Source organism: Biomphalaria glabrata, chromosome 3 (genome assembly GCF_947242115.1).
Source record: "Biomphalaria glabrata chromosome 3, xgBioGlab47.1, whole genome shotgun sequence".
Lineage (NCBI taxonomy): Eukaryota > Metazoa > Mollusca > Gastropoda > Planorbidae > Biomphalaria > Biomphalaria glabrata.
In genome coordinates, this window is record NC_074713.1 from 8994833 (window position 1) to 9139011 (window position 144179).

Consider the following 144179-nt stretch of genomic DNA (forward strand, 5'->3'; position numbering starts at 1 on the left):
TTCATAGAAGTTGTGGAACAAGGGAATTATAATGAGCAGGGGTCTGTCCAACAGAAGATTCTGTTTCTTTCTCCTCTAATGGAGAAGCAAATTTTAGAGAGCATATTATTACAACAGTTCATATTTGACTAAGTAACATCCAACCATCCCAGTGACGCCCATGGAGGGTTCTGGCCTACCTCAATATATCCCTCCATTCAAATCTCTCCTAGGCCTTTCGTCTCCATGCCCGAATCCCAAGCTGTTGTAGATTTGCCTCCACATCATCAATCCATCGCATTCGGGGTCTGCCTGGTGGGTCACTTGTCTTTTGTTTTTTGCCTGTATACAAGTTTCGCTCTTCTGTTCTCTGACATTCTTTCTAGGTGACCTGCCCAACGTGGTCTGTTCTTGTTATTTCTGTCACTATCGGTGGGTCTTCATGCTATTGATATATCTCATGGTTAGCCCATGTCCTACACTTTGTTTCCTCCTCTATAGCACCATAGATTTTGCCTAAGAAATTTTCGTTCCAAAGTATTTATTAATTAATAGCAATAGTAAAATCACTAAATTTAGAGACACTTCAGGGCTAACATGTTTAGCAGCAATAATACATAACCAGAGAACTACAACTTACACGTACACAAAATAATGAATAATAAGACCTCATAAAATAGTCAGAAAGACACAAATTTTGGCCACATTTCTTATTCCATATGCCAGGAATATTCCATATAAGTGCCCCTTCTTCCCTAGCGCCATTACAGCGGGAAAAAAAACAATGACTATGCAAAGTATACTTCTAATTAACATGCATAACTAGATGAACACGAAGGGACGCGTATGATGTCATTATCTTCTGCTTCGAAGGCGCGCCTGTAATTTATAAGAGAAAAGAATTCCAAGTAGAAATTTGTAGACACCTCACAGAATACAAAGAACACAATACAGAACCGACAAAGAACACAATACAGAACCGACAAAGAACAAACAGAAAGAAAAAAAAACTATTAAAAATAAAAAGCGAACAGACAACTGATTGAAAACAATGAAGTGATTTACAATCGGTCTCTCGTCTGCAGTCTACTAACAGCATGGAGTCTGAAATGAATGAGAAGCGACACCTAATCTCATAAATCTATTGGTTGTTGGTGTCCCGCTGCGAGAAATACTCTGATTTGATTGGTCAGTTCTGCCACCATGTTTAGCTGGTACAATAATTTCATTAGCGCGGCCATATCCTCCGTTCGCGTCAGTGCTGGTGCCAGCAGTAAAGGTCTCCACAAGGTCAGAACACTCGGAACCTGGAGAACTGCTGAGAGAGAGAGAGAGCCCAGTACCTGTGAGCGTCTATCGGTTCAATTAGAGAAGTGGACAGTATCACAGGTAACTGGTCATTCACACCTATATGCCCCACAGGTAAGCAAAAAAACAAAAACAAAGTAGTCTCTAGAGGAAGACGTCAACTGCTCACCCTCCACCTCAGGGCGCCACGCCACCCTGTTGACTGGAATCATTTGTATGGACGCTGCCTTTATACAAAACATTTTGAATCATCTACAACTCTAGCTCAGATTTATCCAGCATTCTCCCTCTTTCTTTATCTCTCTCTCTCTCTCTCTCTCTCTCTCACGTACTTTCTCTCTCTGTACCTCTCTCTCTCTCCCTCTTATCTCACTCTATCCACTCTTTCTCTCCCTCTGACTCCTCTCTCACTCTCCTTTCTCTCTCCCCCCTTTTCTCTCTCTCTCTCTCTCTCTCGTTTCTTTAATGCCATTACCACTCTCTTCTTTTGATGTCCTGATTAAACGAGACTTTGATTGGTTGTCGTGACTTCTCTTCCATTGAGTTCCACTGCCCAGCAATAGGATCTAAGGTAGCTGGGAAGGGAGAGGACATCAACAAAACAGGCGGGGGGGGGGGGGAGCGAGAGAACTTAATTGATGGATCTCTCTTTTTATTGGAATCCAACAGAACAAGGTTCGAGACGCCCTACGTGGTACGGGATGGTCCCGATGAAGGGAAGGGAGCGCCCCAAGGGAACAACTTCTTTTTATTTTCTCTGTTCCCTGGTTGGATCAGTTCTTGTCTCATTATTCATTAGTCCCATGACCAAAATAAACAACAACTTTTTTATATACTTATTGTCTTTGTTTTTTTTGCCCCATCGTAAAGGAATATATGGTAAAATATCAACGATATCTTATCAGTTAGTGTTAGATTTGCGCAAACGTGTAATTTAAAGTCAAAGTTCTTAACGTGATTGCGATCTTACTTTTCGCGGTTCTAGCTTATATTCCAAGGGACAGCACTCTAACTAAGTTTATGTCTGCATTATTGATGAGAGTCTACATCACCAGGTGTCTCTAGGGGTTGCCAAGGGCGCGCCATCAAAGACACGAGGAGGGCATGAGAGATACATATCCATCAACACTCTCAGGTTGTTGAAGACCATGCAAGCCCTTTGAAAAAAAAATATTGCACAAGAATGAGAGACAGACTTTCCAGTAGATTAAATAAGGTCTAGCAGGAGCAATGAAGCGGAACCTTGATGTTCTACATTGTTGCTAAGGACAGGCGAGTAGGATGGGGTGGGGTGGGGGGAGGGACACCATGAACTAATTTGATTGCAGCTTGTTAAACACTTTTAATTAATGAACTCGCCACGACCATTTCTAATTAATAACAGCATTAGGCAAATAGGTTGGCAACAGTGACAGAGTGCTCGTTCTTAGTCACCAGTGAGTTACAAGAGAGTGATTCGAACGAATCGCGATAACGCTTTGTGATAAAAGATTCTCGTTTCAAGAAAATTATTCCCCGGCATCAGGGTGTTGCGAAAGTATCAAAGAGATGTTAGTACTTCCGTTGAGGAAGCACTTAGTCTTGGCGCATTAATTTGCATCACTTAGCCAATGAGACTTTTAACTAACGAGTTATAATATCTGATGCAAGATCACAGTGACAATAGCATGTACAAATAATAGCCACAATGTGTTTGAGAATTAGTAGTCTGCATGGTAATATAAGGTATTCAGAAACGACCATATGATCCTATGAAAAGTTAAGTAAGACAAATATCGAAGACAAAGAAGACTTTACGACATACTATTACTGATTGTTGATTGTGTGGAATGTCGTCCTGACCTCAGTTCTCTTGCTAGCAAAAATTTTAAAAAATCTAAAAAGACATTTACATGTTGGTAATTATTATTCGAAATTACCGGGACATTGTCAAAAGTTTGTTATTTTAATATCTGTAATTAGATGAGCTACGGTCTGTCTGATTGCCTAAAGTTCGTTAATTTTACACCTACAATTAGTTGAGTTGCTGCACTTGATTGAGAAAATTCATTGCGATAAATTATTGGCTTCTCTTTTCAATATGACGCTGTACATTAACAACAATAAAAACAGACAACAATTACGCAGTATGGAGAGTATGTCGTTCTGTAGAGTTCTCATGCCCCTAGAGACACCCAAGTCTCACATTCGCGAGCCAAATAGCTCACAATTTGACCCAACCATTTCGTCTGCGCCCCGAACAGATCCAGAAGTCCGACCAGAAAAGCTGCAATTAACACTTGACAACTGGGAGACCAACGCTATCTCGGAACGACTCTGGTCCGGGAAGAATTGCTGTGCTAATGACGGGGGTCCTTCAGTGTTACATCGGCCACGCCCCTGTTACATAGAATAGCCTGGAATCAGCCGTCTGCTTGAGCTAGCAGACGGTCAGTCTGATTTTGTAACATCAACAGGTCACCTGTAGTGGCCAAGGTTAAAATGACCGCCGTGGTGCATGTTGGACAAAGCTGAGAGACCATAAAGGACGCTTGGTGCGAGCGATACACATTAAATGATTAAGAGGGATTTGTTTTGAAGAGAGGCCCTACCCAGGGTTGATCTATTGTCTCACATCCCATTCTCTGCGGTATTTGTAAGAAAGTCCATTTTTAATGTCGGTCAGATTGTGTGGGGCGTTGATCTATGTTGACTTAGGTCTTTAACATGGTCACTATCATGTACAATGCCTACTATTTTAACTTAAATCACTTAAATATAGCCTAAGCATGTCTACGACAGTTAACATATTCAAAGAGAGAGTTCAACTTTCATTTTTTTGTTCACGAATTCTTTCTGCTCGCGTGTCTGTTTGTTTTTAATTCCCTAACTATTGTAGAGGTGTCTTATCTGGGTCTGTAGATTTGTACTGATCAGAAGATAGGTTGCGTGTTTCTGTACGCATTGTATTACTAGTGAGCTCGTAACAGTAAACGTCCAGATCAATACACAATAAAGTAAATCAACGAGTGCATATAGAATATAAACGTTTAATCCAGACCGGGAACAGTCTAGTCTCAGTCACTATAATAAACGATGTTAGTTCTTTAAAAGCCAAGACTTAAAGCCTCAACTGTCCGTTTATCTATAATCTATATCTACCCAATAGCCTCGTTTTGAAGTTATGGCGTTATATATGTGCGTTCACTAACAGCCAGCTAAATTGCGTCTCTACACTATATCCGTTTCTTTTTTTATAGCTCCTCTTATCAGCTTGCTAATTTTTCATCGATTCATAAAACAAAAACCTGGTTGGGTGGATTTTGAAAACGGCTCTAACGGTATCCCAAGATATACTAGCAAAGGGAAAACTCTGGTTTGACAGTTATAATAAAATAATCTAATAATAATTAAATTTGGCCTGGAGATGCAGACAATCTCAATCTTAAAAACACATACGTCAGCGGGTATTCCCGCATGTACTCATTAAAAAGTAAAATGGATAAATCAGGAGCATTTTGCGCACTGTCTTGTAAGACTGGATCTAGAGAGCTATCACCAAAATAGAATCTTCTATACCATATATCTATATCCAGTATTCTAGTCTAGACTGCTGGCTTTTAATGTTGCCTTATTATCTTACAAAAAGTTGAAAAAGTCATCAGATTCGCAAAGAAGGGATGTGTTATCATGACATGTTACTTTAACGGTCAGAGTGCACTGCGGTGCGAATGAAGGACAGTTCGAACGGAAATGACGTCAGAACGCGAGGAGTCGGATGAGAGTGTTGACATATAAATGTAATTAGTAACATTCATGCCATATTATGGTGCAATGAAAGAAATGAATTCGTTTGAGTCAGATGTTGTTTGTTCAAAGTATCCTTTTGGATAACTGGAAGTCTCGTGCCTTTTGACCAGTATTGATATTGGTCATTTTCGTTTCACTTTTATATTTATGAGGACTTTTTAATAACTTAAATACGTTTCATAGATCCTATAAGTTTCTGACATAACTATGTGTCAACTAAAGTGACATCAAAACACTATTTAGAAGCTGGTTAGCTTCAGAACTACCTGTCTCCGAATGCAATGTGTGGAGTATATATATATATATACAGTGCTTTTTTGTAAAAAAAAAAAAAATAGGTACCGGTACTCAGTGATTAGGCGCCAGTACTCAGTAGCTGATTGCCTAACTTTTAACTACTAAAAATTAAAAATATACGTTAAAATACAAGAAAAGTAATAATTTTTTCAAAATGGTGCCGTCACAAAAAGCCCTGTACATATATATATTATAGCCATTCTAAGGCATTTACTCAACGAAAGGAGGTAATAATAGACGATATACTTATTTACATTTCTAAAATATATAGTGAGACATCGTCTTCAGATATCAAGTCACAGTCCTACTTAAACATTAGAACAGACCACCGACACACTTCCCAGTGTCGCTACAGGTCCTCAATACAGTTCACTGGTATCTCACAGGAGGTCACTTAGTCTCAGACACCTCAGACTCCCATAACCTGCAGATCACTTCAGCCGGATCTAAAACAGACCTTCCTCTAGAATCAACTTGTCTTCTACTACTTGTGTTGAACGGTGCTTTGATGCGCACCATCAGTGTCGGCGCAGGAGCGGACTTACAACATGTTCGCCGTATGGAGGACAATCGCATCCCGAAAATCATTCTTTACGGGCAGCTCCAGAAAAACTGGTCTTGGATGTAATTAAAATGGGACCTAAAAACAGTGAACATTGATACTGACCATTGAGAAAGCAGCCCTAGACCGTACTAGATGGAGAGAAAAGGCGACCAAGAAAGCTATGTATGGACAGTGAAAAAACATGGGGCTTCAGCTCTGGAAGAAAAGCGTGCCATACGGAAAATGGCCGGCTCCTCTACCACCAAAGCAAAAGCCACCTCTACCTCCGATATATGTGTACGGGAGAGTCTCTCCAAAATAAGGCTCCACAGTGACATTATATATATTTGTAATATCGTCTTCGCATATTTCTAGAAAATAAAAGTTACATTTCTTTAATCTACATATTATCATTGTCCAATGTTTTTCAAGGACAAGTTACCTTTTTGTTTAATTGCATCACCAAACTCTGAAACCTTACCTAAATTCCGATCTATGGTACTTTTCCGAAATTCCGATCCCTGACACCTTTCCGAAATTCCGATCCCTGACACTTTTCCAAAATTTTGTCACTGACACTTTTCCAAATTTTTTATCCCTGACACTTTTCCGAATTTCTGATTTCTGACACTTTTCCAAATGTCTGATCCCTGATACTTTTCCAAATTTCTGATGCCTGACACTTTTCCAAATTTCTGATCTCTGACACTTTTTCCAATTTTCTGATTCCTGACACTTTTCCAAATTTCTGATTCCTGACACTTTTTCAAATCTCTGATCTCTGACACTTCTCCAAATTTCTGATCCTTGACACTTACCAAATTCTGATCCCTGACACTTTTTCAAATCTCTGATCTCTGACACTTTTCCAAATTTCTGATTCCTGACACTTTTCCAAATTTCTGATTCCTGACACTTTTCCAAATTTCTGATTCCTGACACTTTTTCAAATTTCTGATTCCTGACACTTTTCCAAATTTCTGATCTCTGACACTTTTCCAAATTTCTGATCCCTGACACTTTTTCACAGCTTTTATCCCAGACACTTTTCCTAAGCTTCGATCCCTGACACTATTTCTAAACCTTTCCAAAGCTTCGATCCCTGACACTATTTCTAAACCTTTCCAAAGCTTCGATCCCTGACACTATTTCTAAACCTTTCCAAAGCTTCGATCCCTGACACTATTTCTAAACCTTTCCAAAGCTTCGATCCCTGACACTATTTCTAAACCTTTCCAAAGCTTCGATCCCTGACACTATTTCTAAACCTTTCCAAAGCTTCGATCCCTGACACTATTTCTAAACCTTTCCAAAGCTTCGATCCCTTGCTCTTTTCTGGTCCTCTCGACTTAGACAATAAGACATCATCCCCAAGTGTCAATGAATGATTCAAAAGTCACGCTTTTCCATTTGTTAATTAAATTTTTTTTTCAAGTTCTTTTAAATAATTTTTTTTTATTGTTTTAATAAAATTATCCAACGCACCATTTTTTTTTTCGGTTAACTTATTATTATTTTTTTTTTTACATTTCGAAACCACGACAAGTGTCCCATGAGAGCTGGTTATTGTTTGTCCCCGTTACATCCGGGCAAGTAACTCTCTAGCAAAGTGGTAACAACCAGAGTCAGGCGACATCTTGAGCTCCAGACATTTCACGTCAAAAAATCGTAAGCGTGAAGCAACGCACGATGAATTCATCGCAAGTCATTTGCTTACACTATTCCCCCGTGGGGGACCCGGGGGAGGGGAGTTGGAGCCATCTGTCGTGTGGGGAGATATTCTCAAAAGTCCATGGCTACTGCGTCCCTTGTACCTCATTTTTTTTTTCGCTGTTGTTGTTCCGTCGTCTACGACAATAAGTTTTGTAGCCGCAGCTATGTTTTGACTCCCCCCCCCTCCCCCTCTCAGCCAGATTGCTCCTGTTCACTCCCTGTAAGCGCCCCTGATGGACGTAACATCAACACGGTCCTTAGCGCACGCCTGCCACCTTTGGAGGTGATCAAATAATGAATTATCTTCATTCCATCTAGAATGGGAGGATGGAGGAGATACGCAAGAAAGAGGTGTATGTGTGTTTGGGTGCAAGTGTGTTTGTTGAGGATGGCTGGAGGAAAAAAAAAGGGGGAGGGGGGAGGAAGCGGGCGCTATTAATCAAGAGCTACCTCTGTGTGAGTATTAACAATGAGGCTCACAAAGAGGACACGTGGCTGCAATCAAGGTGAGCTGCGACCATGGCGCCCCTCATTTCCACACCCCGACCCCCCTTACCCACCCACCCAGGTGAAAATACGAGTCTAGTGAAAGCAGACCGGACGAAAGCACGCACACACGCACCAACACGTTCAGGAGCAGACACCAATATGTAATCATAATTATCAAGTGAACAATCTGTAAGATAATTACATGTATTATAATTACATGCGTCAAAGTCACTCTATGATTCATTATTTTACTGAAGCGTTTGCTGTGTACGATTGCGAATAATAAATAAACTTACACTGGAAAACGCGATAGCTGTATCGGGCGCTATCATACATTTACATGTTAAGGCCGCAAGATAAACGTATTTTCGGTGACATTTTATTAAGTTCTTTTCAAAGAATACATTCGAGGATGAAAAAATAGAATCAAAAACCAAAAATCGATTCATAGGCCAAAACTAGGTTTTTAATTTTAAAAAATTGATTCAAAGGTTAAAAAAAATAGTTTCAAAGACCAAAGACACAACAACTAGAATTTAACTATAAAAATATACACACACATATATATATATATATATATTTAAATTCAAAACTACAGAAATAAAAATACGCATATAGAAAAATTGATGCAGTCCTTAACTTTTAATGCGTCGAAAATTTAATGCATTAAAAAAAAAAAACGCTAATATTATATTGGCCAATAAGGTTGAAGAGGAATAACTCCGATGTAGATATGATAGCACTTTAAGAAAATTAATTACCACTATTTAATTGACAAATAAGTTAATTTTTTGATAGTCTCATAATTCGTTAGGAACGATGAATAATTGTGCAAAGTTTCAACTTGATCCGAGAATGGAAAGTGGTGAAAATAGCGTGTTCCAAAATGTGTACCAGACAGACAGAGTGAGTTGATAGAAGCTTGGTAAAAAGGATTGTATTTCTGGATTTATCCTTTTAAGTGTGAGACATAGTTGAACATTAAATTTGATTAGAATCAGATTGTTCTGTAAGTTGGTCTCTTCTTGTATCGGCCTGAGCTAATCAGACCGCTCGATGGGATTAGTGTTAAGAGTCCTTAATATAACAATAGTTTAGAATCTTCAAACCTCAAGTTGAAATCAATAACCATCCGACCCCTGGACAATACACAATCGACACAATAACCATTCGGCCGGGTCCTTTTTTTTTTTTTCTTTTTCTTAATCCCACCACGGCGGTCACCACCGGGTCACGTGGGTATTGACCAAAGCGTGGTAGATGACCACTCATTTGTTGACGTAATGAAGCTCGCGGGCCAGGGGGATTCTCTGGGTGACACGAGAAACTATTAGTTAGCCAGCGGTTTTCACGTCCAGGCGCTCGACCGCGCCCCCACCTCAAGCCGCCCCATTTACCTAAGCTATCTGCCAACATCCTGTCCGCCCAGACAACAATGTAATATTAGATAGTCTCTCCCGAGTTGCGTTGGCGTATGCTTGCGGGGCGCCTTCTTCTCCTCCACATTCCTTCTTCAAAGGGGGGACAGTCTTAATGAGAGAGAAGAGGGCGTTCCCTGGTCATTGTCGACTTGTCATCGAAGCATCTGTTGGAAGCCAAATGTTGTCTTAAGATGGCCGCTCACACGCCAGTGTCTGTTATTAATGTTCATTACTTCCGGTTCCTTGAATTTTTTTCCCTTGCCTTACCACCTAAGCCAGAGGTTCTCAATCTTCTAGATCTTAAGCAACCCTGGGAGTACAATAGAAATCCTCACGACTCCTCTATTACCTTTCTGTTTGGCTAAAGACACGTTAAGGTTTTTTTTTTCCTTTTAGTACACATTTCTATCTGTGTAAATATGTCATGAGTATCTCCCCCCCCCCTTCCCCAACCACAATTGTTTGTCAAGATCCCCGATCTAAAGTGTTTTTTTTTTATGGCAATTTATTAAAACAAAACTACATACAAAAATACATTGTAAATAATAATAATAATGATTATTATTATAGTAATAGTAATAATTCTGATACCAATCTGCTTGCACTGTCATAATGCCACATGCTGTTATAGTGCATTGTATTTGATTGCTTAAATAACTTTTAAACAAGTTTTTATCTGACTTTCAATTGTGTGAATATTTCAAGCTGTAACCTTTATACGTTCGATACATCACCACTATATTTAATTGTGTATGATACATTAATTAGATTAAATTAATACACTTTGTGTTATGTCTGATCCAGAAGTTCTGTTACAAAGTGTCGCTCCATCTCTTACTATCAAACTTTGAGAAGTTGCAAAATTTAGAACTATTTGGATCAGTTTACGACTTCTAATGTTCCAAGTTAATCACATTTTGAAAATGATTTACTGAAACCATTATTGAATTTTTGTTTAAATCTGTTCACTTTGCTAGTCCAGTTTCAATATTTGCTATCAAAACAAAATAGCAAGAAAGGTCGAGATTTTGCCATCTATTAGGGGCAGATGATGTAAAATGTATATGTGTTTATCAAACCGGCGGGTGGCCTGCACATCGACCAACCAACTTTATTTCGCAAACGTATAAGGCTAACATTTAGAGTTGGGTTTGACTCGGAGGTGTCCTTAAAAATCCAGAAATTCAGAATCCTCTTGGTTTTACCACAAGAATTACATTTTTACAAACCTTAACATCAACATCAAGGAAACTGTTCTTCAATGGATACCAGCACACATTGAATTAGAAGGCAGTGAAAGGGCAGACATACTGGCCAAAGTGGGAAGAATGAACAAACAAATGAAAAATCTCGCTACCCAGAAGAAATGATGAAAATAATAGAGTGTAGAATAAATAAGAATTGGACCAGCTCACATCCCATCTCCCAACGCTTTATTTTTGGACCCAAAACCGGACACAACAGAATGAGACAACATATGTTCCGGAAGCTTAAAGTCAGGGCTAGCGAAACCTGTCCTCGAGGAGCATCACCAGAGAATGCTGACCATGCCATTCAAAGCTGCACACTTTATCAAGAGGCCCGAACAAAACTCTGGCCCCGAAACTTTCCTGATCTGGAAACCACTTCGCAGTTCATCTCAGATAAAGGATTACTGATTTGAAACCCCCGACATGTAAAATGAGAACCAAGAAGAATCACAAGAATACGTATTAGAGCTGGTTTGAAGACAATGTAATGGTCTTTACACATTTGAGAAAGCTCAAGTGCTTTGTTCTTTTTTTACCCCGAGGCCGAGAATAATCTTGGAACTGAATGCTACATCAATGCTATCTCTCACAATCTTCCGTTTGCCTACTTGCAACAAAGTGACGGCGTCCATGTGTAGTCTAAACATTAAAGTCAACTGACCGACCGTAAACTTAAATTACATCGGTTTGGGTTTAGTCCCTTTTCAACATAATCCAGTTCCTTAACAGTACCACTGGTTCCCTCCCCACCCCCCAAGGACTACGTAAATCTCGCTATCTGATGACCCCACCCACGCCATCTGCGGTATTGTGATATAAGCGTAAATGACCAATGTCCAGCCAGCCCTGAGAGCAGGTGCATGTCGAGAAAGGTAACTCTACGTCAAGTTAGGCTTAGTACTATGCGCGTGTGTTTGGATGGGTGGGTGGCGGCGGAAAAAGAAAAAAAAAAGGGCGGGGGGGGGGTATTAAGTGGAAGATAAACTGAAAGAGCGCGTGTCCAGTCTATTCAGCTTACACACACACATACGCTTCGGCAGGTGTAGAGGGTGGTGGTCAGTTAAAAGCACCCCGCGGTCTTGACATTCAAACCCAGGTCACTAACAGACCTAGTTGTTATAAAATGACTAACATTGAAATGAATAGAAAAACACCACAGCTTGAGTTTTAAGATACTAGCGACGGACAGCCTGCTTGGTTACAATGTGTGAAAAAAAAATCCCTTAACTCTATATCAGGGACGGCACGGCGGTACACAACCCTAACCCTCTTCCTATGACTCCGCCATTGCATGTATGCTTAATTTATTAATGATTTGTCCATACTACAGACGTGAAAAGTGTCTATTGTTTTTTTTTACAAAGCTTATATCAACTTACTCTATATGTATGTATGGTAAGAAATGTGTACACGTTATTTCTCCCACACCCAATCTCGGATTATGCTGAAACTTCGCACAATTATTTATTTTACCTGACAACACAAGAATCAATATAAAAAAATTATCAATTAGTTAATTAACTATTATTTTGGAATTATTTGGTTTGGCATCTTGAACAAGGAAAAGAAATCGTACTTGATAGATGTGGTGATACAAGTTGGATAAGTCCCCTTGAGGAATCTTGAACCCTGAGTGAACATTTTGTATGTATTTAAAAAACGATCATGTAAACATTCACCAAAATACCCCCTTCATCCCTCCCCCATTCCCAACTGGTCCAGACAAGTGATAGGATCATAGCGTATTGAGAAAGCTAAAAGCTTAACAAAAACAACTGGTAAATATTATTTCCAATCGCACAGATTTATTGTATATAGGTCAATCTTGCATATGATTGATCGAAACTAATCGATACAACTACATATAATAACTTTTTTTTAAGTACCGGTATTTAAAAAAAAAAAGTTTTTCTTGTTATTTATTGATATATCTGCTGTACCGTACTGAATCCAACAGGACGCCCAATGTCCATAAGTACCCATTCGAAGACATGGCCAGGAAGATGAATTTCTGAAGATCAGGAAGTAAGAAAATGCACGGCTCCGTCCCAAACCCCGCTGGGCAGGGAAGCTTACAGCGTTTCCCCAGACTCCCTTGCTATCTGCAGAATTTTTTTTTTTAGAAGGGTATAAAAAAGAAGTCTTAAATTATCTACGAAACAATTTTTTTCTCCGAGCATTGAATGTTTTTTAAGCACTCAGTTACTGCTCATCTTTGTTGAGCTTCTTTGAGGGTTCCAATGATTCTTTTCCCTTTTAATCTCTTGTGTCCATCAAGTCATTGGCGTTTTTCTCATTCAGATTCACAAAATGGTTCATTACTAGGTCACTGGCCAGATTTCTACATTTTCATTTTTTATAGCCACTTTTTTTTTTCGTCACACTCCACAAGTTACCCTCACCCCCCCCCCTGCCCACGCCCCCCACCCAAAAAAATAATTCTTTCTATCCTAATAAATAACAAGTCAGTGAAGTCCTAAATGTTAAATGTTACTCTGTATTTTCTGCATAGTTTTTTTTTTCTTAAAAGAGATGAACCAAAAGTTTCAATGAAATGGCTGGAACCAGGACTTTCACATTACAAAATTAATTTAAAAATATATTTAAAAAAAAGACAATACCTCTATCATTTAACTTCATACAAAATAAAATGTTTTATTCAATTATTGTCTGCATTTTCTGAATCGTCCAGCGGGAAAGACATACCTATGTGATTATTTATTGATATGTTTATTATATGGACATCTAGGTCTAACACTAGACATAAAGTTCTGATTTATAATTCGTTAACATCTAGTCTAGATCTACTTCTAGATGTAGAATGTAGATATAATCTACATTAGATTAATGTATAAATGACAACGCCATGTTGGCTCTAAATCGATTTGTAAGTCTCTAGCCAAATTTAAATTTATTTATTTTTTACTCTGAAAAATTATAAAGGTCAAAACTTGAGTTTTCCCCATGTGGCCAACGAGCTAGTAATTAATTTCTCAGCGATATACATAAACTGTTTAATGTCTGAGAAAATTGTTGAAGCTGTATTCAAGATCAGAGTCCACCCTTCAAGTGATTTGAATAGAGGTATTGTAATAAAACTGTTCACACACAAAATTTTGTGTTATAATAACTTTATTCTCATTCTTTCCATCTATGAAAACATCAAAAGTAAGTTCACATACAAATATGACATGACACTGACATTGGCAGCTACTCACTAAACAAAAGAAACAGAGAAATGTAACACACACACAAACTGAAATTGGCATTTGAATGACATACATACAGAGCTATGAAGCTAGACAAACTGCTGTTGTACCAAAGGGTGACAGGACAGGTACAAACACTTGCTTGGTCTAACATTTTAAATATGGTCATTTGACCTAATCTACAGAATTAAGGTGACATTGACCCCTACCTATTTAATAAGCACAAAATACCACAAGCACAACATATCATATATCTCAGTTCAGAGCCAATAAACCATCAATCATTAAAGAGCAGATCTATTTATTCAATACAATTCAACATTATTCTCTGTTTATATCACAATTTTAACTTGAATCTCCAAGTACATCTCTAGTTAAAGAGACCAAAAAAAAAAAACAAAATGAATTAGATATCTTGTCAATCAGTCTTAGGATACATACAAATATTTTGGATTAAAATAAGTACAAACTTCAAGAGTGTAATAACTAGAATTTCAAGCATGGAACATCAAAAGTATTCCAAACTGTAAGCCATAGATTGGACTGTAGTGTATAAATATTATCAGTGAGTGAGTGTCTTTTAAGGTTAACACTATACATAAGAACAAACATACTTTAACACAATGAGAGGGCTAAGTCACATGACTGCTAATGTGAATGACACCTAACATTCTTATTTAACATAATAAGAGGGCTAAGCCACATGACTGCTAATGTGGATAACCCCTGACATTAAACTGATGACAAAAAAATTGAATATCAAGTCGACATCCTCATGAGGAGCGAGTCATTGTCACTAATGTTTAACTGAATACACAGCACTTTGGCTTTTGTTAACATTTGTCACTATGTAGAGTTGATACCAGAGCCATGGAGCCATTCAAAACACATATAAATATAGAATTGTTCAATAAGGTCACTAATCTTGAGTAAAAAAAAAAATCACACCTAGAAAGCCCTACAAGTCTTATAAGTCAAGTAATATTGTTCTGGGGTCTTCCACAGCAGACTTGATCTTCTTTAGGAACGTGACAGCTTCCCTTCCGTCAATCAGCTTATGATCATAGGTCAAGGCCACATACATCATAGGTCGAACCTCCACCTGCCAACGAGGCAACAAAATATTCGATCAAGAAAAACAACTGGAATATGTCCTAGTGAAATCAATCACGGTCTACTATAGATTTCTGAGACAAACCATGATCAATCATGTTTAGGAAATAAACAATATCAGAGTTTAATCAAAATGATTATCTTTTCAGAGTAGGCTAACTAACTTACAAGGGATGAAGTAACCTTAGTGCTACAGTTAACATAGCAATAGGCACAAGCTACTTATGCTTTGGATGGAATACATTTCTCAACATGATAAGACCCAACATTTATCTTCGTGTCAAGAGGAAATGAGATTTTGCTCTTCTCTGAGTTTGAAGGAAATGAGATATTCCCATAAAAAGTAAAAAAAAAAAAAAAGTAAAAAAAAAAAAAAAGTAAATTACAAAACAATAAACAAATTTTCAGCTAAAAACAAACCAAATACCTTTCCATTGATGGCAACAGGTCTGTCAAAGATTCCATGCATGCCCAGTATAGCAGACTGTGGAGGGTTGATGATTGGAGTGCCAAACATTGAGCCAAAGACTCCACCATTGCTGATGGTGAAAGTGCCACCATCCATGTCTTCTATGGCGAGGGTACCAGCACGAGCCTGTCAAGTACAATAACACCCTACAGCACTGAAGAGTGGACATTATATTTATGATGGTCTACTAAGACTGATGGTTGAAGTGGCCAGTTCCTATAACCATCAATAAAAAACCTTTTGGCCACAGAAACCTATAAACTTTACTTCTTCTGATTCTTGGGTCACTAGGTGGGAAACTTCATTCGCCCCATTAGATACATGATGAATGAAAACAATAAATCAATGATATATCCAGTAGTGAATTTATGCAATGACAACATCTCACACAAAGTCCAAGAATCTGACTGACAAACAAAAATAAAAAAAAAATATAAAAAAAACCCAGCTCAAATCCAAGCAGAGGAAAGAAATTCACCAGAAAAAACAAATAAAAAAAAAAAGTTTCTGCCTTGTAGTTATAATCTTGGATGAGCCAAATCTTCAAATAGAAACATTTACATGAAGACTTCATTGACACGGGAATAGGTACAAAAGAAGCTAAAACACAATTAGCATGGAGGCACTGTGGATAACTGGTTAAGCCGGGGGTCCTGGGTTGGAGTCATTGTGAAGACTGAAATTTTTAATTTTGGGATCTTTAGGGCGCCACCCAGCTGTAATAGGTACCTGACATTAGTTGGGGAAAGGCGGTTGTCATTGAAACAGATGACCTTAACATCATCTGCCCAAATGACAGCATGGTCTGAAAAGGAAATTTTACTTTTTATTTTACTTACAAATAGCCAACAGAAATCAACAGATACAGAGCACTATTTGTGTACAGTTCTCTACAATGTTGTCAATAAATGTCACATTCCACAACCACTAGCTACATGGACAACTCACTTTCTCAACTAGCTTCTAATATAATAAGTACTCACCCTCTCTCCTAGATCAGCGATGACCTTCTCAATATCTGCATAGTTCATCTGTTCTACATTCCTGATCACAGGCACCACAAGCCCCTGTAACACACAGAGTTCAAGCTATCAGTGTGTTCACTTAGCCCCCCCCCCTCCCTTTACACCTACAACTAGAAACAAGTAACAATGGCGGTCCTCAACTTCCTGAGTGTGGCTACCATGCTGAGCTACCTCTAACCCCACCCCCATCACTCCCAACAATATCAACAAGTTTTAATGAGGACAGAGACTGTCACTTACCTTGGGTGTGGCTACAGCTACACTGATGTCAATGTAGTCTCTGTAGACAATGTCCATGTCATCTATCACAGCATTGACCACTGGCTGGTCAGCCAAAGCGAAAGCAGAAGCCTTGACAAAAGCTGACATGAAGCCTAGTTTCAGGTTGTACTTCTTCTGGAAAACATCTTTGTATTTGTTCCTCATCTCCATCACATTGCTGCAAGTAAAGTCTGGGACTTACACTGGCATCTCATACCAACACATGCATCTTTCACTGAATAATCTTTCCCTAAACACTTTTATCTTTCACTGAACATGTTTATCTTTCACTAAACACTTTTATCTTTTACTAAACACTTTTATCTTTTACTAAACACTTTTATCTTTCACTAAACACTTTTATCTTTTACTAAACACTTTTATCTTTCACTAAACACTTTTATCTTTTACCAAACACTTTTATCTTTCACTAAACACTTTTATCTTTTACCAAACACTTTTATCTTTCACTAAACACTTTTATCTTTTACTAAACACTTTTATCTTTTACTAAACACTTGTATCTTTCACTAAACACTTGTATCTTTTACTATACATTTTTATCTTTCACTAAACACTTATCTTCGATTAACATGTTTCAGGTGTTCCTTAAGACTTGAAGATCGTTACATCTAGCTTAAACCTCCTGCAGGATGCAGGGGAATGGCAGCAGACAAGAATCGAACCTGCAACCATTGATATAACAGTCCAGATTGCATACCCCACAACCAGGTAGCCACCCATTTCCCATTTCACAATGACCAACTGAATTTAAATACTAGAGCTAGCTGAACTCAGGGGCGTCTTAAAAATCATGAAGCTTAAAGACCAACTTGTTCTGAAACCAAGTACTTCACCATGCCCCACTAGCAATAACTTCAAATATTTGCCTGAGTTTTAAAGAAAAATTCCCCCCCCCCCCCCCCCCAAGAAGTATGCAAATCAGAGCCTCCACACATCCTTCACTCATGCTACACATCCACTGCTCACACCATTGGTCACTGCTCATGAACATGTAGGTATGGAAATAACAAGTTTATTGTAGGGTCAAAGTTCAAAGTGTAGTTACCTCATGTCAATCTCATTGAATGTTGTCAACATGGCGCATGTGTTCTGAGCCTCTTTCAAGCGTTGAGCTATCCTCTGTCTCATTCTGTTCATCTTCACCTGAAACATAAGCCACACACACACACACACTGTTATCAGTTTAGAAGTGAACATTTAGATACTGGCTCAGGCAATTCATGCAGTCAGAGTTTAAATTAAAAACAACAACAGCACAACAGAGACACTTGATCTTGTATGGGATTAAAAAAAAAAAGTAATATCAAGTTTGTACTTTGTACCAGCTGGAGTCGTCTAGACACTGACACTCATTCCCCTAACCTTTCACACAGTTTTACAAGTAACAAGATGCAGACCACTTCCACTTATCACTGAGACTGAGAAGACATTTCTGAAAGCTGTAAAACTTACCCTCTGTTCTGAGCGACTGCCCCCAATGGCTGCTGGTGCTGCAGATGCTCCTGCAGACGGTGCAGGTTTGGGTTTGACAGCTGACACTGGAACTGAGGACAGGGGCTGGGCAGGCTTGGCCGGAGGTGGGGGGGCTTTGTCAGGTATGGGTCCAGAAGAAGATGGGGCTGCTGACTGTGGTTTTGGTGCCTCTACGACTGGTGAAGGGGCTGCAGCCTCCTTCTTTGGGGCAGCTCCTCCTCCAGCTATAAAGGAAAAAAAGAAAAGGATTAAACAGATCAATCTTCCTCCAACAAACAGAGAGAGAGAGAGACTAGTTTAAAAAAAAATAAAAAAAAGGTTGAGATGAAGTTGGTCTCACCTCCAACTCGAAGTTTAAACAGCTGTTTCCCTGGGTTGACTGTCTCACCATCTTTAACCAGCAACTCCTCAATGACACCAGCTGCTGGAGCATGGACTGGCATGTTGGTCTGCGATGGAAGCAACGAATAGACACAAAATGAAGGAAATACAAGCAAAACCATTCAGACAATCAAGCTCCCATAAACTATGTTAACAAATAAAAGCTTCAAATAGTAGTTCTTTAAACAATTAGGACAGAGAACCATTTATACATATTTGTTCATGTTAAGCATTGTGTGTGTTTGTATTGATTGAATAGATTCCAAAGTACCAGTAGTAAGACCATTGGGTTAAACAGTTGATGAAAGGGAGTCAGTGTTGAAGGCAGATACTGAGAGACAGAAGAACATTTTGAAGTGAGTAGTAATTCTATTTCAATTGTTCCACATTTTGTAACAATACAAATTAATGTTTTATTTTTCTTCAAAAGAAGTTTCAAGCTCTGCATTAAGAATATTATCACCTATAACAGACTGGAGCTACAACCTAACCAGGGGATGAGGTGGCTGAGTGGTTAAGTGCTTGGCTTTCAAACTTGGGGTCCTGAGTTTGAATCTCCATAAAGACTGGGATTTTGAATTTCAGGCTTTTTAGGGTGCCCTTGAGTCCACCCAACTCTAATTGGTACCTGATTTTAGCTGGGGAAAGTAAAGGCAGTTGGTCGTTGTGCTGGCCACATGACACCCTGCTTGTTAACCATTGGCCATAGAAACATAGATGACCTTAACATCATCTGCCCCATAGATCGCAGGGTCTGAAAGGGAAACATTCTTATTTTCAATTTACAACCTGTGTAACCAGACACAAAGTAAAGGAGTACTTGAACTTTAGCCCCTGACCTTCTATAAAGTAACAATATGACTTTCATATGAGAGATTCAAAAGGTGTGACAACTGTCACCAGCCCCCCAATCCTCCACCCAGAAGGAAATGTCTCTCTACTTCTGTGATACCCAAATGGATTTCCTTCATGTTGCATGTCATTCTTTCATGCTGTACTGTTTGCCTGGAAGTAGTGGGAACTATTCACTTTGTAGTTTTGTCTTTCCCATGTTACTACTTCCATCATTGAGTGCATGTACCAGGTGTACCAAAGCACTACATTTACACACACGCCTCACCTTGTCTGTTTCTATCTCGCCCACGACCTCATCAGCCTCCACACTGTCACCAATAGCTGAGAGGAAAACAGAAGAGAAAACATTCAGTACAGACACACACAACAACATGAAAGAGGAACACAGTACACAAATAGTTAGAACAAATAGAGGCACTATAAAAAAAAATGCATCAATTACAGCATAAAAAAAAAAATAAAAAGCAACAACAATTTATAATGTTATTATAAACAAACAAAAAACACAGCCACTTACAGTATCTAGTTAAGAAGGCCTATCTACAACTTCTCACCTTTTCCCCATTTGATGTCTCCCTCTGTGACTGACTCAGCAAAAGGAGGAGCCACTATGACACGAATCTCATCTGTATCTGAAATAGACGTTTTGTACAGCTACGTATAAGACACAACTATCTGGATAGAATGATCAGCTCTATTCGGATGTAAAGATTGTATACAAATGTATACAAGAAATAGAGATGATCTAACTATGGAATAGAGCCATTGTAAAATGTGTTCTGCATTCTAGTCTTATTGTCACCACTGCCACATTTGTTCCTGCTCTCTAGCAGGTTTTGACAAAGAAAGGGGGGGGGGGGGGGAACAGTCCATATGTAAAAGTAAGAACTTCAGATGTAAACAAGTGCAACTGAACAACACGAAAGAATATTTGAAGAAATGGTTAGTTGTACATTCTGGATGTCTTTTTAAAATACAATAAAGATCATTTCAAATCAGACTACTGTACTAAAATGTATTCAATTTATACTGCATTTTTGACTGCGATTTCATTTTAACATTTGGATTTTAATTTTGTTATTCCGTGACTTCAGTTTATAGGATGAAAGTACAATGTAATCAATGCTGTGTCACTTTGAGTGTGCACATAGAAGCACACCACCTTGAGATTATAGTTTGGAAACAAACAAAAAGACAGCAAATCAATGTTTTAAAAACAAGAGAATTGCTAAAAGGAGGGGGGGGGGTTAGACTAAACTATAGGACCTTAAAAATGAATGGAAGGGATTATAAAGACCTAAAAAGGGTTTTAGGACTGGATAAGTTGGAGAGGAGTGGTCAGCTTTCCAGTCGGTGTCACCTGGTTGACGTGACCTAAACGATCATCTTAATGTTTCTTTTAAAGTGCTCACACTACCATAAGAACGGTCCAACACACAGCCTCTTCCTAATAATCAAACATGGAACTCTAACCTATACAATGTGTTTGTCTATATAAAGTAAGCCTATATTACAGCTCAGTGTCAATGTCAAGCTGTATGTGCATCACTTTTAGATGTCAACGTGCCCTGAGCCCTAAACTAAGTCAAGTGTTAAACAAGAGATTGGGGTCTGAATCCTGGAGTTTAGAGATTATTAAGATGGTGCAGCAGACAGGGTTTCACTCCATTCCACCCCCGCACTTGCACAATATCAGAGGAGAGTTTGTAATGAGGGGAAGATTGGATTCTCGCACCTCCGTACCTCGTGTCGCAAGGACACGGCTGTATTTTGTGGCGGACGTGAAAGAGGTTGTCACCAGTCAACGAGGAAGATATACAAGGTGGCTCTGGGACGTGGGTGAGTAAACTTTGGTGTTCACATCCTGCTACTGGAGATGCGCGCCACCTGTGACTTGGGAGGAAGACAGTGTGAACTGAGACAGATGGACCGCATCTCCAGCGAACAACAAAGCCACAACTTGACCGAGACAACTCGAAATCCCTGGTGGTAATGGCTTCAGCCACTGTCTGGTGTCAAGTTCACACTAGCAGAACCCTATCTTGCAACCCATCGACTACACTCTACAACAAAAGTAATGAACTAACCAAATGATACGCAAGCTATCTACCAGGGGCTGGATTTCTGTACAATTTAATACTCTAGTTTAATAAAGAAAAAGAAAAAAACAAGTATACATTTACATCCATTGGTAAATATATATATATATATATATATATTTTGGGGGGGGGGTGTTGGAAGGCATTTTACCACTTCAAAAACTAGTCTACTAAGGTCTTCACATAAAGGTATTGACTAAAGTCTTCATTTGAAAGTATTGACTTTTTTTCTCTACAGTCCATTTAGACGTAACACTTGTAAATAGAATAATGCCCAAGAATTGTTTGCTGTATCTAAAGATGTTTTGAGAAAAAACAAAAGGGTTAGAAAAAAGCTTATCTGAAGAATTGGAATAAATGTGACATTTCTCAGACATCTCCTCCGCTCAATAGTAACAAGTGAAGAAGCCTTCATTTCCAGGATAGTTCTCTCTTGGCTTTAGTAAGGTGTAACCAATCTTAGTAGTTACTGTCATATAAGCGGTTTTTGTTCTTCTTGGTTGTTTTGTTGAATTTTTGCAAGTGCAAAACGAAAGTTACAGATCTTTGTATTTGGTAATAGGTGGGGGGGGGGGCACATTTCTGGGTTGTTAAGTTTTCTATTTCGTGAAATATTACGTTTACTAATTTGTCTTTAAAATGAATTTGTTGAGACTAAAAGATATGCCGAAGCCCAGTTTCTTGCCCAGTGAGAAACGTATCAGTTGATTCTGGTGACTTGGATCTCATGGGGACCAATGAATGAAGTGCATGCACATTGTGACTGAATCCTTTGCTACGTGTTATAAGTGATGTTAGAGAGGGATCATATCCATCCCACTATAGCCCATGGAGGGCCCTGACCTGCTTTAGCACACCTCTCCATTCTGATCTATCCTGGGCTTTAGGTCTCCATGCCCTGACCTGCTTTAGCATATCTCTCCATTCTGATCTATCCTGGGCTTTAAGTCTCCAAGCACTGACCTGCTTTAGCACATCTCTCCATTCTGATCTATCCTGGGCCTTAAGTCTCCATGCCCTGACCTGCTTTAGCATATCTCTCCATTCTGATCTATCCTGGGCTTTATGTCTCCAAGCACTGACCTGCTTTAGCACATCTCTCCATTCTGATCTATCCTGGGCTTTAAGTCTCCAAGCACTGACCTGCTTTAGCACATCTCTCCATTCTGATCTATCCTGGGCCTTAAGTCTCCATGCCCAGATCTGCATTAGCACATCTCTCCATTCTGATCTATCCTGGGCTTTATGTCTCCATGCCCTGACCTGCTTTAGCACATCTCTCCATTCTGATCTATCCTGGGCTTTAAGTCTCCAAGCACTGACCTGCTTTAGCACATCTCTCCATTCTGATCTATCCTGGGCCTTAAGTCTCCATGCCCTGACCTGCATTAGCATATCTCTACATTCTGATCTATCCTGGGCTTTAGGTTTCCATGCCCTGACTTTTAGCTGCGGCAGATCTACGTCATCAAGCCACCGTCATCAAGCCACCGTACTCGTTGCTGTTGTTTGCTTCTGAGTCGCCTGCCTTTTGTTGTTTTTCCCCGTGAACAATCTTAGCTCCTCTGTTCTGTCGCATAATTACAAGGCTGAGATTGTCCCCACGCGTTTTAAACTCAAATTTATTTGGACGTTCTTGATTCAAAGCATTGAGAATCATACTTAGAGAAACCGCACTCTTTAACTCCATCTTTACGCAATGAAGCCAATACATTTTAATCCAATGACAAAAAGATATGAAGCTGACAATTAGCTACTACTAAATTCAAAGTCAAGTACTCACATAAAATGTTGCTTCCATGGAGATAGCGAATGTTTACTGGACTGTGACAAGTCTGAGTACAACTAAACACAAAAAGAAACGAAAAAAATATATTTAAATACAGAGCAAAAATGTTCTCTAGGAAACTAACAGAAAACTAGAGCTAGCAGAAGACTAGATTTAGTGGGGCACTGAAAGAATGATGCCAAGAACATGGAGGGACTGTAAACATAGTGACGTAGTGGAGAGACAAAGAAAAACTGAACTGCGACTGTCTGCCCTACTCTGGTTTCCCACTGACAGAGGAGTGTGTGACATGTAATGATGAGAACATGAACACTCTAGGACCTTAAAGTACAATCAAATGAACTTACCCAGACAATAAGGAGGATGTGTGTTTCAAAGGACTTGTAAGGTTTGTACCTGACAGAGAATAAAACAAAAATGTTGATTTTAGGATTGGACTAAACAAGTAAACAAACAGTCATCCCAAATGAACACAACAAAAGTGGATGGTAAACAAATCAATGCAGTCTGGACAGGGTAAAACAAAAAAGCTTATCATAAAGGGGAAGAACCCTGCCCTTAAAACTATATCTACCAATAATGTAAAAATCATTTCCCTCATTCGATATCAAACAAAATAATTAATTAACTAATTGAGTATTTTTGTTTACGAATTCAAGTTTTGTTAGGTACAATAAATAATTGGTTAAAGTATTAACTTGATAGGAGAATGCGTTAGGAAGAAATAGTATAAACAATTATTTAAGGGGACTAAACCCAACAAATTTAGCCATATCTGTGAATACTGAATTATTAGTTTCCCTTGTTGCTATTAAACAAAATAATGAATTACCAGTAATTAATTGTCTAATAAGCTACTTTTAAAAAATTGATTTATGTCTTGTCTACGTCAATGAATAATTGTGCGAAGTTTCAGCTTGATCCGAGAATGGGTGTGGGAGAAATATTACACGCTTGTTACCAGGCAGACAGACAGAGTTGATAAAAGCTTTGTAAAATATACAATAAATAATCATGAAACATAATTTTAATATAAATAATTAACTGCCCAGTGGTCTCTTGATTAGCCAAAAAAAAAAAAAAAAAAACAACAACAACAGTAGTCTCTAGTTCAACAACCTCAAAGGTCTCTAGCTAATGAATCGCAAAGGTTTATAAGTCTCTAAGGTCCCAAAGGTTTTTAGCTCAGTCAATTCTACAAAGACTTTCAACAGATGAGTTTGCAGAGAGTAGAATAGAAAAACAGCCGTTTCATTCTGACTGATCTAACAATCTCAGTTCAGTTCTGTTTTCCAACCATTCCATTGTTTCTTGATTTCCCCCCAAAGTCAGTCCGAGTAGATTTAAAAGCTGGCTGACCGTGACAAGGCACACAAAAGACAAAAAAAACTATTTGATCGGCTAAATTGCCGCCTAGACCCCGTTATGTTTCCAAGGCTTGTATGTACCGAACGTGGTGACAAAGTGTTCCACTCCGATGACACGAACCCATACCGTCAGTTCAAAACAAAAACCAAACATAATTATGTCCCTGGCAATCCCAAGTGTCAAAAAGCATGCGACAAAGTTCAGCCATTAGCAACCATACATACATTAGGACAAAAGAAGAATTTAACAGAGAAGACAACAGAAGACGAAAAAACAAGTACAATTAGAAGAGTTTTTTTTTTTTTTCAAAGTATGGAATTTAATTTGAGCGTAAAGTTAGACTGGAGGTCAGAGTAAGGAATCGGATTGTGGCTGAGAGCTGAGACAACAGAGCATTGGCATTCAGCCTGACAGCGGGGATGGTGCTTTCAAGTGGAACTTAAACACTTTGTCTATTAGTGGACAACAGAGGCAAGGAGATGGCCGCTCTGTAATTTGTTTCATCAGAAGCTCGACGGCAAAATAAAGATCATTACTAGAATGTCAGCCACCCCGCGAACGCACGCACACACAAGAGAGAGAGAACTAAAACGTTTTGAGATGCTGTTATTTGGCGAATCTATTTCCATGCAATCTGTTCGTTTAAAGCGGTTTCAATTTGTTGCTAAAACAAAACAGTTCTGAGATTTCAAAGCTACGTGTGACGGGAGGGGGGGTGTGTTGTAAATCAGATAATTGCTTCTTGCGTCAGGCCGATAAAGCTAAGAGTTGTCAAAGTTTTAATCTGTCATTCTGTAGGATGTAAATAATGCAAGTCCCTAGCGCGGGGGGGGGGGGGGGTGATGGTGGGAGGAGAAAAAGGGTACGGGGTGGTGGCCAGAGGAAAGAAAACAACAATTAAAGAACAAAGACCAAACGTGGGCATTATTCGTGACGCGCGGAGCAGCAGGTAAATATATTTCTTCATTAGTGTAATGGCGCCCCAAACAGCCGCAAACCATTTGCTTGATTACTCCGCGTCGCGTAGCCCACTGTTACCTATCAGATGTGGCCTCCCCCCAAGAAACTAAGGCACCCCCCACAGAAACAAGATGCCCATCAAAGAACATTGAATGGGATCATTGTAGTCCAAGAGCTTAAAGTCTACATACACACACACACACTGAGTGTGTACATTCCAGACCAGACCATCGGAAATATCAACAAAACGTTGCCAAGTACTGAACCGCACCTAAGAGTGTTTCCCTGTCCCAGATTCGCGCCAGAGATTCCATTAAGCCATTGTCTTCATGTCGTCTGTTGGGCCCCTCCCGTGGGACTCATTTATTAGACAGTAAGCAAAAACCCAACTGCAAATTGCCACAAAAGCACATTTATGAATACGAAAAAAAAAAGGGGGAGGGGAGGGAATTAACCGATTCAGATTTCCCCCACCGATCCTCCCCTAATCGATACTCTATTAGTATTGAATCTTAATATTTCCTTAAGTCTATAAAAGTAATCAAAAATATTTTCCTCTGACATTTAAGCTTCACTGAGACGACAAACTAACAGACTCACTCCGCAATCCAATAGTTTACAACGCTAGCTAGATGTGCGATTGAGTAAGGGAGAAAACAAACGTGGGAGAGGGGTGGGTCAGTTCGACACTAACATCAACCGCTTTCGTCCCTTTAACCCAGAGTTTCCCACCTACCCAGACTGGACCCAGACTTAATAGTGTCTTTAGCTCTGGTTACTTTAACGCTCACAGACTTTCATTGGACTCAAGTTTTAGATCCCACTTTCAGATAGGGGCGTTCAAAAGTACGATCGGATAACGAGCTCGGGTGATAAAGAACAGCTGGACGTAACGCACGATGGACAACGCTCTCTCTCTCTCTCTTCCACACACACACACTAGTGAGGAGCTCTCGAATCAGTGAGAGGTTTATGTATCGCAGAAGCAAATGTACAGAATGCATCGACTGCTGCAGCACCCGAGCCACGTCACAGTGCAGCCACGCGAACTCATCATCAGGAGAATTATCTCTTGAAATCAGAAATAAATCAAAAGAAACATAATCCATGGCACCAAAGAAGCTATGAAATGGACTGGAAGAGTTATTTTATCTTGGCCACTTGTAAGACAGCTTGCAATGGCTGCGTCCATCATTCATTCCCCTCCAATAAGATACAATGATTTTGATTTTGTACCCACTTCTTGAGTCACACTACTCACTGGCATACATGGAGTCAATTAATTAATATTTTTTTTTGGGGGGGGGGGGGGGGACTAATTAAATGTCAAAAGGATGGTTGCTTGGTCGTGCGGTATGCGCGCTGGACTGCTGTAGGTCGTCTCCATGGTGTCGGGCTCATAACCTGCCCGCTGCCATCCCTAGTCTTCCCGCTGGACGTTTGGGCTGGGAAGTAGATAAGCATCCGAAAATATGTCAAACTAACATTTGAAACTTCCTTTAAAACATAAGTGGACGAAAATGAAAATACCGAGGGCGAAGCGGCAAAAATAAAAAAAAAAAGGGGGGGGGGGGTGCTGGCTAGTAAAAAGAGAGAGAAAGAGTGAGAGAAAGAGAGATAATTCACTTAATTCCACTTCACTACTTACTAGATCCGAACTGTATCTGTTATTAGAATGTGAATGTTGCTCCTTTGAACTTGAGAATTCTTATGGATGTGACTAATACGTATGTGTTTCATATTCTACAAAAAATCTCTTTTAAACCTTGTTTTAAAATAGCTTCTAAGCTTGTGTATACATAATTTACAAAAAGGTAAAATGACATACTTGTGGAAACCTTGAGAGCCAAGAGATTGGCGACTACTTTGGACACATCCCACGACATACGATCAGGAGTAACAAACACTTCCTGTTTCATATTTACACACACAATTGCTGACTTTGTTTTTTAAAAGACAACACATTTTTGGAGCACCAAAACAAAAGGTGGATTCCAGCAGCGCTACTCACTACGAGATCCGACTCTGACAGACGATCAGACTACACCAAAAACAACACAACAGTTGAACAAGTTTTAAGAAGAAAAAAAAAAGTTAAACGGAACAGAGAATGGATGAAACTGTTAAAAAAAAACAACAACTATCTGATTGGATGAAATCTTACCTTGGGTTGTGCATGGTGGAAAACTAGCGACAACCTGGAAATTAAAAAAAAATACAATGTTAATCTCACCAGATTGATTACAAGTTTAAAATAAATATTGCTTAATTCCGCCCCTCCTAAAAAAAAAAAATCCCTTTGCCCATATGATCTGAGACATTCGACAAAATCAGTGACATACCCCACCTTCTTAGTTCAAATGCAGTGTTGTGATTGGCTTCCTTTTAGTGACCCAATCCAGTACAGGCCATATAAACACATAACAAATGTACAGCTATAAGCGTCTACGTCATCTGGTGACATTCAAACAAAGAGACCAAGACACCCAACTGCACACGCAGACACACACACACACACGTGTAAAGAGCAGACACACACACACGTGTAAAGAGCAGACACACACACACGTGTAAAGAGCAGACACACACACACGAAGTCCAGCTATGATTTAATTTGGGAAGATGAGAGTACAGAGGCAAGGACAAAACATCCATCTCAGTCCGGACTTGGCCACAGGCAAGGCGTGACAGGTAAGCCTCATCAATAAGATCGACTCCTTCTTGTTTAATTTGCCCGTAATGGAAAGCCAGGCATATCTATTTGTGTCTGCAAGTGTCTGCCATTGATCGTTTCTTCTGGTCGTCTCTGCAGCTCCACTGATACATCTTTCCGCCCCCCCCCCCCCCCAGCCACACCGACAAACTCACACCGAACCTTTTCCGCCGCCGCCTTTCTTTTTTTTCCCTCTCTCTCTTTAGTTTCTTTTTTTTTTTTCTTTCTTTTCTGGACTGCTTCTCTTTCAATCAACTCTCTGGGCAACAAAGCGGAGTAACTCCGTGGGGGCCTGTAGCAACGAACAAGACACTTAGGTGATCCATCATAGGATTAGCCTCCCCCCCCCCACCGCCATCCCTGCAAGACACCTGCTTTAGTCTTATTGATCTAAAGCTTCATCGCAAGCCGCTGGCGCTTGGCCCTGGTAATTAAGCAAAGACAATGGGAGGTGACCTATCCGGCGATGAGACAGACTACTGCAAGCGATACCATCTTGCTCTGGCAAAGCAGCACTCAAAAAGCTGGGACTGGGACCGTTTATAGAAAAAGATGATTTTTTTTTGGGGGGGGGGGGGTAGTGAAATCCAGGTAAGATAAACAATTCATAACACATATAACCATAGGTAAAAGTCCACTATATACCTATACTAAAGATGTTAATTCGATATAGCTCAAACGTCTCCAGAATGAACTGATTCACAGGCCATTATTTGCCCCCCCCCCCCCACCTTGTCTTGGAAGAACGATAGCGTATGAATAAAAAGAAGAAGACAACCGTGCCCCATCAACTGAGTCCACATTTAAACCTATAACGATAAAAGGTGTAGGGGGAAATAACGGTAAGGGGGGGGGGAAGCGCTCGTGCGATACAATGCAACGTAAAAATCAATGCCACAGTGCGAGAAATTAATTGCCAAGACACCCGAGCATAAATAAATAATAATTAAAGACAACACACGCGCGCGCACACATTCAACTGTGACTTTTGTGTGCGCGCGCATGTTTGGGGACAGAGCATAAAGAGATCAATTGAGGTGAACATCCAGGCCTCGCACACACACACAGAGAGCCCCGAGGATTGTCCTTCCCCATACAAGTCCGGCACCAGTTGGCTAGCGGTACCGTCAGTCCCGGGGAACTCGCGTCTCACACCTCGGCTCGTTCTTTCATACAAACCAAATCCCTGGAGAGAAAGTCACTCTATAGAATGGCGGCTAAATCTATTGCCGGACTATTATATTATATGGGAGGTATGGAAAATGGAATTTGGGAATGGGGGGAGTAGAAATCTGAAACGGCTGAGAGATATGGAGAGAATAGACCGTCTTTGAGCGTATCAAATATTTAAAAGCAACCCGTAGAAGAAGAGGGAAAGCCAAGCAGCGTCTAATGCTTAGATTTTTATATCAGGGAAAGAGAAGAAAAAAAAGAAAAAGAGCCCAAAAAAAAAAAAAAAAAGTTCAAAAGTGGGAAGATTTTCTTGCCATGAATCTTTAATGCCGTCACCAAAACTCAACAACACTTGACGCGATCTTCCATTTCGGAGACGGGGCTGGAAGCCCAGGGCAACATTATTGGGAGAGAGAGAGAGAGAGAGAGAGAGTGAATAAAAAAAAAAAAAAGGTAAAACATTAACAGTGGCAAGGCAAGAACCTTCACTCTCGTGGAAAGCTTTTCATTAATAAATCACCACTCTTTGCTCCTCAACAAAATAATGCCAAACGCTAAAAGTGAAACATTTTTTCTTCTCTCAACCTGAGAAAGTGAGAGGCGGGAAATAAAAAAAAAAATCTGGGTCATAATTGAGTGATCGCTGGGCTAAATCTGAAGATATCACGGACACATTTACCCGCTTAGATTCTAGACACCTGTTGGTCAATCTTAGAGAGTGAATAGTTTTCACACAGCGATGACCAGTTTGAGGTAGATAATTCCAATGCTTCTAATTGTAAATGCGTTCCGTTGTGTATGTTGCCACTCAACAGATGAAACCTTTTTTTTTTCTTCCATTGTCAGTGACTTATAGTCTCGCTACGTATGCATCAAATTAAACAGTGCAGCCCAACCAAAGGCACCATTGTTCGGTGTACGCGTTCTTTCAGAATCGAAGATGATTATATCCTAACTCAAATCTCACGCAGGGTAGGGTTCGAACCAGGGACCATCGGGTCGACAGTCCAGAGCGCGTACCACACAACCAGGTAAGCCATCCATAGTATCAAAACAAAGTTTGCTTGAAAAAGAATTTCAATGGGACCTACATTTTGTTTTTCCTCCATCTGTCGGGTACAAATTGTGTGCACACATTGTTTCTCCCGTTTCTCGGGTCAAGTTCAAACTTTGCACGTCCATTATTTATTATTGTCCCTAACAAAATCAATTAACCATTTCATTCATTGTCATTAATTAATTATTTTATATACAAAGAAAGTCTTACAGTATTGAAATATATGTACGTTTTTGTGTGTTTTTGTTAAAGTATTGCTTACATTTTACTTGTTAAGCATATGAAAGTTCTCGAGTGTAACTGCCGACCCTCTTAAGTCGATGTATGCCTTCCAATGTCAATACACAAAATAGGTTTTCAATGACTTGCTGCTTACACGGAACACATTCACTGTCCTGTCGTTTGGGCCCTAAGTTAGCAACGACGCCACAATGGGCCCAATTCAAGACTGGTTTCGGCCATGCACTTTAAAACTCCCGACTAGTCCACTATTCACGACAGAACACTAGCTAGATCGATGAGATCCAGTAGAGTCCGACATAAGCTAACATTTGTTTGTCAAGACCTTTTTGACAGGTACAATTGAATTCGTCTTTTGCTTTTGGTCAACTGTTTTGGAAATGTCACTCGCCGAAGCGCTTTCAATAAATATAACCAGGACAGTGGAGCTGGATGGTTCAGATGTACATATCCCACAGAGTGGTCACGTGCACCACTCGTCAGATCCTCGAGACTGATTCACAAGCCTACTGTCTCATGTCTGTTTCAACAATACAAGAATGGAGGCTCTCCTTTTCTTCAAAATGAGAAGACAAAATATTCACAACACACGACTAAAGATTACCCAACAGATATGCAGTATGTTAATGTACAAAGTGAAAGGAGGGACAAGTGGGCGAAACAAAAAAACCTGCACGCACAGCTTCGCACAGATCAGGCGTGCGTAAAAGTGATTGTCACTTGAAAAGGGGGGGGGGGGCGTGCACATGTCACCAGAGTTTTACAATCCCCCTTTTTTCCCTCCCTATCTCTACCTGTTAGAAACAGTTGAACTCAGGCAAGAGATGCGTGGACTAGATCTATACACGTCACTTTGGTGAGTTCTTCATTAACTTGCACATGTTACACAGTCTGTCGCTTCAAACCCACACACAAGTAATACGTTAGTGTTGAACGTGCTCATTATTTGATTCACTGTGAAGTCACTAGCACATAGCACGATGTAACCAAGGATGTAGGCATTAATACTCTTATGCTTGGCCCTTGTTAGAAACATTCTAGCAGTGATGAGCATTCAAACCAGGATGCACACAGCCAGAAGCATTGTGGACCGGAATCAATCATCTGAATTTTTTTGTATACATATTTTCATAAATCATGTTATCAACTGTCACTTTGAAATTAGGTAGTATATACTTCCTAGTATTTTCAGAAGTTAAATCTGATGACCCGATATTGTATTCCGAAGACACTTGCTTAAGCAGAGTGAAGAAATAACACAATTCATTTTAACGAAATAAAATATTTCAATTCGATTATCTAGACCCTGAAACAAGCTAGACTCCTCTAGAGTTCAAATCAAAAGCTCTCTTATTTTCTGTAATAGGTCAACAAATTATCTCCCCTTAAAATTAATGTTTGTGTACTGTAGAAACTGGAATCTACTACAATGTAGGTAACTTCCTGTTTACACTTCTCTGGCAATCATAGGAGAAACAGAAATAAAATAAACCAAAACTTTTTTTTTTGATACTTAAATACTTAAATAAAAAAGATTTTTATATCAGTAGCTGTAGTCTTTATATCTTTAAAAAAAAAAAAAGCCCACTTTTCTGTTTGCTTGGTTACATTTGGTTTGGAAAAAAAAAGTGTTTAAATTCTTAAGTAGGATTTTGAACCCAAGCCAAGAAAACAGGCTGGTGCCTCAGTTGCATATAAACATGCATGTTAGGTTATATATTAGCAAGTTCAGTGAATTCTATTGATACATGTGTGATGCAGTCATACCTGAGTGCTCAACAATTGAATTTATACAATTTAAATGTAACTTTTTAGAGCTTTCAAAAACTGAGATTAAAAAAAAAATATTTGGTAATGTATTTTTTTTATAGCTTTATTTACTTGACATAGGTAGCCTTCACATATCTATTTTAAGTTAGTTGAAAACAGAAGTGACAGAGACATATACATTCTCATATTTATTGAAATTATTGTGTAATAAAAAAACACTATTTTCCTTGTTTTAAAACATATAAGTTATAAGTATGTACTAATAATGTGCATTATTTCAAAAGGGCATGCTTTCAGATACAAAATGTACTATAGCACCTATTATTGAGGATGATAAAGACAATGGTGAAAAAAGGATTTTTAATGGCACTTGTTATCTGCTGGATTAAATGTGAAAACAAAAGATACAAATCTTTCAGAACACTGATGTTGTTTCTTTTAAAAATCAGTTTCAAATAAAAAAAATGATTTTTTTTTCATCAATATTTTTTTTAATCTATTCTACTTATTTTCTTTCTAATTCATTTGTTGTTTTGTTAAATCTAATAAGTTAAATTATTTTATAAATTTAAAAAAATGTATTAGTTTAAGTAACTACACCCATTGCCTTCTAAATTGTAGTTTTTCCTAGAGTCCATGTTTTCTAAAATAAATAAATATGTACCGAAAGAGTTAACACTGTTAATATAATAATTAATTAACCCTGTGAGTATAGTCTAAAAAAATGAATATGAATTGAAGAGCTACTGTGTTCAAATGTGTTTTGAATAAAAAATTTCAAATAGAGACACTATTTCAAAAAAATGTTTTGGCAGCCATCCAGGATGCTTTACTCAACCAGTTTATTAAAACAACAATCTTGACTGGTAGACTGATAAAGATAATAGAATAAAATCAAATAATGAAGTGAGACTTTTTTTGGGTCAATTTTCATATGTAATTGTTCATTTGGAAAATCAACTCCAACTATTATATATGAATTTGAAAAGAAAAAAAAAAACAACAGTATTTGCAGAAAGGCTTTATAAATGGTAGAATAAACAATACATATGTTATGTATTACTTTGTAGTATAAGTTATATACCACTTAAATGATTTGATTTATTATTTAATTATAATGAGAACCTAGAATAGATCAATACATCTAATGAGAATGGACAGGGCTGTCATTGAAAGAGATTCTATACAAGGCAAAAGACAGATCATGTGTAATTCGACTGACTAATGCAGCGTTTTCCAGACTGCATTCTGCAAGGCCAGAATAGGTGTTCCTTAACGACTAGAATAATTAACTAGTAGTAGGCTACCACATGGGTTTACCTCTCTAAAAAATATGCAACGTATTCTGCAAACTACTCAGAATGAGCAAAGTGTTCCAGTAAGGACAAAGTTTGGGAAACACTGGACTAAAGGATAGGCGAATGCTAAAAAAAGTGTATTTTTGCTGATTTCTTAAATCTAGATTTTATAGGTCTGGATATTTTATTTCTGAAACAGGTCAAAGATTTATGCCAGCAAGGTTATCGTCTCTAAAATAGATTACAACAATTGATTTTAAAAAATGTGGTAATAATATAAACATCTAGCTTAATTGGAAAAATGTTCATAAATCCCCAAGTCCTGGAAGTAAAAGCCTACATTAAGACAGACAAAAAATAACTTTACTTAATGAACATATCTCTATGATTTTTTTTTATTCTGCCCACAACTTGATTGCACGTGATATGCATAAAACTGAATGTATGTATGCAAACGCATAACATGTATTGTATTTGAACATGTAAATAGACTAAATGCTATAGGAAATCTCAATTTGTAAAAAAAATCTATAGTAGTCACAACCTTAATTAATCTATTACATTATTTTGATTTAACTAAAAGAGTAGAACATAACACTTGATGGCTGCCTATTAGTGTGTTATGCGCTCTGGCGTATCATTTTGATGGTGCCAGATTCAAACTTCGTCAGCCACCCACTCCCTCCTAGCTGTCCTGTGGTGTTTGGGCTATTTTGAAGTAACAACCAAAACAAACCAAAAACTTTGACAAGGAAGTAACATGAAATGTTCAACAGATAAATGTCTCCACCTTCAAGGGATCATCAGCAAACTATTCGCTTACAGATCATTAATATGCTTGTGCCCATAACAATTTCTTGTGAACTTCTTTATCACCTGCCTTCAACATGAATCTCTGAAAATTTCTTGTGCCATGATGCTTTTCAGCGTATTCTTTATATGCAATAATTTATATACAATTTGGAATATATAGTTATATTATATAATGAATATTATAGGATTCGAACTAACTCAAAAGCCTAGCTGATGATTGCCAAATACTTTTAGCCTTAATAAATTGTACCCTCATTTTATTTACACCCATTGGAACAGTTATTACGAGACAGAACTCTTTGGTATCATTTCCATAAAACCATCTCCACAATAGAAATCGTCCTTAAATTCCAAGTGTGTCATATTTCTATCCATCAAATTGTTAAGTAAATTGGTAATGCCTACTCGGGTAAGTCAACATCAAATAACATTATTGTTTCAAGACACTACTCCACTGTTACGTGATCACATTTAGAGACACTATTAATTAGTAAAAGATAACAGGAGTTCAAAAAACGCAAATATATATCCAGGAATTAGAGCATTTACGTTTGCAGCTTTGTGGAAATATAGTTAGTGTTTCTAATTCATCATATAAGGCATGATCTCAAGGAGTGAAAGGAGTTGTGAATGTTCCTTCGCAAAAGTTATAGTGAGATTCAACAAGGTTCCTGAATTGTTTGTGCAAGCGGGCAAGGAAATGAGTAATTTTACTGCATTTCTTGGCAGAGTATTTTCAGCAATTTACCTTTAACTTTCAATTTACATATTTAACTGTTTAAATAATAATGGTGATTTGTCAATGACATCGTAGCTGAGAAATCCTGGGATATTGCGATGAACCGACAACCAAATTAATATATTGCATATTAGACAGTATAGATGAACAAGAGGATTTCAGACATCTTTGCAGCACAATAGAACAAATCGGAAACCTCAGAATACTCTATGAGAAACACCTTCAACACCAAGAGAATCTTTTTCATGCATTTATTGATTTCAAGAAAGCTTTCGACAGAGTATGGCATGGGGCACTCTGGGCGACAATGGAAAAGTACAATATAAATAAAAACATAATAAAAGTAATCCAGAATTTCTACAAGGAGGAAACTAGTGCAGTGTACTTCAACAATAACATTGGGGACTGGTTTAAAACCACAGTTGGAGTAAGACAAGGTGCTTACTCTTAGCAACTCATGAAAGAACCAAACCTGAACTACTGACCCAAATTGCACAGTCCACAGCAGCACTTGCAAAACTCAAAACAATATGGAAAGATAAAGGCATGGCCCTCAACACCAAAATCAAACTGATGCATTTCCTGGTCATGGCCACATCCTTATAAACTTGGACTGACTGCAGAGCTACAGAGGAGGATACTAGCAATGGAATTGAAATGCTGCAGAAATATTCCAGGTATTACATTCAAAGACTGCATCACAAACAAATAGATTAGAGACAGCATCATGACAGCCATTCAACTTCAAGATGACCTGATAACTACTGTCAAAAAATGATAACTAAAACTCTATGGCCATATTACAAGGTCTTCGGGGCTTGCAAGACCTTCTTTAGGAAACAGTACCAGGTAAAAAGAAGACAGGCAGACAGAGAAAGCGACGGGAAGACAACATAAAAGAATGATCAGGCCTGTCATTGAAAGAGGTTCTATCCACGCCAAAAGACAGTCAACAAATACTGTGTGGTGCCCCAATGGTCCAACAGACTAAGGGGAAGTTATATATATATAATATTGTTCTCAAAAAAAGTTATTTAAGTTATTTCAAGTTTTATAAGTTAAGATATAATAATAATATGTCTACACTCCTACAGCGGTTTAGTTGTCTATCAGCAGTTTGGTGCTATAAGTCAACAACCGTCCACAACAAGGGGTATAAGCGAATCCATTATTTTGAATATGTGGCTAGCATTACACAGTTAAGTATGTAAAATTTTCATACATGTTAAGATGAGGCCAATCACTTTCTGTAGGTACTTCGATAAACTGACCTAGATCCATTTTTTTTTCTCCCAAAAAATGGCTGAAAAGTGTGTCAGCACATTTTACCCTTTTTTTAGGGGTGTCATTTCCATCAAAGTTTTAGCATATTGTATTTGATTTGAGGACTAATTATGATTACTTTTTGTAAACATAAGATATCAGAGATAATTTTTATTTGCTTTTGAAGCCAATCTGTTAAATTTTTCTTAACAAAAGTTTATGTGAAAGTTGACATTTTTACAACTTTTTTCCTATAAAAGTTACAATAATGCTGTTTGCTACAATAATTTATCATATTATGAAATGTGTATATTTCAAATTTCATTAAATTCTCTTGGCGCACTTTAAAGATATTAAAGATATTAAAATAAAAGTGTTTATGGTTACAACAATCTCACTAATTCTATTGAATTTAGCATGTTAATATATATATATATGTGTGCTAAGTTTGAACTTTGTAGCTTGGCGCACTCTTTAGATATTAATTTTCAAAGTTGATGGTTAAAATCTATTTTTAGTAACAACCAACACTGTGATTTACTGGAAATGGTCAATATCTGTCTATCACGAGCTATTTTTAGAAGCACACATAGGAATTTTTCATTTAGATTAACTTTTATAGTGTTTGAATGCTAGATTATGGAGAGGGAATGTGTCTTTATTATAATGACTTTGTAATCTGCAAATTTTAAAGTAAAAGTTTAATTACTTTAAAAAATAATATTAAATGTTACAATTTGTTTTTCATATTTTTAGCTCAGCGAACTAATAATTAATTTTTTTTCTGTGTGTTGTTTTTTTCTATTAATATACATGTAAATTAATAGTTAATAAATGAGTACATTATATTTTTAAAATGATGAGCTATTATTGCACAAAAATTCAAGTAAAAAAATCTTTTAATAACTTCTAAAAAAATCGCAAGGTTTCTTTTTTATTTTATTGTCCGAAGCAAGAAATTTTTCATTTACAATCTAATTTTTAAAGCATTTAAATTAAGGCATTTTAAAATGATTAATTGCCAGTGCTCTACAAAAAGGTTAAACTGTTTTTTAAATGAAGTTTATGAAACTTATAGTCATTAAATTTTAGGATATATTTTTCTGCGCAGTGCTATTTTCATTTATAATTTATAAGAATTATCTATCTGATGCATATAAATAGCTATTTAAATACAGTAGAATTATAATTAAACAAAATAAAACACAATACAGATCTCTGATTTGTTTTATTTGTGATTTTTGGGCTCATATGATGACAAAATCACTTATACTTTTATTTTTTGTCAAAGGCTTTTTTATATATTAATTAACTTTTTTTCAAAGATTTTATTGCTTGGTCTTATTTTTTTAATTTATTTTAACAGAATACTGATTAATTTAAAAGAGTGTGAAGTTTCAACCCCATATCTTTAAGACTTTTTATAATACAGTTAATTTAAGTTCAACTGTCAGTTGTTTCGGTCACAGATTTTTTTTTTATTTACAAAGGCTAAAGAAGGCTCATTTTTGGCCACTAAAAATTTAATAACTTCCCTCACAATTAACTCAGCAATATAAAATTGGTATCATTGGAAAGCATTTCTCAAGCTCTATCTAACTAAATAGGTTCCATTGCATTGTGATCATTTTTAAAGTTTTATCGAAGTACCTACTTTCTGACATTTAATGTGGCTCATTTGGCAAACACACCTGGCATTTGCCTGGTCGCCTATATTCTGATAGATTATAGATCTAGCCAGTCCGCCCCTGAATAAAACCATATACATAGATAGTGTCACAGCATAGCTATTGCATCTAAAATCTAAAAGTAAGTAATATTGATATAGATTCTAGATCTTTATAGATGTCTAGATTCTAGATCTAATTTTAATGTAAAAATCTAGATCTAGATTGCTATAGATATAAATTATATAGTTAATATAGTCATTATAGATTATATCTAGTAGTTGACTATGATTAGTATGATCTAGATCTATATAGATCTAGATATCTAGATCTAGCAGTCATAAAGTAGAGTAGAGAAGAAGAGACCACCAGTGCCGGCAGTGGCAGTAGACGTGAGTAGAGAGAACTCAGAAGAGACTGTCTATAATCTAGAGACACTAGAGTAGACTGACTAGAGACAGGGTGTCACTAGACTTCACTAGTCACTAGAATAGAATCACTAGCCAGTTAGACTGTTATCTATAGTCTAAGCCTAAGCCTTTACTATCTATAGTATAGTAAATAGTAGTTACTCTGTAAATATAACTGTGAGACAAGAGTCTAGAGTAGTCTAGACAACTAGATCTAGAGAGTCACAGAGTCCAGAGTAGCTTCAGACAACTTCAATCAATGACTTCAGTTTCAGTGGAGTTTTATGTTTAAAAAGTCAGTTTAAAGTTTAAGTTTAAGTTTACTCATTTTTACTCACTGTTAGATCTATCATCTACAACTATCCTCTATCTAGTAGGAGGGCAACTCTTTAACTTCAATGAATATTTCGATTATTGTTACAATCTAGATCTAATATTATTGTATTGGCATGACAGGATTTATTTTGGTTTTCTATTTTCTTAAGTCTGAGTGACGTAACCCGTCGTAACCTAAAGTTAAAAGTATAAAAAGTTAAAAAAGGCAAAGCAAAACTCTTAACTGACTTAACTCCTCTGCTAGACTGTAGTACACTATGGGGGTGAAAACATAAAATAGATTATTGTTATGGTATTAGTTTTGCTAAGTCTGGACAGTCATACAGAGTACAGATCTGAAAATACTCACCCGTGACTTTTGAATGTGATGGTTGCAATTAGCTAGCCATCGAAAGTGGCGTAAACAACGTATATTCGAGGAAGCAAGCATGGCGGACTTCAATGAGAAAGGTCAATGGTTCACGCATGCGCAAACAATGTTTTGAAAATCAGTTCCTTAAAGGTTGGCTTTAAATATTATGGTCCATTTATGGTACAACGACCGAACCTCCGTTCTTATAACGTAAATTATTATCAAAGCTCCAAGCTAGTTCTAGACTCAGGGACGGATATAGAGGTGTTGAGGCCCCGGCGGATGCCCTAACTATTTTCCGAATAAAATAACATTTTTCCCGTCAATACTTTCAAATATTTATTGCAACCAAATACAATTTTACCAACAAAGAGTTTATAATAAGATGTTAAAATCGAAAAAAAAAAATAAAAACAAGAAAATATTTTTTAAATGCTTTTTTTAAAAAACTACAAAGCTTATATTAAGCGTATTTGTATCAATTAGTTTGGATCAGCCATGTAATTAAATTTGTAATAGATCTAGACTAAAATTTTTAATCTCTTTGGTTTTAAAAAAGCAGGGTGTCTTAGTCTTAGGAGTTGAGAACTCTGTCGCATAGTAGCCTATGTATCGATTATGTTAGCTTTAGTTTCATTATTATCGTGGCTATAGTTTATATTACCTTCTACTTTTGAAGGGGGTAAATACTGATATTTCCATTTTCTTTTATGTAAATCTTGAACGTGTGAAATGCAAATTGGATCAAGATCCATCTTTTGTGACGAAACAGAAAAAAAGCAAGAGATAACTTTGTCAATGAAGAAAGGGCGGGCAAATATAGTGTAACGGCTACAAACCAATAGAAGGCGATCCTAAAGGCAGACCACGGATACGATGGCTTGAAAAACTGAGGAGAGAACTGAATGGAAGGATGTGTTGATCAGGTCCCGCAATGACCTCTTACAGTGGCGTAGCATCCATGACGCGAAGGGGTTCAATGAACCCGTGCCCACGGGTACCTTGCTACGCCACTGACCTCTTAACAGGCTCGTAAGAGAAACAGGTTCATAACGATAGAGACACAGACTTGCTGCCATAGAAACATAGACTCATAACAAGAGAGACCCATTTTGAGACACAAAAATCACATCATTAACACATAGGAAGAAATCTATCGAGAGATTCAGAGCATGGGAAGATAGAAAATGGGATAGAGAGAAAGGCAGAAAAAGAAAGAGATATAAAACTGGAAGGAAAGATGGAAGAAAAATTAGAAATAATAATAAATGCAGAGAAAGAATGAAAGAGAAAAGGACATATATATGTAGATAGAGGGAGAGAGAGAGAGAGAGAGAGAGGAAGGGAGGGTGGAAGAGAGAGTGAGAGAGGAGGAGAGAGGCAGAAAGAGAGAGAGACAGACAGACAGAGAGAGAGAAATGCTACAGATTAGTAATATAAAGGGGAAAAAAATCAGAACTCCAAGTTAAAAAAAAAAAGAAAAAAAAACTAAAAAGATACACTCCCAAGAAGAAAATATTATTATCATTTTTTTTATTATTGTCCAATGTCTCCAGAGTGTTTCCATTCACCTCGCGCCATCTCCTGAAACCGAGAATTAAAGAAGCCGAAACACAAAAGTCGCTGTATGGCATCCGAATGAAATGAGACTCACCCCTTCATCTTCCGCCCCTGAATCCTATTACAGTTCTTCATCTTTTAATTGAACAAACAGAACAAGCTAAGACCAAAGTTATTTCGTCCTCTTTGTTTCCCGCGGACACAGAATCTTTAGACTCTGGCCCATTCAGAGCACGGAAACAAATTTTCAGCAAAGATCTTTAGACAGAAATACTGGCGTAAGGATACAAAAAGAACAAACACACGCTCGCGCTGACAAGTAATTTTCTAAAGATGCACAAATATTATCATTACAATTTTGTAATTATTATTTGTGTAGTAGTAATTTGTAGACATATATTTCAATGTTATACAAGAATATATAAAAATTCTTTGATTCGATCTAGTGTTGTTTTTTTCTTACAAAGCAAACTATTTCTTTAACAAACAAACAAAAGGACTTCTAGCATAATTACTAAGCTTGTAATTATTACCCAGACAATTATTAGAGATATTCATATATGTCGGAAAAACTATAAATAGCTAACTTATTGGTGTATCCGGTGATAAAAAAAAAAGGAAGTTAAGTATTTTTTGTATATTGGTTATGATAGTTTTTGTGCCTTAAGTTTTATAAAATGTTTTCCATGTTTCGGATGTTCCTTCAGAGTTGAAGATAATTTACTTTCTGGTCCAAACCTCCCGCAGGACGACGGGGGATTGTAGTGGGCAGGGTTTGAACCCAGGACCATTGATAAGTCCGAATGGCAACAGCAAAGTTCAATCTAGCGTCCGAGATATTTTTTTTTTGTGGAAAATCTCCTAGTAGATGTCCCCGATAAACTAAACAATATCAAGGACGCTAAATTGAACTTTAAAATTGCCAGCTAGATAAAAGTTACAAACAGCAGAGCTTTAAAAATGGATTCAGCGGCAGTGGGGTACTTACATAAATTAAAGGAGGGAGGGGGGAGAATTTAAAAATCCCCCCGGGCCCCCACTTGAGGCCAAGCCCCCATCCGGGTCTCCAAATGATGGCGAATTCCTAGCTATGCCTCTGTTCAGCAGTGCTAAAATGCATAAATCATCATGTAACTTATTAAAAACAAAGCTCATCAACATTTCCATAATTTCGGACACCAAAGAGATTATTATTTCAAGGCTTTCAGACATGTATGAAAATCTCCAATACCGGTACTAATTAACTATTGGAAATTCCCATACTGTTTAACCCCTAGGTGCATCCGGTGTGCCCAGTGTACAGAATATAGGAACTATTGATAGGCCTAAGCTTTATATTTAAAAAGGTAGGGGGATATGATAAATTGTGTGTACTTTTAAGCACTGAATAATCAAATTTCTAAGCTCTTATTTTTTTGTAGCACAAAATACTATCAATAAAACAGGAAAGATCAGCGGTCCTCAGAGTCCTCTCTATGAGATAGAGGAGTGGTGGCCGAGCGGTAAAGAGCTTGGCTTCGGAACCGGAGTTCCAGGTTTGAACCCTGGTGAAGACTGGCATTTTTAATAGCGGGATCCTTGGGCGCCTCTGAGTCCACCTAGCTCTAATGGGTACCCGACATTTTGTTTGAAAAAAGTAAAGGCGGTTGGTCGTTGTGCTGGCCACATGACATCCTCCATAGAAATAGATAACCTTTACATCATCTGTCCTATAAATCGCAAGGGGTGAAACGGTAATTTTTTTTTTACTCTATTAGTTATATAGTAACCTTTGTGGAGACAGGTTAAACGATATACGCTTCTTAGTTTTTAAGAGGAAGCATGAGCTTCTCGTATTCCGACACACACACACACACACACTCACACACGCGCGCATAGTGCACTTTCACACACACTTTCGTTCAATCATATTATTTTGTGTCTGTTAAATACAACAAAGTGTGTGTGTGTGTGTGTGTGTGTTTGTGTGTGCGTGTCCAATGACATTTCCTCCATCTGTTAGTTTAATTCCGTCAAGGTTTGTAGCTCCTGTAAATGTTAAACCCCTATTGCTAAGCCCCGCACCCCATCTCAATATCTCCAAAACCTATTAAAACAACTCTAAAATGTTTTAGCCTGCCCAAATGTCCCGGAAAGCGGAACCCCTGTGGTTTGAACGCGCAGCGAAATGTCTGTTGTCTCCAACGCCTTGCCCCGACATCAGAACGAGGCTGAATGTCTTCCTTTCCACCCCGCTGCATCGCCGGCGTCGTCTGCGACCCTCAGGGACACGACAGTGAGGCACGCTTTCGGAGGAAACGGTTGACTTATTAGCGGAAGGACATCGGTGGCGTTGCTCATTTCTGAGGGCACACTGTCGTATTGAGTACGTCAATAGAAACTACAGGGGCGTATCGCCAAGATTATGATCATAGAATTAGAATAAACACAGTTACCGAAGTGTAGTATATGCTACTGTCTTTTCAAGTTGACGAATTGTGGGCAGCATAAAAACTTATTAAAGAATTGTTAACGTTTTCGTTTTTCAAAGAATTAAAAAAAAGATGAAATTTCTTAAAACGGAGATTGAAATGCACAGCAAATAACTATAAATTGCTAATTAATATTCATTCATAGCAAATTACAATAAATTGCGGAAGTGATATGCTGTGTATTTAAAAAGTATTCGAAATTGGATTTTCAGTTCTGTAAAATGAGATTTCTACGCTCTTTCGCTCTTAAAACTTATCAATCTGTATTCTTTAATTGGCAACAGGGATCTTTCAATATGGCATTATTCAGTAGTTTGTCCGTCTATTTTTGTTTTTAAATCTCGTCCCACCAAGTCTATTTATTTCCATACCTTTTCTTTTCAACATTATTATATCAGCCCCCCTCCCCCCCCCAATTCTACAAATTGCTTTTACCTTCTGCAATGCTACTTTTGCTGCTAACAGAATTAAAGCCGTTTACATTGATCGTTCAAAAAATCACTGAAAAAAAAAAGGGGGGGGGGGGCAACTAGGAACTCGTAGAGCTATTCTACTAAGAAATTCTATCATTTCAAAGTCCAGAACTTTTCGTTGAAAAACAAAGATCCCTTTTTATATCTATAAAAAAAAATTCAGGACCCTATTATTTAGGCTGTTGGACCATTTGTCTATTTGTTTCTTCATCTCTACCAATCTTTCTCTTTTTTATTTTCTGACGTTTTCCTTGAGGTCCCCTTCTGTCGCCTCTACATTTCACCGCATCGGTTTCTTTAGAATTTATTAGTTAAAAATGTAGTAAGGATCCTGGAATAAGCAAAATATGTAAAAATAAAAAATAAAAAAATCCTTAAAAAAGACAATTAATTAAAGGGAAGAGCTCCCTACTTTCAACTAAATATTTCAATAAATTAGACGTTATTTTCCTTTTTCGTTATCAAACAAGATAATTAATTACCAATAATTAATTGACTGTTTTTTTTCATGTTTTGTAAATACAATCAATAATTTTAAAGTTTCACCTTAATCCAAGAATACGTGTGAGAGGAAGGACGTATACAATTCTCTGAGTGGACAAACCCTAAATATTTAGCCATGTTAGTGTAAACCGAAGGAATGATTTCCCTTTTTGATATTAAACACAATAATTAATAACCAGTAATTAATCGAATAGTTGGTTAAAGTTTTCATTGATTCGCGTATTGTCTTCGCCAATTAATAATTGTGCAAAAGTTTCAACTTGATCCGAGAATGGGTCTGGGAGAAATAACATTCAAAATTTTTACCAGAAAGACAGACAGCGAAAACTATACAAAGAGGAGAATATTGCTATTAAAATTTGTGGTGGAAATCTCACTTTTATGGACCAGTGTTGTGGAGGTTGGCGTGTTACCTGGGAGAAGATTTCCGTGCTGCCTTTACAAAAACATTTAAAATGGTTGCTCGAGTCTGAATTTGAACCCGAGCCTCCACGATGGAAGGTCGACATGTTAGCCACTGAGCTATCCAAGTGCTTATACAAGCAGAAGGTTTTATAGTCTATAGTTAGTTTTAAAATGTTTGCGAACGACCTAATCCTAAACGACATAAGGCCTAGCTCCGCTGAGCTTAGTAGCCCATACTGTCTCTATACAACATAATTAATTAATAACGATAATTTTTTTCATTGACTCATGTGTTGTCATGGATAATGAATCATTGTCAAAAGGTTCAACGTGATCGGAGATTGAGAACTGGGAGAAATAATGTGTACAAGATTCAACCCAGACAGACAGAATGAGTAAAAAGTAAAAAAAAACAAAACAAAAAACAAACAAAAATAATCTTTCGTCTGTCGCTATTGGTTGTCTACGCCGAATACTGAGACTTAGGTTGCCTGAGAACATATCGACTGTCAACTTGTGGAAGAGAACCAAAGAAAAAACCCACAGCCCTAGACATTAAAAATAGAAAAGGTGAAGTTGGATAGGGCACACTTTGTGAAAACCAACTACCAATGCTGCAAAGCAGGCACTTGATTGGAAAGTGGACAATGAGCAGGCCCAAACAAACCTGGAGAAGGTCAGTCATCGTCCAAGCTGAGAATATCGGAATGACATGGAAGAAAATGAAGAAAGGCAGCGCAGAAACGATTTCGGTGGGGACAGGGCCGGCTTTAGCCATAGGCAAACTAGGGCCTCCGATTGAGGGCCACGCACAGGACTCTTAGACATTTTTTTAGAGAAGAAATACTGATAATTTTAATGATAGATAGATAGATAGATAGATAGATAGATAGATAGATAGATAGATAGATAGATAGATAGATAGATAGATATAGGTAGGTAGGTAGGTAGGTAGGCAGGCAGGCAGGCAGGCAGGCAGGCAGGCAGACAGACAGACAGACAGACAGACAGACAGACAGACAGACAGACAGACAGACAGACAGACAGACAGACAGACAGACAGACAGACAGACAGACAGACAGACAGACAGACAGACAGACAGACAGACAGACAGACAGACAGACAGACAGACAGACAGACAGACAGACAGACAGACAGACAGACAGACAGACAGACAGACAGACAGACAGACAGACAGACAGACAGACAGACAGACAGACAGACAGACAGACAGACAGACAGACAGACAGACAGATAGATAGATAGATAGATAGATAGATAGATAGATAGATAGATAGATAGATAGATAGATAGATAGATAGATAGATAGATAGATAGATAGTGTAATGAAACAACAAATACTAGTATACCAATAACATGGCTTTATTCGACAAAATTAGACGACAGTAAACACTGAATGAAACCAGCACGTCTCGCATAACACTGATGCAGTACTATACACACACACACACACTGGACATGAAACACACACTGGACATGACCTTCTGCCACGCTGGACGCACGCAGAAAATCAACTCAGTTACACTACAATCACCCCGCCTTAAAGTTAAAGGAACACAATCATGTAAGTAATAGTGAAGGACAACGATATAGGAGGCCTAAGTATCCCTACAGAATACTATAAGAGTTACTCTATTGAAAAGCATTGTATAACTATAAACAAACACGTTATACACTATAAAATTATCAGTCCCTAAGTGTCATATTATGCATACAAATATTAGGTTAGACCAGTAGAGAAAGTAGTCTTGAATAATAATGTAATGAGTAATACAATACAAAAAGAAAAGCTATACACTATAAATGATCAGTTCTAAGTGTGTCATATTAAGCCTACAGATACTGACTCAGAACTTGTGATATGGAAAAATAATTAAATAAATGTTAGACCTTATAATTAGGTCTGCTTGTTCTTGGTCTTAGGTTATATCTACCAAGACCAATACTGCCGTCGCTTGGAGTTGGTGACGTCGGCGTCTCTCTAACTGGAGACTCAGCCCCTGTTTTTACTTCTTCTTGATTTGTCCATTTCCCCCCTGTTGTACATATGTGTTTAGGAGCACCTATTGGTTCCATAGTCACATGGTCAGTAGGCACCTGCATCTGTGTGATAGGGTTTGTCTCCGGCTCAAGGTCTTCATGTTCCATATGTTGATACACCTCTGATTCTCCCTCTCTTGGACCGGGGGCCAAATGTCGCAGTGACACTGTTTCTTCTCTTCCATCAGGAAGTCTTACAATGGCATTCTGTGGGTTGCATGTGATTAAGTCCACAGCTATTGTACCATCGGCATATTTTGATGTACGGTAAAATCATCCTCAAGCCGGCCCTGCAGCAAAGTAATGCTATACGTTTGCTTGTAATTAAGGATCACTAGAACTTGTCTTAAAGTCCACTGGGTCAGAGAGTATTTAGAACAACGAGCTCTACTATTACACCATGGACTGCTTTTATAATCATTTTTTTTTATAATAAATGTGACGGGCCGGACTGAGAGCCTATCATTGGGCCGGAGTTGGACCACGGGTCATAGTTTGCCCATCACTATCCTCGACGATATTGATCTAAAGAATGGGCTTTTAAATTGTTGCCTTTGAGTTATCTCCCTTAGCACTATCTTTGTCAAATCACCTTAGCTTTTTTGTTGTTGTTTCTCCAACAGTTTCGTCCAAGTTCCGGTTTGAATCACTGTACCATTAAAATTTGGATTAACCACACAATCACACAGTCATTTTCTTGGGCTGTCCCATACTGCCCCCATCCCTGCCCCGCTCTTTTACTTTGGTCCAAATTCGTTTCCTCTTCCCAATTTTAAACGTTAATTGTATTCCCCCCCCCCCAACCCATTCAGTCCCAAGTCTCTCTCTCTCTTCGCTTCCTCTCTCCGGTACACTTGTTCGTGAGTGCATCAAGTCTACGTACGCGATTGTCCCACAGCCTGTACAAGGATATACCCCCATCTCTCTCTTTCTGGTCCCTCTCTTTCTAACGTTTATACCAAGCTCTCCCCCCCCCCCCCCGTCCTCTCGCTCTCTTCCCGCACGTCTTGGATGATAGAGAGTGAAGGGGAGAGAGAGAGAGAGAGAGGGAAAAAAACCTTCTTTTCTCCGTGTCGCTTAGCAGACCAGTCTTCCAGCCAATGACGGCGACTTAGCGAGTGACTTTCTCCAGCCAATGGGGTAACGACATCTCCGAAACGCGAGTCCAAGTTCTGAGTTTGCTCTGTGTCTTGACAGATAGGCTCCGGCTTGGCCCCGCCCCCCCCCCCTTTTTCCAGAAGTCGCGCATCTCTAAAAAGCCTTTCCTCCACGTGCCTAACCCCCGTCTAGTCGCCAAGGATAGGTACGAGAGAGGACAGTCTTCAGACAATTTCTTCCGATTCAGTGTCTCTGTGCCGCTCGGTTGGGCTTAAGGCTTCTCTCCCCTACCCCACTCCAGTGCTTTTTTAAGGACCAGTGGATACGCTCAACAGAATCAAAGGAGTTCTTCGCCCGCTCGGAGACGGACGTCTTTCGCTAACAGTAACTGACTCCCGACAATACAGGTCCATCATAGATTACTGTGCCGTATCTACGGTTGCTCAGTGTGGTAGTAAAGATATCGGACTTATTAAATGATGACATAAGTGTGATAGCCAGGGTTCGAGAGTCTTTCTAGACTTGTGCATAAACAACAGATTCGATAGGATAGGCTAGTGATTATAAAGATCTAATAATCAAGAGCGTTGTGCCCACTTCTCGCCTCTGTTCAGCCCGAGACACCCATAAAAAAAAGGATATTTCAAGTCTAGTTCTAGACATTCTGTTGTTTAATGTTTTGGAAGGTCAATTGCATTGACACCACTACGGATAGACTTGTACTCTCTGGTAAGTTTACTATGTCTAGAAGTGCTTTAGGTAGATCTAGAATCTATATATAGACCCTAGTCCTAATCTATGTGTGATATGGGGCCCTTTAAAAGCCTTATATTTTATAGATTCTGAAAAGGAGGGGGGGGCTAAGCTATAACTTGTGTGGCCTATTGGTAAATTCGGCCCTGATGTATAGTCAACATTAGAGACTGTATCGGACGCCCGCTATTAAAGTGTAGTCTAGATCTACATATATAGATTCTTTATTTATACAGCGTCTTTTTCTTTTTAAATTAGATCTAGACTCTATAGGCCTACCTTGATTAAATAGAAGTCAAATTTAAATTTTCTGTATTATGAGAATGTAGATCTAGATTGTATTGTCGATCTAAAATAGTAAAAATTATCCGAGAGACCTGATAGAATCTAGATCGAAATATAGATTTAGATAAGAGTCTAGTTTTTTTTTAGTTGTAGACCAATAGGCCTACAGTTTATCTATGTTCACATTAAGCCTTGGTAGACACTAGGTCTATATACTCTAGGCTTACGTAGACCTACAGAGATCTAGATGTTATGACTTACTTCAGTGAGTTAGACATTCTAGATCTAGATCTAGAATCTAGCTATTATTAGAATCTAGATCTAAATAAATCTAGAGTAGGCTACATCTTTATCTAGGTCTACCGCGTGTAGACCAAGGGTCTTTGGTGATTCAATAGCTTGCTGATGATCTAGATCTAAATTTATTAGCTAGTAAGTAAGGGCAACATTAGAAAAGAGAAAACTAACTATCTTCTAGACTAGATTTAGATATACATTCTATTAGATCTAATCATGGAACACATTGGCATCTACGCTCACACCATTGCTAACCATTTAAACAAAACAGTACGAATTATTATGAGTACATTAGATCTAGCTTAAGATATTGACTAGGCTCACATACTACAATCAGATCAGTAATGGATGGGGCCATGGGGGTGGAGCAAGGTTAAACATGGTTGACGTCTTCTGGGTCTAGAGATTTACACCTTCTTGTACACTCTTGATCAATGAACACATTGTAAGGCATCAAATTGTTCAATAAACTAATCTATTTTATAAGTCTAATCCTATATCTAGATTATCTCGATTTGTGTTTCTAGTCCTGGAACAGTCCATGTCTTCATAATATGTTTAGATCTAGGGCTTTTATTATTTAATGTCTTACTACAGTACAGAGTAGGCGAGTGTGTCAACTTAGACTAGATCTAGATCTAAATAGATCTATAGAGTGTGTATCAAAGTAGGCCGAACACTGTCAGCAGTCCAATTAGTCTGATACACATCTTCAACAATCAATAACTGAACACAGGCATATCACACTACTGATCACAACATCCTAATCATACCTATCTAGATCTATCGATTTCTTTGAAAAGTGATTTAGGCTCTAATCGTCAAACATTTAATCTTCGATATATGCCCAAACCCATAGGATTCTAACAGATCTTCGTGTAGGCCTATATCTAGATTACGGGGTCTAGATCAACACAAAAGCTATAAGGCTAGAGTAGACCATGAACAAGTCTAGATCTAGGTTTCTATATCATAGAGTCTAGATCTAGTTGACAGAATACGTAATAAAGATTCTTTTGTGACATTATCTAGATCTAGAGGCTAGATCTAGATTGACATGTAGGCTACACTTTGCGTGTATCAGTGATTCAATTACCTATATTTCAAGGGGTCATTAGAGAGGGAAAAAAAAGCGCTTACTAGATTCTAAAATACAGTAGGCCTAATAGTGACCAATTATTGAATTAAATAATTAAAATCAGACATATAGATATATAGTTACAGTTTGAAATTAGTCGGGATGTCTTAAAATCCTTAATTAAAAGTCAACAGTTTTAATTAGGCTTCAAACTCAAGACTTTCTGTTTGACAGGTAAGCGCTAGATCTAGATTATGGTCTACAGCCTATCCACTTCGCACACCAAAATGTGATATAACCAATTTAGTGATATTAAACGTCAATGTCTCTAGTGCAGAGTTCTCCAACGCGAGAAAACTTAGTGACAAATCTTATTGTAAAGAAATAAAAACAAAAGCCGCTAGATCTTTTATCTTAAATAGCAATTACAATATAGAAGTCTCTATTAAATAGCCGTTACAATAAAGAGGTCTCTATTAAACATTAAACTAATCGGATTGAACTAGATTAAGATGTGGACTTGTAAAGAAGTTGTTTTTTTTTAACTCCGATAAATGGACTGTGAGTTGAGATAAGCTCTAATGCGGTTAGTAATGGCTTCAAGTGACATGATTGTTCATTGTATTTACTATTTAGATTAGTTTCTTATTGTGACTCTAATCTACAGATCGTTAAAGTATCTAGATAGACATATCAAAGTCAATAAAAAAAAAGCCACCCAGTTTCTATACTACATCTTTATTAATCTACTAACGCCGGCTATATCGCCTTATTTTAACATGATAATTTCGTATAATTTAATTATGTTTCCAGAGGTTTCTTTTGCATTTGGAACCAAAATCAAGATCCAAAATCAATTTTTTTTTCAAAATAATAAACAAAATAATAAAGAACTATAATAAAAGACAGAGCTAAAAGATATTTATTCAATCCATTCGCTAAGACATAGACACACACACATACCTTTTTTTTTTGTGGCATAATGGATGCATGTCCCCAGTATGAAATGGGTTAAACTAACTAGCTTGGGAACTCAATGAATCAACACGATTCGAATCTCTGATCCAAAAGATCCACCAGATGATCATATACACCTAGACTTAGATGAAATGTAATCTGAAACAACACAGAACTATAATATAAGATGTTAGTACAAAGATAAGATGTTAGTCGGATAAGAAGTTACGGTTGGATACTTTGAACTATTAAAGAGTTAAATGGAAAGGGAAAGAAACACAATTGTGCTGATTTTATGTTTCAGGCATCTCTTTTGTCTCCCAACAGATGGCCTCTAGTTCGAATCCAACAACCGTAGTCCTTGATCATATCACTGGTCATGAACCAGATAACCGTAGGCCTAGATCACTGGCCCATATGGGCCCAAATAACTAAAAAACTGTAGGCCAAGATCATATCACTGGTCCATGGACCTGATAACTAAAGCAACAACCGTAGTCCAAGATCATATTACAGGCCCATAACGCTGATAACTAAACAACCGTAGGCTGAGTTGAAATTTCTAGCCAATGGCTTACTGAACTTCAAAACATGCGCACAAGAATACCCTATTTTAAAGTGGTCTATTGATTATGTGTTCTTTATTATTACTTTATAAGGTTGCCATTCAAAAGTCCTTGAGACAAATAAACTATTAAACATTTGAATGAGCAATTTTATGCTCAAAGGAATTTTTTTTTTTTTTGCTTTATTTTTTGTGCTCTTCTTTTTTTTTTAATCACTTCAATTATTTTTCTAAACCGGTTAGTTCTAGTTGTTTTTCTTTGTTTTTACAATGTCGCTCTACGAGGCTGTTTTTAAAAATATTCATTAATCGATATTTCTTTTTTCCACTTCTATCCTGTAACCTGTGAAGTGTTGTTGGGGTACCACTGTAGACTCTTTCACCACTTCCGCCCATACCTCGGCCTTTTGTAACGATTCTGGAATTGATAAGCTGATCCACACCTTGATACTATCCAATTTCCACACATTTGCGTTGAGTTATCCTCCTCCTGTGCTTCGTATAGGTTTTTGTGGAAAGATTTTTGTTGAAAGACCACTTAGCCTAATCACGACACCAAGCCTTACACGTTACTTTATGTATTGTATTAAAATAAATATATTGACGATAATGGCAAACTGAATGCTCGGTCTACAGTATCTTATTTAATAGCGACCACGTCAGCTCGATCTCTAGTTTTAGTCTGTTTGCGAAACTTTCGCTTTGATTTAATCATCTAGTCCGACAAATGTCTATATCATCCTCCTCGTGTTCATTGAACGCTTTTGTCAAGTTATGGAGAAAGTTATTAAACACTTAACAGATTTTATTCAGAACATAATAAACCATTTTTTTGTTTCTTTCATCCTCTAAGAAAGAAAACAACAATGGCTATTTCTAACCGCAAACAAATGATTGTTTCATACATTTTAGTTTATAAAATGTTTCTTTTAGTCATCTATTAAAAAAAATACATGGCAGTTTCAATAAGGCGACTTATCGAAGGTGATATAACATAGTGAGAAGACCGATGAGTCGACTTTTTTTGTTACTTTTTTTTTTTTAATTTCTTCACCTTACTGCCTTCTGTGTTAACTTCCCCCCTTTCTAAAATAAATGATTAAATAGCTGAGTCTTGTTTTGCAAGGCAGCACTCAAGGGCCACTACTCGTTGCTATTATTAGCTACAAGGCATTTAGTATTGTTTTGTTTTTTTCAGCGTAATAAATATTAATTGAGTTGACACGTAACTATATTACTTGAAAAAACAACAACAACAAAACAAAAACAGCAACAACAATGACTAACAACAACAAAAACAACACTATGAAATATTAATAGGCCTACTCTAAGAAGACTATCGATAGCAATGAAATTCTGCATTATGGTATAAATTGACCAGTTTTGTTTTGCACGTAGAATACTACCATAACAAAGATTTGCTTTAAAATATTCAATGACTTATTCACCATATTTTCATTTACACGGAGGAGTAAATGTTTATTCTTTCAATATTGTTGTAATTAAATCTTAGCAATGTACCAAACACCTGCTTACTGTGCGAAATGATCATTGTACAAAATAGTAAAAATAATTAAAGTTTATTAAAAACAACAAATAACCACGAAAACAAAGCTTGTTTCTCTCAGTTAAAGCCTGTAGTTATACAAATATATCTTTATGTGTTTATATATAGCACACAGATCTCTATGGGTTTATGCTTAGCTTTCATGTCTCTTGTGAATATAAAAAACAACAACCAAGAAACAACTTAGATATCTAATAGCTGAATAAAAGCGTGCACAAATAAATATCAAAGAAAATAAACAAACCAAGAAACAACTTAGATATCTAATAGCTGAATAAGAGCGTGCACAAATAAACATCAAAGAAAACCAAAAACAACCAAGAAACAACTTAGATATCTAATAGCTGAATAAGAGCGTGCACAAATAAACATCAAAGAAAACCAAAAACAACCAAGAAACAAACTTAGATATCTAATAGCTGAATAAGAGCGTGCACAAATAAACATCAAAGAAAAAAAAACATTTTACAAAAAAAAATTTTTTATCAGCACTCTGATTTTCCATTCGAATGTCTCCAGAGGAGACGGGACAGTCAGGGGGGGAGGGGGGAACAGAATGATTCCGGAAGATGTTAGGGGGAGTGGCACCAACAGACTGTGTATTGATTGCTCCAGACCGCAGAGCACACGCGTACAAGTTCCCCCCCCCCTTTTTTTTTTTCCCCTTTAATTTTTTTTTTGTTCACCATTTTCTTTTGTTCAGTAGTTGTTCTACTGAAGACTTGACACACGAGACCTTCCACTGTTGTAATAAAAGTCAACGCCTCTGTGCAGCGTGGATGAAGTGAAGAGCCACGGACCTGAAATGGGTGAGGGGGGAAGGTTTGCTCCAGGAGCGTCGATGTCTCCGGGTATCAGGTTTTATATAGAGCCGTCACAGGCTAGACGATATCTTTCAATCAGTGCTTTCAAGCTGAATATTTTCTACAAGAGCTGGGTTTTTATATGCTCCCTTTAAACTACAAAGCGCAATATCTAAATGTGAATGCAAAAACAATTTTAGACATTGCTTAAAAAAAACAAAAAAAAAAACATGAGTTTGTGTATTTTTCTGTTCATTGATATACTTAGATGTGGGTATTTTTTCAGTTCGACGTAGCGTTACTATTAATCGCAATTTGTCAGAAACTAAAAATCAAGTTTCCACTTTGTGATCTCTAGAACAGATGATGTAAACGTCATCTGTTTCTGTGACATACGGTTAAGGAGGGTGCCCTGTGACCAGCAAAACGACCAACCTCCGTTATTTTTTCCCGATTAATGTCAGGTACCCGTTGGAGCTGGTTGGACTCAGAGGCACCCAAAGATCATGAAATAAAAAAAAATTCCAGGATTCGAACCCCCGGTTCATAAGTCGCGCTCAGCCACAGCGCCTACAACTCTTGAGAGATCTCCCCTTTAGTCAGTTCTAAAATAATTCTACTGGTTAACCAAATATTCTTATAGGCCTATACCAAGAAATGATACGTGACTGAATATGTTATAATAATGATAATAAAAATATTTTGTATTGTCGAATAGTAAATGCATCTTACAATTTGTGCATTACACCAAACAAAAAACATTTTAAGTATAAGAAACCAAAATGTACATTCTCACCAGACTCACTCATAATTTACATGTGACAAAGTTTAAATCAGATTGTTCCTGTTTAATGATTCGATTGCGTAAAACTTTGTACAGATTTATATACATAAAACAAATCCTTATAATAGGCCTGCCCTCTACATTTGTAATTCCTTTCTATTACTTTCTGATCGATATATTTCAATCTCCCCCCCCCTCCCCCAATATCTTGTAAGAAAAACTGATCTTGAATGTACCAGTAGATGTCACTCTTCACGTCTATTCTAATTCTTGTCTTTCTCTCTTGCAGCACTGCACTCCTGGAGTTAGGATGCAGTCTCCCTGTGCGAGTGTGGACACTTCATTACTCCTGCGAGACATCCTGCACCACAAGGAGACACACTTCAACAGCCAGCTTAAAGATAGCGACAGCGCCAAGGACAGCATCTACAGCAGCGACTGTAATAGCGAGATGATCTCGCCCCTCCTGCACAGCAAATCTAGCGACATGGCCTACAGCGCCAGGGACAACAACGATCTGGATAATGAGGACACTGAGCTCGCCAACGACAACAACTCCTCCGTTAACGACGAGGACCAGTCCGACGATCTGGACGATCGCTCCCTGGACGCCTCGGCGAACGAGGACGTGCTCAAGCTTGACGGGAGAGAGCTCAGCCAGGTGGAGACTAAAGAGGCCAAACGCGCCAACGTTGACAAACTTTTAACAGGCCACAGACTATCCCCACACAATAACGCAATAGACTCTTGCGCCGGGATCATGATGGCGGATATGAAGAGGCAGAAACGAAAGCAGCCCCAGCCTCAGCAACATGACGCCAGCGTATTGCCATTTGAAGAGGTTCATATAAGGAGGCAAATCCAAAAGCTGGAAGAACAGCTTGAGGCTATGAAGAGGAAAAGTGACGAGGAGCTGTGCCTCAACGACGACGATCTCACAGAGGAAGAAGTTGATGTGGAAATGAAGACCAAGAGATCCAGTCCGGTCAACGTTGAGGTCAAGCGACCCAGGCTTGAGGTCATTACTAAGCCCACCTCCCCGCGCCAGGAAAACGGCTACGACTACAACAACCGCTTGTCACCAGGAAGTGATGTCGGAAAGCGCCAAAAAAGGAAACAGACCCAACCACAGCAACACGATAACGCTAAAGTCATCGAGGGCAGCAGAGAGCCCGTAGCACATTATAAGCATAACAATAATAACAGCATGCTCATCAAAAACTTGAGCCTCGGCGAGGATGTTCCTAGTCTCGAGGACAATGTCGCCGAGGTCAATCCACTTCGAATGTTAGGGGGTGATAGCTTTTTCAGGCCTAGCTTATATCGCGGACTTTCGGAGAAAGACTTATTTCCCCGTTTTTATCCACAGTCGCATAGGGACAATTTTTTTAGTACAAATTTTTTTATGCGGCCAGATTTGGACCACATTTCTGCGATGAGGAACGTTTCTAAATCTTTGCAAGCAAGACAAGATAACGTGAACTCTGCGCCGGAAGTGCAACCCAAATCTCCTCCAGTAGATATCACCAAAATAGCCAATGCCATAAAAGCGGAAGTGACTCAAGCTCTTAGCAAAGCTATTGATAGCGCAGTCACCAAAGTGTTCAATGAAAAACAGGCCGCCAGCTCAGAACCTTCCGCCACAACGGAGTCCATGACTCCACAGCAGCACACAGATAGACACCAGCACCAATCCAGCCAACAACAGCAGCAGCAACAGTTACAACAGCAGCAACAGCAGCAAAATTTGAAGCACCACCAGTCGCCCGGACTCTTTCCCAACTTTATGCACCCTCACCACCAACCCGTTCATCAACCACACTTGTCGCAGCCTCACCAGCAGCAGACGCCTCACCGGCCACTTTCAGTCAGCACCCCTTCAGAGCGTGAAGCTTTAAAAGAGACAGTGAACAATGCGCAGATCGAAAAGAAGCTGGAGCTTAACGTGCCTTTTATCGACCACATTCATTTCCTGGAGAGGTTCGGAAAGATGCAGCAAGAGAAGAGCGCCTTCGAGCCCATTTCAAAAACGGAGAGCGACCTCATCACCCCATACCCCGCACCCGCCCTCCCATTCCACCCGCACTTCCAATATTATCTCCCACACCAAGCGTTGACGCCCATGTACCCGGTGGAGCCGGAACAGAATGAGCCCTTGCCCTTGATTGTGAACACGCCAAAGAAAAAGCGCACAAAGGTGACGGACACGAGGCTGAACTCGCCTAGGGGAAAACCCGGGGTGCTGCAAGACAACACCGCTAGTTCCAGCATGGACCACGCGGACGCCCAGAGACATTTATCTTTTCAACACTTTCTTCCCCCAGTGCTTCCAACCAGCGTGGCCATCACCAACCCATCGCTGAGTCACACGGACCTTCTCAATGCGCTCCGGCTTCGGGATGCGTCTTACGGGGATTCCCGCATTCCTAGCCCACAGGAACACTCCAGGAGTTCCCCGAGATCGGCTAGCGAGTCTCCACACTTTATAAATGACAGTTACCGCATGAGCATGTCCGGCGACCTCATGGATGGCAACAGCCCTGGCAGTTCACACATGATATCCTTTTGATTTAGGTTTTTTAAGTCAATAGGTGAGCAATACATTTATCTTTACACTCACTATTTTATCTGTCTTAGATAAGGGATGCCCAATACTTTATCGTTTGTCTGAGGCTGGGTTCTCGACAGTCGGGAGTTTTCGCAGTTTCACCATGTACAATGTTCAGGCGTTTTAAGGGGTCGCCTAGCACCGCGTCACGTGACAAATATGGCTATTTTATAACCTTTTACAGTTGAAAAACAAAAAGTACAGAAATGCCATTTCATGTTACTATATCGCATATTTCTTTATTTAATATTCCCAGATTACCCCCCTTTTTATTTTCTTCTCATTTCTCATTTCCTGGGTATATTTCCAAAGAAAAATCTTTCAAACCCAACCAAGAGTTCAAGCCTACACAATTCCTTAGAATCACATTTGCTTGTTATCACTTATATTTAGGGCTGACGTCATTTTTGTTAACTCGCCATTCGGACAAGGATGATGAACTTCGAGGCGATTTACAAAGGCGTATAGTCAAGCAATATAAATAACTGTTGCTCATAGAACAAGTTACGCCTATACAAACACATCTTTGCGTTTATTTTGTATTTAAGTCTTATCAATGGCCAGGGCACTACGCATTTCTTAAATTTCCCAGGAGACCTCATTCATCTTTTAATTTTCCGCTCTTAAATCGTTCTACTCTCCAGCGTCTCAAAAATTTCCCTATATGCTCCCACCAAGATGTTTTAATAGTGGAGTAAGTTTCGAATTTGATAGAAATTCACGAGTTCGGGAAAACAAAAAGCTGGAATAGTTTTTCCGGTTTAATTTCTTAGTTCGTAATGAACATTCATTTATTTTTTTTTTTTTTGTTTGTCTCACGCAGAGTTGCTTCAAGTGACAGCTATTAGAAAAATATCTGTATCCGGGAGCGAAAGATTTCCCTTTCAATTTGTGTTTTGAAATCTACTTGCTAAAATTATATTTGAAAGCGTCTTTATTTTTAAAACATTCGTATTGAAGCCACTTAAGTCATAAGTCGTCTGCTACGAAGTGTCTGAGGGTTGTTGGACTTACAACTTAAATAATGTGATACACACTGTGTGTGTGTGGGGGGGGGGTGTTAAGCGGGGACGATGTGTTAGAAGAGTGATGGCGTTGATGAGAAGGTTGTAGTTGTCAATGCTCACCCGTCGGTCAGATAGATCAACGCTGTGAGCTAGAGCATGGATGGCGGTCAAATTTAAATCGTTTTAATAACTCTGTTGTATGTGTCTACGCACCAGCATGTGCATTTGTAATACGTGTGCACCAGTGCTTGTAAAACAAAAACAAAAAATATCCTGTATCCCTGGATACTGCATGGCATTTTTTTTTATGTTCATTTGTAATTGAATATATCGACATCTATTTTAGAAGTCGTAAGGTCTCAAACAGATCGCTTGTGTGAGAAGGTACCTGAGCTGCAGACATTGCTATAACGTTACCGACAATAGTCGGAGAGAAAGAGTGGGGTGGGGGTGGGGGCGGGAGGGTAAGAGGTACCGAGTTAATAACAGAATAAAATTTAAATTAAAAAAAAGGATACGTTGCAATTGTTACTTTCCGTGTGCACGTGTGTGTGTGTGTGTGTGTGTGTGTGTGTGTGTGTGTGTGTGAGTGTGTGTGTACCTGTTGTTGTTGTTTAATTGGAATCTGATTACCTCCGTGTCCTGACGTCTCATCTTACAGGTGATTTTCTTGACGGGCCCTGGACGAGTGGGCTCTGAGATGATGGGGGGGGGGGGGGGGAGTGAAGCCAGGCGAGTGATGAAAAAATAAACTCGAGTGGTGGGAGAGACAGGGGAGAGAAAAAATAAGGGGGGGGGGGGGTTTGCATGCTACTGAAGATAACATTACAGAAAGAGACAAAGACGTCGATAGGAAAAGACAATAGGAGGGGGGTGTCATTGAACAAAAAAAAAGGAGAGGGGTATAGGGAGGGAGGACTTGTCACAACGTGACAATGAGCGCAGAGAATGCAATCCAAGACTTGCGTTCAATTAATACAAAAAAAGAGAAAAATCTGGAGTGTTTCTTTACAATGTCAGCTGTCTTAACTGTCTGCATGATTTATTTTTTTTTATCTTCGTTGGAATCAAACCATAAGAAAGTTACAATAACAAACAAGCTTGCAATACGAAATAAAACATGAAGAAAGTTCATATAGCACAAAGACACAAATTTTAATTGCAATAAAAATATGAAGCGTTGTATAAGAATTTTTTTTTTTTCAAATCCTTAAATTTCTGAGCTGTTTTACAATGAAGACATACAAAATGAAATTGCAATGTTCATGTTTAGAGACAGGACACTCTCCTACATCTTAAGGGTTTAAAGACGCTAATTCTTGTAAGTCTATTTTGTAAATGGGCGTTAGGGAAAGGGGATTTTGAGGAGCGGTAATAGTGACCAGACCTTGACCTCGAGTCGCCGAAGCCTATTTTTAAAGTTTCCCTATATTTTATTATTTTTTTTCGAGTAATCTGAGTAAAAAAAAAAATCTTTGTTAGCATCTTATTGAAAAATTGAAAGCTACGCCACTGCCCATCAAGGCAATTTCTAAAGACCAAACAAGAATCTGACATTCAAATAAGTACAATGATCCAACAATGGACAGTAAGAAAGCAGGATCACTTCTGCTCAACACAAGAAGATAGAGTTTCGTAAGTACGTCTACTTTAGTCTGCTTTGTCCACACGTCTTGGCAACTTGAGTGTAACATTGGCTTTCATTGGTCGGTTTCTAGATCAGCGCTAGGAACTTTTGTTTGCATTTTCTGTTGGTATTTCTCAAGATTCCCGGCTAGGTATCGGATACAGCAGGATATCGTGGAGTGATCTTCTCCTAGATGGCGAGCATATATATTTGTGTACTTCTGTATTTGCCAAGTGAGGCTTCCTTTCCCTTGAGTTACTGGCATCAAATTATAATGCTCTGTAAATCCTTGTATAGTTTGTGGCTTTCTAGAATTTTTGTCTTTTTATTTCCTCTCCAGATATTTAAGGTACGAATTTCTGAATTTTCTTCAGAACATACATTTTATTCAATCGTATCATTATAGCTTTCCATAAGAATTTTTAATGGTTTTATGTTGTTGTTTTTTCTGTTGTTACTTTTAGTCAGAAACTTATTTTTAAATTTACTATCAGATTATTGGAATTTATTTTTCACTAGATCTCAAATATTTGGAGTTAAAACCTTAAATTCATGTTAAATTCTTTGACTAAATGCAAGTTGTTATTGCCCTTCCCTTTGGGATTGACCTAATTACTCAGCTCTAAATATATCTACCAATCAAACCGCTGCATATTTTGTGGTATATTGTAACATCCCCGCATCTATCGCGAAGCCTTGTGTTTAATTATCTCTTCTCTGGCTATCTTAGAGTGTAACCCAGTTTTTTTTTCTTGGCAAAGACATGCATAACTTTGATAAGTCCAGTGTATACGTACTGCTTACAGGAGCGACCTTTTTGTTTCGTTATCTTTTAACAATCTTTTATCTTTTTTTTTTAAATAGTTCAGGGTAGTTTCGTTTCTTTTTTATTCCTTGTGCTCATATTTTTTTAAAAAGCCTTTTTATTTCGTAGGCACCGAAAATACTTTTATTCTAAAATTCCCAACCAATCCTTCTTACAGTACTATACCACTCATTACACTCCAATCTTTTAATTATCACTATATAACACTTCTGCAAAAGTTTTTTATTGGTATTCTGCTCATGGAACGATTTAACACTTTCACTGCCATCAGCCTAGAGATGCCTACAGTAATATTAAATTAGACTTAAGCTAGAAATGTGTTGTGTTCTAGCTTCTAAGGGCTAATCTAACTATCTGTAGTGATACCTTTACCTATCCCTTAGTATGTTGGACCGTTGGGGCACCAAGCAAGATTTGTCGACCTTCTTTCTCCATTCCTCCTTGTTATTTGCCTTGTCTGTAGTATTTCTAATACAAAATATTGTATTGAATTGTCCAAGTATTTATATTTTGCGTCTTAGTTGTTCATATACTACACCCATTTTTCTTTTTTCCCCATCCTTCCCCACCGCCCCACTTCACTATTTCTATTTCATTATACTTATTTCGTTTTTATCATACGTCGTTCTATTTCTCTGTTTCTCATTTTGATATGAAAACATTATTTGATTTATTCCTTTTTAACCGTTTTACTCTTTAATTCTCTTTTCCTGTTTTCTTTCTTTCTTTTCTTTGTTTCGTTTCTTTCTTTCTTTTCTTTGTTTCTTTTCTTTCTTTCTCTTTTCTTTCTTTTCTCTGTTTCTTTTCTTTCTTTCTCTTTTCTTTTTTTTTTTCTAATTTGCTGTAAATTTTGTTTGCACAAGCGTTTCTCCCATCTTGTTAACCGTTGGCCTTAGAAACAGATGACTTTAACATCGTCTGCTAGATAGACTGCATGGACTGAAAGGGGAACTTAACTTTCTTTTTTCTTTTTCTTCTCTTGTCTTAATGACCCACCGCCCCCCCCCCCCAACCCCTTCCTTTTGTTTCCGCTTACTACATCATCAGAAGTCACAAGATATGATAACCTACCCTTACTATTAGAAGTTATAGCTTGATTAGGTCCCCTTACAATCACAAGTTACGGTGTTCAATTAAGTCCCTTATTTTTTTACCATCTGAAGTCAGCACTCTTAGGCTTCCTATCAATGTGTTATTTATAAATATTCGATCAGCCTTCGATTGCTAATCGATACAAGTTGTCTCTGATAGTTTTTTTTGTATAGCTGATGTTCTTTTTTTATTTAAATCGCGAGTGAATCAGTTGGCAATCGTCACATTGTCACAGTATCACAGTGTCACAGTATCACATAGTCACAGTATCACATTGTCACAGTATCACATTGTCACAGTATCACATTGTCACATCATCACATTGTCACAGTATCACATTGTCATAGTATCACATTGTCATAGTGTTCTTGAGATGGTCTAAGAGAGGAGACCGTCTCTTCCGTGTGATCCACTATGTCACGACAGTACAAAGACTTGAGGGACCTTTCTCTTCCTTATCTCATGTTATGTCAGCTCTTGTCACAGTGTTCGAATCTAACTCAAAGGATTATAATGTTATAACTGCATACGGAAGATATACGGAAGATTTAAAGTCTCCTCACATGGAACGGTATGTGTCGGGGTGGCTGAGCGATAGAGCGCTTGGCTTCCGAGTTCCCGTGTTCGAATCCTAGCGAAGACTGGGATTTTCCATTTCGGGATCTTTGGGGCGCCTTTGAGTCCATCTCTAATGGGTATGTAACATTAATTGTGGGAAATAAAGTTGGTTGGCCGTTGTGCTGGTCACATGACATCCTCGTTAACAGTCGGCCACGGAAACAGATGACCTTAACATCGTCTGCCCTACAGATCGCAAGTTTTACTTACTTTACATTGAAGAGTGTCAACTTTCAAAGTGTTGAACTAGATTTCTAGTGTCCATCTTTGTCTTTCAGACGTCTTCGTTGTTTTGTCTTTTTTACAATTTCTAAAAGCGTTAATTAATTTCCTCTAGCACTTGAAATACAATCTTTTGTTTCATTTCTAAATAGTTTAGTTTGTTTTTTAAGTTACTTAATTACATTATAATATGAATGGATCTCAACTTGTTTCTTTTAGATCCCTCTCTTTCCCCATACTTATAGCGACTCATTGCGATGGGGATATTTTCACTCCAAGCAAATACTTTGTAAACAAAATTGTTCAGATTTATATCCATATTTTTCCTGTAACATTTAAGTCACCCCCAAGCCAGTAGACCATGCTTCAAAACATTTTTTCCATTTAGATCTTGAGCTTTGGGGATGCCCATCTTATTCCTGGTCTATCTTTGTGTCGCCTTACTTTTTGATCATTGCCGATAGAGTGCTCTAAAACCAGTTTGAGACTCCTTGTTAAGCAAACAATTGTTTGAAGTGGTGAAGAAGTGAGTGTATATCGAATGTCTCACTGGGTGACGACTCTGACTCAAGATCTGGTCATTCTGAGAGCGCTGGTCTCTGAGTGACACTTGGTACTGTCCTTGTTCTGTTAAGACAAAAAAAAAAGTTTTCAAGGAAATCTTCAAGATGTAAATTCTTTTGTTCTAGCTAGCCTGGAGAAAGGGGGGAGGGGGGGGGGGATAGTTTGAAATTTAAAAAAAAAAGGGGGGGGGGGAGGGAGCACTTAAGCCGAAACTGAGATCTAAGCTTCAATTTGTTGTTTTTTTAATTATTGTAACCCCTCTCTCCCTCTACCTCTCCCCACTCTCTTTCTTCTCTCTTTCTTCTCTCTTTCTTCTCTCTTTCTACTCTCTTTCTTCTCTCTTTCTCCCCTCTCCTTCTCTGTTTCTCTGAAATAATTTAATTTGTCTTTAAGTCACGTAAAAAAACACTTTGGTCAACATTTCTAACTTTTCTTATCTCCCCTACTAAAAAAAAAAAAGTGCGTAGGCTTTAAGAGACAAGTCATATGTTTTTGTAATCTGAATCAATCAAGTGTGAACTGATAGTCGAGATCAAAGGTTCTTGTTATTTAGACTTGTAACCATATGGCTTATAGCTCGATGCGTCATGCCGTTAAAACACTTTCCTATAAAGGAGTTGGCCTACAAACTAGTGCCATCGCATCGCAGTCATACAACGGACTTCGGTTAATACGATGTGTGTCCTGTAACGTCGGCAAAATTTCAGTAACCTAAGTGGTCTTACTATAGAGTTTACCATCGTCTTGGATAGCTTAGTTTTTAATAAACACACACATACACATTCACTCACACATAATTCACTCACACATACACATTCGCTCACACGTAATTCACAATGAAAATCAAATGCTGTCGAGAGACCAGGAAAGGGGAGCAAGATGAAATCATGGGCGTGGTGTGAGACGCCCCCCCGTGTTTGATGGAAGAAGTGTTAAAAAGCAGCGCCTCTTGCCGCGTCTTCGCCGTCCCCCAGCTCCTTCATCCTCTCCGGCGCCCTCACAAGAAGTCCTGTTTCCTTCAATTCAGCCGTCATCAATATGCGTCCTCCTCCCTCAACGGCCCTTCTCTCCCCTCCCCCCGGGCGCTTCCTTGCACGCTCTTATGATTAGGAGTAAAGATACTATTATCTCTACTGCCTTTATAGCCTCCATAACAGAAACTCATATCTCTCCCCCCCCCCCTTTTTTTATTTTCTTCCCCACTAAAAGAGGAAGTTCATCTCTTTGCATTATTGAACAGGTCATTTTCTGGATCCTGGGCTATCTCAAGACGTATAGGGCCAGGCAGGTCCATTGGCACTTAGTTTATAAGGACGGGCCGGCGAAGCTGACCGCTAGCGGGTCCAGAGATGATGTATGAGGGGCTAGGGAGGCGGAGTGCTAAAAGGAAACGTTTTTTTTTTTATTTTTTTTTTTGCGCCCTCTTTATTACGGTCATTATCGCTGAGTGGGTGGCGCCCTCGCGATCCTATAAGCCATCATTGTCATCTGTGAAGAATCTTGGATTTAGTGTCTTGATCAAGATTGCAAGCTAGATTTGTTTATCTATCTGTCCTCCCCCGCCCCCACTCTCTTCAGAGTCTCTTTCTTTCTCTTTTGTCAAACTTTTTATGATTAGTGGTCTTAATATTCTCCGATCTCTCTCTCTTTCTCTCTTATTCTCCCTCCATCTCTCTTTCTCCCTCTCTCTCTCTCATTCTCCCTCTCTCTCTATCATTCTCTCCTTCATCTCTGTCACTCTCAATCTTCCATCACTTTCTCTCACCCTCTCATTCTCCCATCTCACTTTCTCTCTCACCTTTTTATTCATTTCTCCACAAATCTCTCTCTCTCTCTCTCCTCTTAATTCTGTCATATTTTCCTTCTCTCTCTCTCTCTCTCTCTCTCTTATTCTCCCTCTCTCTCTCTATCATTCTCTCCTTCATCTCTGTCACTCTCAATCTTCCATCACTTTCTCTCACCCTCTCATTCTCCCATCTCACTTTCTCTCTCACCTTTTTATTAATTTCTCCACAAATCTCTCTCTCTCTCTCTCTCTCCTCTTAATTCTGTCATATTTTCCTTCTCTCTCTCTCTCTCTCTCTCCTCACTTGTTCTTAAGAGCCGAGAAGTTTTTTTTTTGTTACACTTACTCTCTTTAGTTTTTAGCAGAAAATGGTTTGTGATTGTTTGTAATAAAATGTCGTTAGTCTTGTAAGATTTGACCAAACATACAAACATTGTCGTAGAGAAGGTGTAATGTTTTTGTATTTGGGTCAGTGAATGACCTCCGGATACACGGGTCTGATAACGAGATGATAGGTGTTCAAATCTTTTATGTTGGCGTTTGTCTGATAATATGCACTTACGTCATACCCTAGGTAGATATACGTGACAGAAGGCGAGGGAAGAGAGAGAGAGAGAGAGAGGGAGAGAGGAGAAAGAATAAAACGGAGAGATTGCATGTAATAGGGAAGCAGAGAAACAAAAATGCGGGTGGATGATGGAAGAGAGATGAAAAATTTGCCAATTTTTTTTCTTTGTAAATTTCTCTTCTTACTAAAAATAAATATTCCTTCTAACAACTAATACTATTTCTTCAAATTCAAGACATTCAGAATACTTCCTAGAATGTTCAGTAGATTTGTTGAGATAGGATTGTCTGTTTGTGTGTTTAACAAACCTATTGTGACATTAAAATTACCTTAATCCGAATTATTATTAATTCAAAAATGTCTGTATCTTTTTAGGTGGTAGTGTTTTTATTTGCAGAAAATTAATTACATGTACACGCTTCTTACGTACATTTTTACTAGAGGTATTATATGAGCAGGTGTGTACAATTGTGTGGATATGTGGAGACGTATGTATGAATGGACTGTTATATGATGTTAGGTGGTGTATGGGTTTAAAGGGCGCTGATGTACGATGCTACTCACTCCTTGGAGGTAGTGCGTCAACAAAGAGCGCGTGCTAGACACAAAGTGAAGTATCATTTGGTTGTGTCGCGCGTGTGTGTGTGTGTGAGTGTCTTCTGTACAGACGACAGCTTGTGAAACATTTCAGAGAAGTGTTTTTCGTGTAGACGTCTTGGTCCGCCATGTTGTTTATGGCGCGCGGCTGACAAAGAGAGATAAGCTGAAAGTAATGATTAATAGATGGAGAGTTAAGGGGAATGGGCGATGAACTGGCATGTGGGTAAGAAGAGTAGCCGAGTTAGTATTGACCGCATAAATGTCTCGCCTTCTATACATATCTTATCTCGAGAGCTTTATTTTGTTTATATCTGAATTAATTTATTATAAACTTTCGCTGACAAAGGACAGCCGAATGATTCACTATCTTACAATCGCTCTCAAAAGCACTCTTTGTTAGCCAAATGATTCACGCTTCTGGAACAACTCATTAGAATCGAATCAATTTATACCAAATAACTCTTTGCCATTAAATCTGTTAATTTAACCGAATTGGACGAGAGTTGACCACACTAACTTTACTCTCTTAATTCAATAAATTTTTGAAAAAATCCATTGCCCCAACTTTTAGGTCTATATAGGCCTATATTCATTTACGTCAAGTTACATTTAAAGCCTTTAAATCGCTCACTACATCATAGAATCAAATTTATCAAAACATCCACATTTTTATAGTCAAATTTCTAACTACATCATTGAATCACTCAATGACTGCAATTGCTCAAAACACGAACATTCATTGAATCAAATTGTTTCAAACATCCACATTCACCGAGTCAAATTATTTTTTTTTTAAATCAACATTTATTGAGTCCAATTGCTTAGGGCACATTCGTTGACTTCAATTCTGAGCTATCGGCGTATCACTCTGTTGTCTCTCACTTCCTGTTGCTCACGTCTGCCAGCGACTGTTGCAGATGTCGACCCTGGGTCAGGACATTATTATCTATGCATGAAATGCACGTTGTGACACTCAGGTATAGCAATACATCCTTTGTACCCCCCCATGACCATTTTACCATCACTTGAGACAAGATGCTTTCACAATGGACTCTTTAACCTTCTAAGGAAACAGGTGTTATGGTGATTACGGACTTGTCTCCCCTTCTGTGTATCCCTTTACTTTGTTCTAAGCCATTTATGATAACTCTCGCATAGCGAGAAAGTCACAAAGTATGAGTTATCCCGATGAGTTTGTTATTTCTAAAGACAGTAGAATGTAACCTGAGGACTTGACTTTTAGAAATAAACTATGAATGTAACAGTTGAACTAAAAATATTCGCTCACTTATTGGCTGAAAGACATTCTATATCAGTCTATGACCTATAGGATATAGTTGATGATATAAACAAGATATACTTATTGGTGTACTTAGTGGGAGAGAGTAATAACTTAATCCCTTCAGAAATATACCTTAATTAACAACCCCGTGTTAACAACTTTATTATCAACCCAATGTTAACAACCATCTTAACAGCGCCATGTTAGCAACCATCTTAATAATCCCATATAGATGCATAGATACGTGTTAACGTTCATCTTTAGAAATCCATCAAAGATTATGTAAACAAAACTTTGCCAAGCCGCCTTAAAGTCCTGTCCTGTGATAGCCTATGCGATCTGGATTGTCGTCCCGAATGTCTCTGGTTCGACCCCTGCCCGACACCGATCCTGGCCGTCTTGATGGAGGTTTGAACTTTGAGCTAGGATGTAACACTATTCATTTCTGAAGGAACATCCGAAACATGTCCAACAAGCCAGAACATGGGCAAGAGTCTCTTCCAACCATTTTAATAACACCATTAACAACTTTACAAATTAGTGTATACACAAAGTAGTGTATACACAAAGTAGTGTATACACAAAGTAGTGTATACACAAAGTAGTGTATACAGTAATTGCGACGGCGCTTCTGTGAGTTTTAAGATAACAAAGAAACTATGAATCCCAGATCATGTTTATTTGTACGTTCTATATTCTAGTTCTGCTCATAATTTCTCCACGTTCTTTAAATATTTTTGAGTTGACAAAATGACTACGCTAATATTTCATCTAATACACAATTTCCCCGTTAATTTCTTGTCTTTTATTCCATTACTTGTTAAGCTAATCAATTACTTTAATTACAAGACGAAGCCTAATATTGTGTTGGAAGTATCCACTTGAAGCAGACATATCCATAGATACGTTTTCATCAGTATTCTAGTTTCTTCTATTTGATTGCCGCCACCTGTGACCATCCGGCTAGTATCTTGTGTCAGTTCCCCGGATGAAGCCAACACATCTTGAGATCGACTTCTGGCGGTAATTATACGACATAACGATTGCCTCGTCTCCGAGAACCAAGAGTATTATCAAGAGTATTATCAAGAGTATTATCAAGAGTATTATCAAGAATATTATCAAGAGTATTATCAAGAATATTATCAAGAGTATTATCAAGAGTATTATCAAGAATATTATCAAGAGTATTATCAAGAGTATTATCAAGAGTATTATCAAGAGTATTATCAAGAGTATTATCAAGAGTATTATCAAGAGTATTATCAAGAGTATTATCAAGAGTATTATCAAGAGTATTATCAAGAGTATTATCAAGAGTATTATCAAGAGTATTATCAAGAGTATTATCAAGAGTATTATCAAGAGTATTATCAAGAGTATTATCAAGAGTATTATCAAGTTAAAGCATTTTTTTTCGCCATTAAGATAATACGAGGCTTTGTTGCTATTTCTTGTTAGTTTGATCAGCATGTCTAGTTTTGCGATTCAGCCCCTTTGTCTCGTGTCAGACGTCAAGCATAAACAAATTCACATAGGCGGCAAAATGACTGTATGCGAAAGACCTTAAGTAACCTTAGCAACGAACTCTTGTACGATGGGGACAAATTAACATCCAATTTTCATCAGCTGTTTTAGTCATTTTTCAATATGAATGTGAAGGACAACAAGACAGCACAAACACAATAACCAGCACTCCCAGCTGGATTGATAGCTGAAGCTCGGATTTGGCTCTTAATGGAAAATGCTTCTACGAAATGATAAATGCATAATGAACACTTTTGAAAGTTATGCTTCTTGAAGAAGTCCCTTATTTCCGTCGCATTGAATTCACTACTATCACTCATTTCAAAACTGGTGCTGTTTTTCATTTAGGTTCAATATGTAGACATTTTAATGGCGTACTTATTTTTTAAACAGCAGACATAGCGCACTTATTTTTTAAACAGCAGACATAGCGCACTTATTTTTTAAACAGCAGACATGGCGCACTTATTTTTTAAACAGCAGACATGGCGCACTTATTTTTTAAACAGCAGACATGGCGCACTTATTTTTTAAACAACAGACATGGCACAACACTCGTATTCTTAATAGATCAATGTAATAAATACAATTTATAAAACTTCCAGTACATTGAATCATACATGTCATGAAGTAAAACAATATAAAAATGTAATATAAAATGATACAACACATGAAAATTAAAAACAACAACAATCTTTAGCTATTCTAAACATTGTATAAAAAAGGGGTACTGCACACTAATAGTGTATAAGAACTGTAAGGAAGACTCTCGTCTGCTTGATCGAAGAATCACTGTATTTTAATTGTTATTTAGCTTCTTTTCAAAACAAATGTATGTAAATACTAATTGGCAGTACATGGCCACAGCGTGAATCATACGGTACCAAGATTTTCCAAAGTTTGAGAAACCCTGTAACCCAATACCAACACTGCGAATGTCTGAGTGAAACTGCAAATGTCATTGATTGGCTCAGCAACACGATGCCCTCATCAGAATTATCTGCACATCTTTCCTTGGGTCTCAGGGAGATAGATCTAAGGGTGGAGACAAAGCTTGGGAAACGGAGTGGGTGAGAGAGGGAAGGCCCGGGGGGGGGGTGTTGAAGACGAACATGCACGACAGGTTGTTGAAAGAAAAAATGAACAAGACATGGTGGTGGTGGAGGTGGTGGTGGAGGTGGTGGTGGAGGTGGTGGTGGCTTTGGTACGGGGGCGGAGGGACATGGTGCTAACAATAGACTGCAGCCTTTAATGTGTTGAAACACATCTTGTTGACAACGTTCCTCAGTGTTCGTAGAAATGACTGTGTGCCAAACTGAAACGATCCTAGCAGTCCTAATCTTTTTTTTCTTATCACTTATCACACCCCACGCCGTCATTCGGGGGGGGGGGGGGGGGCGGGGTTGGGCTTTATTTGGGGATAGGCTTGGGTTTTATTTGGGGCTAGGTTTGGGCTTTATTAGGGGCTGAATTTGGGCAATATTTGGGATTAGGTTTTGGCTTTCTTTGGGGCTAGGTTTGGATTTTCTTTGGGGGTAGGTTTGGGCTTTATTAGGGGCTGAATTTGGGCAATATTTGGGATTAGGTTTTGGCTTTCTTTGGGGCTAGGTTTGGATTTTCTTTGGGGGTAAGTTTGGGCTTTCTTTGGGGCTAGGTTTGGGCTTTCTTTGAGGCTAGGTTTGTGCTATGATATTCACTTCCGATAGAATGTAAATTATTTATTGAAAGTAGACATTTTCGATGTGTGTTATTTCACACTTTAGTACCAGATAGAACATAACACTCTAGCTTTCGTTACTTTGTTGTGGTTTTCCAAAACTCTAAATTATTTTGTTTTCCCTGCTCAAACATGATTTTTTTTTTTTTATTTCTTTATACAGATCTTCTAATAATAATTATAATACAGAACATAACATTTGTATAGGTCTTCTAATTATATTACAATCTATTGTTTTACATCTTTGAATCATAATACATAAGAATCTATTGTTATAGATCTTCTAATTAAATATAAAACGGGTTACTGCGTGATAACCGGGCAAGAGACATGTCCCCCCCCCCCCAACCCTCTTATTTCTTATTGACTTGAACAACAAGTATGACGGAAGGGAGCCGTATCGACCATGAGAGAAATTGCAAAGACCAAATTATAGGGGCGCCACAATGTGACATTCTGTTGTTAAGATTCCCGGCTTTGGCCTTTTGGGTGGGAAAAAAAAAAATTTGTTTGATACATTTCTTCCGTGACATCCAGGTAGGAGCTAGGCGGAGCGGGGCGGCAGGGCGCACAATGACAGAAGCGGGCATGTGCTTTGAAAGGTGGTTCTTTTGTATCCGGACATAATGATTGTCAGACGCGAAGAGAGCAAGGGGCGCCCCCAAGTGTGGAGTCCAATGGGAGTTCATTTAGCCCCGCTATTAAAGCTAGAGATATTATTGTACCTTTTTTTTTTTGTTTTGTTTTACAATTTTTTTTTAATTAATTTACATTTTTTTGTTCCTATTTGGTGATAGTGTAACATATGGCTCTAAATGGACGCAGATGTTAGAGCCTGAGTGAAAATGTTTCTGTAGTTTATACTTGGAGCTTTCTGTATAAGATACGTGTGACACACTTTAGTCAAAGAACCGGATAAAGTCATTAGAAACAGTAAAGTGTACCAGTGGCGTCACAGGGGCTGATGTCTACCGGTGCGGACCGCACGCTTAGAGCTTTCCTACCCATTTTTTTTTTAAAGACGTCACAGAATGTTAGACCTAATATGGTTATTTTTTTCTTTTTAAAGAAGTCACAGAATGTTAGACCTAATATGGTTATTTTTTCTTGCTTTGGTGGTCAGCAAAACACAATTGAAAATAGGCCATGGGACAGTGTATTTTAAGTCTCCAATGACTATTCAATGTCGTAGCATAATGGTCTGTTTTCACTTCCATACATATGCCAGGCTAGAAGTAGGTCCAGTAGTTTCTTATAGTTATAATGTTTTTTGTTTGGTGTAATGCACAAATTGTGAGACAAATTTCCATACGGACAATAAAGATTATTATTATTATTACATTGGAAGTGATCTGGGACGCGAATTAAATGTAAACAAAAAAAAAGTATAAGCAAAAACGTAAACAAAACCAGATCCAGTCGTCCATGTTCTAACATTGTAAGACATGTAAGTGATTTGGGTGGGGGGGGGGGGGACTCCACTCGATTCACTCCGGACGTACGAAGGGTAACAGATTCCTTGCTAACATTTGACAGTAGTGCTTTCTTTTGGTTGACTTAACCGTGTGCGCTCTGACCCTATTTCCCGTAAAGAGGGGAGGGTCGGGGAACGTGGAGGGGTGGGGGGACGATGTATGCAGAGGCGGCACAAATTAGTTTTCTTCGTGTCGTTAAGTACACGATTTGCTGAGCCTCGCTTTGAACTTCACGTGTAGACAGACACAGCCTTCACCTTCACTGGAGAAAACAAAGACGTGAATCGTGGCGTTAAAACTTCACCAGCGTGACAATGACCAGACTTTATATAGGCCGTGGATTATTAATAGTTTAGAACTAGTTATAAGTAGTTTAGAAGTAGATTATAATTAGCTTAGACGTAGATTATAAGTAGCTTAGAAGTAGATTATTAGTAGATATTAAAATACAAAGTTTTGGGACCCCATCTCTTATTGTAAACTAAAGTAATTTCTATTTATCAAATCAAAGCTTTCTGTTCAATGATACAAGGACCTCACCCATATAGTCTTCCGTACTTTGGGCACTTATATATAGATCTACATGAATGAACTAAACGGGAAAGTTAAGCCATTGTGAGCATTTTTATTGGATATTTTCACCATACACTAAACAATGTCAAGGATGATAAATTTAACTTCAAAATTGCCAACTACCTAAAAGTTAAAAACGGAAGAGGTTAAAAGATTTGATTCTGACGACCCAAAAAATGCCAGTAAATTATCATTTAACTTTTAGAAAACAAAGCTTATCAATACATTATGTCATACGCCGGATACACCAAAAAGTTTGCTATTTATAGGCTTTCCGCCATGTATGAAAATCTCCAATTTATAGATCTACATTAATGAACTAAACGGGAAAGTTAGGCCCTATTGAATCTACTCTGTCTCTCTCTCTCTCTTTCTCTTCTCTCTCTCTCTCTTTCTCTTCTCTCTCTCTCTCTCTCTCTCTCTTCTCTCTCTCTCTCTCTCTTGTTTCATTGTGTGTGTACTGTGTTTAAAAAGCACACAGTTGTATCGACTTGTCAACAGTATTGTGTCCTTAACCTTGGCTCACACCTCAACTTTGACCCCGATGCACCTACGGAAAGCCAAGTTGATGTTTTTCTACACCCGCTACCCCAGCTCGTCGATCCTCAAAATGTACTTCCCAGACGTCATGTTCAACAAAAACAACACAGCCCAGTTGGTCAAGTGGTTCTCAAACTTTAGGTAAGTCCAGTCACTTATCATAGTTCTTTGCTCATATTATTTTGTTCATTTTAAATGTGACGAAATCTAGACCAAATTATAATTTAGTTTTGGTCGCGACTTTCTTTAAAAGCTGAAAATGTTGCCAACTTTAACTCTTTCTCTCCGTAATTATTTACCACATTCTGGGGGAATCAACGTTGGTATCGTCAGTTAGGAGAGAAAGAGTTAAATATGGTTGGCTCATTAAAAAAAATAATTACAAAATCAAAATTTGTACAAAGTGATTTCTTTCTTTATGGAGACTTTGAAAATGAATGTTATAATAACTAATAATAATAATAATAGAACATAAGCATCGTTTGATTTCTCTTGTTTGAAGCAGCTTACACTGCTGCGACAATTATAACAAACTCAAGTAACACTTTTCCAGTATTACTTTCCTTTACAAAATCCCAAATGCTCTATGAATCTGTTTAACCGACATTAAACTAATACGCACAGGAAGTAATTGGGTATTGAATTGACTTGAAATATTTATATTTAGAATAGTAACACGAAGAGTTGTCACGCGTTGATAAGTGGTTATCGGCCTTGAAAGACAAGATCTATGCATACAATTTTATCGGTTGTTTTAAATAAAATGCTAACCATCAACTATACATTTTGTATTTTTAGCAGCTTTTTCTCAATCGCTTATTTTACAATCATTTATCCAGAGTAGAAATTAATTTAATAGAAATAAATAAATAAATAAGAAAACATTATTTGGATAATATTTATCAATTGTTGCGGGTTGTTATAATATAGATTTTTCATTTTAAAAATAAACAATGAGAAAAAAAAGATTGCAAAGCCATGGTGCCCCCCCCCCCCCCCGCAGATTGTAATGTACAACGCCCTGGCGTCTTGGCGTCGTCCCCCCTGGCACTTTGCTGATCAGTTTTCTGTTGGGCGTGGCAGTGCTTTATACCCAAGCCCAGGTTGTATGCATCATCAAACACAGCAAATACGCTCGCACTCATATAAATAAATTAATAGAAGTCTGTATCGGCTACCTGCTGGCCAGTTGAGGACCGGCCGACCACTGGCCGAGAACAATCAGGCGCAATTATACAATTGGCAAAACGCCCAGTCCCCCCTCCAATTCTCTGTCACCCCCCCCCATCTCTTTTCGCTCCTTGTTGACTCCGGTCACTCATTAAGTTACAGGGTCTTGGGAGAGCCGAAAGTATGAATAGGGTATTATCTCATTCATACTCTCTCACCACTGTGCACGTTCACACACACACACACAACCACACACACACAGCCTCACTTTCAATGAGAGATATCACAAAACATTAGCACATCGTCGCAAAGTGAATATGATATCTTCCATTTCAGCCTCCCCCCCTCACAGGACGCCCCACCCTTTCCTCCCAACAGCCTTCTTTTGCTGCCTCTCTCCGCACTTTCCACCACACACACGCACACACAGAAAAAAAAATGCAGACATCATGGACATTATCCTCGGAGATTGAAAACAAAAAAGAACACACAAAAAAAAAATATCAACTTCATCGAACACTAGCAATCGCATTCAAGAACATTTGCATAGGGCGTTCACTCGGGCCACGAGGGCGCTCTGCCTACGTCCTGTGTCGGCTTGTCTCGAGTGAGTGGCGTTGAAAAGCGTTTGGTTTGTGTGGACGCAAGCAATATACCCGGCTACCAGCACGACTGATAGGACAGAGCTAGTACTCGTTGCTCCAGAGACTGCCGAGAAACATTGCTTGCAGTCTGTCTAACTACAAAGGACTAACGCTTGACAGTGTACAGTTTCTCTTGACATTGTTTTAGCTCGAGTAGGCATGTATGAACAGAATGCCTAAAGTAGCAGCACAAACCTGACTTGTTGAATAAAGGGAGACTTCGCATTGCTTTGGAAGGGCAGAACAATATTGTCAGAGTAACACATGCTAATAGTCTAGTTATTATGTCAGTGATTTGTTCGATCAGGTTTACAACCACCAACTATATAGTTAAGCGTCCCACCACTAAACCACCCTACACGACGCACTAGAAAAAAAGTGCCTCTCTTATACCATCTTTCTGCCAGACTCTTCAGCAATTTATCTCTCCATCCCCTCCACCCCCACCCCCCACATTCAGCTGGTGTTTTTTTTCCCCCAGCATAAATCAAGAATAGAAGACAGCTACATGGGCATATATTTGTTCTAATGTCTAATAGTGTATGTGTGACTATATGTAGAGAGTTTATCATCAAGCATGTTGCTATCTCCCAGTTCGGCGTCGTAATACACTCAGAATGCGCGCCTCCTTTTGAATAATTTAGAGCCCACCCCGGCTTTCCTCCATTACAAGGTTTGTGAACAAAAAAGGGGAGAGGGGAATGGGGGGGGGGGGTATGGAAAGGAACAATGTCGCCAGATCTTTTGAGAAATATTAGCCTGCGATATTCTATGCGCTGTTCAGTGTAGATCATTGCTGTCCACGAGCGTGCACAAGGGGAAGACACTCTTCCGAACTCTGACATTCTCCGGCCAACTAAATCTTTCCTCAAATATCTCGATATTATAGCGGGGCATGAGAGAAGAACAAAAACTGCCCACACTCAGGACAGCACTCGGACCCCCAGCTCTCGGCATTTCTTCAAGTCTCGAGGGGCGCGAGAATCATTTCCTCGTTCTGTGACAGCTTCTCCTAGATGTGACAGAATTCTCTCCCTTGGACCCTCTCGATTCAGTCTCATGTTTGATCTCTTGCCTCTACCACCAGTTAACCTCCTTTCTCCCCGCCCCCCCCCCCCCCCACATATTTTTTTTTTCAAGTCGCTGCCCTCCTGGCTCGGCATTTTACCAGGACTTAATGCTCATTAAAGTTTCATTGATTCATAGATGTAATGCATCCTGGGCGCGAGTTATTAGCTTGTTCCATCCGCGGTCCTCCTTTCCTCCCCAGAACGCCCTGTCCCCGGGGACGCCAAGTTGTTGCCCGGATTCTCCCTTCTGCTCTAGTTCCCCAGAACCGATATCTCTCCCTCCCCCGGCCCCCTCTCGTCCTCGCGTATCTCCATTTTCTGTCCTCTCCAGTTCATACACGATCTCAATCGTCTGCTCAACATTCCCAAAAGAAGCCCCCCGCCCTTTTTTCTACTTTTACTTCCCACGTGCTCTCATTCAGCCTATTTCTACGTACAAAGTTCCTCTTGTCATAGATGACATCTCGCTTTGATGACATCTCTCATAGATGACATAGTCGCCCCCTGTTTCCTCTTTAGGTAAAAAAAAAACAAAAAAAAATTCCCCTAGTGACATCTATTGGCACAGATTATAAACCAGGCAACGGCCACCGTACACTTCTAATGGAGGGAGAAAGGAAATCGTTTAGTGATTATCTGCATAAGAAACAAAAACATAGAAAACATTTTTATTGAGTTTTTTCCCCACTAGTATATCATCTTGCTAAACAAAGCTTGTTTTTTTTCTTTTAAGTTTTTTTTTTTACATTTTTCCCGGATCCGCTTTCTCTAGGGGACAAAACTCTCGAATGCTAATTTCTGGCTCGGTACCCTACTCGTTGGGCGTCTCGGATTTTTTTTTACAAGCGCGGTTTGTTTTCTGTGACGTCATGAACGCGCAGGACCCGCACTTGAAGAATGTCAATAAGGAAGGAAGTTTTTAATCTCATCGCATTGTCTTCTGGGATTTTGTCAAAGTGATTCCAGCGCTGTTAGCCGTGGCGCTGGACCGTGATCCTGCATGCTAAACGAACAATTGGAATCATCTTCAGAACAGGGGCTTAAGTTGATGAGCTTGTAGTAAGGGATGGTGGAGGTCGTCGAAAGAGAAGGGGGTTGGGGGTGGATTGAGGGGGTCGATAGGGTGAGGTAAGGAATTGGTCAAGTGGTGGTTTATATTATAAGAGTGTCGGGGCGATTGTGAATTGTTCAAGCACTTCTATCTTGCAAGAAAGATCTCTTCCAGTACCTTGTATGATAGATTCATTTCTCTTGCACGAAAGATCTCTTCCAGTTTACCTTGTATGATAGATTCATTTCTCTTGCCAGAAAGATCTCTTCCAGTACCTTGTATGATAGATTCATTTACCTTGCAAGAAAGATATTATTTATGGTATCTTATATTAAAGAGTCGTGTATCTTGCAAGAAAGATCGTATCCATTGTACTTTGAAAGATTATTGTATCTTGTAAGAAATATCTTATCACTTGTACCTTGTATCTTGCAAGATAGACAGTATCTATTGTATTTTGCTTGAAAGATCAAGTCCCAAAGTCATTAGTAGTAAATGTTCCCCCCCCCTCCAACACACACACATCTCGTGGGTACATACCATCTCACATCACATATAAGGTGCACATACACTCGTGGGTACATACCATCTCACATCACATATAAGGTGCACATACACTCGTGGGTACATACCATCTCACATCACATATAAGGTGCACATACACTCGTGGGTACATACCATCTCACATCACATATAAGGTGCACATACACTCGTGGGTACATACCATCTCACATCACATATAAGGTGCACATACACTCGTGGGTACATACCATCTCACATCACATATAAGGTGCACATACACTCGTGTTAGTTTTCAACGTGATGCCGAATAAAAAACAAATGCCGATTGCAAGAAGATTGCGACATAAGTGTAACCATGCGCGGCAGTAACTTTCCATAAAGAGATGTGATTTTTTCTTCTATTATTGCACTAAATGACCAACCTATTTAGCGACGGCATTAATAATTTAATATAACTTCAATTATTCATACGTCATGCATTGGTCGGCTTTGTGTTATGACTCGATATTGAAAAGCTTATACGAGGGAGGAGAAAGGGACGCCCCCCCCCTTTAACATAGTGTGACTATTGACTCGTCTATTTCTTCCCTCGTTCTCTCCTCACCTTTCCTCTCTATCTTTCCTTACATTTTTCCCTGGCTTCCAGCTTCCCAAGAGTTCTCTCGCGTGCTGCTCCGGATCAGACCGGGTTCTTCCGAAAATAAAAGATCGTGATGGTCTAAGATGGATGTCATCCTCTTAAAGCGAGAAGCTTCGGGAACGGTGGAGGAGGATGGGGGGATGTGGAAGGTGGCCCCGCCGTTACGACCTCCATCGTCTGTTCCCATGATCGCTTCTAATACTCGCTAATAGGGTCTTCGGGGCGCCCAGGAGACTTTGCTCCCTTGACAGTAGGTATAAGAGAAGATTACTCTAGCGTTGAAAAGTGGAGGTAGTCCAGCGTATGTCTTTTAGTCATCACAATCACCTTAAGGTTAAAACTACAATCGTAATTAAATTCTTTCCTCTCTCGTGATGTTTCGACACTCACGTAGTCCTGGTATTAAGGAACGGTAACTCCTTCTGTTTTAGTTTTGTTTTCATCGTCACCATTAAATTATGGCCCCTTTCGAAAAAAAAATACTTTTTTTTTTCCTTCCGATATTTTTGTTTGTTTGGGGGTGGGAATGATTGAAGGGGGAGAGGGGAGGAGAATTTGAATTCTCTTTCTTGCCTTTTCACTTTCTTTTTTTCTTTGCCATTCTCTCACTCTATCACATACACGCAGACTTCCACCAAACCAAAGACAGACACACCCAGACACTCACACACACACACACACACACACATTGAAGGTTAATTAACCTTTTGTTGTTCTTTCCGACCAGTCATCAGCTACCTTGAGACAAATGTTGCTGTCAGTAAACACCTGATGATTGCCGTAGCGTTGTAATAAAACAGTTAAGCTTCACGTCATTATCACCATAGATAAAATACAATCACATTGCTATCTACGTGGAATACATTGACATTAATATCAGCATCCAATACAAGCACATCAATATCAACATCGAATGCAAGTACATCAATATCAACATCGAATACAAACACATCAATATCAGCATCCAATACAAGCACATCAATATCAACATCGAATACAAGTACATCAATATCAACATCGAATACAAGCACATCAATATCAACATCGAATACAAACACATCAATATAAACATCGAATACAAACACATCAATATCAACATCGAATACAAGCACATCAATATCAACATCGAATACAAGCACATCAATATCAACATCGAATACAAGCACATTAATATCAACATCGAATACAAACACATCAATATCAACATCGAATACAAGCACATCAATATCAACATCGAATACAAACACATCAATATCAACATCGAATACAAGCACATCAATATCAACATCGAATACAAGCACATCAATATCAACATCGAATACAAGCACATTAATATCAACATCGAATACAAACACATCAATATCAACATCGAATACAAGCACATCAATATCAACATCGAATACAAACACATCAATATCAACATCGAATACAAGCACATCAATATCAACATCGAATACAAACACATCAATATCAACATCGAATACAAACACACCAATACCAACAGTACTGTCAATCCACATCTAATGATATTATTTACTTTACCAAAACAAAACAAAAAAAAAAAACATTTAATGTTCTCTACCTCTGTCTCCAGAAGACACCCCCACCTAATTATCAACATACCTGTCACACACACACACAAACCTGATACACTCACATCTAGAGTCACACACCTCTGTCACACACACTTATGAGCCTGTCACACACACACAGAGCTACCTGTCACACACACCGTATGTCATTAGATCAACTAATTATAATCTCTCTTCTTTTCCTTCCAACGCCTCCGTCAAGATTTGATCACCAAACGTGCAGACAAGGAACACAAAGACAATAGGAGAAGAAAACGACCTTGGGAGTCATGTGACTTGTGAAAACATAATGTGTTGTGTTTGTGTTCAATCCACTTCTCTCACTCTTTCTTTCTCTCGCCGCCCTCTTTTTTTACGTTGACTAATTTCTATCACACGAGCTTGACATATCGACAGTAGACTTTATATGTACTAGTCTCTGACCCGTCAACAGAATGGTTTGGAAAGAGATATTTATAGCGTAGTTATAATGAATCAAGAGAAGCTTCAATGATAAATGAATGCAAATTTAGATTTCTAAATTTGGCTGTGCTCTAAATACATATTACACATACAGACACTCATACATACTCACTCATACATATACATAGTTTATTAAATGCAAGACACCGTGGTGACTTTTTAAAACAAATATCAGGTGATTTACCCAGCATTCATAGCTTTCACCTAAAATTGAATTGTTTTAGCATACTCCCCAACAACACCTCATTTGTCACACACTTTTTAAAACGTTATGTAAAAAGTATTTTAAGACCGCAACACAAACGAAGAGATTAGAGACATGAGACAGTGATTGGACCCTACGATGACCTGCTAACTAGTGTACAAAAAAAAAAAAAAAAGCAAACTAAAACTCTATGGCCATATTACAAGGTCTTCAAGGTTCGGAAAGACCTTCCTACGGGAAACAGTACCAAGAAAAAGAAGAAGATGGAAACATAGAAAGCGATGGGAAGACGACATAAAAGAATGGACGGGCCTGCCAAGGCAAAAGACAGAGAGAAATGGAGCAATAGGACGTCAAATCTTTTCTAGTACCCCAGCGGTCCAAAAGACGAAGGTCCAAAAGACGAAGGTCCAAAAGATGAAGGTCCAAAAGACGAAGGTCCAAAAGACGAAGGTCCAAAAGACGAAGGGAGAAGTAGTGAATGTGCAGGCCGATGGTGTCTTAGATTTCACTGTGTCCAAAGCAGTCATCCAAAAAAACTACCAAAAACTTTTTTTGTTTTACTGCAATTCAAAATTTAGAACAGGAAAGATAAAAATAAAGGCACTGCTTCCAAAGTTATAATAGTTCTCGGCAGGGCTAAAACTGAAATCGTCCCTGCATCGTGCTTCTATCCTGATTCCATCCCGATTCTATCCCAATACTAATTCCGATTCTGTTCCCATATCTAGTCGCAGTTCTGTTTCTATTGTATCCCAATACAGAATGCTATTTAACATTATCGCAATAATGGTCAAGAATATCGATTTTTTTTGCCGATTCTATCTCGATAATTTTGAGGACCAAAAGAAAAGTATAAATGAGCTTTGACTAACTACCAGCTTTCAGTCCATGAAGAGAAAGTTCGGTCTCATCGTGGCTTCATGGGACAGCCCTCCACCCCCACACCTGGTGAACGCTCCCTCCCAGATTCACAGTGCAATGAATCAACAAGAATTAGAATTCTTTACCGCCCCGGTCCCCTGCTGGTACGAGTAAGGAGCGGAAGGTATTGCTTGGCAAACGTGGAGACCCACGGCGGCGCTACAGGGCGGACCCAACGCCCTCAAAGTCCATTCATTCTTGCCGTGTTGACATAGCTTTTGGTGGTAGGTCTACTCGGAGATACTGTCTGGGATGGTCGATGCTGACTCGAAATTAATCCTTTTAATTCCCAATGATTTGGTCAATTTTTTTTTTAGTGAAGGAAAAAAAAATCAGAAAAAAAAGTCTTGCTTCTAAATCAGGAAACTAGAAGTGACAACCCTTCTTTATCTTCCCCTTCTCTGTTTTCTCTCTCTCACTTTCTCTCTTCCTTCCATTCTCTCTACCTGGCTCTTTTCTCATCACTCTCTATTTCTCAAACTTTCTCTCTCTCTCTCTCTAGATAGATAGATAGATAGATGTCTGTCAGTCTGTCTGTCCGTCTCTCTTTCTCTTTGGATAACAAACTCAAAAGCTCTTAAGTACTTAACTCATTCGTCGTTGTGTTCGGTTTGTTTAGCTGCGCATTTCACCAGGTGATTGTTAAGTTCCACTTCCACTTTCCAGACTTCCCATTCATTTCCGTGTTTAAAATAGAGTAGAAAATATCGCAGCGTGAAGCCACATTATTACACACAGTTATTTCACAACTGTTTGAGCCTCAGTTTGAGTTAATGAGTGTAGAAGAGAAGGGACTAAAGATCTGGGGGCGCGAGTGGGGCATTCCAAGGATTGAGGACAAACATTCGACAATAAATTAGTTAATAACATAATGCACCCCATTCTTGTACAAACTTTCCTTTCAGGCGTCCACCAGCGCCCTCCTCCACAGGAATCAAAAGCTACTTTTCGTGTGTGCTCCAGGCGAGTCTGGAAATTCCCCCCTTCCCTCCACCAATCACCACATGTGGCCTCTCTCGCCAACCCCCCCCCCCCAAACACACACACCCCAACAAACGTTGGTGATTGATCCGCAAACACTACGTCCGGTAAAACTAAAATGACAGAGATTAATGCCGGATCGTCGCTGTGTAAAGACGGACTTTACGCAAGAGGTCACACAGCTCATTCCGTGGTAAACTTCAGGAACGCGAAGGCAGAGAGATTTGGTGATCTGGGTGGAGCAAGTGGTGGAGGGGGGTGAGGAATCTTCTAGTCTTCTAACTCTGCTGAACATATAACAAATAACGGAATCTTCTAGTCTTCTAACTCTGCTGAACATATAACAAATAACGGAATCTTCTAGTCTTCTAACTCTGCTGAACATAGAACAAATAACGGAATCTTCTAGTCTTCTAACTCTGCTGAACATAGAACAAATAACGGAATCTTCTAGTCTTCTAACTCTGCTGAACATAGAACAAATAAAGGAATCTTCTAGTCTTCTAACTCTGCTGAACATAGAACAAATAAAGGAATCTTCTAGTCTTCTAACTCTGCTGAACATAGAACAAATAACGGAATCTTCTAGTCTTCTAACTCTGCTGAACATAGAACAAATAAAGGAATCTTCTAGTCTTCTAACTCTGCTGAACATAGAACAAATAAAGGAATCTTCTAGTCTTCTAACTCTGCTGAACATAGAACAAATAACGGAATCTTCTAGTCTTCTAACTCTGCTGAACATAGAACAAATAAAGGAATCTTCTAGTCTTCTAACTCTGCTGAACATAGAACAAATAACGGAATCTTCTAGTCTTCTAACTCTGCTGAACATAGAACAAATAAAGGAATCTTCTAGTCTTCTAACTCTGCTGAACATAGAACAAATAAAGGAATCTTCTAGTCTTCTAACTCTGCTGAACATAGAACAAATAAAGGAATCTTCTAGTCTTCTAACTCTGCTGAACATAGAACAAATAAAGGAATCTTCTAGTCTTCTAACTCTGCTGAACATAGAACAAATAAAGGAATCTTCTAGTCTTCTAACTCTGCTGAACATAGAACAAATAAAGGAATCTTCTAGTCTTCTAACTCTGCTGAACATAGAACAAATAAAGGAATCTTCTAGTCTTCTAACTCTGCTGAACATAGAACAAATAAAGGAATCTTCTAGTCTTCTAACTCTGCTGAACATAGAACAAATAACGGAATCTTCTAGTCTTCTAACTCTGCTGAACATAGAACAAATAAAGGAATCTTCTAGTCTTCTAACTCTGCTGAACATAGAACAAATAAAGGAATCTTCTAGTCTTCTAACTCTGCTGAACATAGAACAAATAACGGAATCTTCTAGTCTTCTAACTCTGCTGAACATAGAACAAATAAAGGAATCTTCTAGTCTTCTAACTCTGCTGAACATAGAACAAATAAAGGAATCTTCTAGTCTTCTAACTCTGCTGAACATAGAACAAATAAAGGAATCTTCTAGTCTTCTAACTCTGCTGAACATAGAACAAATAAAGGAATCTTCTAGTCTTCTAACTCTGCTGAACATAGAACAAATAAAGGAATCTTCTAGTCTTCTAACTCTGCTGAACATAGAACAAATAAAGGAATCTTCTAGTCTTCTAACTCTGCTGAACATAGAACAAATAAAGGAATCTTCTAGTCTTCTAACTCTGCTGAACATAGAACAAATAAAGGAATCTTCTAGTCTTCTAACTCTGCTGAACATAGAACAAATAAAGGAATCTTCTAGTCTTCTAACTCTGCTGAACATAGAACAAATAAAGGAATCTTCTAGTCTTCTAACTCTGCTGAACATAGAACAAATAAAGGAATCTTCTAGTCTTCTAACTCTGCTGAACATAGAACAAATAAAGGAATCGCAACTCCGAAAAAGTGTCGATCTTTAACTTTTATTTATAAAAATAACACTAGCTTCAAACATGCCCTTGTATCAACTCCAAAAGTTGCATTGCATCAACTCTAAACATGCCTTTGTATCAACTCTAAATATTCCCTTGTATCAACTCTAAACATGCCTTTGTATCCACTCCAAAATGCCTTCGTATAAACTTATAACATGCTCTTGTATCAACTCGAGACGGACATGCTCTTTTATCAACTCGAGACATGCTCTTGTATTAAGTTTTAACTCTAAGCAAGTCCTTGTATGACCAACAATCGTTCCCTTGTTTCAATTCCTAACATGCCCTTGTACGAACTCAAAAAATGCCAAGCGGTGATCGATGACGCTATCAAGGAAAAAAATATGAAGGCATCATACGTTAATGACGTCATCAATATTAGCGTTCGTACACATTTTCTTACTACAGTCAAAGCAAAACGAAGTTTTTTAAAAAGTTTAAGTTGTTGTGGAAGTAATCTCGTGGGTGGTGATGACATCGGGGGCGAAAGGGGGGGGGGCATCACCACCCTAATAATCCTAGGATCTATTTAAAAACTCGCTTGCTTGCTACATTCCCAAAAATTCACCTCCAATCGTTTCCTGGGTACACATTGTCTGAACCTGCCGTCTGCTCCAATGTTTAAACATGGCGATAAATTCGACGAAATCGAATTTGGAGGAGTCAAGTGGTAACAGGATCGCTTGGCTGAGAAAGGTGTGTGGCAAAGGGGGGTTTCGTCTACATTCTGGGTGGGCGCCCACCCCCGCCCATTCATGGGCTTGCATACATGACTGTGTTGATTTTCTGTTGCAGGAGAACACGCCCTGTCTTTGTAACTATCTCAAACGTTTGCCCCCCCCCCCCCTTGCCTTGATTTTAGGGACTGTACCATAGGTGTGAATGGGGCCCTAAATCTAGAGAAGATATTGCATGATATAAATAAAGAAAAACACAATTCAATATCGTCACATTAACGTCCACTAGAAGACAATAGCTCAATGGTGGCCAACCTTTTTTTTTGGCCTCGGGGTCTTATGTAATTCTCAAACGTAGCGTCAAAAGTCTCCTTGGCTTCATTCTTCTCTGCACAAGCCATGTCTCCTTGGCTTCATTCTCTTCTGCACAAGCCATATCTCCTTGGCTTTTTTCTCCGCTGCACAAGCCATGTTTCCTTGGCTCTATTCTCCTCTGCACAAGCCATGTCTCATTGGCTTCATTCTCCTCTGCACAAGCCATGTCTCCTTGGCTTCATTCTCCTCTGCACAAGCCATGTCTCCTTCGCTTCATTCTCCGCTGTTGACGCCAGTTTCAAAGGGCATGTTAGCACTGCGTCAAGAGCCAGTTATGGCTTTTGTGTTTATAGCTTGGCCATCACTGGTCTATTGCATCTAATTTTTTTTTAAATCCCATACTTGTGTGTGTGAACCTTTCTATTCGAGTTGTATGTTCAGGTCTATAAACACTTTTAGAATTCGAAGCGTAGTCGTGGTTCCAAAAGACTATAAAAAGTCTTTACAAGATACTTAAAGCACCTTACAGAAGATAGTGAAATGAGATGTTCAGGATGGAATGTTTTACATGAAGCACCTTACAGAAGATAGTGAAATGAGATGTTCAGGATGGAATGTTTTTGTTTTCTGAAGAAATATGAACACGACAACACGAATGCAATAGACGCTGTCCCTGCTAGACCGGGCATTCACCTCACACTGAAGGGTCATTTTAATCACGTTTATTAATTTATTGGGGGAGGGGGCTAAGAGGTAAAGCGCTTGGCTTCTGAATCTTAGGGATCTCGGGTTTAAATCTCATTGAAGACTGAGATTTTGAATTTTTGGATTTTTTTGACCACCCCTGAGTCCACCCAACTATAATTATTACCTGACATAAGTTGGGGAAAAGTAAAGGTGGTTGGTCGTTGTGCTGGCCATCCTCGTTAACAGTGGGCCACAAGAAACAGATGACCCTTATGTCATCTGACCTATAGATCAAAAGATCTGAAAGAGGTACTTTTATTTATTTTTGTAACACCAAGCCGCATCCCTACGCTACATGAAATAGTCCCTATTTCCAGTGTCAATTAACATACTGACAGTATTTTGCACTTAACATGCTGTTACCTTAATGCATTAACTAGTTCTTACAGCAATGATGAACACAAAAAAAAAACGCTAATTGAAATAAAAATGTGACCAAAAAATGTTTACATTTCAAACTAATCTCAAGAAAGAGGTGATCTGGTGCCTTGACTTTGGAGTTAAGTACATCACTCGCAGACGTCTCCGCCTCGATGGTAAAAAAAATATAAAGTTTGAACAAAGAAGAGTTGCACTTGCTGGCAACATGTACTTAACACGACGCCCAGGTAAAGTCGGTAGTACAGTCGGTGGTTCAGTCAGTGGTACAGTGGAGAGAATTGAAATCAACTTTAAGGAGATTCCCTCTTCTGTTCAAGTCAACAGTACGTGCATGAGTCGCTTGATCAACGCACCCAAGTATCTAACCTACCACCTTCTCTCAGCCCCTACGCCCAATGCTCTATCGTGACGCCCTGCATCACCTCCCCCCCCACCCCCACCTGACCAGCTAAAGACTTGATCACAGCGAGACACCGTGACACTAATAGCATGGACTCAGCTGACATTTTGTGTCTTAACCAGCGGTCCGACATTTTGCTTGGCCACCCCCTCCCCTCCCACTACCCACTTATAAGTTTCTCACTCTCTAGCTCTACGTCTCTCTCCCGCCTCTTCCCTCATGTACCTCACTCAGTTTGTCGGCTCAACACACTTACAACTCACTCTGTCTGGTAAAAAGTTTGAACACGTTATTTCTTCGACACCCAATCTCGGATCAAGCTGAAAGTTTGCACAATTATTTCTTTTACCTGACAACACAAGAATCAACAACAAAAATTAACCAAATAATTAATAAACTACTGGTTATTAATTATTTTGTTTTGGTATCTGAAACAAAGAAAAGAAATTATACTTGACTGAAGGTTTCAAATCGTTAGACAACGCAATTTTAGACACCAGTTGAAGATAACGACCATAGATCAATTACTGGTCATTGTACCTAATATGTAATAAAGGTTTACGTAATCTGCAATTGTGTACACTCTGAACAGTTCGATAACGTCTACACCTATATGGTATATACAATAAAAAGAATTAGGGAAATTAAAAAGTCGAAGCTAATTTGACACGAAAAAAAGTTAACGCAAGGCCTTGTGTCTATGCACTGACTCATGTAAATCTAGAGGGGCCAATTAAAGTAAAGCCATACAATTAGCAACAAATGTGTAGGTCCACCTGCTGTGATAAGTCTGACTGTATTTCAAGGCTTAAAAGATCTTTAGAAAATACTTCTAAAATTGCCATTTATGTGGATGCAGACAAACACAACAAAAAACAACGAATGAGTGCTTTTTGTTTTTTGTTCATTAGTGTTATTTTATATCCCCTAAATTTAGAAAATCTTTACAACTTTTTTTTCTCCACGGAACGAAAAGAACACAGATCTAATAAAGAATACCCAGTTTTTGGTAGCACTGCACTGCAGAATTAAGAACCTTAAGTCTCCGCTTCACCACCTGCAGGCTGTATTCTCCCCCAACTTCCTACTCCCCTTTCTGAACGCTTCTTTACTCTTCATCATCTCTGCCCCCCCCCCCTCTCCTTATGCTGCTCCACCTCCCCTTTCTATTAAACTTTCATACGTCCGAGAGGGGGGGGGGGGGGCAAGTCAATTCCGTTAAATTGTCCTCAGCAGTTTTGTTGTTTTTTCCCAGGAAATGGCGAAATGCCATGCGGCTCCCATTTCGTCCCTCGACCCGCTGTCTTACGAGACGAATGAAGGGACAATTTTCTGAGAGTCCGTGCCTTCAGTTTCCCTCTGTAGCTCTAGACTGCGCTGACCTTTACCGAAACGACACAGCTCCCATCGCAGGGGTCGCTAGATTGCCCATAATTTAGCCTAGCAGCCATTAGAAGCTGTCCGGTTTTTTTTTGTTTTGTTTTTGAAAGGCTTGGGATAAAGCATCAGAAAGATTAGCCCCTTCCTAAGTAGCACTACGAGCCGCCTTTAGGAAATTGTGTGTGTGTGTGTGTGTGTTAGAGGTTAACTACGTCTATCGAGAAATTAAAATTGGGGCTAATGGCAAAGAAATTATCTTCTGACTTTTTGGAAGTCGTTGAGTCTGGGAAAAGAACCAGCTTATCAGAATGGTACGTGGCTGCCTGAATGTGCGGTGTATGACTTTGTTCAAGCAAGACCAATCGTCATAGAAGGCCTAAACACTGACTTGTGACGTCTCAACCCGTTACAACATGTGGCATGGCAGTAAGCTATTGGTCTAAACAGCCCACAGGTTGCGACGTCGAAGGTCAGTGTGCAGGCCTTTAATGACGATAGGTCTCAGTTTAAGTATGCCAGTAAGATAAAAATGAGATGATATTCTTATGTTTAAAGGTAATTTCGTCCGTTTGATTACGGAATAATATCTTCTTTGATATGTCGTGGTTTAGATTTTTTTGTTTAAAAAATGGTGGAACATGATTTGCATTTAATTTAGTATTTAATATGCGTAAGAAGAAGAATATTAACCGTTTACTTCATAGACACAGAAGATATACAATCCTTTGTAATGACAATACTCGCAAAAATGATTGAAACTTTTTTGAACTAATTTCGCTGACGTCTTTCTCAGACCAAATAATTATTTTGGAAATAAAGAAGCTGTCACGATGTGAAATCCAAGCAATTATTTTATTCGCTAGGTTAGATGTTTTTATGTTGTTTGTCTGTTGTCTTTGTTGAAACTCCAAGCCAAGCTTAGATACTAATAAACGAAGACTAGAAAGTCACAGTCTATTGGTATCGTATGATACAGTCTTGCAATAGTTGGTATACTATAGGCAATGAAAATGATACGACATGGATGTACATATTTATCTACTTAAAACCAATTTTAAAACAACAACAACAACATATAAATTGACAGTAAACAAATGCTTTTCTTATGTACAAAACTACTAAAACATTTCATTTCGTGTCGACTAACATTTATGGTCTACCATGTTTTTTTCCCCATCAGATAGATCTCTGACTGATTTCAGAGATACCACTTGATGATTCTAACAGTTAGATCATAACAACAAACATACATCTATATCATTTGCTAACGAGAAAAGCCGGAAAGAGAATCTAGGAGCTGGGGAGGGGGGGGGGGTAAGATAAAAGAAGGACAATAACTAACAGGCATATAAATGACGGGCGTATTCTGTTCCCCATTTCTCTCCCTTTCTATCACCTGGAAACAAGACAGAAATTTGAGATTATATATATATATAGATTCTTTGCCAAGAATCAGACACGATTAACATATAGGTCAGCATCAAAATTTTTTTTTTTCGAAAGTATACATAACATTTGGTATCACAGAAAACATTTGTAAAAATATATAAATATCATGAATAATCAACCCAGGTCTTCCTTTACTAAAGCGTCTGTTCCAAGAGACTTGAAAATTCTTCAAGCTTCAGAAATTACTCAGAAATGTTCAAAATTGCTCTCTATTGAAAAATTCGCCTGCGTAGAATTCTTCCATAGACCTCTAGCTTGTTGAGTAGTCTGTTGTACAGGACAGTGGTCATACTATCCTAATGAAGATGATGCTAATGGAGAAAAAAACAAAACAAAAAAACTCAGCTCCTTCAGGTCTGTTCCTAAAGAGTGTGCCTGTGTGTAGCCAGGAGGGAGGGGGGGGGGGCAGATTGTCACAAAGGGGAGAGAAAAAATGTTCGCATTGATGGCGACACGTGTTCCGGGTAATGATCCATTTTGTAGTATCCTTCATCGCCCAAGTCCCTGAGAACCCCCCCCCCTCCCCCCTCCTTCCTCGTTCTCTCATTAGCATAACTCTTTTCTTCATTCTTTTCATCATGAGTGAGCTTGTGAGTGCGTGTGTGTGTACGCCCTCGTGAGTCTGCGAGTAGATGTGAGCGATATATGTTAATCGCCGCGATACACAAGAATTCATCTGTATCAACTGGTGATCCACTGTGGAAATCCCTACTTCTCAAGTTATAATTGCTAAATGCTACCCCCCTCGCCCCCCCCCTCCCCCATCTTTTGACTCGACCCCCAGCTTCCCTCTTCCCTGCATACGCCCGAAACATTTTCGCCAGTCATCTGGAGCGCACGACACTTACAACAAGGTTCATGTCAAGGCGACCCGAGGACAATGCCATTTCTGAATAAAAACTTGTATGGAGGCTGTGTGGGGGGGGGGGCGAATACGTATATAAATGTCGCCTTTATCGCCCCGCTCCATCCGTCTTTGTTCTTTAGATAATTATCCCAGTCATTATTGTCATTTTATGTTCTTCTTTGAAGCTGGCTACTCCTGAATGTTCGTTTTTCTTTTTTATGTATTGGGCTTTGAAGTGCCCGCACGTATGTTCTACAGAGCAACAGTCTCTGGTTATTAATAGCCGGTGAGTATACTCACGCAGGCCAGGATTAGACCATGTACATAGGTTTCTCTGTGTTTGCGGGCAAAACAAAAGGAAGATGGGTCGAAGAGACGGAGAGAAAATGGAGGACATGTAAGAATATGAGACTGATTTTACGGAAGAGCCGCCCCTGACTGAGGAACATATTGCGACATAACTTTTAAAAGTGCGTTATTATTGAAAGGAAATATAAGACATTTCTTTATATGATTCTTTATGAGATTTCTTACTAATGAGGTAGCGAGACTTCTCTGTTTATAAATATAGTGAGACACTTGGAAAGAAAAACCGTATCTAGTGAGACTTAGTACACAGTGAGATATCTTTCTAGCACAGTGTTTCCCAAACTGTTTCGAGGAACCCAGAAATTGTCCTACGATCAGGTAACCTTTTGATATGAGCCTGGAGCAGACACAAAATAGAGCAGTGTATTTTATAACAAACGAATATTCACAGTTGACTAGAGTTACACCTTTAGTAAAATCACTAAATTTAGAAATCCTTCAGGACAGAAGACTTAAAAGTAAAGTAGCAATCATACATAAAACAATGAACCATAATCTTGAAATACAAAGCAAAATCTAATAAAATACTCAGAAAGACACAATAATAACGGCATGTTCTTTATTCCATATGCTAGGACAAATTTGTACAAATGCTCCTTCTTCCCTTGTGCTAATAGAGCTTGGAATGGGTTGTCTTAGTCAGCCAGGAGAACCGATGAGTGCAGAATTTAATTTATCGATTAACACACGCAGGAAGTAATCATCTTCTTTTTCGAAGAAACGTCTGTATTTCATAAGATAACATAAGATATGACTTTCTCAACACTATACATTCATTGAGAATGACATATTTTGTCTGATTGCAACACTTATAGTGAACTGATTATTTGATGCGAAAAAAAAAAAAAAAAAAAAAAAAAAAAAAGACAGCAATAAAACAAGATATGACAATTTAATTTATTAATAATTTTTTTAAATTACTAAATCAAGCATTAAAAATTAATTGTTTCTTTTAAGTGGCAGCAAGATTTTTTTTGTTAAAAAGCTTCGCAAAAATTTGAAACTAATTCCAGCTTGTATTTTTTAAGTTACCGACTTGGCGAGTCCAATGCCTTTGGCAGAAGGAAATATAAATCTGTCTGTTGAGGATGAAAACAAAAAATGTCAAGCGATGTAGCAATGATGACAAGTGTGAGACGAGATATTTTGTGTGTGACATTTAGGAGATGTCATGTCCTGCTGGAGACAGTTGATTCAATACGCCCTTATTGTTCTTGTCATGTCTGTCAGACTGTCACCAAGGCATCTAACGTTTAGCTTCTTTCAGCTTTCCAGGACGCCGCGGGGTATGTTGGGAGCTGCCTCAGCGTAATGTGTGAGAAGCAGTGTCTAAATGTGTGTGTGTGTGTGCACTTATTATCAGTCACCACAGTACTACGCTCACTGACTTCTTTCCAATCACCATTTCCCACGACTCGATACTCACCCCCCCCCCTTTTTTTTTTGTGCCAAAGTAAGACCATGAACTACACAGAAGTGTTTCACACTTTAGGTAGATGCTTGATTAAATTGTAGTAACCAAGTCACTCCCTCGGTCCCCCTCAACCGACTGTCGCACTGAGCACTTGTTGGCTACTGGTTGCATCACGATATTAGACTAGCACGTACTGTTAAAGGTCGATGCGTCCCCCCCCCCAATTCCCGAATTCATTAACATCATTGACAGGTTGGTCACACCATTCCCCCCGCGGCTGCTGGTGATGGGTTCTAGTCAGTGGCTACTTATATCTTTAGCCTCCCGTGGCGAGCAGTAGCAAATGGATCTGACATGTGTAGTGAACGGAGCGGCATTATAGACAGCTAGAATCTTACATTACATTATGGCCCGGCACCAGAATGGCGTCCCCCCCCTCTCTCTCTCTCCGTCCCCTCCCATCAGCGGACATTAGGCGCTGGGTGACGTTGCCAGTATTCATTCTCTAACTGCTGCGTTTTATGACGTGTTTCCGGTAGTCCCCCCCCTTCCCCCCGGAGAAGAAAGACGGAGATAAGAAGGGGAGAGAATTAATCGTTCGGAAGCAATTGGACAAGGCGGGGAGGGAGTAGAAATGGAGGGGGGGGGGAGGGGGGAATTCATCGCTTAGTTTCACATGATTGGAGCTATGAGTGGTAAATGACTTGGATGTGAAAACTATGAGGGTGAGCCGGTCCCGTGTACTGGTAGGACTCATCAATTATACACGTCCAACTATTGAGTGCGTTAAGAGATCTACGTTTCTAGCTGATAAAGAGTTGCTCGCCTTGGTCAGATAGTGTGTATAAAGTCCATGCTGCAGTCTCTGTTAGTATTCTGTTAGAATTCTATTTATCAAACGTGTGCCTATTATAAGCTATCCCGACAAGATCAACGTCTAATCTTTCGACTCAGGACCGGACACAACAGAATGAGACAACACAAGACCGGAAGCTCAAAATTTGGAACCAGTGAAATCTGTCCATGTGGAGTGTCACCTGAGAATGCTGACCATGTCCTTTAAAACTGCATTCTTTACCAAGGGTCCGAACAAGACACTGGCCCCAAAACACCCCAATAGAAAGAGAAACTATATGGAGAGCTCCCTGATTTGGAAACCACTGCGCAGTTCATCTCATATATCGGTCTAGTCATCTGAACACTCCAACAGTTCATCTCATATATTGGTCTAGTCATCTGAACACTCCAACAGTTCATCTCATGTATTGGTCTAGTAATCTGAACGTTCAAACATTAAAATGAGACCGAAGAAGAAGAAAACATGTGCACACACAGTTGAAGACCTTAGCAGCCCAGGGATAAAACGTGTCCATGCCAACTAAAGGGGCACAATTCACTTGTGTTTCCCCAATGAATAGCCCGAGTCCGGTTAAAAACATCAACGAAAGCAGCAACATTTTATGGATCTGAAATGTGTCAGGTTTGCTGTTGACTCTCTTGATGGCCAACGGTTAGAGCTTCGTCTCGTGGTCTCGAAAATATAAGCAAACCTAAAAAAAAACAAAACATAAACACAAAACCAAAAAAACAAAACAATGTTTCAAAACTCTAGCTCAGATCAGGCTCAAATTTTATGTCACATGATAAGATCATTCAGTTATGGAACTAATTTTGACTTAGTTTAAACATCTTTTCATTTCTGAGCGATAAACATTTTTAAGTTTTACAATTAATTACGCGGGTAAACTTGCAAACATATAGCGAGTTGTGATTGTGTGTCTGTGTGTTTAGATGCAGCAAATTGGGAACTAAAGCAGCCCATATCTTATTTATTCATAAACATTAGGTCATCATAAAAAAAGAGTATTTCAAACTGTTAACGAAACAAATCTGAAGATGTAAGGGCGTTTATCATCCAATCGTTTTCACGTCTATAAGAAGAATGACAAATGTGACGTCAGTGTTGGCCAAGTTCACTAACTCTGCCTGTCTTGTTCCTCTTTCAGGGAGTTCTTCTACATTCAGATGGAGAAATACGCCCGACAGGCGCTGGCCGAGGGCTGCAAGCACGCCGAGGACCTGGTGGTGACCACCGACTCGGAGTTGTTCCGCCATCTCAACCTCCACTACAACCGGAATAATCAGATAGAGGTAAATACCCTTTTTGTTTTGTGATTTGATTTAGCGTATGTATAATTAACATAGGATATTTTTTTTCATTTCATTTTTAATATTGTCGCTCTATTTTCATTTCTTTTATTCCATCTGTCTGTCTACATCACTTACGATTCTCCTTTCGTTTAGGCTTACCTGCTAGTTTCTATTTAAACGTATTTAAAACCTGGGGGGAGAGGGGACCCGCTGGCTTTCGAATCTAGGGTCCTGGGTTCCAATCTCTGTGAAAACAGGTATTTTTAATTTCGAGATTTTTAAGGCGCCCCTCAGTCCAGTCTAATGGGTACCTGACTTTAGTTGGGGAAAGTGATGGCGGTTGGTCGTTGTGCTTGCCACATGACACCCTGCTCGTTAACCGTTGGCCAAAGAAACAAATGACCTTAATTAACATCATCTGCCCTATAGATCGAAAGATCGGAAAGGGTCATTTTTTATTATTATTTTATAAAACCTGCTCTCTAAGCTGACGTAGTTTATTCTCCGTGGCGTCAAGTCATCAAAGCCTTGTTGGTAAAATGTTTTGCATATTTCGGATGTTCCTTCAGAGTTAATCTTTTTCCTAGTCCAAACCTCCCGCAGGACGACGGGGGATGGCAGCGGGCAGGGTATGAACCCGGGATCATCGAGTGCGCATGCTGCACGACTAGGCAGCTTTGACCTGCTTAGGTTCCCCTCTTTTTTTTGTGTGGTTGGATTCCACTCTTACCACTACTAGACTTTGACATTCTTTCTATCCCATTATTGATTTACTATTCATTTTTCATCAATATTGTAGTGGTGAGTCTCTATGTGCTTCAAACATTTTAGTTGTTGTACTGCGCTTATAGCAATAAATGGACACATAATAATAGATCTGTAAGAACAACGTAACAGTCTGACAACAAACTTTGGGGTAAAAAGCCCCAACTAATATAAATTAAAGGCCAGCTTAACTAGATCTCTTCCTCTTCTTCTTCTTGTTGTTGTTAGTTAAACAGCAGTTCATGTGTCTCAGACATCTCCTTAATTAATGAGGGAATGGTCAATTTCATCTCTAAAAACTTTGGAGTTCAGTAATACACATACCGTATATCTTCCAAAGCGTCAAAATTTGAGATACCTCGCAGCTCATGAAATCCTTTGTGTGATTTATTTATTTAAAAGGAAATAAATGCATTTCATCAAAAACCTATTTTAGCATTATATATCTACGGTGTTCTGTTCATGGGAGAATTTTGTTGTACAGTTGTGATAACTATATCTTCTTTTTGACTGGGTTAAGGGACATTGTTGTCTTGATTGGAGCGCGCAAGAGTTGCTCTGTGTGTGAGTGTGTGCGTGAGTGTGCGTGAGTGTGTGTGCGTGAAAAGAGGGTTGGCTCGATGTAATAGTCAGTTGATTGAGGAGACAACCAAAAAAAATAAATTATAACCACCACAGAGCTGCATCAATCTGTGGCTGTGGCGGGCGCTGAAACCTAGACAGGTTGGCGCCTGTCGCCTTGCAACACGTCCATGGTGCACACACACACACACACAATGAGTGAGTGAGTGAGTCCATGAGACTGTGTGGGTCTTTATGTATGTGTGAGTGGGTTTGTTTCTTTCATAATACTTAGCTCTCTTTAGCTCAATTTTCTTTTTTACTCTGAATCTATTTTTATTTTTCTAATTTCAAAGCGACTTTCCCCCCTCCATTTTTTTTTTGTTTTGGATTATTTGTTTCAATAATTAATTAATTTGACTTCACCACTGCAGCATCAGGATCTCAGTCGGGAAAATCCACACAACACAAGGCGCTTGTTATGGGATGGGGTTACAAGTCTTTAGTTGTACAATTTTAATTGGTTCTCAGAGAGTAATTGGCTGGGCCTCTCTCCAAGATGTAGACTCAATGTCCCGATGCCATGTATCTTAGATGTCACAGCTACATAGCCTACTCTAAAACATCTTGGAGCTCATATTTCTGCATATCTTTGACGTCACATTATAAAACATCTCGAGCGAGTTTGAATGATGTGTTGGAGCCGCTCGCCACACACCTTAGATGAAACATTGTCACACATATTTGATGTCACGCTGTCGCACATATATAAGATGTCACAACATTAAACATTACCACACATAGTTGATGTCACGCTGTCACACATTTAAGATGCCACAACTTCAAATATCGCCACACATATTTGACACTTGAAATCATTATTATTTCTTTTTAAGAAGGCGCTATGATGAAGATAACATATCGACGTGAGAAATATCAATTAACTTCTTTTCTCCGTGGAAGAAATTAAAAATACAACATCAATGAACGCGTTTAAATAATTGATACTGAAATGCAATATTGGCTCCCCCCCCCCAATTATTATTTACTAATTTTGATTAGAAAAATACTTTTTTTTTTCGTGAAAATAATAATTTTATAATAATATTAATAAATAAGGAAATTTGCGGGTTTTTTTTTTTTTGGTTGGGGGGAATTTGGGAGATGTCATTTGCAAAACTGAATTATGAAAGAAGCTAGGTCTAAAAATTATTTTATCGAATGTTGCAGACGACAGAGGATGGGGAATATCAAAAGACACCCGCTGGCCTCGTCAGGGGCCCGTTTTGTTATTCTGCAAATTGAATAATTCATAGAGATGAGAAGCTTCTGGTTTTTTCCAAGAAACACTCCATCTCGGAAACGGTTCGATTGAGTTATGGAGCTCGGGTGTCTTCACTTAGCTGATGAGAAAAGAGACGGTCACGTGGTATCTATCCAGCAAGAGTGGCGCCTCCTAGCGATGCCGGGGACTCGCTAGGAAGACTGTTGATTTTCTCTTAAACGATCGCAGACTCCGTCCCAGAGGTCCCTAATTTCTTCATGAGAGGGGCTCGCCCTCTTGTTCTCCCATCTCTTCCATAAACTCCTCTTTCATTGTCTTCTTGAACTCATGTGGGAATAGAGGAGAAAGAGAGAGAGAGAGAGAGAGAGAGAGAGAGGGCGAGAAAAAGATAAAAAATAACATTGGGGAGAGGGTTCGATGCTCCCTCGGCACTGGGCAGAATGGGGGGGTTCTTTTTGAGCGCCGTGGGCAGACAATCGCCGTTATCCAATTATGAGAAGAGCCCATCGTTTTTTTTTCCCTTTCTTCTTTTTAGCCAAGGAGCGATTTTGGTTTTGCGTGGAATCCTGATTAGATTAAGATGAGGTCGGCGACACGTGCTATAAACCTGTCCAAGAGAGTTAGTGTAGAAAGGAAGGAGTTACCACCAGTAGAGTGCCACAGAGAGAGAGAGAGAGAGAGAGAGAGGCGATAGCAATAGATAGAAAGAGTGAGCAGAGAAAGAAGAAAATAGTAGAGAGAGAGGGCGAGAGAGAAATGAAAAGAGAGAGAGAGAGAGATTATAAGAATACAGGGTGGAAATATTTTGATAAAAATAAAACTATATCTATATCTCCTTTTCTAGTGCCAAACAAACTCGGAAACTGATTCAGAAAAGTTTTTTAAAAAATTAAGCATATTTAAAACTCCAGTTTAAAAAAAATCCCAATCTTCTGGGGTTTGTATTTCTGTGTGTATCTGTATAACAATCTGTTTAGATTTTGGATGATACAAAAGTTTTTTTAATGTCATCTGTTATCTTGAATTTTAATTGCATTGCGATGACCTATTTAAATCTTCGTTCCGTTCAGCTAACTGTTCACATACCAGTTACGTGGTTAAGTTGAATTACTCACGGACTCTCATGGTCACATCTCACTTTCTCTCAGCGTACTCAAGCACGTTCTACATAGTCAACACTTTGACCAAGTCGCTGGTTTCAGCAGGGGATCTCCCAGCCATTTCCCCACTGTCTAGAGTCTATTTTTAACTCTTTTTTTTTTAAATATTCTTATCAACAAAACAGTAAGTATTTTGAAGACGGTTGTAGTAGCATGACATCAACACCCCCCCCCCCTTTTTTTCCCACTCGAGGTAGATAGACCTACTTAGATATGAACACATTGTTTCTTTATTGTCTTCTTGAGAAGTCATCATTGAGATCTTGAAACTTGGACGGGTGATGTCACACTGAAGTGTTGCAATGAATGAAGCCGCCATTCAAATAAAACAGATATTATAGCTAGAGAAAAAAATAAAGCTCCCCCCCCCCTCGCAGGACTTGCGATTTATAGGGCAGATGATGTAAGGGTCATCTTTCTCTATGTGGTCAGCACAACGACCTTTACTTTCCTCAACTAATTTAAGTACCCATTAGACTTGGGTGGACTAAGGGTGCGTCCTAAAAATTCCGAAATTAATAAATACCGGTCTTCACAGAGACTCGAGCCCGAGACACCCTTGGTTCGGAAGCCAAACGCTTTAACATTCAGCGCCACCTAGCTAAAGCTTTAGTAGTTTTCAAGCCAGAGTGTTATATCGGTTTTGTCGACGTGTCTTTGCTGTGCGGGTCAATTGTTCTTAATCAGTGTATGGTCAGCGGCTAACTAGGGGTAGGCTGTAGCCTGAACAACTATTAATAGCCGGTGTGTCAACTGTTGCAATGTATCTCGTGTTGTCTTGCGATAGTTTCCACTTGCCCAGGGTAAAAAAAAAAAAAGGCTCTTTCCGGTTTCGATCTCTGGTCCCTCTCCTTGGACATGATTGGGAGCGAATGTCAGCTTTCAAACTTAAGTATGCCATTTTATTTACATTGACACACACACATAAAATTTCATGAAAATAGATATTTCTTTGGAAAATAGAACGAATTTAAATTGGGTCAGAATCTATTTGAGTGAGGGCATGTATTTGTTTATGTGTATGTGTTTCATTTTGTTTGTGGACTCATAATTGTCATGTAACTTGTGATACATTTTCAGACTTCACTTAATGTTTTGAATGGCTCATCTTGATAAGTTTTCTTTAAAATTACTAGGGAGCATTACAATTATTGGAACAGCGATAACAGTAGCGTTTACCAATTCCTCCCCTTTTTAGCGATCTGTAGCGATTCCTTGTAAGCTTTTGCTCAGGGAGATAGCACATACATTGAGAGATGGCTTGAAGGAAACCGTCTTGTTATTGGTCCAATTTTCTTGACTTCATTCCGAAGAATCCTGAAGCCACTCAAAGTGGTTTCCCCTATCTCTGAAACCCCGAATTCTTTCAGCTCACTCAGATCGATGACGGCACATGCGCCTGTCTTGTTGAGCCGCGCAGCTAGAATGAACGGGGGGAGGGCACAGATCAGGGCGCCTGATGCGTGCGTCTTCATCCCCTGGAGGATCCACCGTAGATCGATGAAGAAATCCTCTCCTGTCTTGAGGAATGATTGTTCGCCCGTCGCTCGTCTTGAGATCTCTGCTCACGCGACCAGTCATCTTTAGTCTCTCGTGCGAACGTAGCGTGACTGGAAAGGTTGCCTTGACAGCACGTGTACTGAGACCACACCCCCCGCCCATGACTCAGAGATAGCCGAAAAATAAATTTAAAAGTGTAATGAAAAACGTAACGAACATCTATTTTAAAAATAAGTATTATCAGAAATGAAACAATAAAGTAATAAAAGCTTTTTCTTTCGTTTCAGGTTCCAATGAACTTTTTAGCAGCTGTCCAGGCGGCATTGAAAGAATTCTTCAAGTCCATACAGTCCAGCAAGGACGCAGAGCCATCTTGGAAGAAGGCCATCTACAAGGTCATTGCCAGGATGGACGAAACCTTGCCGGACTTTTTCAAATCTCCCAACTGGATGGAGCAGTTAGGTGATCAGTAAACCCTTTCTTGGAACTCGGAATTCCTTGTTTATGAGAATGCTCCCTAAGGCTGAATCGATGTTCCTTGCTCCTAACCAATACACATCTTGACAAGAACATCGTGATGTCAGAAGATGTATTAGGACAGTAATTAGAGAACAATACTAAATATGAACTGCACAACACGGATGTTGTTATGAATGACTAAAACCTCAGCCGAAAAAAAAACACTTAAAGAGTCGAAATGTTGCTTTGAGTAAGAACTGCTGGCTAACAACAGACTCAATGATTATAGGACAAGACATGTCTCTCTAATAACCCAGGCTCAAAAAACACCATGAGATGCGATTTCTAAACAAAAAACTAATCGACACACGATTTTAGAGGGAAGAAAATAAAGACATTATTGAGTTTGGGAAAAAAAACAAAGGTGCAAGTCAAAGTAGGTTTTTTGGAGTGTATGTTGGTGAGAGAGAGAGAAAGAGAAAATCCTTTAATGTGAATACATGGAATATATGTACAGAATCACAATGATGCTTTACTTTTTAAATGTAATGTCTGTACATAATCAAGCCCCCAGAGAGAGAGAGAGGGATGATAGAGTGAGAGAGAGAGAGAGAGATTTGATATGTATATCATTGAAAGCAATATACTATTGATGACCAGTGGTCAGTACTAGCCTGTAGTCATTGCTCAAACCCCACCCAAGCAAGAACTATCTAGTCTGAATTGATATTATATACTATACACATGTACAATGTACATATACGCTTTTATTCAAACACACGTACACACAAATCAAATGCAATTCTTTTGTACACTTCGTATTTTTGGTGTACATCATTCTCTCCCCTAGTTTGCACACTCCATGTTGGATATTATTTTTATCAACCAATCAAAGTGTTATATCTAAATCTACGTTTTGTGCATTGGGTGAGCCAATCAAAAAGACTTTAATATACTTTTTTTTTCTTCAAATATAAATGTAACAACTGTACCTTCCTATTTCTTCCTAATATTTATTGGAAGACACACTTTATTAGTTTTAACGACACATTCGCATATAACGACACATTTAATACATCAACAAACAGATTCACTTTTGTATATTCAATATGTTTTAAGCGATAGCATGAGGAGAAACTGAGTCGATGACGCCCTATCTACGAGCCGCGGACCACATCCGGCCCATTAATAGGGTCGGTTCCATTTTGGGCTCGACTCGACGCGTGATACATTTGTCGGGAATGTACATGACCCCTCAGCCAACAAGGTTGTCCACCAATAATTTATATTATCACACAACTCCTATTGTCATTACAGTTTATTATATAAATGATTTCGGCTCTACGAGTGACAATATTTTATTAGAGCTATCAAAATAATGAGTTTCAGATTCAAAAGCCCATTTATTCTAGAAGCTGATTGTTTTAAACTATCATTATATATTCGTCATTTTTTCATGTCCTTCCTTTTAAAAAAAAAAAATTCCCGCCAACTAGTCTAATTCCAGTCAATATTAATATGTTCCGGAGAATATTTTTTTTTACTTGAACTTACACTCCAACTTTTACCTGGCACAAACAATTCAACTTTACTCTTTACGAGTTTTTTGTTGCCCAGTTGTATTATTCTTTAATGAATGCGTAGTCTTGTCCGTTTTTCTAGTCATTTCATCGGGTTCACGCCTATTGGCACGGATATTCGGGTTTACATTGGCTTTTTTTTGTTTGTTCTTGTTGTTTATGTTTGTTTTTAAAAAAATCATCATTCATTTCCATTTGTATCTAAGCATTTACCAAACATTGCTTGTACATAGACCCTTCACTCTACCTAGTGTCATGTTGTTAACAATCGTTTTGTATGTTGACCGTGTCATTTTAATGTTCATTATAACTTTTTCTAATAACATGAACTTGAGAATACAACAGCAAAAAAAAATAAATAAATAAAAAGTTCAATTTTGTGTGTTAGTGTGTGAATGTATGTGTGTGTGTGTGTTTAACTTACATGTATGAATAGACTTGAATTCTTATAAATCATTCATTTAATTCAATCGATCACATTCAATATACTTTCTTATGTTATGGTTATATCGCAGACTTATATATATATATATGTTGTTATTTGACTTTGATGTTATATTTATGAACATAAGTGTTGCTAGCCAAATAAAAGTAGATTGAAAGTGTTTAAAAAGTGCAATATTAGTCGAAGTCAATAAAACACCCGGCATTCTCACGGTCCGGAACTTTGACTCTCAGTGTTAGGGACACCCCTATCCCCTCCCCCCCCCTCTTCAGTTTTAACCTTTTAAAATAAAGAAATATATTTTTTAAAATAATGTGCTCTTTTATAGTTCTACTCACTACGACTAGTTCACTCGCGAAATGGAATGGTCAAATGTAGGTCACTGTGTTTGAGTGTGTAATTAAAGTATTTTTATTTTTCAAACACACAATGTGTGTATATGTGTGTGTGTGTTTACGTGTGAGAGCTATAGGAGGAAGTGGACATTAAGTGAATGAATCTAGCCGATGTTTCTGATGTCTAAACAAATGTTGCACTAAATTGTTGGGTTTTTTTTTCATTCCATCACATTTGTGAGAAAGTCACAGCTCGTAGCCTGGAAGTTATATTCTATTAGGTCTTGGTTCAACAAACCATAAGTGTTTGCAGGGAGGGGGAGTGTGTCATGTCAATACCAAGTGTCAGACAATAGTAAGTGAGGTGTCAGTGCTATGTGTACTGTTAAGTATGACAGACTCAACATTGTCAGGGCGTGACATCATTTGCACTATTGAAAAACTTTCCTGAGAGAGGGGCGGGGTGGGGGCAGAGGAAGAGTGAGAGAGAGGGAGATTTGAGTGAGCGGGAATGGTTGTGGGGGGGGGGGGAGTAAGAAAGACTTTGTTTGGACAAGAGCAATGTATAGATATGTAATGCACGTGAGTATCGACACCCACTGGCACTAGTGTGCTTGTATGTCAATAACATGGGTACTTCTAGTCAATGATTTTAACGGAGCATCCACTTTTTACATAGCACATTGTCCCGTCAATAATCCAAGGGCTGAGGCACTCTTTTGTGAATTATGATATTACGTGTATTTATTGTTCCACAAAATTCCAGTTCATTCTTTTTGAGTCCATATATCTATCTATCTCTATTTCCATGAAAAGTTCCCTAACATTCCTCCTTGTTTTCAATTTCTGTTCTGATTTGTTATTTAAGTTACTCATTACTTTTATTTTTTAAAGTAATATATAGTACTGAGTATTTCACATTCCCCTTGTGTGTGATTTTTTTTTTAAATTCTATGAACATTTCTTAACTGTCTAACAAACCAACACTTTCATTAATTTTGGAACTGAAACGATTCCCAACACATTCCATTATATTAGTTGCTGTGGGTGCACCTGTGCGGAGGTACGTAGATCTATACACTAAAACGAAACAAAGAAATGATTCTAATCTGGTCACTAAGATTTGCATAAAATGTTAATATTTTTGTACACCTTGAATTGATTTTAAAACTATGCTTCACACTGATGACGCCTGGTTTAAAATGTTGAGTTTACAAAATATTTATTTAAACTTTTATTTATTCCCTTTTTAAAAAATATTTCTTCCGTTAATCTTGATTACGATTTTTATTTATTTTGAAGTAATATATTCATCGTTGCACTCCCTGTTCGGTGTTTTAAAACAAATATTAGCGAACAGTTTTTTTGTTGTGTTTTTTGTTCGAACTATTCGAGGCACGTTTTGTAATCACCGATGGACCTCGAGTTATTTTTTTGTTCTTTTGTTGTTCTAAATGCTAATTTATTCTTAACATCTTGTTAAATAACTGACTTATTGAAATGGTTGGATCTGATGTAAATGCTGATTGTTGGATAGTCTTCTCTTTGATTTCATATTTTCAGGGATACGTGTTGTCTGGATGTTTGTCACTGGTCGCGACTAATAGAAATATCCGTTCCTCCTCTTTATATATAGTTATCTTTGACATCGTGTACGGGCGTGTACATGTTTTACTGAGTGAAAGTTTTTTATATTGATATCTGTTTTTTTTTTTCTGACTTTGTATAAGACTCTACGCATAATTTCACTCTGTATTATTGTAGTCACGATGTAAGCAATGTCTTTTTTTTTAATGGACTTTTACGTACACCTATCTTATATGTTTAGTCAAATATGATGTAAGTATAATGTAAAGTACAAATATGTATTAATTTGAAGGATTATTTTGTGTCTGTTGAGGTCATGTCGTCGTACATGGCTTATGTAATATATATAAATATAACTTTAACTTTATATATATATATATATACTTATACACACAAGTCAAACCTCGTTTTGACGTCTTTTAAATTAATCATTCACACGCCCTTTTCTGGGCCGATGTTCAATGTTCAACTTTGCCCTTTCTACCCCCGAAGACGTTTGGCGTGGAAGAATGTCTTTGTATTATTATTATTTTTTTAATTTGACAAAATATTTCTTCCTTACCCGTATTCGTTTGGTCTATACCCCTAGTGACCTAGCCCTTCGGCTACTAAACAACTGATGCCTTCATAACTGCAGCCAAACTGTTTGGACCGATAAAATTATCCTAACTTTAAGTGGTCACACGCTTAGTCAATGCAGAAAGCTAAAGTAAATAAGAACTCAGCTAGAGAGTTCAGTGGTTCTATAAAAAATCAACATTCAAGACATACTAAGATGTAATTGTGACGTATGGTGTTGTCATGTTCCAAAGTTACAAACAAAATGATTAAAATGTCATACTAGGGTGTACAGTTTCTTATATTCATGCATGTCATTATATTATCTTCTTTTAAGTATTCGTGTGCATATTATATATTCTTCTTGTGGTCATTAAGCCTAGTAGATATGTTGACCCCTGTGTTGTCGGCGTGCAAGCCAAGAAGGACGTTAGTCCCTTGACTGGTGTTGACAATACTTTGTGGAAACATTGGACTAAGCTAGATGGCCCCATCACGGACCTCTGTGAAATCCCTATGAATAAATGATGAACTTCTATATATATACATATTATAACCATTTTATCAATCAATAGAATCAAATTAAACTTTGTCGCTTTTTTAAACGCTCTCACAAGTTGACTTTTTGTTTCTTTATGCCACATTTGTTATTGTGTTTGTGTTTATTGTTAATCTTGACCTCGCAACGTTGGTAAAAAAAAAAAGCAAGGCCAAAGACATTAGCTCCAGCTGGAATAACCTGCCCCGTGTGCAGCCGAACATTCCTGGCTCATATAGGTCTCACCAGCCACACGAGGAGGCTCAAATCCGCAATACAAAAACCCTGACCCCCCCCCCCTTCCAATGGATGACAAAAGTGGTCATCACCGTATCACGATGGATGAACTGTATATATTGTTTGCAGAGAAAACATAGAAATTCGTACTTGTAAAAACCAAGCAATACGCATAACCCAATTAGGCCCTCACAGAATTTAATAAAAGCAAGATACAACTCTGATTACCAATAGAGGCGCAAAATTGAACCTCGATGTGGGATTCACCGAGATGTAGCAGAATTTCTGTTTCATGAAGAAGCAAAACATCAGATGTTTAAAAATATATAGAAAAAAGAAATATAATTTGGAAATCAGGGCCGGCCTTAGGTAATTGGAAGTGAATTGGGTGGTGCCGAACGAAATAGAAACTAAAATATTAAGATCGAAAAATACACAATGAATTAAAAAAAAACTTCTATTATCTATAATCTATATCTAGATCAACAAAAAACAATAAACACATATCGCGCAGACATGGAGGCCAATACGAGGAAAGCGCAAACAGGGACGTCCTCGTATAACTCAAACTTTCATGGAGGACCTCAGAGCAGTAGAAACCAGATGGGAAGAGGCTTGAGACATTGCCAGTAACAGATCTTTGTGGAGACAGCTTGCCCCCCAGTGCTCTGAACGGCGCGTAAGAATCTAAGTCTTAGTAAGTCCTGTAGCGCTATTTCGGTATCGTTTAGTTCCGTAAGCTTTTTACACATATTCGTACAGACGTCATAAACCGATTCTTCAGCTCAATCCAAGCGCCAATAGCAAGAATGTGCTTTATGGACGACTTATAATCACCAGACCAGAGAGAACGATTTGACATTTCACTTCCCTAGTGCTATAAGTGCATGGAATGGGTTGCTTGAGCTAGTCAGGAAAACCAGTGACTTGACAGAATTTAAGTCATTGGTTAATATGCATCACTAAATGCATGACGCGTAGGACGTAATCATCTTCTTTTTTGAAGTAACGTCTGTATTATATAAGATAAGATAAGGAAGAAACAATGGCCTTATAAGTTACTAATAACATAGATCGTCTAACAAGTAGATCTAAACATTTGTAAATTAACCTTGAATGATAGTAGATTTGAGGATAAGCTAGTAGACATAGAGCTATTGTTGAGATTTGTTCCATGTTTCACTACTTTTACAATACCTTTATTCAAGTAAGAACTTCATGGAGCCTTCTGGAACCTGCAGGCGTATCGCGGATCTCAGAAACGGCTCTAACGATTTTCCTAGAAATTTAACAGTGGATGTATATAGCTGAGAAAAGAAATACTAGCTCGTCGGCAACATGGGAAAAACTTTAATTTGACAGTTATAATTTTTCAAAGTAAAAAATAAATAAATGTAAATTTGGCTTGAGAACTAGACTTAGATCTAGAGCCAACATCGGTTTCGAAAGGACTATTGCATTAGGGGATTACCGAATGTAAGGCGTTATTGATTCAAGAGCTCAATAAATGAATGTTCAGGACAATTGTGTACATCGTCTTCTTAGTCAAGATTTAAAGGCCTGTCAATGGTGGGCCTACTCTTCAACAATTTACAAAATAACAAAAAAACATGGCAACAACAGCCGTACTGTACCGATATTATGCGATAGCTGAGTAAATTTAAAGCTGCTTCAAGTTAATTAAAAGATTATCTAATCTTATATTTTTTACGTAACTCGAATAAATACTACATCTAGATCTAGAACTTGACTAGAAGTAGATCTAGACTAGATCTTAAAGAGTTCTAAATCAGAACTCAAGGTCTAGTGTTAGATCTAGATGTCCTTATTATGAAAATACCAATAGATAATCGTACAAGTATGTTCTGCTTGCTGGCCGAACTGAAGCTTTGATCCCACCAATCGGAGGTCCTAGTTTGCCATGCCTAAGGCGGACCCTGCTGAATTAAGAAAAACGCCTTTATGCATGAAATAAAGAGACAAAGATCACAGTGTTGTCCTGTACTTGGTCTCTAGGCTTGTATCTAATAGTCAAACCATTTGCGTGTTCAAAATATATAAGACTTAAGCCAAATTTAATTTTAAGAGGATAATCTGGAAAATTATAACGGTCAAACCAGAATTTCCACGGTGTGGCCAATTAGCTTGTAATGTTGGCCTAATTGTTGTTTTAATTATGTGTCATTACGCGCTTAGGTTTGTGTGAATGAACCAATAAAAAATAATAATAATAATTATTAGGTGAGCGAATATGTACTAAAATTAAATTCTTACTAAAAACAGAGGTTTCCAAACATAATGTAACAAGCAAAATAAAAAAAAATACTGTCATTTAAAAACAAAACTTATATTAAGTGGTATCAATTTGTTTTGGATCAGTCAAGTAATTAAACTAGCAGTAGACATAGACTTACAATAACTAATCTGTGTGATTAGAAATATTTTTACAGATTGTTTTTGTTTAGCGCACTTTTATGCTATTAGCTTTCTCAATACGTTATGGTCCTATCACTTGTTTGGACTAGTTGGAAAAGAGTTTGGATGAGAAAGAAGTTTCAAAGAACGGGGTATCTGGATGATCGCTTTTTAAAAGTATTTATTAAAAAAAGGAAGAGAAATGAATTCAAACTCGAGGACCAAAACGCAATAAGATCATGAGAGTGCTATAGGACCATGCAGTTCAGTCATGGAGTCGTGCTATACCAAAATACTAACAATAAATTATGAGGTACTAATAGTTTAAAGACTAAATCTAAATCAAATGACTCAAGCGCTAGATGCTCATATGTAACCTGATAGTCGATACAGGACCGGCCTTTGGTAAGTGGAGGCCCTAGGTGAAGTGAATAGTGAGGCCCTAGGCGAAGTGAATAGGGAGGCCCTAGGTGAAGTGAATAGTGAGGCCCTAGGTGAAGTGAATAGTGAGGCCCTAGGTGAAGTGAATAGTGAGGCCCTAGGCGAAGTGAATAGGGAGGCCCTAGGTGAAGTGAATAGTGAGGCCCTAGGTGAAGTGAATAGGGAGGCCCTAGGTGAAGTGAATAGTGAGGCCCTAGGCGAAGTGAATAGGGAGGCCCTAGGTGAAGTGAATAGTGAGGCCCTAGGTGAAGTGAATAGTGAGGTCTTAGGTGAAGTGAATAGTGAGGTCTTAGGTGAAGTGAATAGGGAGGTCCTAGGTGAAGTGAATAGTGAGGTCTTAGGTGAAGTGAATAGGGAGGTCCTAGGTGAAGCAAATAGGGTGTCCCCAAATGAAATAGAAAAACAACAAATAAAGACCGAAAAATTGCGCAAAGAATTATAAACCGTCCTTTATCTATATCTAAATCAACAAATAAGTCAAATTCTTATGGTGCCGATAGCACTAATGTGTTTCATGGACGATTCATGATCACCAGACTAGGAACAAGGTTTCAACATTTCACCAGAAAGAAGAAATAATGCTCTTTTAACATATGAATCATAGTAGAGACTTGGAGCTAGGCTAATAGACTTTGACCTATAGTAGAGACTTGGAGCTAGGCTAATAGACTTTGACCTATAGTAGAGACTTGGAGCTAGGCTAATAGACTTTGACCTATAGTAGAGACTTGGAGCTAGGCTAATAGACTTTGACCTATAGTAGAGACTTGGAGCTAGGCTAATAGACTTTGACCTATAGTAGAGACTTGGAGCTAGGCTAATAGACTTTGACCTATAGTAGAGACTTGGAGCTAGGCTAATAGACTTTGACCTATAGTAGAGACTTGGAGCTAGGCTAATAGACTTTGACCTATAGTAGAGACTTGGAGCTTGGCTAATAGACTTTGACCTATAGTAGAGACTTGGAGCTTGGCTAATAGACTTTGACCTATAGTAGAGACTTGGAGCTTGGCTAATAGACTTTGACCTATAGTAGAGACTTGGAGCTAGGCTAAATAGACATAGACCTATAGAGTTCTGCTGTTTGAGATGTGATTCTTATTTCGCAATGTTTTTTCTCAAAAAAAATTATTTTGTTCTGTGCGAGGCACCAACCAATCGAAAGCCTCCTTAGGCAGATGCATTGTTTGCCCATGCCTAATGCCAGTCCTGGTCTATAAAACAGTTTCCGATTCAATCGAAATACCTGGACAGGCAATTTTGTTTCCTTCCCCCATTGCCTAAAGAAATGCGCTCTCTAGATTTACAATAGCGTTAAGGTATATTAAGACACAGTTTTAACTATTTCTCTCCGTAATTATTTACCACATTCTAGTGGAATCAACGCTGGTTTCGTCAGTTAGGAGACAAAGAGTTAAAAAGTTAGAAAAAATGATATTATCATTGAGAGTTAAAGTATATTTTAAAAGAAATAAAGCAGAGAGAGAGAGAGAGAGAGAAATAGAGGAAAAGAAAGAAAGATAAAGAGATACTAAGCAAGACATGGAAGAACAAAGAGGCGGGAACTTGTGCAGACCGCAGGCACCAAATGGCAGCGCGAGGGAGACGTCTGACCGATTGGAAATATAAATCTAATGGAACAAAAAAAAAAGTGATGGCCGCTCGTTCACTCGGCATCTGTCGTATGGTTTATGTCATAGAGTTTGAGCAATGACCTGCCCGGGGAGGACATTTAGGGTCGGAGGGGGGGGGGGAAGCACGTTAAAACATATTTTTAAAGAGATGAGATGATGAAATAAAAAATTGGGGATGGAGTAAAAGAGGATTAGAAGAAAGGGAAAGAGAGGGAGGAAGTAGGGAAAAAGAATAGAGAAAATGAGAGACAGAGAGAGGAGGAGTAGAGATAAAGTAGAGAAGAAAGAGTATAGATAGATAGATAGATAGATAGATAGATAGATAGATAGATAGATAGATAGATAGATAGATAGATAGATAGATAGATAGAGGGTGAAGGGTGGATTTGTTTACCAATTAGTATCCACACCCCTCTCCGCCTCTCCCCCCCCCCCCCCAAAAGAAAAAAAAAACAACAAAACAAATATTTGGTATTTAAAGTAAAAAAAAAAATGGTCGAACTTAATATACTGTTATAACTCTATTGGCGGCGCGATAGGGTTAACTGTAGGTTCAGATGACACACGTGAACTCAGGCGCATCACTCAGGTCAACGGCTGGCGATGGACAAGGAACAGTGCTGCTAGTACAGGCAAATATGACCAGTGTTTTGGCCATATGATCGAAATCCTTCACGACGAGAGTCAGTGTGTAAGAAAGAGGCAGTTCAGGACAGGACAGCGAGGAGACCAGGACTGTTAGTCTGCCATGAAGTCGGTCCTGTTGTGTAGTCATCAAGTGAATGCATGAGTCCAGGAAGAGAGAGACAGTAGCGTTTAGTACAGTGATGTACAGTGTAGCATTTTTAGTTGTTGATGTGTTGCCAATTGTCTAGCATTGGCTGTTCTCTATCCATTCAAGTAGCAGATTATTTGGAGCTCTTGTTCTCAAGTTCTTGATGTCTTGTGTGTTAAGCCGTGTTTACAGAACGCCTGATTAGGAGAGAGAAGATCCTAACAATACGTATATTTTACCATTACCTTCACCAACCCTTCCTTATTCCGCTGACTCGTCTTTTTCCATTCGTGTCTTCTGCCTTGTATAGTCTCTTTCAATAAACAGGTCGATTTTGTGTTATTAGTATTGGCTATTATTTTATTTACATTGTATACATAGTTTTAAGTTACCATAAATTAATTATAAACTTAACTTTCAAAGGGCCATTAATTATTAAACATAACTCTCATTAAAAGTAAATTTCTATAAATCCACCGTTAAAGAATTTAATTATTTACTGAATTTTATTTACAAAAACTTTCGGAAATAATTTTTATTGGTTACATATATATTGATAGTGGGGTAAAAACACTTAACCTAATTAATTTGCCTTCGTTTATTTTTATAACTCTTTTCTGGTCTAAAGGAAGATGAATATGTCTGAGTCTCCAACATGACATGCAGAGGTAACTTAAAAGGATTGCAGACAGAGCTAGAAGTTTATGAAATCCAGGGTGGCCCTGGGGGTGAGCGTGCGCAAGGCGTCATGTAGGGGGTGAGTGATGGGAGATTGAAGTGGGGGGGGGGGAGCGATGTAAGGCACGCACGTGCGATGTTCTTTTTGTGTGTGTGTGTGTGTCTTTCTTTCGACTTCTTTTCTACGCTGCTCGGTCTGTCTAGTCTGCTGAGTTCACGCTTGGTTGATTAGCTTGTGTCTGTCAGCAGCAGTCTCTTTGTTTCAAGAGTTCTCCTTTGTTTCAGGTAGAAACTTAGAACTACCCATTGTTTTCCCCCCTCCCCCCAACCTCCAATGTCATGTGTCGCCATACTTGTTTGGTGTTCAATCTAAATCCGATTCTTATTGGCTTCGTCTGCTGTCTTTTTGTACTTGTCTTCGACTAGTTTGTCTCAGTAACACTTTGAATACTTTAATACCTGATAAGAAAAAGACATAACTCGACACCATCACTGTAGCGTAGCGAGTCATAAGGGGAGACAATTCAGTGACTGTCACCTTCGCTATTCTCTTTCACTTTTAAACGTACTTGGATAAAAAAAAAAAAAAAAAGGTGACAAGAAAACAAATTTTAAAATATATTTTTTAAAAGGGACAATAGCATCATCATTAAACTTCAAATATATTAAAATAGTTTTACAATATAATAATAATAACATTTTAATTCAATTCGTGTATCGAACCGTAAACACTTGAATTGCTTGAACCTACGCATTTTCTGAATCGGCTGGTGTAAGATTAAAAATGCTATTGTTATATATTGGTATGTTCATTATATCGACATTCCAATCGGACACTACACCTAAAAATCTAGAATCTATATGTACTCTATATTAGATTTACGTAAAAATATAATCAACGCTTCAATAAAATTGAAGCAACTTTAAATTTATTTAGTTATTGCTTAATTTCAGTATTACGGCTGACTTCGCCTACTTGGCTCTAGACCTTGATTTAGTTTCCAGCCAAATTTAAATTTCTTTTTTTTTTACTACAAATTTTAATAATTCTATTCTCAGCGACTGTTAAATTTCTAGGGAAATCGTTAAACGCATTTTTGAGATCAGCTGTCCAGGTTCCTAGATTCAGATTTCCTGGATCCAGGTTCCATTAAGTTCTGACTTGAATAGAGGTATTGTAACATAAAGAATGAGCGTGGTATATATGTCAACTTTGAGAAGTGTTTACAAAATAAGGATCTCAAATAACAAACAAAAAAAGTTTCTCATTTTAAACAAACAGAATGTCGAAAGAGTTTTATTTGTGTGTGTTTTACAAACAAACATGTCGGCAGTCCCTAGCTATCAGAGTTCCTTCCAACGTTGAGTCTCGTATTTGTTTCATAAGGAAATTATTCAGACACAGCTTCACCTCTTTATCTTCTTAAATTGCTCACCATCATATCGCTATGTGTTTTGTGAAAATATGTAAATAAGCGACAATAGTAATAATAATAAAGCATTTCTCAGAAGGTCAACTTTTTGTTGGTGGCCATAACAATCTCCTCAGAAGGTCAACTTTTTGTTGGTGGCCATAACAATCTCCTCAGAAGGTCAACTTTTTGTTGGTGGCCATAACAGTCTCCTCAGAAGGTCAACTTTTTGTTGGTGGCCATAACAATCTCCTCAGAAGGTCAACTTTTTGTTGGTGGCCATAACAATCTCCTCAGAAGGTCAACTTTTTGTTGGTGGCCATAACAGTCTCCTCAGACGGCCAACTTGTTGGTTTTGTGGTCAAACATTTTCCAACGTCTTGGTGTTGTGGTCAGAACAGAATCCCCACCTTTTTCTTTGACGCCCCCGAGTTACACTTTATTTATTGACTTTATTTTCCAAGTGTGTTTCCAGTCATTAGGCAGCACATAAAAGGCTGCATTATTTATCCAGTGTAGCTGATTTCACCTTTGTACTTTCTTTCTTTGCCATGACGGAACTTGATCTTCAATATTGATCTCTTCCACTTCCAGTAACAGATTGCCGTCGAAAAGTCGCTTCATATTGTGTCCTAAGGCGATGCAGGCAGCCATAACTGAGAGCGTTCTGGGGAAAGAAAAAAAAACAACATACGCTGGAAGGGTCTTAAAGAAAAAAACAACAACAGAAAATAAATTAGTTTCTTCGCTGCGAAATGCACACGCTTCAAAGATGTATTTTTTTAAAGAATGTGTATGCGTGTTTTTGTGAGTGTGTTTACGTCATGTTCAGTACTACGTCAGACAAGAAACCTGAAGACAAAACTGGGACCCGGATGTTGAGGGTGCCATTCACTGGCGCGTGGCATGCATAATGTATAGGTTAAGTATAGGTGTACTCTTTCAAGAAAAAAAAAATAAAAGGTCGACCGTTAAATTTGACACACTCGTAATTTAAGAAAAGAAATATGTTCACCAGACGTTTAATGGACACATTTTGGTAGTGTCTGTGTCTGTGTCCATATTATGCTTACTGTGATTTTCTATTTGTGCTTTATATAAGGACGAATCAACATCTATATTTAGTCTATGATTCACTTAATGTCTGACCTATATTTGATAAATCTATTTCAGTCTTCTGACTGATCTTGAACATTGATTGCTGGATACATTTCTATCAAACTTTTTTTGATTGGTTGTTTATTTGTTTCTTGAAATGCTTCAAACTCATACATGCCCAGAAAAGAACTGAATTTCTCTCAAATTTAAACCCAGGATTTGTCATTGTGTTGATGTCTGCGTGTTTTACAACTGAACTAATGCTGCACTCTTATGAGCTTTGTTAAATTGTGTCGTCTGAAGGAATAGTTAAATAGTTAAACCAACGACAACACTCGTAGTCGATAGGATACACACACATACACACACGTTCTCTCTTTAACTCTTTAACTCTGTCTTTCTTTCTCTCTCTCATCTCTTTCTTAGACTCTTTATTTCTCTTTTTCTTTTCCTCTTTCTCTTTCTTATCTCTTTCTCAAACTTTTTTTCTCTCTTTTTCTTTCCATCTTTCTCTCTCTTTCTTTTTCTCATCTCTTTCACAATCTCTTTCTTTTTCTCTCTCTTATCTCTTTTTCACACTCGCTTTCTTTTTTTCTCTCTCTCTCTCCCACCTATGCTCTATTTTTTTCTTCCTAGCTATCTTTCTCTCTCTCTCTCTCTTTCTCTCTTTCTCTCCCTCTCTTACACACACACACAAAAAACACAACAGCTCACACATACATACGCACACAACAAAAGTGCTATTACAATTGGCTGACCTACACTGAACTAGGAAAGCAATGCTTATATTGACCGTTACACACGTTACCATTGAAAACACAATTACAGCTTTAGACATTGCTCTATAATAAACACTCAACTCAGATGAAATGTTGAAAAAAACACATTAAGACATTTAAATGTATTTAATCTAATAACTACTTATACTGTCTTATACGGTGAAACGGAAGTGACGTATGTAAACGCCACCCCTCACCCACTTCCTATTTTTTTAGAGTACAAATCTCAGCATTAAGAAAGAAGCTCTCTATTAGTCCCAACAGTCAATACATGGCAGTAAAAAAAGGTGATGACAAAGATAGACACGACACACTGACAATAGACATCGCCCCATGCTGTAAGACTCTGGCATTTTGAGAACTCGTCTTCCCCTCGTGTGACCACCACACGCTGTGGGACTCAAGGATGAAACACACACAAATAATCGTCAATGGAAGTTCGACGCGCTATAGCACCTCCATTCATTCGCCGACACTAAAGGGGGAAAAAGCGCACCTAAACTATTGTCTGCCTGTCATACCTTGTAGTTAACAAAAGTTTTAAGTCTTGAGAGTAATACAAAGGAAAACGTAACTCTTAATGGTGTTTTATATTCACTAGGATACACTTACAACACTCACTCTAGTATTGCTATGTTAATATATTTTATGAGGCACGGTGGCTGTGCGGTAAGGGCTTCTGAGCCGGGAGTCCCGGGATCGAATCTTGGTGAAGACTTGGATTTTTAATTTCGGGATCTTTGGGCGTCTGTGAGTCCACCCAGCTCTAACTTGTGCTGGCCACATAGCGCCGTCGTTAATCGTAGACCACAGAAACAGATGACCATTACGTCGTCTGTCGGTAATGTTGAAATAAGAATGACGATAATGAAGATATATAAATTTTGTTTATAGAGTCAATAGAAAGATATCTGGCTTGTCTAGTAAAAAGCGTATCTTATTGTTCACACAATGATCTGAGGCCCAACAAGCTACAATTTTCTGTAACTAAGAAAAAAAACCTTAAACAATTTTTGTTCCGTTATAATGTTTAAACAGTTAAATTAAATTTTATCTGAACACAAATAAATAAATAAAATTGGGTTTAAAGATAGGAGCCTACTTGGAATTCTTCACTATCACGTCGGGCCAATGCTAGCGCACTCTTATCAATGTGTTCGTTTGATGATTCCACAAACATGGGTTTGTCAGTGTAATAACACATTAAGCCAAGTACCCTAAGTGCCTTTCTCGGGTAACCAATGCCCCTCTTCCATTTACATAAGCTTTACATATATAAAGAAAAAATATGAGTTTTTTTTTTTTGGTTGTTGTTTTTTATTTGGCTGTTGTTTCCGATACATGGCAAAGAAAAAAAAAACCCACATCATTTTGAATAAAAAATGGAGCAAATTCTTCCTCTCAAACAGAAGTCATTGTTCAACGCCACAATATCTCGGACTTCAATGCGCTGGGTCTCCATTTGGTGGAAGAACTGTCGTGGACTGAATGCTCGGTGACAAGAATTAAAGCGCTGAAGCAAGTTACAGTCCAACACTAACAGGGGAGGCAACACCAACAGGGGAGACGACTAGATCTATTTTTTTTTTTAAAAACCTTTCTTCTACGAATGAACACATGTATGAGGGACGCAAAGGAACTGGGGAAGTTCAGAGAACAATAGCAAATAGAAAGAAAGGGGGGAACATGGAAAGAAAAAAGAAAGAAAAATGAAATGAAAGAGGGATTCAATGCAAGAAAGAATTAAAAAGTATGACCATTAGGTTTGTGTATGTGCGTGCGTGTGTGAGTTCTATTTAAATAAGAGCTATCTGTGTACGCGAGAGTGTGTGTATACATGTGTGTGTGTGTGTGTGTGTGTCAGTTGGTCACCTCCTTGACCCCATGCCATAATTTAAGAAGTTTTTAATGGCCATCTTTAAAGGAGGTCACTTCTCAGCCGGCCTGGTCAGATGTTTTTCATAACTTCTTCTTTTTTTAATAACTTATCCTGGGGCTAGTCGGAGTTTTTTTTCCCCCAATGTATTCTGGGTTTTAAAAAAAGTCCTTCCTTTTCCTGTGTGAAAAATTTCACCGGATTTTTTAATAAATACAAAAAAGAAAACAAACTGATTTTTTGAAATCCATTCTTCTAGAAATATTTAAACTCGAAGGCAGATGAAATTTTTGGCTTTTGGGCAGGTCCGAAAGAAACAATTAAACACTAGCGTTAATTATTAAGACAAATGTAAAAGCTTAGCTGTGATAAACTTGACAAGATGAATTTATTGAGTAAACACGGAAATTCATAGTTGTCAAAACCAAATAATCATCAAACAATTAAACAACATTAACTTTGTAGATGGCGTAACAAGCAGACTGGCAGTGTCGTTATAATTGTAAATAAAAATCAACTTAAAAATAGTATTACCTATATCCAAATCATGCTATAGTTTAGAGTAAAGAAATAGAGTACTTTATATTAAATATCATTATCCTTCTGTAAAAAAAAAACATTTTAATATGTATATTTTAGTTCAGAAACGAGCACGCAGCGTGCGGACATTTCTTAACCAAGACAGAGTTGCCAACCTTTAGATTTAAAGAATTTGTAAAAATGCGAAAATATTTGGGTATAGCAAAACAGAATAACATGACGTAACAAATAACATGGGGTAACAAGTAACTTTATTACACTTCGAATTTCTTTTTTCTTTCCCCTTATATTTACATTGAAGACCCCCCCCACACACACACACTTAATTCAAGATCTCCTGGTAGTAGACCAGCGTTCCCTCAATTAAATCAAGCCCTGTATATACACAATTATACCTCGACTCGCTCACAAAAGTATACATAAACTGGTCAATCGCACTTTTTCTTCACCATAGAACGAGAAGTCGACAGTTGTTTTTATTTTTAGAAATAGCCATGTAATATAATTTTTAAAAATTTTTTACTACATCTACATGTCTAGATTTGATTGTTGTTCTCTTGGGTTAAAAGTGACTCCTTGAAGTATGCCTAGTTCGTTGTTGTGTTTGACTTACACCTTGCGATAATGAACGTGTTAGGGCGAGACCAATCATCATCGAAGGCCTGAACACTGACCTGCCCACAGGTTGTGACGTCGCAGGTCAGTGTTCAGGCCTTCTATGACGACAGGTCCTGTCTGAGCCCTCCAACAAAAAATAATGAGAATGAAGTAGAAAAAATTACGTCTGCTTTTTATTTATTTTTTTTTAATTTTTTTTTTGTGATTCCTAACTTAAGGAATAAATCTGAAATAATACTTCTACAGTATAAGTTTTAATAAATTCTTAAACACGAGTAGAAATCTATGAACAACAAGGCCTGATTTACAACTACACATCTGCTGCATTCTACCATCTTGGATAACGAACAATAAAGACATACTTCCTTATCCGCTAGGGGAACTAACTCTCATACAACATGACATCACATAGCAACAATAAGATTTCCATTATATTAAAATAATCTGTATGAGAAGTGCCTCGTGCCCCTGTCTGTGATAAATGGACGAGGCTGTGGTCTGGAAACTAGCACAACGACCGGCGTTCCTACTGGTCTTATGTGAACTCACCACCTACAACTGGTATAACCCGAGTTCAAGTCCCCGACCTAATTCAATAGTTATAATGTTTTGTTTCGTGTAATGCACACATTGTACGACAAATTTCCTTATGGATAATAAAGATTATTATTATTATTATTATTAAATATATCTATGTCCACACCACGTTATTGAAATAGTTCAACTAAAAGGCCATCCTGTTGTTAATGATGTGTAACATACAAGAAAACAAAATGATAAAAAAAATATTTTTTTTTTTATTCATTTGAAAGGACAAATTCTTGAAAGTACTCTGCGAGATTGCTTTACTTCAAAATGGGCAGAATACTGGAATTGATGTCGAATCCTAGTAAAGACACTGTTAGTGTATGAATTAATTGAACTAAAATTATATTTAAAGCATAAAGACGGTCTACTGTTATATATTGAAATTCACTTATTATTAAGTCTACACAATAAACTGAACAAATCCATACACAAATCTTCTGGTAATTGGAAGTACGTATGTGGATTATTCCCAAGACTTTAAAAACATATCTTGTAATTTTCAAAGTTTTAATTTTGCCGGAAATTTGTATGAATTAACAGATAAAAAATGTGAAAACTTGGTCAAGTGACCTGCTCCATCCTGCGGAAGTTAGATTCAAATTACTTCAAGAAGTTCCAGGTCCACAGCTTGACCTGACAGTCCTTCTTAACAAAAGGGGGGGGGGACAGCCGAGCGCCTTGATTGTTAGGATGAAGATAACGGCGGGTGATAATGGCTGATCTCCCCCTTTTAACGAGTTATTACCCCTTGGCTAACAACGGAACACCATTTCAACATGTTTTTTTCTTTTTTTTAAATTTCAGCTTCCTGCGTAGTCTTGTAGTCTCGTCTTACAACCCAGATCTAACTTAGGGCTCAGTTTAATCTTTGAATTTGGTCAAAAAGCTGGTTCCGGTTTGTTTGTTTTTAGTGATTTTCATAAAGTTGTTTCCCTTGACCTTTCTTACTAATCCTGTGAGAAGTCAGCCTTAACGCTGAGCGGAATTGCCCTAGGCGACAGTTTCACTTTGGGAGATATAATTACTGCTCATTGAATTTTAATCTGAACATATTTGAATTTAGTAGGACTATCAAGACTGGTCTCAGAGACCTTTTTTGTTTTTCTTAAATAAAAATAAGGGTTATCTTTTTTATAGTTATATATGTAGCGTAATGATTAATGATTAGACAAATATTGACACTAAACTATTAACATGTTTACATGTCGAGACACAACAATAGTTCTCGAATAAACTTAAAAAAAAAAAAAAAAAAACTAAGTTCGTTAAAAATTCAACAGGGATCATTTCAATGAAAATTCTGGATTTCTCCTGTCTATTGTAGATGCTAATTTTAGTGAAAGTGTACGAGAAGATGAGTCAATACATTTCTAGCTCTATGTTACATTGACATATGGGAATCTATTATTGAAATTATTTTGTTATAATAGTGTGTTTAATCTTTTTAAAAGTTCTACTTGAATGATTAAACTATTTCATTTTGTAAAAAAAAAATAATATTTTTCTTTGTAAACATTGTTTTCCGCCATAAATTAGACTTTCAATATCACATTGCATAAGATATATAGTTGTACTTTGTACACATCCACCATACCCCATAATTGGAGGTGCGGCGTTCCAAGCATCGGTGAAGACTGGGATTTAGAATTTCGGGATTTTTAGGGCGCTCCGAGTCCACCCACCTTTAATGGGTACCTGATATTAGTTGGGCGGTTGATCGTTGTGCTGGCCACATGATACTCTGATCGTTAGCCAAAGAAAGAGATAACCTTAACATCACCTGCCCTATAGATCTCAAGATCTGAAAGGGGAACTATATGACAATATCGATCAGTCAATATCAATAAAACGATAATTAGAGTGTGAATTCACTAACCCTAACACATGAGTTCGTAATCCTCAGTTTTTGTATTCTTCTGAATAGTACAAAGCCTATTGTCTCTACATTTCTGCTACCTCTGTATTGATATATAAAACAAAGTATATTTTTGATTATAACTAGGACTACATCTTAAGATTAAGCAATTATGTTAACAAATTGGTGTAGATTGCATATTGTGATAGATTTTAGATATAATTTAACAACTGCCTTTTCTGTCATTCACAGATCCATTTCAAGATCCAATTCCGCCATACTTTCACGGAGGACATCAAAGCAGTGGACACCAAGTGGAAAGAGTCTCCAGACATTGCCAGTGACAGATCTTTGTGGAGACAGCTTGCTTCCCAATGCACTGAACCGCGCGGGATCTATTTGGATGCCTTGCATTAGAATCTGCTCACATTTCCTTTGCTTGCTTTTCTAAACCATTATTAGCCTCGTCACTCTGTATTATCTGATCCATATTCTTTTTACAGATATATTCTTACCACACCTTTTCTCTATAGCAGGGGTTTACAACCTGTGGGTCGCGACCCCCTTAGGGGTCGATTGACCATTTACCAGGGGTCGCCTAAGACCATCGAAAATATGGATTGTTTTTGTCTATTCTTGTATTGCTGTGTGGGTCGCCGAAGAGTGAGATTGTAAAAAGGGGTCGCCGAGCTTAAAATGTTGAGAACCGCTGCTCTATAGGATCTATTGGGCCACTAATATTACGTAAACAATATCACACGATGTGTAATGGAGAGCACCTGATGCTGCTTTTGAGCTAACAATAAGAGAGAAATAATCTTCTCAACTTTAACGGAATGAAGCCGTTAATAAGCATATGAATCCATAACAAGCGAAAAACTCTTGATTCCGCACATTAACTGAGCAAATCAGATGAGCTAGATAATGAGCTAGATAATGTGGTAGATAATGTGCTACGGCGTGAGCTAGGTCATGTGCACATTGACGGTCTATGAGCTTTAACCGTAACATGTAAAATGAGTTTATCATTGTGAATTGATGGCTGATGTTGGTGCTTTACGAGAAGCTAAAAGGCGTCGTTTAAATGCAAGATTTTATTGTTGTGCCAGAGTTGATCTATCTTCTTGTCTTATAAATTAATAACAGATGCGTTAATTCAAAAGAGAAAATAATTACGTCTTACGAGTATCTATGCGTTAATTTAGTATTTATGTAAATTAGGTATTTTAACTTTTTAGACTGTGTGACTGGTTTAACATGAATAACATAAGTAGTTTTTGCTAGTTTTCGTTTTTTTTTTTTTTTTTTACAAAGCTTATATCTACGCACTCTGTCTGTCTGGTACAAATTTTGTAAACGTAATTTTTCCCACTTGCCATTCACGCATGAATCTGAGACTTTACACAATTATTCATTGTTTCTAACATAATTGGCAATTTACTGGGTGGATAGAGATATATTCCAATTTGATTGGCAGTTCTGTAAGTCATCCATTTCTCGTAAATGTCAGTATTTTTTTTAATTTTTTTTTGTATATACTGCAATCATCTGCAAAACTTTTGTTCCTAATCTAATGCAATTAAGTAGGTCATTTATGTTATTTAGACACATTAGTGGGCCTAATGTACTCACACTTAAGGTACTCTTCAATTTAATGTTACTGGCGTTGAAGGGGAGCTATTTATTATGAGAGGTTCTTCACGAATGAAATGCTGAATCCAGTGATTTTATGTACCAGAAGTGCCAAAATATTTTAATCTTTTAAGCAAGAAACATATGACCTTAACATCGTCTGCCCCGTAGATCGCTAGTACCGAAAAGGAAACCTTACTCTTTTTTTTTTTTAACCATGGTGGTGAACTTTGCTGGTAAAGGCTACTGATTGAGGTAAACTTTTGTTTTCTGTTATTGATTTTGATTTGAAGCTATTTATTGGAGTTTCTTCTATCAGAAACTGTAATGTCGTAGTGCTGACCTCTTGTTGAAGTCTAGTGTTTTGTCTGTAAAAACAACATTTAAGAAAAAAAAAGCAAACCATAAAGCAAAATCATTTTAAATTTATTTTATGAAAAATTGTTTTTACCAACACACAAATTGTTATGCATTTGACCTCTGAATTTTCTGAACTTCCCTCCATATTCCGCCCTCCCCCCTTTTCTCATTCTTCCCTGGTCACGACCAAAGATGCCCCCCCCCACCCCTCCCGTTTTTATTTCTTATTTTTCTGTTATTTTGACATTGTGTCCATCTTATGTAGGCTTATACGCCACAGAGCGTAACTTGGTGTAGGGCGTCGCGTGCGGGCTCTAGAGGTCATAGGTCACCGGGCAGATGGCGACAGGTGCTACCACGTGCCAGTGTCCAACTAACTTAACGACCTTCCTTGCCCTCCGCAATATCTTTTTCTCCCCCCCCCCCCCGCAACCGTTTTCAAATCTCCCCTTACTAGATAGAAAGCATAAGGAAAATTGTGTAGTTGGGGGGGGGGGGGAGGAGGCTCGCGGAGAGAAAAAAAAAGTAAATGTCTTTTGACCCCCCAGCCCCCCACCCCACGTCTACTGGTAAGCCAATCCTTTGTCATCCTCACCGTAATGTTAGCCGCTGGATGGAAAGACCAGGGAGCAGTTGTGTTGAGGAGGTGGGGGAGGAGGGGCGCAGTGGTGGACGCGATGTACCTTTACTTTGCTCTTTTCTTGACTTCTATACCAACCACCTCCCTCTCTCTCCCTCGACTCAAACAGCCCCCCCCCCCACACCACCTAGATGATTCTGTCCCTCCTAGTGCCTCCTACACGCATCGCATAAAAAAAAATAATGCTGTTAAACTACAGAGGAAATCTGGCGCACGCCACACTGGGGCACACTGGGGCATCTGAAAACTGTCCAGCCCCCCATCAAGATGGTTGATGATGCGAGACCGTAACTTGATTTTAGTTTTGCCGCACTCCACCCCCCCCCCTTTTTTTAATATTTTTTTTTGTCTTCGTCAGTCAGGGCATCCCCTTCAGCGAGGATTAAGACTTGTGTCATTGAAGCCATATTTACAACAGCCCCCATATCACTCATGCACCCTCCACCCACTCTCTCTACATATCCAGGGGTTAAATTTTTCAATTACATCATTACAAGAGACAATGAACTTTTGAGAGAGAGAGAGAGAGAGAGAGAGAGAGAGAGAAGAGCTAGATATAAAGAATGAGGACTAAAACCAACTACAATGTGCTGCAAATTCATTGGTCTAATTGGAGATTTCTATACATGGCGGAGAAATAAAAAGATTAATAACTAGCTTTGTGGTGTATCCGGCGTACAGTGGAGTAGAAGAGTTATGAAGCTATGTTGTTTTGTTTGTTTTGTTAAAGGTTTATGATAATTTTCGCGCACTTTTTTAAGCTCTTCCGTTTGTGTCAGACAATACTTTCACTATGAAGCAAGTCTCAGACTTTCACTATGAAGCAAGTCTCAGACTTTCACTATGAAGCAAGTCTCAGACTTTCACTATGAAGCAAGTATCAGACTTTCACTATGAAGCAAGTATCAGACTTTTACTATGAAGCAAGTCTCAGACTTTCACTATGAAGCAAGTCTCAGACTTTCACTATGAAGCAAGTCTCAGACTTTCACTATGGAGCGAGTCTCAGACTTTCACTATGAAGCAAGAATCAGACTTTCACTATGAAGCAAGTCTCAGACTTTCACTATGAAGCAAGTCTCAGACTTTCACTATGAAGCAAGTATCAGACTTTCACTATGAAGCAAGTATCAGACTTTTACTATGAAGCAAGTCTCAGACTTTCACTATGAAGCAAGTCTCAGACTTTCACTATGAAGCAAGTCTCAGACTTTCACTATGGAGCGAGTCTCAGACTTTCACTATGAAGCAAGAATCAGACTTTCACTATGAAGCAAGTCTCAGACTTTCACTATGAAGCAAGTCTCAGACTTTCACTATGAAGCAAGTATCAGACTTTCACTATGAAGCAAGTATCAGACTTTCACTATGAAGCAAGTATCAGACTTTTACTATGAAGCAAGTATCAGACTTTCACTATGAAGCAAGTCTCAGACTTTCACTATGAAGCAAGTCTCAGACTTTCACTATGGAGCGAGTCTCAGACTTTCACTATGAAGCAAGAATCAGACTTTCACTATGAAGCAAGTCTCAGACTTTCACTTTATGACTTACAACTTATATTAAAACAAAAGGGCTACTTAACTAGTGATTATGTACAGGGCCGGTCTTAAGCCACTGCAACCTATGCCCACGAAGTGGGCACCGCACTTTCATAGGCCCCGCGCTAATTCTAGGTGTCAATTATTAAATTAAACCATTTTATAACTTAGAACAGATCTGAGAATGAAAAGTGGGAGAAAAAAAACGTGTACAAAACGTAAAAAGGTGCAGTAACAACTTTCAATACGTAGCATTTCAATTTCCCTTATTTTCGAATTAACACTAATAATTAATTAACTATTTTTTTTAATTGATTCGTGATTTGTTAGCTACAACAAATGTTGGTGAAAAGTTTTAACTTGACCAGAAAATGGGTGTTGGAGAAATAACATGTAAAAAAAATTGTACCTGACAGATAGAAGGAGAGAGTTGATATCAGCATTGTTGAAACAAAAAAAAAAAAAAAGAAACTCACTAATATTGAGTGAAATCGCTACAATTATTTAGAGTCCATCAAAACTGTCAACAATTGCGTAGAGCTACTCTCCTGGTCTTGAGACGTTTACGTGATCATCGGCCAAACGCTGAGATATCTCAGCTTATCTCCCTTCAGCTTAGTACATTGAGTAATTAATGAATTCGATTATTTAGACTTATTTATTAACTAATTGGTTAAATATGTGATTGTTTCATGTAGTGTCATCGACAATGAATGATGGTACAAAGTTATAACTTGATTCGAGAATGGAAAGTAGGCGAAATAACGCGCACAATATTTTGACAGACGGACTGAGCTTGGTAAAAAGAGACCATGGTTGACCAATGACATTGACTTTTCAAGGTCCCCAAAAAGGCCAAGGTTATTAATTTTGTGTGTGCTCTTATGAGACATTTTGTGTGCATTATTTGACTAACATATTGTCCTTAGGCAGTGTTTCCCAGAGTGGGGTACGCGTACCCCCATGGGCACTGGAAGAGTTTGGAGGGGGTACGCATAACATCTCATTAACAATGCAAATTTTGACCCATTTATTATGTTCAGTTTAAAATCAAAATAAAATATTAATATGTTTTAATTAACTTTTTTTTTATAGATTGTTTCTATTTGAACAAATAGCCAGATTTAATTTAGCCTACATCTCTATTTTTTTGTTTCAAAGATGAGATAATGAATAAGGATGTTTTTCTGAATTTCTGAAGTACACCTTTTACCTTCTCCAACTTCATGAGTGAAGTGAAATTTTCAGCATCGAAAACAAAAAAAAAAGAACAGATTGTTAAACGTGGATTTGCATCTCACTATCAAAATTAACACCCAGTGAATCAAATTCTATGATCTGTCATCTCAGCAACATATGATTAGTTTTCCAATGTAAGTTTGTTGAGTGGGGGGGGGCGGGTTGCGAGGGGTACTTAGCCTTACCAAAGTTATAAAAGGAGAGACACATTTGTCAAAAGTTTGGGAAACACTGTTCTAAGGAATTGTAATCTCACATATAGTGAAAACAAAAATTATCTTTTGCCATTTTGTTTTCACTTGCTCGACTTTTCTTTTTGTATTCTTTTTTTCTCTTTCTTTTTTTTTTTTTCTTTCTTTTTTTTTTTTTCTTTCTTTTTTTTCTTTCTTTTTTTTTCTCTTTCTTTTTTTTTCTTTCTTTTTTTTTTCTCTTTCTTTTTTTTTTCTCTTTCTTTTTTTTTTCTCTTTCTTTTTTTTTTTTTCTTTCTTTTTTTTTCTTTCTTTTTTTCTTTCTTTCTTTTTTTTTTCTTTCTTTTTTTCTTTCTTTTTTTTTCTTTCTTTCTTTTTTCTTTCTTTTTTTTCTTTCTTTTTCTCTCTTTTTTTTCTTTCTTTTTTTTCTCTTTTTTCTTTCTTTTTTTTTCTTTCTTTCTTTTTTTTCTTTCTTTTTTTTTGTTATTTTTTCTTACTTTTTGAGAATTTCCTTCTACTTTTTGTGTATGTTCTTCTACGTATTGTCATTCTTTTGTTTTTTTCCTTTCTTTTCTTTAGTCTGTCCCCACCCCCCACCCCTCCGTTTTTCCTTTTTGTTTTCTTTCTTATGTTCAAACTAATTCATTGAAAGCGTGTGGTTTAAGTCCTAAAGTGATTGTCACTGACTTATTGTGAACGGAGACGCCAGCTACTACAATGGCACACACGAGGCTTGGTGGAACTGATGAGCCGCAAATAAGTGAACATTAACTCTTTGAACACTGCAGCAACTTTATCACTGAGATCATTTTCACCATCTGTGCCGTCTCGGCCATCAGACGGTTCAAAAGAAGAAAAAAAATCACTGGTAGGAAAAATAAAAGAAAGGAACAAGAGGAGAAAACAAGGAAGAAACAGAACTCTTCATTCACCGCCTTCAACATTTTTTTTTATATTTAAAAAAAAAATAAATCTACACAAATGTTGATGACGTCATTTTTAGGTGCGTGGTGAGAACAAATAGAAGCAAGGGAGACAAATAAGATGAAGGAGACCATTGGACTGTACAGTGGTGACCTTGTGGCCTTTAGGTTGTATTCTTCTTGTAATCTGGAGGAGGCTCAAGCGAATAGACCTTGAACGCGTTTTCTTTGGGGGGCTGAAAAACGGGGGGAAAGAGAGAAAAGATAACCCATTCACACCAATGTATGAAAGATAAGCCTCCCCATTCCCTCATTTTTTTGTGTCCAAGGCGGCTCCCTACCCCCACCCCACCCCCACCCCCCATCATTTTTTTCCTGTCTATTACCAGCATACAATCCCAGAACTACACATAACAATAAAAGAAAGAAGTTTTCAAAATGAGCAGGAATTGAGGGCGTCTTGATTGGGGGAACTTGAGGACACGTCCAACGCCCTTTCCCCCTTCCACGCCTTCCTTTTCGTCCACGCGCCTCACTTCACCCCTCCTCATCCCGGTGGTAACACCAACATTCCCCCATTCACTCTCCTAACATCCTTGACCTCACGAGCTTAAGATGAGCACTCTAGTTCTATAGAGTCGCAAGGGGGCCACGCGCCGATTGTGAATTTCAACGCGATAAAGAAATATAAAAAAACCTCCTCCACCAAAGAAAGACTACGCGTTTTATCAGCGCTTTTTTTTTCTTTTTCTCTATTGTATTGACCAAAAGACGACCTGGAGAGACCAGTAATGTTTTGTCCATGTTGTGTTATGACCTGCTCCAGGTCATTCGGGTCGTTACCCCTGGCCTACAATACATCCTTGAGACGTTGGGACATGTAAGGCGAAAAAGGGGGGGGGGGGGCAGGTTGCTGAAATATAATAATAATGGAGCTAGGGAAGGGGGGAGTCACACCCGGCTTAGACTCTGGTTGATACGCGTTAGCCAGGTGATGGTGACCCTGATTTCTTGACCACTTAACCCAAACATGTATTTCATTGTTCCGTTGGGCGATCAGTTTCGTCAGGTGGTGGACAAGTGGGCTTTTGTTTAAATTTGAAATTTGAATAGGAAATAAATGCTGACACTGTCTAAATATAGATCATTCATGATTTGACAGGTAGCCTTTATATTGAATTAAAATTTATTGACATTTTGAACAAGTTGAACGAATTAATTTCCACGCGAACTAGACCTTATACTAGAACAGATTTAGGCAAACTGCAGTGTCAGTAATACAAGAGATGGATCAAGCGTTATAAATCAAACTTTAATTTCTATCTTATGTCAATTCCTGTTTGTTTGTTTGTTTTTGTTTATTAAATTACATCATAGTCGCTTATTGTGTCACTGCTAAAAATAAACACAATAGACCCAGAGTTGATGCGCCAAATCCAATATGATCTTTAACACATTCTCGCTCTCTTTTCTCTCCCTCTCATCTCTCTACCTCTCTCCCTCTTTTCTCTCTCCGTCTTTCTGACGAACTAATCTGGATTTAAGATCACAAAATGGACAGTGGTTGTAGCACTGTCATTACTAGTAGGCTAGATTTAGTGGGCGTTAATGTAGAAGTTTATTTTTTTAAACATTAAAGGTATTTGAGAATAAAAATAAATAGTAATGTCCTATTTAGCATATTTAAACATATTCATTTGAAAAATAAATCCTTCTAATGCCCAATCCTTTTAAAGTACTATAGATACTAAATCCGCTGCCGAGGATAGACGTAGACGGCGAAAAGAAAATCTTAATCAACCACCGGCGGACAGAGGTTATGAGTGCCCTGATGTGGCAAAATATGTAGGTTGCAGCTTGGGCTGCGTAGCCACGGGAAATATTGCATTCCTCATTAATCTTCGGTCTCGAAGATAAGCCTTATAATTATATACTAAACACTAAATATTCAAGATATATACTTTAAGCAGTAGCATGGAGTAAGGCATATACAGTAATTGCTGTCATAAAAATGTTAAGTTGGTCTAAGACTGTTAAAACTAAAAATTAAAACCTTTTATTCAAAATGACTTATTCGCTCGAAAGAAAGTAATTGATTGTCCTTCAATAAAATGGTTTAAACATACTAGATGTGGAAAAGGACCAATATTTAAGTGTTTTCATTTACAGTTTAACCAGGACATTCTTCTGCAGCAGTGCGGGCTAGTTTAAAGAAATGCGACATTGTTATTTCCTCAAAGTTAAAAAATGTCGCTTTGCTGTTCTGGGTGCAAAGAAAATCGTGCGTAAGTGTTCTTTTTTTTTTGAGAAAAATCTTTAAAAATGAAGTTATTGGTGGCTGAATGTTAGAGCGCTTGGTTTTCGAGACGAGGGTTTTGAGTTCGAATTTTAAATTTCGACATTTTGATGACGCTTCCGAGTCTTGAGTCCAGCTAACTGTAATGACTAGTAATGAGTACCTGACCTTAGGTGGGAAAGTAAAGGCGGTTGGTTTTTCGGCTGGCCACCGTCGGCCATAGAAACAGATGAAAGGGGTATTTTACGTTTTTACAAAGATTATATCAACTTACTCTGTCAGTCTGTCTGTCAGGAAAAATGTTTGTACACGTTATTACTCCCACACCCAATTTTGGATCATGCTGAAATTTTGCACAATTATTTCTTTTGCCAGACAAAACAAGAAATAATAAAACATTAACAAATTAGTTCAATAGCTATTGTTAATTAATTATTTTGTGTGGTATCTCGAACAAGGGAAAGAAATTGTACTTGACTGATGTGGTGGTATAAGTTTAATTAGCCCCCTTTATACTTTGTAGGTTGCCGGTTTAAAGTTTGAAGCTAACTACAGATAGCTATAGAAACTTCCATTTTTATAGGCGATTCGCTAGCAGAGTGGTTAGTGCATTGGCTTAGGAGCTGAGGAGGCATTAGCCCTCGAATTTCGAATTTAGGTCGTTTACCTTTTTTTTTTTAATATAAAAGCATACCACCTTCTTTATCATCCTACCCTTTCCCAACTGTTCTAGACATGTGATAAGGTCATAGTGTAGTGAGATAAGTGATAGGTTCATAGCGTAGTGAGATAAGTGATAGGTTCATAGCGTAGTGAGATAAGTGATAGGTTCATAGCGTAGTGAGATAAGTGATATGTTCATAGCGTAGTGAGATAAGTGATAGGTTCATAGCGTAGTGAGAAAGCTAAAAGCACGGGCTTGCGCTAAACAAAAAGAATCGTTAAACATATTCGTAATCGCGCATATTTATTAGTGTTAGTCTAGATCTATTACAAATCTAAATGACTGATCCAAAGTAATCGATACAACTACGCTTTGTTTTTGTTTTTTAAATTATATTTTATGTTTTTCTTGTGAATATAGTCTACCAAACATTTAGTTTAGAATTCAAAACATGTGGCTATTCAAAAGAGAGACACTAGGCTAGCCCAATGAAAATTTAGTCTAAGAAATAGAATATTTATATATATATATAGGTTCTTATCAAACCATCTTTATAATAGCATTTTTAACCCTTAAAACGAGTGTGATAGATTAGCCTCTAAATATCAGAATTGTAATTCCATTGTGTATGCACTCATTGTAAAACAGCTCAACACGTGAAGGGTTAACAAAGATTCTGAACAGAACGTCACAAGGTATATACTAGACTCAGCTCAAGATCTTCCAATCTCCCAAACCTGTGCACCGTGCACGTGCGCTCGGGATTAGGGCCTGTTATGTTAGCTTCACGTTCTACGGGGAGCACCCTAACCCGTTGGGGTCTCACCTGCTCGACTAGCACACGTCAGGCGTGCAGGGGGCTGTGAAATTGGCTAAACACGATACGCCCCCTTTTCTAAGGGTACCTAGAGAGACGTCATGAGTGACAAGGGGGGCTTACCAAGAGGCTTATGTTCTGTTGAGGCTGGGCTCGCCAGTTCCGTTGCAGCTTGCGGCTTGAGTTTGGAGAAGATTAGTTACTTTATTTTGTGTGTTTTCTAGAATATTCGTGCGAGTGTATCTGTGTGTGTGTGTGTGTGTTTGTGTGTAAGTGCGCGTCTGTGTACACTTCATCCCTTTTCAATCTGTATACAATCGAGACATTGTTTGGTGGACTGAAAAGCGGGGTGTGTCTTGCTCCACGACAGTCAAAGTTATGTGCTCTTGGCTCCACGACAGTCAAAGTTATGTGCTCTTGGCTCCACGACAGTCAAAGTTATGTGCTCTTGGCTCCACGACAGTCAAAGTTATGTGCTCTTGGCTCCACGACAGTCAAAGTTATGTGCTCTTGGCTCCACGACAGTCAAAGTTATGTGCTCTTGGCTCCACGACAGTCAAAGTTATGTGCTCTTGGCTTCACCAAGGTTGTGTGTTGTGGACGGTAGTTTGACTTCTGGGACCAAACTGCTGGTAGACAACTGAACTGCTGTAGAGGTGTATTATATTTTAACGTGTAAGGCTTGAAATAACTTAAATCACTTATTTTGAACAGTATAACTTTTATTAAAATCGAGAAAATCCACTGACTTAAAATGAAATTGAATAAATGTAGTAGTCATGAGCTATAATATGAAAATTGTATTTTGAACAAAATCTAACTCACTGCAAAAACACGTCTTTTCACTCTGGCAATCTGGAGTCGTCTCTTCCACTTCTCCCTAGGACGACAGTGCCGATTATCTTGCATCATTCAGAACCAGTCGCTAACCTCTTCCCACTGTCACCATAGAAACACATACCCACACTCCATAACACTGGGTATCGTTCTGACACGATATGCTGATTGAATGAGATAAGAGTGGATCAGATAATCTTTTCTGATGATGCAAGTGTCCATGATACTCTGAATTAGACAATTATTGATTTCTCAACCAATATCGTGATGCCGGAGATACTACTTCAAAGTATGAACTCAAAACTGAAATCTTCTTTTAAATAAATACAAAGCTTTAATTCTGGAACTAGGAATCAGTTTGATACACACTACATAAATGTACAATACTGTTCAATTTAAATTCATTTACTAAGTCGCAGATCTCACTCAAAACTGAACATGCAAGTCTTTGAATACCGTTTCTTGCCTCCCCCACCCCCCCCTTTTTTTTTCTAGCATCATCTAAGCTATTTTTAGAGCTTATGGAAAAATCGTTATCGTTTTAAATAAACTTGTCAACAACATACAACCATGACCTTGCGCTCCAAATATTAAATCTAAATATAAACTTGGTGCAATATCTGCTTTATGTTCCGTGACACATTTATGGGTGTTAAAACAATATTTTTAATTGTTTCGTATTTGATCAGTTAGCAGTTTGTTTTTAAGACAGAATAAGTAGGGGAAGATGTGAATAGGAGGTAGATCTAGTTTTAGCCTACATGACATATAAAGACAAAGGGATCAGATTATAACAGGAAAAAACTCTCATAAGTTATACATGTATATTTAGACATATATAAATATAGAAATAAAAAAATATATTTAAAAAGTATAATTTATGCATTAATGAGCGTACGGCCGAGGGCCATACATTATCAAGAAACACGCGGGCCGTAAAAACAGATTAATTTCGTGGCCCAGGTCTACATCAATTCCGTATTATCATCCATCGCTGTGAATTTGTGAATTCGTTCATCATTAATTCAAAAGAGAAATAAAGAGAGGCGGGCAAGTCCTTAACAACAGATAGTCACTGCGGCTATTTGTAGAGTCATACTGACCAAGAATGAAAGTGCACACACTCACGCGCGCACGCACGCAAGCACTCGAGCTCACGTGCACAGGGGCTGACATCTACCTTTATGTGATTCTTCTCTGTTCGCTAAGTCAACAGACTACAAGATGAAACGAGACTTTCTAGACGTCTCCCCCCCCCTCCTCCCCCTTCTCAGCATCCCTCTTGAACCACGCCCCTGCTGACTTTATGCATACATAATGAGATCTAACCGCCTGGCACACGACACCCCCCCCTCCCTTTCCTCTCCTTGTATATTTATGACCTGGACATTCCCGACTCCCTCCATTCTTTTTTATTTTTAACGGGAGAAAAAAAAAGGGGGGGGGGGAAGCTTCTTATAAGTCTTTGCACGTCCGTGAGGGGGAGTTGGATTGAAGCATCCCCACACACCCACTGTCCCACACAACCACTGTCCCACACACCCACTGTCCCACACAGACACACAAAAAAAGGTAAATTTGATTTACAGCATCGCATGACCCGGTGACCCGGCACGTGCATGGCGGCGGTACAACTCACTCCCCGTGTAAGTTCTTTCATCAAATATTTGACAGACGTCACGTGGTCAGGTGAAAAGAAGAGAGAGAGAGAGAGAGAAAAGGTGGGGAACTTTGGCCTTGTCAAAAATGTGTCCCACTTCCTCTCCGAGTCTTCTTCTTTCCTCTTTCATGCCATCGTGTTCCCTTCACCCTTCCACAGGCGTTCTTCATACGTGCTCTTATAAATAGTCATAGTTTTATGTCTCTTTCTTTCTATCTGTATCTTACTCTCTTTCTCTCTCTTTCTTTCTTTCTATCTCGCTCTCTCTCTCTTTCTCTTACATTCTCTCTCGCTTTCTCTCTTTCTCTCTCTCTTTCTCTCTTTTTCTCTTACATTCTCTTTCTCTTACATTCTCTCTCTCTTTCTCTCTTTCTCTTTCATATTCTCTTGCTCTCCTTCTTTCTCTCTCTTTCTCTCTCTTTCTCTCTTTTTCTCTTTAATTCTCTATCTCTTTCTCTTACCTTCTCTTTCGCTTACTCTCTCTCTTTCTCTCTTTCTCTTTCATATTCTCTTGCTCTCTGTCTTTCTCTAGCTCTCTCTCTTTTTCACTTTCATTCTCTATCTCTTTCTCTTATATTCTCTCTCGCTCTATTTCTTTCTCACTATTTCTCTCTCGTCCATTCTCTCTCGCTCTCTTTCTCGCTTCCAACCATCTCTCTTTCTCTTACTAGTCCATTTTTTAACTAAACTTATAATGCGGCTTGGGTTCTACAGATATATGTTTTCAAAAATCACCTTTTTATAGCAAAACAATGGGCGATTTCCTTTTGTTAAATCTTTGTTTTGGCTATTGACTAGTTCCCACAATCTCCCTGCATCATATAATAACAAACGATATTGAGGCGAGAGTAGAAATTTTTAACTCAAGATTTGTTTGGACCATATGGTGCTCTAATGGGTTCTAGACTTTGGTTGGACATTTATGGGATATTTGATTATGTGGCAGGCGGTGGCCACAAGTAGGAAAACGTTACATTAATAGAAAACAATGTGTCTTGAGTTGGCCATAAAATAATGTGTTTTTATATAGTTGAATACGTATGTCTTAAGTTGATGGGAAGTGACGTGTCTTGGATAAAAAATGATGTGTTTTTATATAGTTGAATACTTATGTCTTAAGTTGATGGAAAGTGACATGTCTTGGATAAAAAATGATGCGTTTCGAGTTAAACAGAAGTGACGTGTCTTGCAAATAAACGCGAGAGACGCTGTTTGGAATAAGGATTGAAATCAAAAACTGGTAATTCAATGGAACACACTCAGACTTCACGATCACAGCTCGCCCTAGCAGTCACCAACCACCGGCTCATGAACCATTAGGTGCCTGCCTTTAGCAATTCATCAATGTAACGATGTTGTGTACTATAATTATTCCCAATACCATCGTCAGTCCACGCCTGAAATCTGTTGCAGTTACGACAGACACAAGAAATCAGTATCTCTTTTTAATTCAACTGTGGAACATGAGACCTTATAGTGTAAATAAGATTTTTTCAAAAGTATTTAAAAAGACGTGAACCATCTCTAAGCATAAGGACAACAGTGTAATAACAGCTGGTATGGCCAGTAATAACAGCTGGTATGACCAGTAATAACAGCTGGTATGGCCAGTAATAACAGCTGGTATGGCCAGTAATGATAACTTCACGTGACACATACAAATAGATGTAAAATAATTCAAATAACTGAATACAAACTCGATATTTCTACGATGTACACAACCATAAAATGTAGAGACGAAATCTGTGTACAAACGGAAGCGTGTGCCTAATGTGTGCAGTTATATTACAAACCTGAACCTCTCTGGTTGACGATGAAATCAAAACAAACTTGTATAAAATCTTCAACTTTACGAACATATGAACATGGAAAATTACTTACAATTTTTTTTTTAAATTTAAAATATCCTTAGATTAAAAAATTTTTTTACGCACAACAACAAAAAAAAAGTTTACGCCCGATAAGGGACTTGAACCCTTGACCCTCAGATTAAAAGTCTGATGCTCTACCGACTGAGCTAACCGGGCTGACAGGCGTGTCATCATGTATGAGAGAAAATTTACGCACAGAAACAGTTTAAATAGTGCATAAAATCACTTTTCGATATGTCGGATAAAGAAAAAAAACATATTGGGGTCGAAATCGCAAATAAAAATCTTTTTTGGTAAATTTAACCATGATTTGACCTCTGTGGTTTCCGTCGTGAAAATATCTTATCTTATCTTATATAATCATGGTTAAATTTACCTAAAAAGATATAGCCTATTGACTGCGATATAGTTGCAGATAATAAAAGGTGAAACCTTTATATATTGTGTCCAATGCAAGTGGTGGAATTAATGACGAATAATTGAATAAATGAATGAGTTAGGGCCCTTATAAATATATTATAGATAATTGTCTCAGCTCCGCTACCCCTCCCAGAAAATTTACACTGCTCTTTTATTTATTTATTTTTTTTGACGCTCAGAAGAAAGACAATAGAATAAAATAATTCATTCTTAGAAAAATTGTATTGGATGAAATGCAAATACATCAAATGTTAGGTTGCTGTTTTTTGTTTTGTTTGTTTTTTAATGTTTTATGTGTGTGTGTGTGTGTGTGTGTTTGCTGATTGTAACACTGTATGATGTAAAGCATATAGTAGAATGCAAAAATAGAACTGGTCAATCGGGACATTTCAACGAAGTTCACAATGCAGGTATTATTCTATGTCATCTTATAAAACATTTAAAATCATTAAAACAACAAAGTGTTCTAAGTCTTTAAATGGTTGAAGCCAAAAAAAAAAAAAAAATCCCAGTTGTTTTCTTTGAAGGGGGGCGGGGGTAATGGGCACAATCTGACCAACCCAGATCAAAAGAAACTCCCATACGGTTTCATAACATTGTAATAGGGATATTAAAGTTGAGATGGCGACCCTGCTTTGAGTACACAAAAGAATACAAAATGAGACAGGATGCCGGAGGTTCAGAACGTGACCAGAACTTCTCCCAGGTGAGGAATCCCTCGGACCAGGTAAGCCCAATTACATTCCCGTCAAAACAACTGGCCTTCGCTAAGTTGCCTGTCCAACAAATCTTTTGTGGTCCTTATTCAAGGGCAGGGCAAATCTGAAGAGGCGGAGGGAGGGGAAGTGGAGGGTGATTAAACGCTTTACGTCAAGGTTAAAAGAAGCGGAAACGCAGCGAAAATATCGAAACCGGAAGCGGTGCTGGGAAGTTATTGGCTGCTAATGATCATCAACATTTTTTTTCATAGCTTCCTTTTCTTCGGCGTCTTCTGGTCGCGTTGGCTGGCGCGTGGTCAGGCTAGACAGATGGGAGACGCTGGCGGACGTCAGGAGCTCGTGCCACTGACCGCCACCGCAGGAAGAACGTTATTGAACAGAATCATATTAAAAACTCATCAAATGCTTTTCGACTGCGGTCAGCTTGAAACAGATTGTATAGCCATAACAGATGACCATAATCTGAATGTTTTAATGTTATCTCCTAACACTAAACATTTTTTTCCCTTCTTTCTCGTTTTTTTTTTTTTAAGTAATCTGTCCAATTTCACACAATTTTCATTTTCAATATCAAAACTATGTACGAATCCGGATAGTACTTTCTGCAAAGTCGAATGCAATCGGTCTACAAAGACCTATATGTCTACAAACTGGAGGTCTATAGGTAAAAAAAAAACTGGAGGTTTATAGGTCTACAAATGGAGATTTGTAAGTCCACAAACAGGTGATCTTTAGATCTACAAACTGCCAAACTGGAATTCTACAGGTCAATAAACTGGAGGTCTATAAACTGGAGGTCTATAAACTGGGAGTTTATAGTTCTACAAACTGTAGGTGTATAAACTGGAGGTCTATAGGTGAAAAAACTGGTGATCTTTAGGTTTACAATCTGGAGTTCTATGGGTCTACGGAGTACGTACCCCGAGCCTGAGAGCTCTATAAGCTCCCATGAGTCGATCATTGTACAAACTGGAGTTCTATGGGTCTACGGAGTACGTACCCCGAGCCTGAGAGCTCTATAAGCTCCCATGAGTCGATCATTGTACAAACTGGAGTTCTATGGGTCTACGGAGTACGTTGCCCGAGCCTGAGAGCTATATAAGCTCCCATAAGTCGATAAGTGTACAAACTGGAGTTCTATGGGTCTACGGAGTACGTACCCCGAGCTTGAGAGCTCTATAAGCTCCCATAAGTCGATAATTGTACAAACTGGAGTTCTATGAATTAGGAACCAAAAGTCTCAACGTCTACAAACCCAAATTCAATTAGCTATCAAAAAAAAATGACACAGAAAATAAGGACTTCACTTAATATTCAACGTGCTCAGGACTACATACATCTAAACATAAATGTATGTACAAATAACATATTTTTTTTATTAACGTATTCGCAGAATGATAAAGATAAAATGATTCAGCCATCTAGAAAAGTTGCAAGTTTTTTTGTTTTACTTTGAAAAGTGGTCGAGTGGCTAAGTACTTGGCTTGGCTTGGTTACCTATGAAGGGGGCTCGACTCGAGCAGAGTTGTAATTTCTGAGCGCCTAAAGGCAGCACGGAAAACCTACTCCTAGATTACCCCTCCCCCCCACTGGCCCACAAATGAGATTGGACTATAGCGCTCTGAGCATGCTATAAGCATGAAAGTAGTGCTATATAAAAGCCATTATTTATTTATTTATCTAAGTTAAAAAAAAAACAAAAAAAAACGTAACTATGGAATCTGATAAGCCACCCCTCCCCATTATGCACACAGTTAGGAAAGGAATTGTTGAAAGCTTTATTGTTCGAGCGAGAAAAAAATAAAAGGGGGGGGCAACTATATGACCCTTCCACACTCACTATCAGGTCCTCGCGACTGTTATAAAGTTACCGATGTGTCTCGCGTGAAAGGACCTCAGGCGGAAACACTAGGAATAAACAAAGATGGGATTAGAGTTCCTCTACCTATACTATCACATTATGTCCTATGATGCAGTGGTCCTCAAGCCAATGAAATATGCGTGTGGGAGGGGGAGCGATCCTACGACTTTGATTTAAGTCTCGCAAGATGCTCCATGGGTATTGAAGTTAATTAAAGTAATAGACCTCTTTAGGATCATACTGGACTGGAGCAGAAAATTGGATATTTTTTACTGGTAAATCATGAAATACTGTATTGGATATTTATAAAAAAAATAAAATAATAATAATAATTAAAATATTAAATATTTTCAGGAGGAGTAAATTTCGGGTCATTTTATCAACATTCCGAAAATCTAAAATCTAATTATTACCAGAAACATAACAACACTTTAAGGAAAAATGTTAATTACTTCAAACAAACGCCGAACCACGAAGATGATCCTCCGACAGTCAAGCCCATAACAAACGCTCACCACAAACATGCATGGTCTAGTGCCTTCAATGTCTCGCACACTTCAGTATCGGCTTGTCCCAGCTCTTCTTCTTCTTCTTGGCCACTACTTTTCTTTCTGGAGAAATAGTTCACCGTCATACCGGAAATGCACGAAAACGCTTGGTGCCGGGCTTCTGCCCCGAACCCTCTGAGGGGTTGTAACGGTCCAAAAAAATCACAGTCTTGGCTAAGGAAGGGGTGCCAACATATTTTATTTTTAGTGAAGTAGTTACAGTTTGAGAAACGCCGTAGTAGAGAAACTGAAAGTGTTCCAATAATAATAATAATAATATATAAAAACAAAGAATCCAAAGAGATTTGATAACAATAAGAAAGTTCCTTACAATGAAATGATAGAGGTCTCAGTACAAACAATTTTGAAGACTGCACAATAAAGGACCTTTTCTATTCGTATTTAAGTTATATTCAGTTGTAATTAGGCAGAAATTAAATTTGCAATTTGTAACCGACGCTTATCATTTTTTTGATAACATTGCTATGCCATGTTCTGCGCTGCACATTTAACTACAGCAATATTCATCACAACAACTATTGCCGTTACAACTTATTTCATGACCATCTTTGTACATAGAATGTTCAGAATGTAGAATGCCAATGTATGTTGGAGTTTCCTAGGTGATCTCGGCCTTCTGCTTCGCTTCTAACCCGAGCATCTTGGGATACGGGCCATCGGAAATAGGGATGTAAGAATTTACATCTGCTTGGAACTTTCCCAGAAAAAAAAGTTTATTCAGCTAGGCAGATGAAGACGAGCTTCCGTGGGCCTAGAGTTCCAAAAGCGTATTGAGATCAACGCGTAGGAGAATCACAAAGAAGAAAAAAGACCACAATGTCTATTACAGCTTGCTTCGTGTTCCTGTATCAATCACCAACATTTCTTACCATTTCTTACTTCTTTCTTTCAAGTACCATTCAAAAAGCCATTCAAAAAGACTGTATTTACATCTATTCAAATCAGAATGTCGTGGAACCTGCAACCAGATTGGATGCTGATCTCAACAATGGCTCTAACGATTTTGCTAGAAATTTACCGTTTGATGTCTATCGCTAAGAAAAGAATTACTAGGCCACAAGGAAAATATTACTTTGACCGTTATAGTTTTTCAAAGTAAAAAGAAATAAATGTAAATTTGGCTTGAGTACTAGACTTATATCAAGAGCCAACATCGGTTTTGAAAGGACTATCGCGTTCAGGAATTTCCCAATGTAAGGCTTTATTGATTCAAGAGTATAGTAAATTGATGTTCAGAAAAAAAGTGCGCATCGTCTTCAAAGTCTAGATCATAGACATAAATAAATATAGACGGGCCGATAAAAGAGTTTTATGCAACGAAAATTTGTGACTTGCAATTTTGTGTACTTTATTATAAAGCATTTATGAGCAGTATAAAAGTTAAGTATTCATATCTATTTCAGCCATAACCTTTATATATAAGTATTACAATATGTTCACTAGTGTAATGTTTAATCTCTAAGAATGAAGATCATGCAATTTTTCATAATTCGGAAATCCTTTTTTTTACCTTTTACCTATCCCTTAGTCTGTTGGACCGTTGGGGCACCAGGCAAGATTTGTCGACCGTCTTTCTCCATTCCTCCCTTTTTTTTGCCTTGTTCAGAACCTCTCTCAATGGCAGGCCTGTCCATTCTTTAATGTTGTCCTCCCATCGCTTTTTCTGTCTGCCTCTTCTTCTTTTCCCTGGCACTGTTCCCTGAAGAAAGGTCTTTGCGAGCCCCGTAGATCTCGTAATGTGGCCAAAGGTTTTAAGCTTTCGTTTTTTCACAATAGTAAGCAGGTCGTCATGAGCTCCGATCGCTACAGTAACCCTGTCTCTGATTTCTTGGTTTGTGATGCGGTCTTTGAATGTGATGCCTAGGATCCTTCTGTAGCATCTCAATTCCATTGCTAGGATCCTCCTCTCAAGCTCTGCATTCAACGTCCACGACTCACAAGCATATAAAAATGTGGCCATGACCAGAGAGCGCATCAGTCTAATTTTGGTACCGAGGGCTAAGCCCTTATCTTTCCATATTATTTTAAGTTTTGAAAGGGCTGCTGTGGACTGTGCTATTCGGGCCAATAATTCGGGTTTTGTTCCCTCATCTGAGACAATAGCTCCGAGGTATTTTAAGCTGTCAACACTAGTTAGCTTTTCACCTCCAATACTGATGCCTCTTTTAAAGCCCTGATGGCTATTGGTCATAATTTGAGTTTTTTCGGCATTTATTTGCATGCCATATGCTGCGTAAGTCTTGTCAATGCGCATCACCAGGTCAGCTAGTTCTTCTTCTGTCCCTGCTAGGCCGTCAATGTCATCTGCGAAGCGCAAGTTAGTAATTCTTCTTCCTCCAATGCTAACAGTACCTTCATAGCCCTCGAGGGCATCTTCCATTATCCTTTCAAGGAAGATATTGAAGAGTGTTGGTGACAGTAGGCAGCCTTGTCTTACTCCAACTGTGGTTTTGAACCAGTCCCCAAAATTATTGTTGAAGTACACCGCACTGGTGGCCTCCTTGTAGAGGTTCTGGATAACTTTGATTATGTTTTTATTAATGTTGTACTTTTCCAAATCCGAATACAATAGATATGCATGTTTTCAAGTTACATGAAGTTACTTCCTTCGGCCAGTCTATATTTATTTATGTCTATGGCCTAGATTTAAAGGGATATCATTGGAGTTGGTCAATTATAATAAGAAATAAAAACATAGCGTTGTTAGCTGTAGTGTACTGAACTTATGAGGTAACGGCTAAGTTGAAAGTTGCTTCAAGATTATTGAAAGATTATCTAATCTTTACTTATATTTTCTATATAAATCTAATACAGATTACATCAAGAATCTAGATCAAGAAGTACATCTAGATTTTTTCTAGTTTTAAATAAGTAAGTCTAGGTCTAGTGTTAGATCTAGATGTCCATATAATGATAAATAATCGCTAAAGTATGCATTGCCTTATTAAAGCCCGATTGCCTTATTAAAGCCCGATTGCCTTATTAAAGCCCGATTGCCTTATTAAAGCCCGATTGCCTTATTAAAGCCCGATTGCCTTATTAAAGCCCGATTGCCTTATTTGTACTACGCACGTTCATGCAGAAGACGGTCACGTCACTGACGGTGTGAAAAATCACGGGCTCGATCTCCGTTTGAACCAAATTTTTTTTTTTTTTTTTAAAATTAAAATCAACATTTTATTTTAATTTGTATAATGGAGGTATTGTCTTTTTAACAAATGTCTTGTTTGAACTGTTTGTCTTGTTTGAACTGTTTGTCTTGTTTTAAATGTTTGTCATGTTTTAAATGTTTGTCTTGTTTTAAATGTTTGTCTTGTTTGAACTGTTTGTCTTGTTTGAACTGTTTGTCTTGTTTGAACTGTTTGTCTTGTTTGAACTGTTTGTCTTGTTTGAACTGTTTGTCTTGTTTGAACTGTTTGTCTTGTTTTAAATGTTTATCTTGTTTGAACTGTTTGTCTTGTTTGAACTGTTTGTCTTGTTTGAACTGTTTGTCTTGTTTGAACTGTTTGTCTTGTTTGAACTGTTTGTCTTGTTTTAAATGTTTATCTTGTTTGAACTGTTTGTCTTGTTTGAACTGTTTGTCTTGTTTGAACTGTTTGTCTTGTTTTAAATGTTTGTCTTGTTTTAAATGTTGGTCTTGTTTAAAAACATGAGCCTATCTGTCTCTGACTGTAATCTAAATTACTTCCATATTGCTCCTAAGTGGCCTGCAATAAAGAAAAACCCCCAAATACGACGAAAAACAACACCACCTCACTTCAAATAACTGCTTCTACTACCACAGCCAATACATACTCACGCATACTTGGGAGTGTGTGTTTGTGTGAGTTTGTCTGTGAGTTTGCCTTTGTCGTATTTTTTTTTTAACATCGCCATTGTGAATGGCTCTGAGCAGCCCCACATCCTTATCTAGAGCTTCCTGGAAAAAAGACACAACACAAATTACCAATCAAGGAAGATAACTAGGTATTTACCACTCTGTGGCCAAGTGGATTAGACAACACTACTTGGGCCTATCACGAGCCACTGAACTCTAAGCCATCTAATTCTATTAATTCACAAATGCAGTGTTGTTGTAGTTTGCTTCAAGCTTCCCCATCTCTTTTTTTTTCCTTGTTCGATTTAAAAAAAATAGATGAGAAATAATGAAAGGTTTTATAGAACTAAGAGACGCGGCGTGACGCAATCTCGAGCTCAGGGGTTCCCACATTGTTTGAATGGTTACTCCATTTTTTTAAAGAGAATTCTCCTGAAACTACATTATCACCATTGGTATATATTATTACGGTATATCAATAATATACTTACGTCTAGTAAAAAAAAGTGGTCAGTTACTGTAAAAAAAATATACAGTTTGAAATGACAGTTTCGTTGAAGACCAAAATATCTACATTTTAAAAAAAATGAAACATTACTTAATTTTTTTTTTTTTACAAATTGGTCTCTTGAATTAGAAAATTAAATGATGAACTGGCTAATAGAGGCCAGGTTGGATTGCAAGAGAATAGGAAGGAGGCCAGGTATGATGACGTGAGAATAGGAAGGAAGCCAGGTATGATGGAGAGAGAATAGGAAGGAGGCCAGGTATGATGGAGAGAGAATAGGAAGGAAGCCAGGTATGATGGAGAGAGAATAGGAAGGAAGCCAGGTATGATGGCGAGAGAATAGGAAGGAAGCCAGGTATGATGACGTGAGAATAGGAAGGAAGCCAGGTATGATGACGTGAGAATAGGAAGGAAGCCAGGTATGATGGAGAGAGAATAGGAAGGAAGCCAGGTATGATGGAGAGAGAATAGGAAGGAAGCCAGGTATGATGGCGAGAGAATAGGAAGGAAGCCAGGTATGATGACGAGAGAAAAGGAAGGAGGCCAGGTATGATGGCGAGAGAATAGGAAGGAAGCCAGGTATGATGGCGAGAGAATAGGAAGGAAGCCAGGTATGATGACGTGAGAATAGGAAG

At 38.3% G+C, this 144179-nt stretch overlaps 3 protein-coding genes, 1 long non-coding RNA gene and 1 other non-coding gene across 5 annotated transcripts in view; 3 read left to right on the forward strand and 2 right to left on the reverse strand.

The window, feature by feature from the left end:
- Positions 1-13904: 13904 nt before the first annotated feature.
- LOC106065050 (dihydrolipoyllysine-residue succinyltransferase component of 2-oxoglutarate dehydrogenase complex, mitochondrial-like) lies at positions 13905-39763 on the reverse strand. The gene is made up of 13 exons (XM_056023244.1): positions 39645-39763; positions 27981-28014; positions 23836-23884; positions 23483-23544; positions 20155-20232; positions 19866-19921; positions 18705-18813; positions 18344-18588; positions 17937-18034; positions 16847-17045; positions 16565-16648; positions 15540-15707; positions 13905-15101 (listed from the first exon to the last, which is right to left on the reverse strand). The coding sequence occupies exons 1-13, from the start codon at positions 39723-39725 to the stop codon at positions 14967-14969; spliced, it is 1398 nt and encodes a 465-aa protein (XP_055879219.1). The 5' UTR covers positions 39726-39763; the 3' UTR covers positions 13905-14966.
- LOC129925040 (uncharacterized) lies at positions 31792-33248 on the forward strand. The gene is made up of 2 exons (XR_008776901.1): positions 31792-31855; positions 33054-33248. It is a non-coding gene; the product is annotated as an uncharacterized LOC129925040 (long non-coding RNA).
- An 8392-nt stretch (positions 39764-48155) lies between the features above and the next one.
- LOC106067619 (uncharacterized) lies at positions 48156-106114 on the forward strand. Its single transcript, XM_056023245.1, has 5 exons — positions 48156-48949; positions 55599-57866; positions 73928-74082; positions 95119-95263; positions 100822-106114. The coding sequence occupies exons 2-5, from the start codon at positions 55620-55622 to the stop codon at positions 101005-101007; spliced, it is 2733 nt and encodes a 910-aa protein (XP_055879220.1). The 5' UTR covers positions 48156-48949; positions 55599-55619; the 3' UTR covers positions 101008-106114.
- A 29619-nt stretch (positions 106115-135733) lies between these two features.
- Positions 135734-135806, reverse strand: Trnak-uuu (transfer RNA lysine (anticodon UUU)). The gene has a single exon. It is a non-coding gene; the product is annotated as a tRNA-Lys (tRNA).
- A 922-nt stretch (positions 135807-136728) lies between these two features.
- The window catches only part of LOC129925002 (uncharacterized), a 13376-nt gene continuing 5925 nt past the window's right edge, over positions 136729-144179 (forward strand). The window contains exon 1 of the mRNA XM_056022802.1: positions 136729-136797. Coding sequence (XP_055878777.1) covers positions 136729-136797 — 69 coding nt within the window. The remainder of the gene's footprint in view (positions 136798-144179) is intronic.

Excerpts from the sequence above, each read along its gene's own strand:
- LOC106067619 (XM_056023245.1), top strand. The coding sequence starts at position 55,620 with ATGCAGTCTCCCTGTGCGAGTGTGGACACTTCATTACTCCTGCGAGAC. Across the intron at positions 57,867-73,927 it reads GCCCTGGCAGTTCACACATG|ACCTCAACTTTGACCCCGAT; the intron begins ATATCCTTTTGA and ends ACCTTGGCTCAC. Across the intron at positions 74,083-95,118 it reads AAGTGGTTCTCAAACTTTAG|GGAGTTCTTCTACATTCAGA; the intron begins GTAAGTCCAGTC and ends TTCCTCTTTCAG.
- LOC106065050 (XM_056023244.1), bottom strand. The coding sequence starts at position 39,725 with ATGCTTGCTTCCTCGAATATACGTTGTTTACGCCACTTTCGATGGCTA. Across the intron at positions 19,922-20,154 it reads AGACATCAAATGGGGAAAAG|CTATTGGTGACAGTGTGGAG; the intron begins GTGAGAAGTTGT and ends TTTTCCTCTCAG. Across the intron at positions 18,814-19,865 it reads GCGAGATAGAAACAGACAAG|ACCAACATGCCAGTCCATGC; the intron begins GTGAGGCGTGTG and ends CTTCCATCGCAG.